This window comes from Xyrauchen texanus, chromosome 5 (assembly GCF_025860055.1).
Source record: "Xyrauchen texanus isolate HMW12.3.18 chromosome 5, RBS_HiC_50CHRs, whole genome shotgun sequence".
Lineage (NCBI taxonomy): Eukaryota > Metazoa > Chordata > Actinopteri > Cypriniformes > Catostomidae > Xyrauchen > Xyrauchen texanus.
Genome location: NC_068280.1, coordinates 3,655,798 through 3,799,976, shown reverse-complemented (window position 1 = coordinate 3,799,976; position 144,179 = coordinate 3,655,798). Strand labels below are relative to the sequence as shown.

The window sequence follows — 144,179 nt, the reverse complement described above, 5'->3', positions numbered from 1 at the left end:
CCATGCTTCATGGTTGGGATGCTGTTCTTCGGCTTGCAAGAATCAGCCTTTTTCCTCCAAACATATCGATGGTCATTATGGTCAAACAGTTAAATTTTTGTTTCATCAGACCAGAGGACGTTTCTCCAAAAGTAAGATCTTTGTCCCCATGTGCACTTGCAAACTGTAGTCTGCATTTTTTATGGTGGTTTTGGATCATTGGCTTCAACCTTGCTGAGCAGCCTTTCAGGTTATGTCGATATAGGACTCGTTTTACTGTGGATCTAGATACTCGTCCACCTGTTTCCTCCAGCATCTTCACAAGGTCCTTTGCTGTTGTTCTGGGATTGATTTGCACTTTTCACACCAAACTACATTCATCTCTAGGAGACAGAATGCGTCTCCTTCCTGAGTGGTATGATGGCTAAGTGGTCCCATGGTGTTTGAACAGATGAATGTGGTACCTTCAGGCATTTGGAAATTGCTCCCAAGGATGAACCAGACTTGTGGAGGTCCAAAAAAAATGTCTGAGGTCTTGGCGGATTTCTTTTGATTCTGTAATCAGTCATTAGTTAAAAAAAATCACAAGTTTATAAAAAAATAATTAAAAAATTGTATAAATTGGTTTGTTTCATGAACGTGAATCAAAATCGTGAAGGAAGTAGAGTCCATCTTGCAACGGGTCGGCCGCAGCCCAGAAGAACATTGCCAGCGTTTCTGCTCCTTAAAGCTGAGTGAGGCCTGCCGGCGGTGGGTGCTGGCCAAGGATCGCTAGAAACGCAAGCAGTTCGGCTTTCTCAGATTTTATGAAGTTTCTAACAATTGCTGCCTTGCTAATGATTAGGCTACACCAGTCAACGCGGTCAGGGTCCACACACCAGATTGATACCATCTGGACCACAAGACATCATGACGACGGTTGCACCCTCTCATTGTCTTTAGTGAGCAGTGTGACAAAACAACAGTGCTGTGTACACCAGATCTGATCTTTCTGTGCTGCGTTCTTGGATATTTTTGTCTAGCACCAAACACAATTCATTTATGCCCTGTCCCGCTCTGCCTCTTTTCTGCCTACTTAAAAATAAAAAATATTATGTTGTGATAATATTTTTGGCCATATCGCCCAGCCCTACTCCCTACTGTAAAAAGTTAGGGGCTGTTCACTCCAAACATATTTTTGTGTCAGTCCGTGCTGTTTTTTTAGTTGTTTTTTTAGGTGAAACAAAAAATGCTAGAGAGAGAGACTCAGAGGGCGAGTGTAAGATTTCAGTTTCCCAAGTTACAGGCTTTGATTTTTGTTCCAACTATTAGATTGCCTGTTTGACCGTGCCAGTCTCGGGTGTGGCATCTTTCTTGTGCCATCTCGGTGAGAATGGAAAAACCAGAGAACTGGTGATTCACCAGTGCTGGCACACCAGTGCTGGCAAAGTACATTTGAAGATGGAAAAGTGATTTAGCTTCGACAATTTTAAGTTACTTACTGGGATGACTGCTTACTGTTATTAAGATCAACAGTAGGATTTTAGAAGTAAAATCCCCTTTATTTCCTCCATAGAGATATTGATTTTTAGTGATAATGTTCAAACCTTATCACTAAAGTTTACATAGACCTACCATGAGCTTAAAGGTTGTTAGCATTGATGAAACACATGATGGAAGCCACAAGTGCATTTCAAACTTTATATAAGTAAAAAAAAAGAAACCTTGTTTAACTACAGAATTTGTGGTGAAGAACTACACTACCCATTGTCCTGAGAGGAAATGCACCAATCAGTGAAACTGCTGACTTTTACTGTGGAAATGGGAATCTTAGCAAAGTACTAGAACTACTTATTCCAGGATTCATTGTAAATAATGTTAATGTGTCTATATACACTCTCAAAAATACATAAACATTTGTTTACAACTTAAAATATGTGAGAGATTGTACTTATAACTAATAACTTAGTCACTTTTAAAATTTTAACATTGTTTATGATTTAATTTCATCATTCTCAGTGCTTCATGTATGAGTAAATAATTCCAGCATTCAATAAATCATCTTGAAGCATGTTGATTTGGTTCAAGGCTTAGACCTTTTTATTAAATAATAAAAAAAAAACATTATGCAGAAAATAATTAGGAGAAATACTTCCAGAAGCAAAGCTGCTATAAATGTCATCAGGCACTGTTGCACTTTATTGAGCTGGTTTTATAATCAGTCCTATAGCCGTGTAACTACTGAGAGTGTATGTCAATATATTTGCTATGGTAATGAATCTGATACCAGATATAGTAACTGGCCATATCATAAAATAACTCTTTCCAGGGGCAATCTCGAATGCTTGCGTTTCAATGGTAACTCATGAATAATGTGTCAGATTCTGAAAAATAGTTGTGAAGGATAATTTTGTTCAAGTTTTTGTTTTCAGACTTTATATTGTCTTTATAGAGAACCTCATCAATGCTCCTCCAGCTGTGTAGAGTCAGACTTTAGACTACTGACAAAGTCTGCACAACAATGCATCTTGTTATATGACAGCTGTGGAGGCGAGGGCGTGGTCGAGCGTTAGTCTGGGGAGAGAGAAAGCGATGAGGGTTTTCACCTGAGACTCATTGCTGGTAATTGCTGTTTCTTTGTTCACAGTGAGTGAAGGGAAATAAAAGGGGCCAGACTTCAGAGTGAGGGAGAGAGAGCTCAGTTGAAGAATGTGTTCGCAGCAGCCAGTCCCATTAAATGTAGCATTTGAACGTTTGAGTTTTCCCTGAAATTTGACCGTGACGGTCACTACAGGATAATCATGAATTTCCCCGTGCACCTCACCTTCACCCGATTATTTGCCTCCAATGCCCCGTTTTGAACCAAGCGTTGATAAATGGAGGTTTGATTACAACCTGAATCCACCAAGGCTTGGTATGCAACCCCCTTAATACTCGCAGGTGTTTGGTACATCCCTGTTCAATCAGGGGCATCTGTGAGGTGTCGGGGATCTGGATCAAGGCCACCACCTCCATTACTGGGCACTGCTCTCGAACATGACCCGGCTTCCTGCATCTCCAAAAGACCGGCCCAAGCCTTCCGCCCTCACTCGTGGCAGCGGACTCCTTCACATGGGACAAAGAGAGGGGAGAGACTGGGTTTGTGAAAGTACAAACCCCTTTTATGGGGAAACGAAACAGGATTGAAGGAAGGGGGGCGGGAGGGGAGGAGACATTAGAGGGGGAAAGGTCATGCCCCCCGGATACGCTGCCAGATGGTTTCCGGCAGCTGGATCGCTTCGTCCAGCGACTCCGGACGGTGGCACTGGATCCACTCGGCTGTCCCCTTCATCAAACCACCAGGTTTATGACATCCTCAGCTCTGTCCTCCTTGGCCAGCACCCACTGCCAGCAGGCGTCACGGAGCTGCCGGGCAAAGACAAATGGGTGGGCGGCCTCACTCAGCTTTAAGGAGCGGAAATGCTGGCGATGTTCTTCTGGGCTGCGGCCAACCCGTTGCAAGATGGACGAATTCTGCACTGAGTAGTCCAGGAGGTTGTCGTCTGGAAGCTGTTGTGCCGTGGTCTGGGCTTTCCTGGTCTGCAGGTGCAGAAGATGGACTGCCCACTGTTCCGGTGGCCATTTCAAAGCTTTTCCGGTGTGCTCAAAGAGCTCCAGGTAGGCCTCCGGATCATCTTGAGGCCCCATTTTGGTGAGCAACATGTGGGAGTGCGCTGCTGCCGGGGACGGGGAGGCTGCCCTCTCCTGGGGTACTAAGCTCTGCAGCACCCACCAGTCCTCCTCCTGGGCCTGAAGGAGCACCTCAAAACGCAGTTGCTGCTCTCTCCGAAGCTCCATGAGAGCCTGGTGTTTGCTGGCAAGGGACCACAAGATTCCTCCACCGGCGACGACTCCATGACAACGTATCCTCCTTTCTCTAATCCTGGGTTTCAGCCCCATTGTAACACGTTTGAGGAATAAGGAAGCGGGAGACACTCATATAAACACTGAAATGCTATATTTAGTGGGACTGGCAGATGCCAACACACTCGAAGCTTCAGCTGGCCCCTTTTATTTCCCCACATCTCTCAGTGTGAACCAAGAAACAGCAATTTACAGCAATTCATCTCGGGAAAACCCTTACCACTTCCTCTCTCCCCAGACGAACACTTGACCATGCACTCACCTCCACAACCGCAATATTCAATAAAATGTGTCAGTAGAAATTTAGATGTACTGTTTATACCACAGCAGATATATTTGCTGAGCTATCGGATGGCAGGTCTGCTTTACATTATTTATATATGAGTGTGTCAATAAAACATACAAACAATTTAAGACAAGAAAGCACTTAAGGGGTGTTTTTGGCCGTTTAGTTTAGCCGAGCAACTTTTGAACCATTTTGGAGCAAATACATAATAATGTAGATATATATTGAATATAGTTGATATAGCCATATGGTCCAGCCCTAGTAAACACCATAAGAGCATCACACACAGTAGAGGTACTTCAAAAATAAGTGAGATTTATCCTCTGAAAACTCCAAAACTGGCAAATCACTAATTATTAAGCAACTGCGTGAAGATGCGGTGCAGTTATTAAAGGTTAAACTGTTATTACTATTATTAGTGGTACTGCGATAAACATAACTGTGTACTCCCGAAGTAGCTCTGGGATAAGTGACTGATGAGCGATTGAGAGCGTGCATGTTTGATTGACCCTGAGGGCGCACAAGGGAGTGAAACTGAAAGCGTGTATAATCGCTCAAACAGTCTCTATCGCTCCACACCATGATTGTCAGGACTCACGTTACATCACGTATTCTCAAATATGTGTTTGCATGTTTATTTGTTGTTTAATTCTTTTTACATCCGTTTGCAGTATCTTTGTCCTCTCTGTGCTCTAACTGTACAGCGAGTCAGAATTACTACCGTAATGACTTTTGAAAATGGGCACCTCACAATTCATACACATTTTTTTTCATATTCATCTGAATTAAAGCATGTATGAAAGATTAAATACTCAAATGGCAGCAATGTTATGCTTCAAGGGCTGAGCAAGTGCTCTTTCATAAGAGTAGTAGGGTGTTTATGATTTTGTGTATGAAGCCACGATTGGCTGATCCACATTCACAGATTTAAGAAAGAAAAAGAAATCGGCCGATTTAGACCGGTGGCCGATCGATCTGTGCACCCCTAAAATGTTCCACCTTGAAATCATGATCTTATTTCTATCGCTTTAGCTAAGACCTGTTCTCACTTTCAGGACCCAGGCGGAGATGGGTCACACATGTCGGGGCACCATAAACTTGGCCACGGCCAATATCGCGGTGGAGGACTCGTGCAACTTCGTCATCTCTAATGGCGGTGCACAGACGTATCACCTGAAGGCAAGCTCAGAGGTGGAGCGGCAGCGGTGGATTACTGCACTGGAGCTGGCCAAAGCCAAGGCTGTCCGCATGCAGGTTGAATCTGGTGAGTGATGTCACTGCAGCTGTTCAATGGAGAGATGTAGCAGCTGCTAACTGCACCTTTTGAATGTCTTCACTCCTATTGGTTATTACTACATTGCATTGCTGTTCATTTGCATAGTCTAACTTCCATTGCAACGCCAGAAGTCAGTGGCAATTATGTTGCCTCAGATTGCCAACTCTTAGATTGCTCCTCTGCAGATGACTCTGGGGATGAGTGCTCAAACACTCCTCCTTCAGCTGGGCAGGGCGGAGGCTCACGCAACTCTGAGGTGCAATCCACCCTCCGCACTTTGAACAGCAAGGTGGAGGATCTCAGCACCTGCAACGACCTCATCGCCAAGCATGGCTCTGCACTACAACGGTCAGTCAACGGTCAAAAAAAAATAAATACAAAATAAAGAACAGTACAGTTGAGGGCAATTTTGTTCTGAAAAAAAAAATAGATATATGTATATGTGTGTGTTAAAAATTGTTTATCATATAAGCTTAAAATCAATCCAATCAGTGCCCCGTGAATGGCATCATATTTACCAAACCATAATACAAATCGAACTGTGAGGAATTTGAACCTTTTATTCACCTAATATAAAGCTTATATATCTGTGTGATTGATTTTGTTGTTTTAAATGCTTTCTACTAGGTCTTTGTCTGAGTTGGAGGGGGTCAAGTTGGGAGGAGAAACAAGTGAAAAGGTTCGGCAGGTGACTGAGAGAGCCACACTCTTCCGTATCACCTCCAACGCCATGATCAATGTAAGATATCTGAGCAACCTATTCGCTTCAGATTACACCACAAATCAGAGATGCTTGTTGATGAACACACTGAACCTCTGTCAAACGTATGCTTAACGCCTCCTAACGGTCTGATCCCCAGGCGTGCCAGGACTTCTTGGCGTTGGCTCAAGCTCATAGTAAGCGCTGGCAGAAAGCCCTACAGGCAGAGAGAGAGCAGAGGGTGCGACTAGAGGAGACACTGGAGCAGCTCGCCAAACAACACAACCACCTGGAGAGAGCGTTCAGAGGAGCTACTGTACTGCCTCCTTCCCAGAGCAACCCTGCTATAGACAGTAAAGGTAACATACCACTTGTAATATATTGTGGGTGCCCTCGGTCTTAAATCACTCTTTTTGGTTGTTCATATTACAAATCGAATAAAAATTACAAAGTTGTGTATTTTACAAAAGAAATGGAAAAGCCGATGAAGTTAATTGTCATCACACTTTGTAAAAACTCTGTGATTTCGAATGCACAATCCAGAAATGTTATAATCATCATTATTATCATTATTGTTCATAATGATGATGGTTTGCACTCCTAATAGTGCGTTCACATGCAATGCAAAGAAAATGTTCACCTTGCGTTGCTTGCGTGAGTTTGACCGCTGGATTATAAACGTGTGTTTAAACTTGCGTTCGTGCGAGTAACGCAAACCCATGAGTATTCCCACTTCTCTTCCAGAAAAGGACAGGAGGAGGGTCTTCTACGACTTGGTTCATAGTAAAGTTCAACCAATAGCTGGAATCAAGTGCACGTGCATATGTTCAGACCTTACCAGGTAGTCCAACTTCCTCGCTCACTTTCCTCCAAGCGATGTCTTTTTTCGACGTCCGGTCTCTGTACATGTATGACGTTGTGTCATACAATTCCGGGTGCCCACACACCGTTACAACAATTTTGTTCATTAATTTTTCCAGATTTCTTCTGCTTCTACGTCAGCATGTCATTGACATCCGGACAATCTCAATGCTAATGGGCTTTCGCGACAATGCATCACGCGGATTCTTGAAGCGAATTAAATGATTTTGCATGTTCGAATCGCGGCATTCGCTTCATTCGTGCCGCCCGGCGTGTCTATTCGCATCTTTGCATTGACTTTGTATGTTAAACGCTCGCTTCACGTTGTATGTGAACGCACCATAAGAACGTGTAATATTTAATTTATAATCATTCTCGTTCTTACATTAATATGGAAAAAAAGTTGTTGGAACGTGACAGTTGTGAAAGCAGCACTTACCTATACATGATGTGGTAAAACAGTCCAAAACGCTTTGAAAGCTCAAACTCTTCTAGGTATGATGGTTGGTATTGGACATCGGTATGATGTCCATTAAGGCTGCATGATTGATTTGACTTAAGATTGAATCACAATATGGTCTTGTGCGATTACTAAACCTCGAAAGCTTAAAAATAGACTGCATTCAGAGATTCCTCAAGCGGTGTGTTTGGCATTTTATTACACCACAATAGAACTTTAAAGGGCGTTTTGTTCCAGTGGTAACTTTGTGGTTGATATTTCCATGGAATTGCCCAACAAATGGATGATATGAATTTTTGATGTACTATTATGTACAGTACAAACATGTAAAATGTGAGTCCAGTTGTTTTGAACTGAAAAAACAGAAGTGCAAACATGTTTCACATCAGTCATCATTCATTGTGGCTCTCATTTAAAACTTTTCCCTGTCATGTGTCTAATCCAATCCACGTTAAATGGAAATCATTTATTTATAGAACAATAACAAGCTTTTGTACCACTTTGAACATCTTTAAAACATAGTTTCTGAGGAAAACAGTGATCTGATGACAAAATAAGGTCAGTTGCAAAATATCGGTATCGGCCAATAGTTTTTGTTAAAATCGGTATTGATATCGCCCAAAAATGTTCATATAAGTAAAATTATAAATTGACCAATTGTCACACATTATACATACATTTCTGCATATACATGGTGAAATTATTTATTTTTTGCATATCCCAATTAAGCTGGGGTCAGAGTGCAGGGTCAGCCATGAAACAGCGCCCCAGGAGCAGATAGGGTCAAGGGCCTTGCTCAAGGGCCCATCAGTGGTATCTTGGTGGTGTTGGGGCTTGAACCCCAGAGCCTTAACCGCTGAACCACCACTGCCCAATATCGATGCCTTTCTAAGTTATGACACACACAAATTGTTCAATCAGAATTTTGAATTGCTCTGTTTATTATTTAATGCTGTTAAAACATCTCTAAGCACTTTTATACACTGAAGAGTGAAATAAAACTAATGAAACTGTCTGTAGATCAAGTAAAAAGTGCATTCAAATCATTACAATATCAGTGATGCTCAATTTTATAGTCCCTACAAAATCATTGCAAATATATTGTGAATATTCTAAATATTATTCAGCCTCAGCTGGGTCTAATTTGGTTAAATTGTGAGAAATTTAGTGTCTATAATTGAGCTACATATTTAGATGTTCTGTAAATTTGAACTCCTGCTTGATCTTTCCTGTAGGTTCAGCTCCGATTAAGGGCGACGCCAGCGACGAAGATGATGAGAATGAATTCTTTGACGCGTGCGAGGACATTCAAGAGTTTATCACTGTACCAGCAGACCCCAAATATCACAGGTCTTTATTTACTCCCTCGCTCTTGTCATTTACTCACGCTCCTCTCTCTCCCTTAATCCTTGATCCTTTTCTTATATAAGTGTTACCGGACCTAAGTGTGTGCCTTCTGCCTTCCCCTTCCTTCCTGCTCTTCTTCTTTCACTCTCTCTCATCCTCTTTCCTTTTCTCTCAGGAGATCCGGCAGCAATGTCAGTGGAATCAGTAACGAGACTGGAATGGAAGACGGGACGACGTCGGTAAGGCATTACGATCTCATTTAAAGTGTTTGTGTGTTTTTGCCACTCCTGAAAGAACTGCTTACAATAGCGCCACAACAAGTGCAGTTATAGTCATTTTTGTTGTGTATGGTGTGGAGTTATGGTAGATATATACACCGATCAGCCACAACATTTAGAAGCACCTGCCTAATATCGTGTAGGTCCCCCTCGTGCCGCCAAAACAGCGCCAACCTGCATCTCAGAAGTTACTGCAGACTTTGTCAGTTTGAACCAGTCTGTCCATTCTCTGTTGTTCTTTCTCTCATCAACAAGGCGTTTCTGTTCTCAGAACTGCTGCTCATTGGATATTTTTCGTTTATGGCACCATTCTAGAGACTGTTGTGTGTGAACATCCCAGAAATACTCAAACCAGCCCGTCTGACACCAACAATCATGCCACGTCCAAATCACTGAGATCACATATTTTCCCTATTCTGATGGTTGATGTGAACATTAATTCAAGCTCCTGACCCGTATCTAAATGATTTTATGCACTGCTGCCACACGATTGGCTGAATAGATAATCACATGGATGTTTGTTGGTATAGTTTGGTGGTGGTGGTGTGTGATTGGTAGCAATACATGAGAAACACAAAAGCCATTATACATTTTTCGCAAAGCAATCACCCTAACACTGCGTTTCATTCATCTCTCACAGCTAGATGAGCAGTCTCTGTCATCTAATCCGGAGACTTCTCAGTCCCAGGAGGTTGTGCCCGTGAGAAAGAGGCGGAACCGCATCCCAGATAAACCAAATTACTCGCTCAATCTATGGAGCATCATGAAGAACTGTATAGGAAAGGAGCTTTCCAAAATACCAATGCCTGTATGTTTATCTGTGTCTTTACAAACATCCAAAACACCACTGTTTCTGATTCTAATAATCCAAATCCATTGGATTTTGCAATTTATTGTTTATTTTCTGGCAGGTGAACTTCAACGAGCCCCTGTCCATGCTGCAGCGTCTCTCAGAGGATCTCGAGTACTACGAACTGCTGGACCGGGCCGCTAAATGCCAGAGCTCTCTGGAGCAGATGTGTTATGTGGCAGCTTTCACTGTATCTTCTTACTCAACTACAGTTCACCGCACGGGCAAACCCTTCAACCCTCTGCTGGGAGAGACATTTGAGCTGGACCGCATCCAGGAGAGCGGCTACAGGTCTCTCTGTGAGCAGGTGAGGGGACGGCTATAACTGTTTATACTGAGAAGGGCCCAGGGCCAGTGTGAGAGAGCGTTGGTCCAATTGGTCACTTGCCCCATTAGCCCAGTTCTTAAAATGCTTTTTTTTTTTTTTATGCTTTGCAATCCTAAATATGATGCTTTTAAAGGGACAGTTCACCCAAAAATGAAAATTCTCTCATCATTTACAGATGTGTATGACTTTCATTCTTCTGCTGAACACACACAAATGTTTTTAGAAAAATATCTCAGCTCTGTATGTCCATACAATGCAAGTGAATGGGGTCCAAAATTTAAACGCTCCAAAAAGCACATGAAGGCAGCATAAAAGTAATCCATCAGACTCCAGTGGTTTAATCCATGTCTTCTGAAGCAATCTAATCGGTTTTGGGTGAAACAGACCAAAATATAACTCCTTTTTCACTGTACATCTTGACATCTGCGGTCTCTTTGGCAAGCTCGAGTTCAAGCTCGATTACACTTCCTAGCGCCATCTAGCAGTCTGCGCATGTGTTAGCACTTGGAAGTGAAAGCGAGCTTGATATCATGATCGCGCCTAGAGACTGCGATGGCAAGATGTAAAGTGAAAAAGGAGTTTTATTTTGGTCTGTTCTTGCCGAAATCCCATTAGGTCTCTTCAGAAGACATGGATTAAACAACTGGAGTTTTGTGGATTACTTTTTTTTTTTGCTGCATTTATGTGCTTTATGGAGCTTTATGGCGTCTTGCCGCCATTCACTTGCATTGTATGCACATACAGAGCTACACATAAAATATGTGCAGAAAATCACGGGGGGGAAAAATCACCATATGCCACCATTTCCAGACTTTTTTTTTTATATATATGAGCTATAAGTGCAAATTGTTAACATTTTATTTATTCTGCTTTTTTATGGGCTGGTAGTTTTTGTTTTTTACACATAATATGTTGCAAAACAAAATGAAAGGTTGGCAGGGCAATTCAATATCTGAACTACTGTCCCATAAAAAAGCAGAATAAATCCTCATCTTCGAGTCCTCCTGAGATGGAGGATGAGCTCATTAAATATGTAATGACATCACAAATAAAGTGCATTGTGTGTGAAGTCGATCAGTTCTCCTTTCTCTGTCTTTTCAGGTGAGTCATCACCCACCCGCTGCGGCACATCACGCGATCTCCGAGCGAGGCTGGACCCTTAGACAGGAGATTGCCCTGGCCAGCAAGTTCAGGGGCAAATACCTTTCCATCATGCCCCTCGGTAACTGTTTTTTCATACTTTGGGACTGTATCAGTATTTGCAAGTTTCAATGCATTTAAAGCATGTGCACCTGTAGTTACACAGGGAAGAATCAGTCTTATTAGAACCTATTACTACCTACCTCTTCCTTCAGAAGAGTACTAATGATACATATTTGCACTTCCTATATTTACATTACTTATACTATACAGTGATAGGCATTAAAGACATTTAAGTATGGCTTAAGTATTCGCATACTTTTTGATGCTAATGTAAATTATCATGGTGATGCAATAATATAGCTTTTAATGCTTTTATGCTCACAGATTGTTTGTTTTGTTTGTTCAGGTTCTATTCATTGTATGTTTGAGAAGAGTAACAATCACTACACCTGGAAGAAAGTCACCACCACAGTGCACAATATCATTGTCGGGAAACTGTGGATCGATCAGGTCAGAATAGTCCTCTTACTAGTATTCTCATCATTTCCCAAAATCATGTCAACCTTTTTGGATGGATTTATGAGTCAAGTTTGCATGTACTAAACAGATAGCTCTTTATTTCCTGTATGTGGCATTTAGTTTCATTTATAAACTCATGTGTTTGTCCATATGTGTTTAGTCAGGCGAAATAGACGTTGTTAACAACAAAACAGGCGATCGCTGCCACCTCAAATTCGCCCCGTACAGCTACTTCTCCAGGGACGTTGCCAGAAAGGTGAGTCAGCAACTCTTCCACTCACTTCTTTTTCCCAGAATGCAGACGTGACCGTTTTTGTCTATTTGGTTTGTCAACGTTGCATCCTTCTCCAATATTTTTGGCAAACTGTCTGCTTTCGTTTCCGCCTCCTGTAATACCTCTCTCTCTCTGTAGGTCACGGGGGTGGTGACCGATAAAGATGGAAAAGCGCACTACGTTCTTTCTGGGACGTGGGATGAGAAGATGGAGTGCTCTCGTGTGATGCAAAGCAGCAGAAGGGGCGAGATTGGCGCCGAAGGACGACAGAAAACCGTCTATCAGACGCTCAAAGCCAAAGAGCTGTGGAGGAAAACTCCACTGCCGTAAGAGCGCTTAATCGCTACACGCACACTTCATGATCTCTGATTGGACGACGCTCTAAAGGATTGCATTCCTTCCACAAATGTTTGATTCTCGATACTAATATCTGTACTAGAGCAGAAACTGTCATGCAGTTAAATGCACTTCTTATAAAGTACAAGAGTATAAATCGAAGCGGTTATTAGAAAATGAATGGGGAAAAATACTTCCAGAACCAAGGCTGATTTAAAAGTGGACGCTCACTGTTGCAATCTACCGAGTCAGTGATCTTTTGATATGCCTACCATTGTCTTTATTTATGTCCACGCAGAGATGGAGCTGAGAACATGTACTACTTCTCGACCCTGGCGTTGACATTAAATGAGCCTGAGGAGGGCGTGGCTCCCACGGACAGTAGGAGGCGGCCGGACCAGCGTCTGATGGAGCAGGGCCGCTGGGAGGAGGCCAACGCAGAGAAACAGAGACTGGAGGAGAAACAGCGTATCGTCCGTCGAGAGAGGGAGCGAGAGTCAGCCCGCACTTCCAACCCATCAGAGGAGGGTAAGAACGCACCAGAGCGTGCTTCCGTGTTTGCTATCTTTTTTCTGTCATCTGCTCCTCTCTCCTCGTTTCATCTCTCGTTCTCTTGGCCGTGTCTCGTTGACTCCTATGTGTGTGTCTCTGTCTTTCCTTAAGCTCTCACTGAGGACCCCATATCTGACTCGCCTTTAAAAAGCAAGTACTCCTCGTTGTTCTTTCCATTTTGTTTTTTATTTTCATTTAGTCTTTTGCATTCTGTAATGGTGCTTATTTGGCATGACATAATTATTAGGGATGAGCATTTTGAGTGATTTTGTATTCAAGTACTCTTAATACATAAAAAGACTAAAAATTACAATAAGTTAAAATAACGTGTGTAGCAGTACATGCAGTTTCACAAGTTATATCGTTATATATTATAAAAATAGTTCACCCAAAAATAAAAATTCTCTGTTTCCTCACGCTCATGCCATCCAAGATGTGTGACTTTCTTTTGCAGAACCCAAATTAAGGTTTTTAGAAGAATATCTCAGATCTGTAGGTCCATACAGTGCGAGTGAATGGTGAACAGAACTTTGAAGCTCCAAAAAGCACATAAATGCAGCACAAAAGTATTCCATATGATTCAAGTGGTTAATTCCATATATTCAAAAACAATATGATAGGTGTGGGTGAGAAACCGATCAATATTTATGTTATTTTTTACTATAAATCTCCACTTTCACTGTTACATTCTTCTTTTGTTTTTGCCGTTTTGCATTGTTCGTGCATATCGCCACCTACTGGGAAGGAGGGGGAAATTTATAGTTAAAAAAAGGAATTAAATATTGATCTGTTTCTCACCCACACCTATCATATCGCTTCTGAAGACATGGATTAAACCACTGGAGTCAAATAGATTACTTGTATGCTGCCTTTGTGTGCTTTTTGGAGCTTTAAAGTTCTGTCCACCATTCACTTGCATTGTATGGACCTACAGAGCTGAAATATTCTTCCAAAAATATATGTGTTCAGCAGATGAAAGAAAGTCATACACATCTGGGATGACATGAGGGTGAGTAAATGATGAGAACATTTTCATTTTTAAACTATCCTTTAACAGTTTGTGTGTAACAGTTAATTTATGAAATATTAACAGTATGCATTAAAATAACTTACAAAAAAACCAATAACAGTAAACCGCTGCTATTCTGTGTTTAATCTACAGGTGAAACTCAAAATTAGAATATCGTGCAAAAGTTCATTAATTTCAGTAATTCAACTTAAAAGGTGAAACTAATATATTATATAGACTCATTACAAGCAAAGTAAGATATTTCAAGCCTTTATTTGATATAATTTTGATGATTATGGCTTACAGCTTATGAAAACCCCAAATTCAGAATCTCAGAAGATTAGAATATTACATGAAATCAATAAAAAAAAAAAGGATTTTAAATACAGAAATGTCGGCCCTCTGAAAAGTATAATCATGCATATGTACTCAGTACTTGGTTTGGGCCCCTTTTGCATTAATTACTGCCTCAATGCAGCGTGGCATGGATGCTATCAGCCTGTGGCACTGCTGAGGTGTTTTGGAAGAACAAGATGCTTCAATAGCGGCCTTCAGCTCTTCTGCATTGTTTGGTCTCATGTCTCTCATCTTTCTCTTGGCAATGCCCCATAGATTCTCTGCGGGGTTCAGGTCAGGCGAGTTTGCTGGCCAATCAAGCACAGTAATACCATGGTCATTGAACCAGGTTTTGGTACTTTTGGCAGTGTGGGCAGGTGCCAAGTCCTGCTGGAAAATGAAGTCAGCATCTCCATAAAGCTTGTCTGCTGAAGGAAGCATGAAGTGCTCTAAAATGTCCCGGTAGACGGCTGCGTTGACTCTGGACTTAATAAAGCACAGTGGACCAACACCAGCCGATGACATGGCTCCCCAAACCAACACAGACTGTGGAAACTTCACACTGGACTTCAAGCATCTTGGATTGTGTGCCTCTCCATTCTTCCTCCAGACTCTGGGACCTTGGTTTCCAAATGAGATGCAAAATTTGCTCTCATCAGAAAAGAGGACTTTGGACCACTGAGCAACAGACCAGTTCTTTTTTTCTTTAGCCCAGGTAAGACGTTTGACATTTGAAGCCCATGTCCAGGACCCGTCTGTGTGTGGTGGCTCTTGATGCAGTAACTCCAGCCTCAGTCCACTCCTTGTGAAGCTCCCCACACATTTGAATGGCCTTTTCCTGACAATCCTCTCCAGGCTACGGTCATCTCTGCTGCTTGTGCACCTTTTTCTTCCACACTTTTCCCTTCCACTTAACTTTCTATTAATGTGCTTTGATACAGCACTTTGAGAACATCCAACTTCTTTTGCAATTACCTTTTGAGGCTTTCCCTCCTTGTGGAGGGTGTCAATGATGGTTTTCTGCACAACTGTCAGGTCAGCAGTCTTCCCCATGATTGTGAATTCAACTGAACCAGACTGAGAGACCATTTAAAGGCTCAGGAACCCTTTGCAGGTGTTTAGCTGATTAGAGTGTGACACTTTGAGCCTACAATACTGAACCTTTTCACAATATTCTAATTTTCTGAGATTCTGAATTTGGGGTTTTCATAAGCTGTAAGCCATAATCATCAAAATTATATCAAATAAAGGCTTGAAATATCTTACTTTGCTTGTAATGAGTCTATATAATATATTAGTTTCATCTTTTAAGTTGAATTACTGAAATTAATGAACTTTTGCACGATATTCTAATTTTTCGAGTTTCACCTGTAAATGCTATCACATTTTTTTTTTAATCATTTAACATGTTTATATTTAGAAAAACAAGTGGTTAAAGTCTTAGGGGCCATTCAGACGAAATGTGTTCTTGTACAAAGTCACCTTTTGACTTGCTCACTTGGGCCTATAGACAGAAACATTAGGGCATGATTTGCAATAACTTTTCAATTAAACTAATCAATAGGGAGCTTAAAAAATTTATTACATCACAGTTGGGGACTGAGTAGCTCAGCAAGTATTGACTCTGACTACCACCCCTGGAGTCACGAGTTCAAATCCAGGGCATGCTGAGTAACCAATTTGGCCCGGTTGCTAGGGAGGGTAGAGTCACATGGGGTAACCTCCTCGTGGTCATGATTAGTGGTTCTCGCTCTCAGTGGTGCGTGCGGTAAGTTCACATGGATCACAGAGTGTAGCATGAGCCTCCACATGCTGTGAGTCTCCGCGGTTTCGTGCACAACGAGTCACGTGATAAGATGCGCGGATTGACGCTCTCAGAAGTGTAGGCAACTGAGACTTGTCCTCCGCCACACGGAATGAGGTGAGGAACAGCACCACCACGAGGACCTAGTAAGTAGTGGAAATTGGGCATTCCAAATTGTGGAGAAAAGTGGATAAAAAAATAAAGACTTTACAGTTAAGATGCTTTGAAATGATAACTATTGTGAAAAGTGCTATACAATTAAAAAATTGATTGCCTTATAAAAGTTAAAGTTCTTTTTAACTTGACTCGCGCTCCAGTGTGGCACGGTGCAATGGTTAAAGACGTCCGTCTAGTGTTTGTTTAGATAGAGAAACAATTGAAAAACAGTACAGACAGGCGCAGAAACGGATTTAGTGTGAACGGCCCCTTATTGCACAGAATGACTTCTCGACTAGTCGATTGCTTGTGCACATACTTGATTAATATATAAGAGCACTTTCCTCATCTCCATTATGCCATTCATTCATTGTTTTCTTTCTCTTTCTTTTATGTCTTAATTTGCATCCCCCTTTTTAATTTGCGCCCGCTCGTCTCTCAACTGATCAGATGAAGAAGTCGAGATTGCCAGCGAGCCCTCTGAGACCACTTACAAAAGCAAGTACCATCCATCCCTCTCTCAATCACTTGTTTCTAACACTAATCATCCAATCATCTTCATTTTCCCCTCTCTGTCATCTGTCTATTCCTCCATCAGCTGACACCGATGAAACCTCCTCTGATCTCTCGCTCTCAAGCAAGTAGCCTCTATAGAATCAACACAAACCGTAGTTTGAGTAGATTTGTTTAGGCTTTGTAGCCGTTTTAGGCTGTTTTCACACTTGATTTGAATGCCTGGTCCAAACCAGTTTTGATTTCACCCCGTAAGCCTTTTTTTTTTAAATATATTGTATTATTTAATTCCATATCACGGGATGATTGCGTCATAATCGGCATGAGGACCACTATAAGTTTTAGTGGCTGTAGTGTGAAAACACCCTAAATATGGGATTGGCAGATCATTGGACCATTAGACCTTTTGCACTGCACATTTTATTTATATAATTTTATATAATCAAATAGCCATGTGTCATATGTCAATGGAAAGCTCTCAGAGTAGAATACAACCAGCATATTCGTTTTACTCACAGACAGAAATATCGTGAAAAATGACTTGCATGTTACAGGTAAATAGATGTTGCTTTTATGCTGCGTTGTTGCTTATAACTTAACGAAAAAAAGGAACATAAAATATCACGTACCATTACATGGAGGAGATGATTATTTTTAAAAGGATCCCACACATAACCACACATTGGATGCATAAATCATTAGATAATCCACACGAAGCACAGTGTAGACACAGCACATGTGCTATATGGCTAAAAACACATTAGCTTTTCTGGATCAGATGACTTAATTGGAAGTTATTTAGTACATTGTCCAGCGTCATGGAATTCTAAACCAATCGTATTAGGATTCAGATCGCTGCAAACAAAGGTGGAAGTCATCCAAATATGGGCAGAGAGGATCGTTCACTCGAATTATACACTCACCTAAAGGATTATTAGGAACACCTGTTCAATTTCTCATTAATGCAATTATCTAATCAACCAATCACATGGCAGTTGCTTCAATGCATTTAGGGGTGTGGTCCTGGTCAAGACAATCTCCTGAACTCCAAACTGAATGTCAGAATGGGAAAGAAAGGTGATTTAAGCCATTTTGAGCGTGGCATGGTTGTTGGTGCCAGACGGGCCGGTCTGAGTATTTCACAATCTGCTCAGTTACTGGGATTTTCACGCACAACCATTTCTAGGGTTTACAAAGAATGGTGTGAAAAGGGAAAAACATCCAGTATGTGGCAGTCCTGTGTTCGAAAATGTCTTGTTGATGCTAGAGGTCAGAGGAGAATGGGCCGACTGATTCAAGCTGATAGAAGAGCAACTTTGCCTGAAATAACCACTCGTTACAACCGAGGTATGCAGCAAAGCATTTGTGAAGCCACAACACGCACAACCTTGAGGCGGATGGGCTACAACAGCAGAAGACCCCACCGGGTACCACTCATCTCCACTACAAATAGGAAAAAGAGGCTACAATTTGCAAGAGCTCACCAAAATTGGACAGTTGAAGACTGGAAAAATGTTGCCTGGTCTGATGAGTCTCGATTTCTGTTGAGACATTCAGATGGTCGAGTCAGAATTTGGCGTAAACAGAATGAGAACATGGATCCATCATGCCTTGTTACCACTGTGCAGCCTGGTGGTGGTGGTGGTGGTGGTGGTGTAATGGTGTGGAGGATGTTTTCTTGGCACACTTCAGGCCCCTTAGTGCTAATTGGGCATCGTTTAAATGCCACGGCCTACCTGAGCATGACCATGTCGATCCCTTTATGGCCACCATGTACCCATCCTCTGATGGCTACTTCCAGCAGGATAATGCACCATGTCACAAAGCTCGAATCATTTCAAATTGGTTTCTTGAACATGACAATGAGTTCACTGTACTAAAATGCCCCCACAGTCACCAGATCTCAACCCAATAGAGCATCTTTGGGATGTGGTGGAACGGGAGCTTCGTGCCCTGGATGTGCATCCCACAAATCTCCATCAACTGCAAGATGCTATCCTATCAATATGGGCCAACATTTCTAAAGAATGCTTTCAGCACCTTGTTGAATCAATGCCACGTAGAATTAAGGCAGTTCTGAAGGCGAAAGGGGGTCAAACACAGTATTAGTATGGTGTTCCTAATAATCCTTTAGGTGAGTGTATATGGCCACCAGGAGATGGTGTCAAGTACATGACACAGACTCGATGACTCAAATGAGAGAGATTTGGCTTAAGTTGTTTTGTGATTTTTCAGCAGTTTCTTAGGCTGTCTCACAGAATTTATCATAATCATTATAAAAAAAAAAAAATTTTTTTTAATTGATACCAAACACTTTTTTTTTATTTATTTTTTTTTATATAGAGTTGTAAGCCTTTAATTTTGGGTATACCACTGTAAAAGGAAATCTTTAAAAACACCCTAAGAGCTTAAAGGGTTGAACTCCACTAGGGGGCAGTGTGAACCCATAAATTATACAGTTGTAGGACACAGAGAATATGGCTGTTTTCCAAAACTGAGTGAGCTGCCTTGATGTGTGTTGCCTCCTTTGTGTGCAGTGTTAAAGATGAACTTACATAGGCTGCTTAGGCTTTGGAAAAGAACCTGTCGAGCCTGTTGAGTTCTGGCTTGTCATTCAATTTCCATTATTCTGTTTACTCCTCCCTTGCATGCTAACATCTCTATCACTTGTTTCTCTTTGCCTGCATCCCATCTTCTTACTGATCCAGCTGAAACACTGCACGGCTCACACCCACCAGCATACTCAAGCAAGTATCACACATGCACAAACACTATCTCAGACCAAGCCAGATTATTCATAAACATTAAAGCATGTTATTGTCAGAAGTACATGTTTAACTATTGCACAACCACACACTTGGGAGGAGGGGGGGGGAGGCTGGGTAGCTCAGCGAGTATTGATGCTGACTACCACCCATTGGAGTCACAAGTTCAAATCCAGGGCATGCTGAGAAACCAATTTGGCCCGGTTGCATGGGGTAACCTCCTCGTGGTGGTGATTAGTGGTTCTCTCAATGGGGCGTGAGGTGAGTTGTGAGTGGATCGCGGAGAGTAGCAGGAGCCTCCGCATGCTGTGAGTCTCCGCGGTGTCATGCACAACGAGACACGTGATCAGATGCGCGGATTGACGGTCTCAGAAGCGGAGGCAACTGGGACGTGTCCTCCGCCACCTGGATTGAGGTGAGTAACCGCACCACCACGAGGACGTACTAAGTAGTGGAAATTGGGCATTCCAAATTGGGAGAAAACAAAAAATGCCATTAGTGGGGTAGGGCTGGGTGGTATGACGGTATGTAATGTTCAATGGTGCAAATGTGTTTTAAAAAAAATACATTATTCCATGTTTTTAAATCTCTGAAATAAACATAAACCATTTGAATTATTTACAATGTTTATAAAATGATTTCTGTTCATTTCTATAAAAAAATTATGACTGTACCACAGTTGTGGCGTCATTTCAACCACACCAAACTATTTTGTCAAGAATAAAGTTTTTTCAGAAGTTAGTGTACTTGTTAACCAAGTCGACAAACGTGTCAGTGAAGAACATGCTTAGATGAAATATGAGACCAATGATGTTTATAGAAAATTCAGGGAAAATATCAGTGGTCAGTGAAGAGCATGCTTTAGATGAAATATGAGACCAATGATGTTTATAGAAAATTCAGGGAAAATATCAGTTGTGTATATCAGCTGTTTCAACAGCATCACTTATTCTAAAATGTTCTATTACCACCTATATAAACCATTCTTTTGCTAAACTTCCAGCTAAACTAACTATATTGTGATAAATACCATTACTGAGATAAAGAATTACTCCTAGCATGAGACAACTTTGGTCATACCGCCCACCCTTGTCGTTGGGTCACACTTTAGTTGTGCATTTGGAGTCAATGGATGAGACTCTTATTGTCTTACTGTCTGATCTGTCTTGCTCTAGTGGAGGGGCCTTATGGAGCTCCATTCAAAAGCAAGTACCACCCACCCAAAATCCTCCCAGTCCCTACATCTCTCTCGTCAACCAATATTTGTTTTCCCTTCACGTTTTTTCCTCTCTAGACCATGTGTTTTTGTAGTTACTGTTTTATCAACTAGCTGCTTAAATGTAGTGTGGGATGTTCAGAATCAGGAATTTTAGTTAATTGTAATGGCCAAAGTATACTTCAGATTTCTGCGTGCTTGTTTATCTCGTGAACATTGCAGGTGATGCATGTTTGGTCACTATACTTGTCCACGAAATGACTCATGACTGGACAGTTTGCGTCTGTGTGCATCGTCTGTGCATGTGCCTGCTGTTGACTACTAAGATTATCAAAAAGCAGTCGTTGTGCACATGTGTCATGGTAAACTCTTGAACGTGTGTGAGACATAACAGCATGTGGAAAAACGAAGTATACTCCAACCATAACAGTTTAGATATGATAGCACCTGTTATTTACAGGTGAAGTGTTTAATTCTTTCAATATTAAAATATATTGCTCTATTTGTTTGAGCCTTCTGAACATGACGGCAATAGTAGCCGCTTTTCCACTATTGGGCCAGTGCGAGCCAGGGCCAGTAGCCTCGGACCTCGAGCCGCAAGACCAAATTCAATCAGCGTTACCACCATTGGGCCAATAGCAAAGGGTAATCGGCGGGCCATTGGCCACGAGAAAGCCCGAGGAGGCACGATGAAGCCTCCGAAGTAACAGTGGGAACACAGCTGGCCCTGGCATGCACTAGCAATCCCTCATTTGGCCTGATAGTGGAAACGCTGCTATAGACTCAACCAATGGTGTGAGTTTGCCGTGTGATCATATGTTTGTTCGGGAAACCTGTTTGAATATGTGATGCTAGTGCAACAACAATTACACTCTTCACCTGTAACCAGTTATAAGGTGCTGTGGCCAATGTACTGCAGTCTACATTTGTCTAGTGAGCTTCTGATGTTGAGTACTGGCTATATTCAAGCACTTTTTTGTCTAAGATCTTTTGACACTTGTGTAGAACAAAACAAAAAATAGTTGTGTTTTTGTGCGAAAGATAGTAAAGGCTATTGTCCAGAACAGTCGGGTTCCGGAAGTATAAGTCCCATTCATTTTTTCCATAGGGGAACTGATAATTAATAACATATAAACCTTTAAAGACAGACCTACCATGTAATATATGGTACATGTTTCTGTTAAAGCAGTCAGTCCACGGTATTTTAAAGTCCACGGTAACCTCCTTGTGGTCGCTATAATGTGGCTCGCTCTCGGTGGGGCACGTGGCGAGTTGTGCATGGATGCCGCTGTGGATGGCGTGAAGCCTCCACATGTGCCATGTCTCCGCGGTAACACGCTCAACAAGCCACGTGAAAAGACAGAGGCAACTGAGACTCATCCACCCAGAGACCTCTGCCACCATTGGTGCATGCTGGGAATTGGGCATTCCAAATTGGGGAGAAATGCTATTATGTTTAATAGCATAATATCTGGTAAAGAACTACACTTCACAGAATCCCTAGTGAAAATCCACCAATCAGAGAATTGCAGCCAACAAGGCACACCAAAAGAGCTTTGCAGCGACCGCCCATTACCATGACACACTGTGAATGACGCAATTCGCAAGTCGGTCTCCCTACACTCTAAAACGACTTTAAATATTTGTATATATTGAATATTTAAATCGACAGTCTTTTTCAATTCAATTACAAATTCATTTACAAGGCTTCATAGGATTGTAGTTAATTCCCTCATTAAAGACCTTAAAGACACAGTTTTGTCTATGAATGGGAAATATACTTCCGTAACCAAAATGGCTGAAAAACTGGGCGGGCACTGTTGCGCTTTATTGCACTTAGCCTGAATTTATATCACAGTTACTGCAACCTCATGTACTTGCTGTTCTTTATAACTAAGTGGTTGTTTGCTTTTGTGTGTACGTGTTCATTTTGTTCGATCAGGTGCTCACCAGGACAACTACCAGGCGATGTGGTTCGAGCGGCATGTCGACCCGGTGACAGGAGAGCCCACGCACATCTACAAAGGGGGATACTGGGAGACCAAGGACCAGGGCAACTGGGACAACTGCCCGGATATATTCTGATCCGAATCACGCATATACACCTGCTCTGTGCACTAAACCACCTGATGCCCCACCACATCCCCATCCCAGAAAACAAAAACAAACAGAAGCTCAGCCAGCTGCCCCCTACGCTATTCCGTACCATAGTATCAAGATGAACTTTAACACATCATTCTCTCTTGCTCCACCATTATGTCTACTCTGTGGAGATTGAGGGACTCCCAAGATGTTTCGGGAAGGTTCTCACATCTCCATTTACTTTTTCTCTTAATGCCTATAGGGTTCATGGGTCAGTACATGCTAGCATTAGGACAACATCCCCTGATCAGCCCGGTCTGAATCCTGCACTCCACACGTCTTCCGCGGGCTGTGGACTTGACCTTCTAAACATCCGAAAGGGGGGTGATTTAGCAATTTAAGAGATATCCATTGAGGCTTATTCGCTGGTGTGTCTGAATTGGAGAATGTGTGAGTTAAGAGAAGCGCTGTAGTGTTCATTCCTTAATTGACTGTTTTGTGAGAGATATCTAGCGGTTTCATCAGGTTTTTCTGCCTTAGTTTGTGGATTTAAACAGCATAGTTCACCCAAAAAAGAAAATACTGTCATTCTTTACCCATATGCTATCTTTACGTAGCGCTTTTCCATACAATGACAATGGCCAAGAAACAACATTAAAGCACCATGAAAGTAGTCCATACGACTCGTACACTATATTCCATGTCTTCTGAAGCCATATGATAGCGTTGTGTGTGGAGCAGAAAGTCGAAATCCTTTTCCAAACTTCATACTCCATTTTGCATATTTTTATTGGCACATCTCATTGGGTTACGACACATCGAAAACCAACCGTGTTCTGCTAGCGATTACGTCAAAACATGGCGCAAAGTTTGCAGAACTTTGGCAAACGGGTGCGTTTTTCATGAAGAACTGCTTAAATTTTGGTTCGTTCATCACACAAAGCTATTGTATGTTTAAGACAACTTGAAATATAATGCTTAAGTCATATGTACCAGTTTAATGGTGTCTCTTGGTCTTTTTTGGAGCTTGACAGTAAGGGGCACTATTAACTGTCATTGTATGTAAAAGAGCTGCATGTTGATAAAAAAAAAAAAAAAGATTTTTTAAAGTTCATCTGAAAAAAAAACATTACATGTTTGGAACACATGAGAGTGAGTAAAGAGTGACTTTTTTTATATATATATATATATATATATATATATATATATATATATATATATATATATATATATATATATAAATGAATTATTCCATTTGATTCCTATCACATATGGATTGTCCCCTCTGCTTCTGGTGCATAGTCTCAATGTGATCCTGATCTCTTACTAACACTGGCTAAAAACACACAAAACAATTAACTTCTGCCCAGAGCGCATCTCTGACCTCAATACCAGCATATCTGACTCATCCTGGACTCACAACGGATCAAAACACTCTTTTTAGAAGAGCCAAGTAAAATACAGGCATTAATGTAGCCAGAGAAAAGATGAAGAATGATTATTGGCTTCATGGAGACCACCAGTAATGAATCTACGGAAACTGAGGCGCACAAGTGTGTGAATGTGTTTGTTTGCAATGGGGCAAATGAGGTCAAGGGAGGACTTTAAAACTTGTATGTGTGTGTAATGTTTGCGTGTGTGTGCTCATGAGTGATGTATTTGGGGTTTGTTGAATATTCCAGTGAAACGAGAAAAATCTCATTTTATTTTTAAGTGTACTTAAAACACGTGTGTGGAAAAAAACAATGCAGCAATGCAGAAACATTGAAATATTTCTGTAAATGTATATCAAATAATGAAGTCAAAATATTCATACTATTGATAACAATTCTTATGCTGACACTGACAGCTAGAGGTATAATTATGATGGTAATTTTGATGTAGTTTGAGGGTTCAACGCAGTTATTTAGACTTTATATCCTTACATTTTTTTTTTTCTCTTTCCATAGTGTCTGTTTAATATGGGAAGCAACAAAAGGCCTGTCCTTTGCGCCTCATATCAAAAAATGTTTTGCAAAGAGATCCTAACTAATGGAAATTATATATATATATGGATATCTATCCCTTCATCCTCCTATTCCGTTAAAACGGCAATTTAAACATGAATTCACATTTTTTTTTGTGAATAGTTTGTAGTAATTGAAAATTCTATACTTTTTATTTTTTTTTGTAAAACCTTTTCTTTCCTCTTGATTTTTCTTCGGCTGTTGTCCCACAAGTTTTCCTTCCTTTTCTTCACGTTTGACCTGTTCTTTTGTCCCTCTCTTGGCCTCCCATCAATGTATCGTGGCACAGAGTTGATCTTCACTGACGTCATGGTGCTGATTGATGATGTAATAAAGCTGGTTTGGAAAAGGAAACTATCAAACACACACAACTTCCTGCTGTCACATGTATGTCTTTCTGCCTCACCAAGTCACTTTGTGTTTAAAAAAGTGTCTAATGAGATCTTAATGGAATGTTCTGGGGTCAGTACAATTTAAGCTCAATTAGCAGCATTTATTGCACAAATTAATTTCCACAACAAAGAAGTTTAGACTCGTCCTTTATTTAAACAAAACTGCAGTTACAGTAAAGCACATGCAATGGAATGGGAGTGTGATAAAATGGGATTTTCTGGCTACACGGCATTTGCCAGATTACGTTGTTCTGTCTGGAAGAATGGGCCAAAATTCCAGCAACTTATTGGGAGAAGCTTGTGGAAGGAAACCCAAGTTGTGGCCAGTGGTGGCTCAGCGGTTGAGGCTCTGGGTTACTGCCCGAAAGGTCGGGGGTTCAAGCCCCAGCACCGCCAAGATACCACTGTTGGGCCCTTGAGCAAGGCCCTTGACCCTATCTGCTCCATGGGTGCTGTTTCATGGCTGACCCTGCGCTCTGACCCCAGCTTAGTTGGGATATGCGAAAACAACAGCATTTCATTGGCTCTGTACTTGTACCCTGTACTCTACACAATGACAATAAAGTTGAAAAAAAAATTTTTAAATAAGTGTATGCAAACTTATGAGCCATTGGGAATGTGATGAAAGAAATAAAAGCTGGAATAAATAATGATCTCAACTATTATTCTGTCATTTCACATTCTTATAATAAAGTAGTGATCCAAACTGACCTAAAACAGGGAATGTTTTCTACTATAAATGTCAGGAATTGTGGAAAAACTGAGTTTAAATGTATTTGGCGAAGATGTATGTGAACTTCTGACTTCAACTGTAGGTGCCTTAATGTAAATGCAAATTAATATATATATATTTATTTTATTTTTTTAATGAGTGAATATTTAGAAAACTATTTTCGCAATCAACATTGTGACACAAATTGATATTAGCTTGTATTGAAATCCCTTTAAATGTAAATGCAGTTGGTTGAGATATATTTGCATGAACAAATTGCGCCTCTCACTGTGACCTATAAAAATTCAAACTAAGGCCCATCACAGGCCTGGAAAAGTCATGGAAAGTAATGTAAATGACTGGAGAGACGATACAGTTCAATAGTGAAATGCAAAGTCAGAAGAACTATTCAGTCAAAGCTTTTTAAAACAATATTTTTTTATATGAAAATATAAAAAGAAATTCCTGAGAATATTTCCTAGATCAGGTGTGTCCCGTATTTCTGTCGTCAGTTATGAATCAGATTATTTAGATTCGTGAATGAGTCGTTGAATTTTTTCAGTGAAGTTGCCAAACGTGGCAGCAAAATGATTCGATTCAAAACGAATCGATTCGTGATTCAGTCTGGTTCGCTCCGATGGCTCACTCATGAACTGAATCGTTTGGAGCGGTTTCTCACGTAATCGAATCAATACTGGACGTGATTTCTCCCATATTTAAGCCTGGTCGTTCTTCCACTCATTCCTTTCAACAGTATATTTCCCAAAATGCATTAAACCATGTTCAACTGTTGCATTAACACCACATACCTCGCATCGACCCATCGGATGTTTGCCCACGAAGTGCCTTGTACTGTTCAACCTTATGCCCCGGATTAGGCAAAACTGAATGGAATCAGACAGTAGCATCGCAATTTCGCGCCCTTTTCTCAGAAGTCCTTGGAAGGCGTGTATGCGCAAACCTAGTTGTCATGGCAACTGAATAAACAAAACCTCGCCTGGTTAATATTTACTCGTTATCAGAATAAGATAAATGACCTGGCTATTGTAATCTATTGTGCTGTAGGTGTTTTGGGTTTAGTTTTAAAACTGAATTATATCAACATTGAACATTATTATATATTTTTTTATTAATTAGAAGATGAATTCCATGTAGGGATACATGCAGTAGTTTCAACAAGCATTTTCTTATTTTAAATGAAACTGTGTTTTTTTTAGTTGGTAGATATTATTGAGTTGGTCATTTAAAAGTAGATCATCACACAAATAGAATATAGTCTATTCTATTCCCTTCTCTATTCATAAACAATCGTCTGGCACCAACTATATGCCCTCCATTTATGTTATTTTTAAGCACTTCCATAGACACTCCTAATGGCACACCAGATATATCTCCACTTACTCACTGCCTCTGTCCTACACGTTCACTACTCGCCACTTCCTGTTTGCACATTACTTAGATTTTCATCACTTTTGATGAAAACACTGTTACATACTACCATCAAATCTCCATTCTTCAACACTCTTGCAGGCTTAATATCTCCAGCTACTGTCCTCTGGTCTTTCGTTAATGCAATTGGACCTTTTGTGTTCCACCTTCCTCTTTGGATTTCAATATTACCTTCAACTCACTTCTTGTATATTTCCACGGTCCCCAGAACTTCTCACCTCCTATCTCTGTTTCCCTCATCTCTTGTACCAACATCCATTTGTGGATGTTGGTACAAGGAGTGGTGGTGGTGTAGTGGGCTAATGCACATAACTGGTAATCAGAAGGTCGCTGTTTCGATCCTCACAGCCACCACCATTGTGTCCTTGAGCAAGGCACTTAACTCCAGGTTGCTCCGGGGATTGTCCCTGTAATAATTGCACTGTAAGTTGCTTTGGATAAAAGTGTCTGCCAAATGCTTTAAAAAAATACAATAAAATAATAATAATTTGTACAACCTCCTCATCTGATCCATCAATACTAACTAGTGTCTCTGGTCCACTATGATTTTTTTTTCGATATTTTGTCATTCTTGATTTCGCCGCCATCAAACACGCCACCTCTGAAAACATGCTTGTTCATTGAACAAGCATGGAAAACATTGTTTAAACCCTTTAAAATAAAGATCTGTAAAGTTATTTAGATTTGAACAAAATTATCTTTCAAATACAGTGACCTGAAAAAGGGAAATTGTTTCTAGTATGAACAATGTTAGGTTTCTTTTTCCATTTTCCAACAGCCTAGGTTTCTATTTCCCATTTCTGTACTTCTGAACGGGGGTGTGTCCATGAGTAGACCAGTTCTCCAGATGGGTGTGTCTCACATTATATTTAAGCCTGAAGACGATCTTTATAAGAAGCATTTTCAGAAGGAAAGATTACACTTCATCTGCTGCAAACGCTACCGAAAAATTGGATCACTGCAAACAACTTGGAGGATCAGTCTTCAGCAAACAAGGTACAATAAAAAAAATTCAAGTGTTTTGTATAAAGACCAAATTTTAAACACGATCTCTACCACATTCTTTCCAGAGAAATACCTTTTCTTAGAAGTACAAATATCAACTTCCCCCGCTGCCAAAGCTTGAGGATTAAACAAGGTACATTTCTGATTTTCACATTCTTTTTAATTCTTTTCCCCCCCTCGCTGATCTATTAATAGTCCTGTCAAATGGTATTGTGATTTTTGATTGTGTCTCTTAATTGTCCTCTCTACAGTTATCAGTCATGGTGAATGGCACACTGAATGAACTGTCCCAGCTGAGAGACTCAGGCTTTGGTCAGCCGGCGCCTAGACATGGATTGAACCTACTGTATTGGTTTGTTCATGAGTATATAGACTTATACAATGATAATATTGTACTCAAATCCAATCCTAAAAATGGAGCCTTTGGCTTTCACAAGTTCCTAAACAATATTGAAGATGAAGATCACATTGTGCCCATTCAGAATCTTCCGTACTATGAGGTGGGCAACTTGAATGCCAAGGGAGCAGATAAGCTACCCGGATATGTCAGGGAAAATTACAGCCATAATGCTGATAGTAACAAGGATCGCATAATTGTGCGCCTGGATGATTTTAGTGGCTTGAACAGGGTGTTTGTGACGGAACACAGTGACCACAAACGTTTTGACAATAGCAAAACGTACCGTGTCAGTCTGGGGCTCCTCAAGATCATCCAGAACATGAATCGAGAGCAGTATCTCTCTCTGCTCTCACCCCCTCAAAGGCAGCACATTCATTATACACAGCAAAATGCATTTGTGAAAGAACCTGAAAACAACTCCTGGTGTGCCATTCTTTAAATATATGAGTTGGTGACCACCTACCCTGCACTTATTTAATCAGCGATTGTTATAAGAACATTATCTTTTATGTACACTCAAATAATATATATATTCCAGTCTATTTTCAAGATTTATGCATTTTATTTGTATGACAAAGTTCCATTGATCTGAATCGAGTCATCTTTAAATAATGTTCAGATAATGAATTCAGAATAAATATGATTATTAAAATCATTGAAGAGTTTGTACTTTTAAAACTTGGAAAAGTGAAGCATTTTTCATTAAATCCAATTTATGCTATGTTTTCTTTCTATTATATGTATCAGTATTCATGTACTTTTACTCATTTTCTTTTCAATTTGTGGTTTCTGGTGCTTTGAAATAAAATGTATTTGGTGACCCATGATTTAAACCGTTTCTTGATTATATATTTAATGTGTTTATTTATTTGTGTAGTGAGGGAGTGTAAATGAAAGTTCTGTCTCAGCATAGTAGCCTTTGTGTTTATCGTGTCCATCCATCCATTCATCTTCAACCGCTTATCCCAAGTGGGGTCGTGGTGGCAGCTGCTCCAGCAGGGGCCCCAAACTTCCCTATCCCGAGCCACATTAACCAGCTCTGACTGGGGGACCCCGAGGCATTCCCAGGCCAGTGTGGAGATGTAATCTCTCCACCTAATCCTGGGTCTTCCCCGAGGCCTCCTCCCAGCAGGACGTGCCTGAAACACCTCCCTAGGGAGGCGGCCAGGGGGCATCCTTACCAGATGCCCAAACCACCTCAACTGACTCCTTTCGACGCAAAGGAGCAGCGGCTCTACTCCTCACCCTATCTCTAAGGGAGAAGCCCGCCACCCTTTGTTTATCATGTGCACTTAAAAAAAGGTTTAAAGTGTGTTTTTATTTGCATATCATTTTATAATTACTTTTTTCAATTTTTAATTTGATTTATATACTAGGCCTGTTATAATTGGAGTCTTTCATAATGAGTATACTATAATGAGTCTTTTTGTGAGGGCGGGGCAAGTATTTTACCTCTCCTCTCCTAAATATATAGGATTTTTCATTTTTATTAAGATTATTACACTGTAAAAATAACAGAGAGGCAACTCGAGGCACCATTTTGGGGTTCCTCATCTTCCACACCGGTGGTGTTTACGGTGTACACCAAAAAAAATAAATAATTATGATTTACACGTTTCAATTTTGTAACTTCCATCATACTGAATTGAGTCATCTTTAATAAAATTAAAAATATAAATGTTTTAAGTTCCATTTCTTATTGGCTTCCGCCCCTGGAGTCGCGAGTTCCCAGGGTGTGCTGAGTGGCTCCAGCCAGGTCTCCTAAGCAACCAAACTGGCCCGGTTGCTAGGTATAAGGGCAGGGACGGGGCTAAAAAGGGTGGAACAGGGTGGCACCCTAAGAATGAGCTTTTCCACCCAAACTCAGACCCCGCATGCGTCCTGGAGGTGGTGCGTAATGGCTTAACCCGTTCATGTCGTGCATGGTCCATAACAGCGTCCTGACTAAGTAGACAAAATTAAAAAGTATGCACAAACGAAAGCTTTGATATAAAAATGTATTTCTCTGACCCAATGTGTAGCTATGCAACGACATGCAAAGACATGCAAAGACATGCAAAGACTTGCAACGACATGCAACGACATGCAACGACATGTAAAGACATGAGAATCTCAGAGCAGGTCATGTAAACTATCTGGTTGTCAAAACATGTTGTTGGTTGAGTTGTCACCAGGATGCTGCTGTAGGATGACGTTGAAATCTGATTATTCTTTTGAGTGCCGTATAGAAATGAAGGCAGGCTGTTCTGGTTTTCTGCGCTGTGCTGGACTTTCTGGTTTTTACCCTTTATAGAAACGATAGATCAACTCACACTTCAGCATTTCATCTCACTCAACTCACAAGAGAAGTATCTTGGAAGATCACTCGCTCTACGGGTACTTTTTCTGCCTATTTCTGTTTAAGCGACCAATATCTGCAGATGTGTTATATCTTCAATTCTATGAACCAGTTCAGACAACCCAGGATGTAATCTGCATAGTTTGATCACTGTTGTGGTCCCTGGTTTTATATTTGGTGATTTTTTTAATCTGTACTCGCACCTACATACAGTATGGAAGACCTCTCAAACCTGTTCTTTCAACCTGGGCAGTCCTATTGAATGCTTTTCTGTATTCTTTACATCCACAGAATTGACCATGAGAACCTTGAATGCATTGTCCGAGCTGAGAGACTCCAGGTTTGGTCAGCCAAATCCAAGACATGGTCTCAACCTGCTGTGGTGGTTTGCCAATGAATGCGTTTGGACCGACGCCAATCACCGCATGATCGCACTGTGCCACCCTGAAAAGGAAGATTTTGGCTTCCGTCGATTCTATAATGGAGACAGACTTCTTCCTTTTTTTCGCCATTACTATGAGGTGGGGAACCTGAATCATGCTGGGTTACCTCATTATGTCACTGAGAATCGAAAGGCAGGATTAGCTGAAAGTAACACCGATCGCATCATTGTTTCCCTCGAATTAGGCTTGAATAATGTCTGGTTTGATCATATTTATGTGACGCAGCACTTGGATGAAGTGCATTTTGACCAGAATCGCACCTTCCGCATCAGCCAAAGTCTCATAAAAGTCATTAAAAGTTTAAGCCGGGCCGAGTTCCTCAGACAAACTAAGAGAGACCAGAATGTGTACTCTTTCCAGCAGCAGTCCTACATACACCCCCAGTCTCCATCATCACTTCAGTCAATGCAGAGGACATACTATCAGAGTCCAACCTACATACCGCAACGTCCACCCCAAACTCCTGATGGTGATTACACACAAATCTTTGCTGGGTTGTTGTGTTTGCTAGCACTTGTTATTTATCTTTTGGGTGTTTTTCTAATGAAAAAATAGTTTTCACCCACTGCTGTTTGTTTTTTCTTTAAACTACAGCCTTCACGAAAATCTTGATGATAGTTTATTTCTGTGCTTGCTTAATTTTATAGATAGTTTTACAGCTACTGTATGTACTGCAGCATCCTTATCACTTATTTGGAAGTTCCTTTGGATAAAAGCTCATACATCTTAAAAAAAAGTTGACATTGGTCCTTTGTAAATGCAATATTAAAGTATTTGCATAATAGAGAAAAAGTCTATTATTTGTTTTTTTTTTCATCTCTGCAGCAACAAACTTGATTGACACGCACACACACAATCACAAGCTGTACAACAACTATGTGTGGGTGTTCAATGACATCAGCAGACATGTGATTAACAGAATGCAGTCACTGCCAGTCTAGTTGTATTTATATCATATTTATATAAATCCTATATAAAACATTATAAAGCAGTCAATGGAAAGGAGGCGGCGAGAACCGGCTTTTCAATTTAAATAATGGTTTAGTATAAAACTTAAACAAAAGACAAACACACACACGACGGACATGTCTGTAAACTATCTCTCTTTCTCCCGCACAATCCTCCGCATTCAACCTTTATCCCTCTCGGAGGCTTGATTAGCCTGATAAGGGACCGGGTGTAGGATCACGACCCGGCCCCGCCCTCCGCCCTGCCACAAACATTTATAATGTAGTTGATAATTCCTTGTTTTCTAGAGCACGGCTCCAACATTACTGATATGCGAACATAATATCATTTTAGTATTAACACAATAAAATGTTGATTTATAAATTCATAAATGATATATTTGACTGCAGTAGTTGGAAGGAAATTGAGAAGTAACAAACCAACTTGTAATATAAGGGCTGCTAATGGTTCAATAGTAAATACATTGCATTTTTATAAAGCAACAAGCACGTTTATCATTTCTGAACATCTATAGAACACAATGAGAAGCTGAAAAGAGAGAAATATCAAGGGGAAATAAAAGTTTGGTTTTTGATCATTTCAGAAAAGACACTCCTACACTGTTGTCTGGTTTAGTTTGTATTTTTCAGATATGTCTTCCTGCTCTTCTTCAAAGGACAGAGGCTTGCAAAATATATGAGTATAACAATGATCAAACGAAAGGTGTATGGCTGATTTTATATTGTTTTAGATATCTCCAGGGCTGGACTGGGAAGAGAAATCAGCCTGGGATTTTTTTGGACAACTGGCCCAAAAGTTGTTGAGGTGGGGAGGGGGTGTTCGCTGTCCTTTTCTGCATATCACGGCGGCATTTGTGGTCTGTTCTGCATAACGCAGCGGCTCATTTTGGCTTATCGCGGTCCGTTTCGCTCAGCTCAGTTCTCCTGATGGCCAGTCCACCCCTGATCGGCCCCAAAGTGCATCGGCCCACCGGAAAAAAGCCCGATATGCCAGATTACCATTCCAGCCCTGGATATCTCCTCTCTTCCTCTGTACTGAAAGACAAAACACAAATTACCAAACTTCAGCTTCATGCTGATGATTGTGCACAATTTGTTTGCTAATGTTTGATGTTTTCTGTGTTTTGGCTGCTTTTGGAAATGAGAAAAAGTTTTCATCCACTGCTGTATTTTCTGTAATCTACATTCATGAAAATCTTCACTATACTTTATCACGGTTATTGTTTAAGTTTCTAGCCAATTTCAGAAATATAGTAAGTAGAAAGTAGATATCTGCTAAACCTTTAGGAGTAGACATGATAAAGAGCTTCAAAACAAACCGATATGGACTAAAACCACAAAACTCTTTAACAACCCTGTTGATAACAGAATAAAGTGACACATCTGAATATCATTGAGAAAATCGATTGTGGAACTTGACTTTGGTCCGGTGCTAATACACTTAATATTCTTGCCTCCTTTAATGTGGTACCACATAAGTTTCGGTTTCCAGAATTGTGAAATCCATCTTTAGGAGAAGCTGGGTCATTCCTGTGATTCAGCAACTTGGAACTACATTTGATTAATTGTCTGAATACTCCACAACTTTAGGCACATATTAATCCCTTAAACTCTATGGACTCCAAGATGGGGCACTATATTGCAAACTAAGTTTATGCCTAAAAGTTTAATGTTCCCGGATGCATAATCAAGCATATCATATAGGGTATAATTGAAAGCATACAATCAGAACTTTAAAAAAATTCAAATTTGTATTTATATTACATAAAATAACAAAAAAGGGCTGAAAAGTTCCATATCGCAAATAAGCGCCACCTAGAGGTAATGGGGTAGAAATATTAATATGAATATAAAAGTCTTTCTCATAGCACCTAAATGGACAAGTCATATATCAGCTCTCATTCTCAGGAATATCTGTATAATTTGTTGCCCTTAATCCCACTGTTCGAAAGATTTTCAAAAGAATCACAAAGTGAAATATGATTTCTGTAAAACTTTAAATACAAACATCTCTTTTATGGGCTGATCACTGCTGCCGTATGCCCAAATTGCTAAAAACTATCTGCTCTTACCTTATGCAGATTTCTAAAAACAAGCCATTTTTTACTTGCCTGTGAGCTCGCTTGGGTCAATAATCAAATGTTATATCTTAGATGTCCAAAACAATATATGCGGTCCATGCTTAACAAATCATTGGAAAAATATATATATTATCGACTGTTGACGATCATATCATCGCTAAGGGGAAGATCTCAGCTTTCTAATGACACCTAGACTGAGTTTCTAGTCCACTCAGAGGCCGAGATATATGATGAAACAATGGAGGGGGTGCATGAACTGAAAAATAGACTGAATGTCTATGGATGAGCACATCTGTGAGGGCTAAAATACGTTAGAGCGCCACCTACATTTCAGATCACCATTTTGTGATGGAAGGTGATTTTTATAGTACTTGCTGTCATCTTGATGAATGAAATAAGACTTTTTGCTGGGAGATAGAGCAAACAGACCAGAATTACATGCTTAGAAATATATCAAACATATTATTGTAAACATATAAAATATTATTTATGGATAATTAGGAGTCTATTTGTTTATATGTGGGAGTTTCTGAAAAAAAAATTGGCCAATTTTATTTTTGTAATTAATCCACAGTAATAATAATAATAAGTTTTATTTATATAGTGCCTTTCCAGAAGCTCAAGGACACTTTACACTCCATAAACATTTAACAGGACAAAGTACATTAATATACATTTCAACAGAAGTTACAATCTCAATTACAAAGGGGGAAATAAAACATCAATCAGTAATAGACCGATATTGCGCTGAGAAAAGATGTGATTAAGATGAGATTTAAAGAAACAGTTCCACAGTTTTGGTGCAACTACACTGAAGGATCTCCCACCAAAAGTGGATAGACAACATCAAGGGAAAGACAACAATTTGGAAACAGAAGAAGGAAGAGTGCGTGCTGGTGTGTATGGATGCAGCAGATCACATATATAGGTGCCAGATCATTGAGAGCTTTGTATGTCAGGAGAATCATTTTAAACTTAATACGGCATGAGACGGGCAGCCAGTGAAGACTAAACAAGATGGGAGTAATGTGTGCAGAACGCTTGGTATTAGTTAGAACTCTAGCTGCAGAGTTTTGGATGTATTGTAATCAGGCAATAGTTTTAGCTTATAGGCAGTAAAGAGTGAGTTACAGCAGTCGAGACGTGATGATATGAAAGCATGAACTAGTGATTCTGTATCCGTCAAACTGAGAATGGGGCGAAGTTGGTCAATGTGACGTAGATGGAAGAAAGCCGTTTAGTGATGGGTCTTATAAGGGCTTCAAAAGTAAGAGATGGATCGAAAGTGATTCCCAGATTCTGAATGGTTTTAGAGGGATTTGGTCAGATTTGGTCAATATTGACTCAAATGTTAATATTTCTTATAAGTGTTTGTGGCCCAGAAATCATGATCTCAGCTCTGTCAGCATTGAATTTGAGGAAATTACTGTTTAACCAAATTTTGAGCCGATGGCATGCGTTTCATCAAAACGAGCGGATGTATAAATCTGGGTGTCATCAGCATAGCATTGATAACTGAGACGGATGATCTGACCTATTGGGAGAATGTAAATTATGAACAGTAGTGGACCCAGTACAGAACCCTGTGGGACAACCTCAGTGAAAGGAGCTGTAGGGGATATGTTTTTCTTAATAGAGATTAAATATAGTCTGTTAGTGAGGTATAAGAAAACCAGGATGGAGCAGTGCCAGTAACACCAATATCTGAAAGTTGGGAAAGGAGTATTTTGTGGCATACAGTGTCAAAAGCAGAGCTCAGGTCAAGCAAGGTCAGAATGCTGAGAAATCCAGAGTCAGCAGAGAGGAGGAGAACATTAATAACCAGAAATTTCGATATGAAAAAGACAGGTTAGAAATAGGACGATATTTGAAGAGGGAAGATCTTTAAGGACTGGTGAAACAGTGGCAATTTTAAGAACAGCTTGGAACAATGTCAGATGCAAGAGATGTGTTTATCATATGTGAAATAGGTGCCGAAATGACTGACTCACAGTGTATAAGAAAGGAGGTTGGGGCAGGGTCCAACTGACAGGATGATGAGTTGGAATGTAAAATTAGATCACTGATTTATGATGGGCTAGAGGCTGATCCTTTTGACATTGGTAAATCAATAACACAATGAGAGGAGTTTCACCAACAATCTTGAGAGCCAGATATTCAAAAGACATGACATTATGAAAATCAGTCAAAACACTGTCATGCATAAAAGTCTCGATAAAGTATCATATAGTCTGCACCCTTTTCCATGAGGTCAGGGTTTAGACAAATATGTGTATCTGTGTGGAGTAAGCTAATTTAATTGTATGTGTTTAACAAACACATAAAACATATGCATGGGTGAATCGTTCCCAATACGATCAATAACATGCATTTAGAAAATAGATAGGGTGAATTTTCATTTTCATGCCTACTTTACGTCCCATCCAAATCAATGGTAAATTTACAGACATCTGCATTAATAACATACAGACATTTAATTTTAGTGCACTACCACTTTAAATAGCGGTGTACTGAAATATTACTGAATCCCAAGAATGACCAAGCTGCTGTTTTGCAACAGAATTGATTGACATGCACATTCACTAATATAGACTACAAGCAACCTGTTCAACAACTATGTGTGATGGGTGTTTACAAAGAGGTTGTTTAATAATGACAAAGAGTCAATGCCAAAAATGTAGTTCATTCAGCATTCATAGATCAGTGTGATGCATATAAATAGATCATACATCAAATTATTTGGCATTCATTTTATCTTATATTAAACTGATTCATGTATAGTCAAATAATGTATCCTATTGCAAATGTAGTTATAAAGTTATATCTCTGGTTTTCTTTCTCTTTCATTGTATTTACATTAGTGAAATTTCCTGAAACTTCTATTGTCAGTGCTGGTATACACGAGGATGCTCTTGAAAATACTGTTTGATTAGAGAATGTGTAAAAGAGCAGTGCAGACTAGAGTAAACATTAGTTGTATCTAGTTTCCAGGCAGATGTTTGACCAATCCCTGATACTTCATCAGCTCATTTTCTCTGTGTTTATGGGCCATTTCTATTAGATTTTTATTAAGGGACAGATTTAACCTTTATTTCTTTCTCTTACATGAAGATCTCATTAAAATGGACTTGAAAACTTTTTTACCAAGCCTTCATCAATTATTTTGGTACTCATCAATTGCCTTTGATGTATGTATTGGTTTAGCTTTGTCCCAGACACGTAGGTCTACATACCAACCCGATCTCTGGCATTTCTGGCATTTCTCCGTGCGGCTCTTCTAAGAGTTGCGCCATTGTCCCGAGCTAAAGGGGAGAGACTGAAACTGAATCTGGCAGAGGAACAATCCTTATTTTGAATGAAGAAATACCTCTGTTGGTTCATTGATTATTATCCAAAACAAAAGCATATTTCTTGACATGAATGTTAGGAGCGTCTATTGTTCATCTTTACTCATCTTCTGGACACACCTGCTCATCTAGTGTTTAGACCAGGGGTGCCCAAGGCAATGCTGGTAGATCGCACAAAATGTAAATGTATTTCGTTAAATTTTAATACAAATAAATATTATGTTTTTCCATACTTTAGTTTCTGTCTGACTTGCACTTGACGAGGACATTCTGACCAGGCGAGATTTCTGTTTATTCAGTTGCCATGACAACTAGGTTCGCGCCTTCCAAGTGCTTCTGAGAACAGAGCGCGAAATTGCGAAGCTAGCCGTTTTAGTATGGGATGATTTTAATCTCAATATGATTAATGAATGCACACACAATTATGCATGTACTAGATACATTTTGTGAATGTATTTTACTAATCACAAACAAATGCCATTTGATTTGAATCTGTGGAATTCGGGATTGAATGATTGTGCAGCAATTTGTACAAATACAGACATGTTTGCAAATAAACATGGTCTGTTCTACATTAATAAATCAAAAATTGCTCATGCAAAAATGAATCCGTGCATTTGTGGATCAGAAGACACGCGTGCATTTATTGACATCTTGTTCGAATCGATCGTGTTCGGTTCATTTGGATTTTGAGACTTCCTTTTCGCAGTTTACAGCATTCCACCCACACATACACACACACACACACACACACACATACACACAGACATACACACACAACTAACGAACAAGCCAGTGCTATTCATTAACGTGAACACGATTCGTAAATGTGTGTCACTATACAATGAAACGAATGCTTTTCAACCGGTGTCTGTAGAATACATAAATGTGCAGCAATTTGTACAAATAAAGTCATGTTTGTGAGTATAAATGTTCTGCTTTGTATTAAAGTGTGACAATTTCCGCGTGCAAAAAGGAATCCGTGCATTTGTGGATCAGAAGACACGCGTGCATTTATTGAGTCCTTGTTCGAATCGATCCTGTTCGGTTCATTTGGATTTTGAGACTTGCTTTCCGCATTTTCAGCAGTGATGATCCACACGCAACTGAAAGGCAAGGCAGGCAGCTACCACTAGATGGCAGTCGCAGAGAATTACAGAGTTGGCCTGCCCTGGTTTGAGAACAGGTGATAATGGACAATGTTCGCGTTCTCCCGAAGAACCTTTAAAACATGGATAATACCATTTTACACCAACAAGCTGGTTGGGTAAGTATCTTTTTTTTCTTTTATTGCATACTGAAAAAAAAAAAAAGTAACTTCCTATAGACTAGCAAGTTAAAAACAATGTACATTTGATATATTTGACATATTAATTACATTTTATAAATATTCATTTGATGAGATATTAACAAAAACATGTTGGCTCTTCATTATGTATGTTATATTATGGTTTAGAGTGCGAGCTGATCAGGGAGGAGAGAATGTTGGCGTGGCTCGTCTGATGATTTCTATAAGTGGGCCAGACAGTAACTGCTTTATAACACTTTATAGTGTGCACAATCAGAGGCAAGATAGATTCATCTAAGATTGTTTAAATGTCTTTAACGACTACTTGAAAGACTTGTAATGTCATTATTTTTTGTAATTTGTCTTTTTTTAAATGAAGAGTAGAGAGACTCTGGTGTGATCTCTGGATGGGAGTCACCAGCGTGTTCTACCAAATCTTGCACACAGGAACAGGACATGCTGGATTTGAGCAGCACTCTTCACCTGTTTTGCTGTCATTATGTATTTTTGCCCCGACTGCAAGCAAACCTCAATGTGTTCCGTGAGTGATAACCACCCATTGAGAACAGAGCAAAACCTCTCACCATTGACTACTAAAGGTGTCAATGGGTCAGGGTGCCACCAACTGTTTGATTACCAAAATTCTTTAAAATATCTTCTTTTTTTGTTCAACAAAAGAAAGAAACTCATACAGGTTTGGAACAACTTGAGGGTGAGTAAATGACTAAATTAAAATGTTGGGGTGAACTATCCCTGTAAAATGATATTTTCTTTGTTTAACTGCTTCAGTAACTCTGGGTTGTCAATGGGATTTTCCATCTGACCAACCACCCACAGTTGGTTTGGTGAGAGGTTTTGCTCTGTTCTCAATGGGTGGTTGTCCCATCCCTCACGGAACACATTGAGGTTTGCTTGCAGTCGGGGCAAAAATACATAATGACAGCAAAACAGGTGAAGAGTGCTGCTCAAATCCAGCATGTCCTCTTCCTGTGTGCAAGATTTGGTAGAACACGCTGGTGACTCCCATCCAGAGATCACACCAGAGTCTCTCTACTCTTCATTTAAAAAAAGACAAATTACAAAAAATAATGACATTACAAGTCTTTCAAGTAGTCGTTAAAGACATTTAAACAATCTTAGATGAATCTATCTTGCCTCTGATTGTGCACACTTTTGCCTGCTAAGCAGTTACTGTCTGGCCCACTTATAGAAATCATCAGACGAGCCACGCCAACATTCTCTCCTCCCTGATCAGCTCGCACTCTAAACCATAATATAACATACATAATGAAGAGCCAACATGTTTTTGTTAATATCTCATCAAATGAATATTTATAAAATGTAATTAATATGTCAAATATATCAAATGTACATTGTTTTTAACTTGCTAGTCTATAGGAAGTTACTTTTTTTTTTTTTTTTCAGTATGCAATAAAAGAAAAAAAAGATACTTACCCAACCAGCTTGTTGGTTTAAAATGGTATTATCCATGTTTTAAAGGTTCTTCGGGAGAACGCGAACATTGTCCATTATCACCTGTTCTCAAACCAGGGCAGGCCAACTCTGTAATTCTCTGCGACTGCCATCTAGTGGTAGCTGCCTGCCTTGCCTTTCAGTTGCGTGTGGATCATCACTGCTGAAAGTGCGGAAAGAAAGTCTCAAAATCCAAATGAACAGAACACGATCGATTCGAACAAGGATGTCAATAAATGCACGCGTGTCTTCTGATCCACAAATGCACGGATTCATTTTTGCATGAGCAATTTTTGATTTATTAATGTAGACAGTGGTTAAATTGGCTTTTGTAGGGAGGGGGAGCCCTTATTTACGGTGAATGGTCATCATTTAAAATCCCGCCGTAAAATGACTTAATGTGTTTTTACACCAATGGGGCTTCAAACAAAGACAAATACTTTACAATTCACTTATTTTATTATAATTTTTTATTTGTGCAATTTAGAAACGTTGAAGTCACTTCGCACCTGTATGTTAATGTAACTCTTGCAGTCATTATTTATCATATTCATGCAGCCTGTGTTATTCTGTTGAGTGTTGAAAAACCATCGAGGAGAAACGCATCATGACAAGTTTTAGAAAGAAAAAAAAAAAAGAGTAAACTCGTCCGCTTTGCGACAAACATTAGTCGTTCTATACATATTTTTTTTTTATTATTATTAAAACTGAATAATAAATGAACAGGGAAGTAGAGATGGCAAAATAAATGTATAATCTCTGCCTTTATTGAGTTTTGTAATGCCTGATAGAAAAGTATCTATCTTTGAGAGCAATATAATACTTTAGACAATTGCAGAATAGTCCCATTAGTCACAGATACACTTCAGAAAATTGAGTACACAACTATTTCTGGGCTTAAAAGTTACAACAAACCAAATCAATGCAGAACATTGTATCTCAAAAGCATTACAATGTGGCCCCCCCATGCACTACTTACAGCCCGATGTGCCCCTTTACCAAAATAGTTACAAATATTAATAATTACTCGCATCACCTTTACAAATTTGTTTCAGGATTTTACACGAGTAAAAGTAAAATGTTTCAGTTTCATATGAAATAATCTAAAGGTAGAATTATTAGAATTATTATTAGACATCAACAGTGGCCGTTTAAAGTTTCAAGATGTGTTTCAGCTAGTATTTATTTTTCATAAATATATTAATTTATTATTATTATTTAAGACTAGCACACTGACCTATGGTAATGAGGAGCCTTTCCTTCTGTGTAATATGTGTATAAATATGTAATATTATGTAATAAATGAGATCATAATGGGCCCATATTAAGTACAGTTTCTGTAGATTTTGACATCAACAACAAAAATAATGTCACATGATGCATGTCCTTGTACCGGAAAACCATGAACAAATCTATGCAACATAAAAGGAAATGCAACCCAGGATACATTAAATACAGGTTATGTTTAATCTATGGCAGGACGACACAGAGGCGTTTCCAGCATTGAAGGACATCCGGGGCTTAGCCCAGACCATTTTATTTTCACACTAGCAACCACTTCCCTGTAGTCCAGAGCTGGTGAGAGGGTATTCTTTGAGTTTTGCTCTTGCTGGGCCTGTTTCTACAGTTCCTAAATCTTCCACTCTAGTACTATCCTCAACATCCTCTCTCCTCCCTGAATCATCTGTGATGCAAAAGAACAGATACAGCACATAACTTATTGCAAATCAGCTTCAAACAACTAATTCATCAAGTGCTACATATGTAAAGTGTAGACCAATACCATTGAAGAAAATGTATTGGGAAGAGCAGATCAGTGGGATTGTCTATCATGATTCTTGAATTTTCATGTACATTAACATAAAGTCATCACAAAAGAGTTATATTAAAGTGAGTAAAGTGAAGCAAAAATTTTTTTATATATAAATAATTAATATTTTTTGACATAAATAGTCAAAATGATGTATAAGATCCTAAGTTAAAGCAATACATGAATGACTTTAGTCTAAGTTCATTGACACACCATGGCATCGAACTGTATATAATTCTCCATGTTCATCTGTCAAAATCCTTTCATTAGGATCATTGGGATAAACAATGTTTCACTTTTAACTTTCTCTAAAGTAAAGTGACTGATTAATTGTTCCCAGTTTCCATGCCTGATTCTGGCTCATCTTTGCTACCCTCAAAGTGTATATTTACTACAAACTAATATCACAAAACAAGTCACACATACATTTTATGTTAATGCTTATTGGTTATCCTTAGCGAAAACAACACCTGATAAACAAGAAAATAATGCTACGAATGGGACTCGAACCGCGGTCTCCTGAGTGAGAGGAGATTAAACTAACCACGAGGCCAGAGGTTATAACATATAATAATAGGCGGTAGTGGACGTCTTGAGGTTTAGCGTACTGTGGGTGAAAGCCAGTTAGATGATGATTTTTAGACTTTAAGGACAAAAACAAATGTGAATTCTTACCCACTGACTTCTTTCGGAAATTTTAGAAGCCTCATTTGATTCATTTTTGCTGTCTTTCCTGCTAATTGCCATTAACTCGCCACTAAGTAACGTAAGTTGATGTCAGCTCCTCCCCTACCTGCTGCATATTCAACAGAGAGGAATAAACGGAGTCGCCCATAGGCTACCGACAGCAAAGGAACTTATTCTATAGGCTAGATTATGCCTATGTCTATTTTTACAGGCTGTATGCAGTATGTGCAAAGCCAAAACACAATGAAATAAGGCAACTTATGATTTCGGGGGTTTACATAGGCTTTTGTCCGGTTTCATATTTGTCAGTCAACTTTTCAAAATACATTCGGGGCTACACTCAAAACATTCAAAATCGGCTGCCGCCGCCTCTGAAGGAGACGGAGCTGAGCTCCGTCAGGGTGTGTTGTGGACCTGAGGAGGCGGAGCTGCGCTCCGGTGCGCTCCGGCCCAATTTAACCTCTGAATGTAGAACAGAACATGTTTATTTGCAAACATGTCTGTATTTGTACAAATTGCTGCACAATCATTCAATCCCGAATTCCACAGATTCAAATCAAATGGCATTTGTTTGTGGTTAGTAAAATACATTCACAAAATGTATCTAGTACATGCATAATTGTGTGTGCATTCATTAATCATATTGAGATTAAAATCATCCCATATTTTTGAGGCTAGCTACCAGCAGCTAATGCTAACTGTCTGATTCCATTCAGTGCAAATCATCAGAATAAGCTAAATGCCCTGGCTATTGTTTATATTGTGCTGTAGGTGTTTTGGGTTTAGTGTTAACATTGAATGATATCAACATTGAACATTATTATATATTTCTTTTATTCCTACATGGAATTCCTACTGTGTTTTTTTTAGTTGGTAGATCGTATTGAGTTGGTCATTTAAAAGTAGATCGTCACGCAAAAAAGTGTGGACACACCTGCTCATCTAGTGTTTAGACATTCTAGACATTCATGTTTACTTTCGGTTTCCCAGTTATTCACTGTTCTTTTGCTCGTCACAGTTTCTGCAGTAGGTTTCGGTTTCCTGCTCCTCCCACAAACAGCCACATGAAGAATATTAAAGGGAGTCGTGTCCAGCAGTACATATCCTTGTCACATCGCAAAAACAACTCAGGTGCAGTATACTCAGTGCCATTGGTTCATTTGCATGATTTTTATTAATTACTTTTTTGTTGACCAAATGTATCAAATTTATAGGAGTGGACCATCTTCAATTGCAATAATCATCAAACAGCTGTGACGGAAAAATTCCTGTGTCTTGTTTATACTTTTAAGGGACAGTAAGTATCTTGGATTATCTATTTCTGTATGGGTGCATTTAAATTTGTATTGAAAAAAAATATCATTTTAATGTATTTACTATTATTAGTTGTTGTAAATGGTCTGCACTTATATAGCACCTTTTTAACCTTAACAGTATTCAAAGCACTATAGACTGTTACTCATTCACCCACACATTCATACACCAATGGCAGCAGAGTTGCCATGCAAGGTGCTAGACTGCCATTGGGATACTTCGGCATGTGGAGTCATGTGTGCTGGGATTCAAACCACCAACCCTGCAATTAGTGGCCAACCCGCTCTACCACCTGAGCCACAGCCGCCACAGTTGTACAATGTTTGTAAACAACAGGATGATTTCAGCCAAAAACGGGACATCCGGGTTTATATACAAAATTGATTTTCATTTTATTGGATCAAGACCAGCTCATCCACACTAAAACATACAAAAGTGCTTAAATCCCCTTACTGCACATGCGAAAAATCGCCATTCCACGTACAAGCGGAAACGCAATTGTCCTCATGTTTCGTCACCGAACAGCAATTCCAAGCAGACTTTGAAGGAATTCGTTGTGAAGGTTGTACAAAGTAACATTAAACTTTAGCAACTCTCTCAAAGTGAATAACAGACACAAAAATGCCACTACAATGTGGGCCGCCATCTTTGATTGTTTTGGGTTTAATGGATGACATGACTGTGTTGCGTGACAACAAATACCCCATAGTTTTCAGATATCTCCATCTTCCCCAACCACACCACAACTCGAAGACGGCATTTTAAATTCCACTTGGGAGAGCGTTTTCGAAAAACTCAGTGTCGGTGTGAGAAAAAGATGATGCGTTTTCAAATAAAAACGTATTAGTTTGGATGTGGCCTTGATTAATGTTTTAAAATTTCTCCAAAAACAGAACTGTCAGAAAAAATGGTGGTAACTTTGAATGAATTGGACCAGCTGAAGGACTCCAGGTTTGGTCAGCCATATCCCAGACATGGGCTCAGCCTGCTGTGGTGGTTTGCCGATGAATGCTTGGAAATCGATGAAGATGGCAGTATGATGGCACTGTGCAACCCAGATGATGGAGACTTTGGCTTCCATGAATTCCATAATGCAGAAGGTCTCCTTCCTGCAACTCCCCTGACATACTATGAAGTGGGCAACCTGCACATGGGTTTACTACCTGATCAAGTTACGAAGTGTTACAACAGCGAAATAGACGATAGCAACAGAGATCGCATTATTGTTGCATTTGATTCATCCCAGAACGAATTTTCAAAGATTTATGTGACCCAGCATTTACATCAGTTGGAATTCAACAAGTATCGCACCTACCGCATCAGCAAAGGTCTCATCAAAATCATCCAAAACATGGAAAGGGCAGATTTCCTCAGGCAAGTTCATATGAGGCCACGTCGTCAACGACATCGTCGTTGAGCTTGATAACCTTTGTAAGCTGGTCGTGAGAAGTCACGGCCTCATGTTTAGCATTCTGCTAAATTCATTGTTGAGGACGTTTAAATGCACACCAAAATAAACGCACTAACTTTTGATAACCATAATAAATGAATTGATTTGAAATGAAGAAACTAGTTTGGGTGATGTAAACAATGATTGAATGGGCAGGATGTATGACCTAAATCTGTTTCATGGTTCTGCTATTGATGCCAGCATTAATTACATTATGATGCATTGTGCTCTTTCTGTCTATTTAGTTTAATTATTTTTGATTTCATACTCCTTTTACAGCCATAACTCTAGTTATAAAGGGCTTCTTTTCAATTCCATTGCTGTAACTGTTCCTGAGAATCCTCTTATCAAGAGGTCACTGCTTTTCTGTTATGCACGTTCTTATCAATTATATGTTGTTTATTTGTTATGTATGGATATATTAGTATAGTATGGGTCTTTAAAGGTCTTTACAAAGACTGTTTATTGTCTATAATTCTGACTCTGAGCAGTCTTGAATTCACGCTATTGCCTGGTTTGTGACAGTCTGCATGGCTTGCCTTCACTTGTTTCGACTTATCATTGTGGATTTGTGCACAATCCAAAATACAACATTGGGGTTATATTTTGTCAAATAAAGTGCTGCATAGCAGAACATCACAGATGTGCTATTGCTTATTATTTTGAACTGTTTCTGTGTTGCTTTAACAGTAGCTTCTCAACCTGGAAAAGCCTCAAAGACTCAAAAGTGATTATTAAACTGCAATACGATTAGGTAGATATGTAGTCTGTATGTGCAAAGTGAAGAAATGATAAATGGTCTGCACTTATATTGCACCTATTTTAACCTTAGTGGCTACCATTCATACATGCAATCATTGCAGAGCTGCTATGTAAGGTGCTAGCCTGCCATTGGGAGCAACTTGGGGTTCAGTGTCTTGCCCAAGGACACTTCGGCATGTGGAGTCATGTGGGCCGGGAATTGAACCGCCAACTTTGAGATTAGTGGCCGACCCGCTCTACCACCTGAGCCACAGACACCCCATAATAAGACTGTTCACTGCCATCTGCTACAAACAAGGCTCAGTTGGTAGAGCGGGTCGGCCACTAATCGGAGGATTGGCATGTCTCCACATGCCAAAGTGTCCTAGGGCAAGACATTGAACCCCAAGTTGCTCCAAATGGCAGGCTAGCACCTTACATAGCAGCTCTGCCATCATTGGTGTGTGAGTGTTGGTGTGCATGGGTGAATGAGACACAGTGTAAAGCGCTTTGAAACCGTTCAGGTTAAAACAGCGCTACATAAGTGCAGACCATTTACCATTATGTAATGACATTTGTACATCAGATGAACACGGTATCAGACCTGATTCCAATACCAGTATTGGTAATAGGATATCCATATTTTTTACATTCATTTTCATGGGATATAAATGCCAATGTATTTGTTTCAGTTCAGACAGTTTGTGAAGGATGTGCAACTATTTTGGACCTATAACAGTACAGCAAGCCCACAACTCATGAGTTAACATTGTTACTCATTGCATTATCATGCAAATAATCCTTTTGCACCGCAGCAAAAATGTAGACAGAGTGTAGAAAATTCTCATTAAATCTAACTTAATTAAATCTAAAGATAACCTTGACTGATATCACTTGCAGGGAAAATGAAAATGATAAAATAGTGGAGAATATTGAGTGGGAAGTACAACAATAACATAACTTTTGGCCACATAATGAGAATTTGATGGTGGGTGGTGGGGATGAGTTTAATTGTCCTGAAAATATGTCCAATGTCACATGCAAAAAAATAGTTGATCCTGGAATGACGTGTCCTGGACATGTTTCCGTGAGTTTCAGCCATATACTGTTTTACATATACTTCATTTGTTTACAGCTGCTGACTCTCATGGTGGATTTGACACTCCCACACATTTGTCTAGTTCAGCTTCTGTTGCATAGTGAGTTTTTCTTCCTGCTCTTCAACATTTCTGCTACTACGGATGACAGCAGCACACAACTGACTCCTGCAAGAATTTTAAGATTGTAAAAAAATCGCAACTACAGCTGCAGACTCTCAAGAAGCTTTATTAGGCAAGGCAAGGCAAGTTTATTTATATAGCACATTTCATACACAATGGTAATTCAAAGTGCTTTACATAGAAGAGATTAAAATAAGAATACAAAAAAAAAAAAATGTGAATAATTGAAACAGTTTAGAATATAAAATAAAATCCAGTACAAACAGTCGGACACACAGTGGCACAGTGCTCATTCAGTAAATGCACAGCTAAACAGATGTGTTTTGAGTCTGGATTTGAATGTGACTACTGTAGGAGAACATCTGATCTCTTCTGGAAGCTGGTTCCAGCTGCGGCTGGCATAATAGCTAAAAGCAGACTCTCCTTGCTTAGAGTGAACCCTTGGTATTTCTAGCTGATGTGATCCTAATGATCTGAGTGATCTGTTGGGTTTATATTCAGTGAGCATATCTGCAATATATTGAGGTCCTAGCCCATTGAGTGATTTATATACCAGTAATAATACTTTAAAATCAATCCTAAATGTAACTGGGAGCCAGTGTAAAGACCTGAGGACTGGTGTGATATGTTCATATTTTCTGGTTCTGCTCAGAATCCTGGCAGCAGCGTTCTGTATGAGCTGCAACTGTCTTATGGTCTTTTTGGGAAGGCCAGTGAGGAGTCCATTACAATAATCCACCCTGCTGGTGATGAAAGCATGCACAAGTTTCTCTAGGTCTTGACTGGAAACAAAGCATCTAATTCTTGCAATATTTTTCAGATGATAGTATGCTGATTTAGTTATTGCTTTGACATGACTACTGAAACTAAGGTCTGACTCTAGAGACACACCAAGATTCCTGACTTGATTTTTAGTTGTTTGACCCCTAGCGTCAAGGTATTACAAGCAGAACTTAACAGCTTATTCCGTAAAATAATGTTATGAAGGCTTAAAAGGTCATGTGATGAGGAGTTACATTTTCCTTGATATTTTGATATAAAAGATGTCATTCCACTATAAAAACATACTGTCAATTTCAGAAATCAACTTAATCCTCAATGGAATAAACGCATGTATTGAAACCAAGGCTGCGAAAACGTCACGTTCTCTACTTCCGAGACTTTCCTACATCACTAGAGGGGCCATTATTAAACTTAATGGACCTGCCGGCGGGGGTCAATTGCACTTCTAAACCACCACAGTAGAATTATTTACTCACGTCTTTGCGGTTTGCTGTTCACTGAAATTAGTCCTGCACTGACAAACGAATGTTTGTGGACAGATTACAAATATTCCACTTAGTCTTTCAATACACATTTATGAAAAGTGCACTTATGACTAAATCATTTTAAAGTGCTGTAAAATCGTTTTATATGACATTATATAACATGTCACACTGCTGTCATGTGACATCCACTCATAAGGAAATCCAGCATTTATCATGAGACCCAATAATGGTCTGCAGACATGTATGGAAAACAACAATGAGTTTAAAAAAGTTAAATAATCTGATTTTGCTGAAATTCTGTATATTATTGTTTATAAATTAATCTGTCTCAGTCAGACTGTGACATTTGCTCATGTTAGATTAGACACACCCACATTTGGTTGCCAGGTTAAGTTTCTGTTTCCCCAAGTGAGCTTAACTTCTGCATTACTGCTGCAACCGAAGCATCCGGCATGTAGGAAATTCCTGCTAAAACAATGAATATGTAAAGATTTCCAAAGCGTTGAGGTTACCTTTAAGTGTTTCTTTTCCTCTCCTTTTACTCTACACTGAAAGAGAAGTTGCTGTATTACATAAAAACCTTCAGTGGTTGCACTTGTCACAAATTGCAATTGTAATTGTTACTTCTCTTTACTGAGAAACCCAGACTGTGCATTTGTGTTGGACGGCACTATCTTTGACTTTAAATCATTTACAGTGCAGACATTTAAAACTGAACGTATTTTTTTTATATATTTATAATCTAGTCATATTCTGCTCAACGCACGAAGACCATGGTCAGAAGAATAAAAAGTATTTCCGAACTGGAAGACTCTGGATTTGGTCAGCCTTGGCCGAGACATGGACTCAAACTCTTGTTCTGGTTTGCTGATGACTGTATTTGTTTTTGTAATGATGACATGTTCCTCCAGTGTGACCCAACGAGCGGAGATTTTGGATTTCACTGTTTTGAGAACAGAAGGAACCAACATAATGTGAAACTGCTCCCGGAATTGAATTTCACCTACTATGTGGTCGGCAATCTGAATTACCCAGGAGCTGAAATGCTTCCTTACTATGTTGAGGAAGACTACACTGACTGGAGGGAGGACAACAGTAATGCAGACCGCATCATCGTCAGCGTTCATGAAGAGAACAGTGTTGGGAAAGTTTACTTGACCACACACAATGATCTGTCAAATTATGACCCACGTGCCACATTCCACATTACGAGGACCCTCCTCAAAACCATCAAATCATACCAGAATATAGTCGACTTTCTGAGGGACACTGGGTATTATCCACAGTGCCAAGCTGAGACATCTAATCAGCCAGTTTCTCCTGCACCTCAGTGGTATTACAGCCCACGGGGTCTTCAGTGGGACACAAGGTATCAATGCCAAGCTGAGACATCTAATCAGCCAGTTTCTCCCGCACCTTTGAGATATAACGACCCAGACTATCATATTGACATGGAATCACCCCCTGTTTTAAACAGCAATACAGAGATTTGGATAGAAGATGACACACCATCACAAAACCACCCTGAGAACTTACCCAGGAAGAAGGGATTGTTGGAACGTTTCTGTACCATACTTTAAGAACTCCTAGTGTCTGTTCCAAAACATCACCATACCCACTGGCTGTTCCAAAATGTAAATGTAAATATGTAATCAAGGTAACATAATATATATATTTATATCCAGCCCAAGAAGGCAACCTCAGAATTCATTGTGATAAACTCGGTTAAAAAAATTATTCCAAGATGGCGGATGAAGCATGACATTTTGATTATAAATATACTTATAATCCATTCAGTACTTAAAAGTATCAAATAATGTAAAACAAACTATTTCACCCAAAATGTGTGTGTGCTATGCATATTTACGCTCATTAGTTATTATTAGTCATTCATTATTTTCTTGCAGTTTTAACCTCTTGAGACCCGACCCGAGCGTGACTGATGTGTGCATTTTCCATTCCCCTTATGATTTGTAACTAGTAGCCCTTAAGAAACATAAAAAAAAAAAATGCATGTTTTTTTTTTTGCAGTTTGCAATTTCAGTCCCAAAGACAAAGGTCGGCACCATGTTGTTTTGTCACATGACTCTGTGCGTCCAAAGTTTAACCCTATAACGCCAGCCCAGATTCTTCTGAACTGAGTTCAGTCTGATTAAATTAAATTAAATGATGCATAGCCTATAGAGAAGCACAAACTAATGTCCATGCATGTGGATGTGGGGTCTCAGGAGATTAAATCAATGAATGAATGAATTAAAATTAAAACATCATTAAACACATTTTCACAAAGTGTCTTCAAAGTATGTGCCAAAATTCAATAAAAGAAAATTAGTTCATAATTCATCCAACAATTCATTTTAATTTTCACAGTGACTATGGATTGTGCCTGTCAAGCAATTGATGATTTGACTTTCCATTTTCACAATCTTTAGCAAGACTGCTAATATTAAAATGAAAAGGCAAATGTGAAAAATAAATCAATTGAAAATTATTTTTTTCCAAAGCTTTTTTCATAAAGGGGTCATGAAATTGAGAATCAAAATTGTAACTGTTTTGGTGCACACATTACACATTATATGATTTGCTGTCTGATTCATAGAGTAGCCCTACTATGTGGCCTTAATTGTAGCCCTATATATGTCTTAAAAATATTGACTTCACTTATCTTTGTACTTAATCATTCTAAAAAAAAGACATGCTACACGCCAGTTTCCAATTATTATAAAATGTGCCGCTATTTCTGGTCTGTTTTTGTGTAAAATAATGTGAGCTTTGAATGCTTTTTGAATAAATTATTTTTTCACCCATTTCATATCTTGTGTGATGATTTCATAAAATGTAGTCGCTTTACCTTTATCTTTTCTTTACCTAAAATAGCTCTGCGCTAACCGCAATTTGAAACACTGCCCCCAGTGGCCAAAGTGGTAAGTGTTGATGGGCATATTGGCACGTGGTGTGAAAGGCCATAGTTAGTGGGGTGAAAGATGGTAATGATTATAGAGGCCCAAAGGTCCAGGGGGGCCCACAAAAAAATGAGGGGCCCAGAATTAGTTTCTACGGCTCTGGTGGCGTGAGTTCCATTTTGTCCATGGAGTTGCGCCAAAAGCTCGCTTTTTTCTTAGCTTAACCGGTCCTGCTCGACTCACACCGAGCAGGATTTGAACCGGGTTCTCTGGCATGAGAGGCGGGCGCACTAACGAGGAGGCTAAAGGCTACAGCCTCTAGCATCAGTTACTAGTGTGCCTCTTGAGGCTAGGGGAGTGAGGTTTACACACTGGACAACTACCCACCAGCTAGCTACTGTTACACTCACCCCCCCTAAACCTCACTCCCATCCGGGTCATGGCACTACTGTCACCGGTCCTGCTTGTCCCGCTCCGAGCGGGATTTGAACCAGGGTCTCTGGCATGAGCGGTGGGCACACTAACGAGAAGGCTAAAGGCTACGGCCTCTAGCGTCACCCCCCTAAACCTCACTCCCTTCCGGGTCACGGCACCACTGTCACCGGTCCTGCTTGTCCTGCTCTGAGCTGGATTTGAACCAGGGTCTCTGGCATGAGAGGCGGGCACACTAACGAGAAGGCTAAAAGCTATGGCCTCCCTAAACCTCAATTCCATCCAGGTCACGGCACCACTGTCAACAGTCATGCTCGACCTGCTGTGAGCGGGATTTGAACCAGGGTCTCTGGCTTCAGAGGCGGGCACTCTTAAAGCGTCTCTTGAGGCCAGGGGAGTGAGATTTACACACTGGACAACTACCTTCCAGCTGGCTACTGTTACACTCACCCCCCTAAACCTCACTCCCATCCGGGTCACGGCACCACTGTCACCGGTCCTGCTTGTCCCGCTCCGAGTGGGATTTGAACCAGGGTCTCTGGCATGAGAGGCGGGCGCACTCTTAAAGTGTCTCTTGAGGCCAGGGGAGTGAGATTTACACACTGGACAACTACCTTCCAGCTGGCTACCGTTACATACGTTTCTTGTATATTAAAGTAATGATCTGGGTTCAATACATGTTAAGCTCAATTGACAGCATTTGAGGCATAATATTGAATACCACACAAATGAATTTAGTCTTGTCCCTCCTTTTTTAAAAACAAAAACAAAACAAAAAAACAAGATGAAAGAAAACAAAAATCTGGGTTAAAGTGAGTCACTTAAAATGGAAGTGAATGGGGGCCAATCTGTAAATGTTAAAATACTCACTATTTCAATAGTATATCCACAAGACATAAACAACATGTGTGTAAACGTGATTTTAGTGTGATAAAATCGCTTACAAACCTTTTCTGTGTAAAGTTATATCCAATTTAATGACTTTGTTGTCATGATGACGTAATGCAGAAAGACATAAAACCCTAAAACGACATAATAATGGCGATATAAACAACTTTACAGCTCAAATAACACATGAGTTTTAACAAAATAATTAATGTAAGTGCTTTTATAAAATGTATTAATCAACATCATGCCTCAAATGTTGTTGGTTGAGCTTAACTTGTATTAAACACAGAATATTGCTTTAAGGTCAGCAGTGTTTTACTCATTTTACAATAGACACAATTAGTTAGTTGAGTTTCAGCTTCTACCCAAATACAACAAATAAAACGTTTCTTAGTTACTCTCTTTAAATATGGACAATAGTTGGGTGTCACAATGACTTGACGCACCGATTCTTTGTGCTTTTTTGTTTTTGCTTTCACTTTAACAGAAACTGAACACATCAAGTCTGCAGATAAACAGTGCAGCTCACTACAAGACATCAGAGGACCCGTCTGTGTACAGGTACTATTTTAAGATTTGTTTGACCTGACTTTGCCATGTATATTTGTGTGATCAAACATCAGTGAATACATTTTTAAATCCTATAATTACATATTTTATATCTAAAAAAAAAAAAAGGATAATAATTTGGAATCTCAGAATGGGGTTATTTTTGAAAGATGGTTTCCAAATAGACACATATGTCGTCTTGATTACATGGAAACTATTGAACATTTCCTCCATTCTTGCCCAGAAAAAAGACAGCAGGGCAAGTCGTCACAATTGAAAACTTCTTTCTGTTCATACTGGTTTTTAAAAAGCAAAAACCTTTGCTTGAAATAAAATATATTATGTTGTTAAGGGTTTTCAGCAAAAATGTAACCAGGAAATACATGTTACAGAACACATGGAGACAATAAACAAACAAAAAGATTTAATTTAATATTTATATTTAACTAGAGAGTAATTAGAGACTCTAAGTAAAACATGAGAAAAATACAATGTGACAACTTGCCCCAAAATAAAGCTTGATGTGTGTGTTTTGATCTGGAAGATGTCAATATAACATAGTTTGCTCATCTGCAATACGTCAATAAGACATTCAGCAGATGTATTTCAGACAATAATGGTTTAGAATTGTGGAAATATGTTCTTTTTAAGATGTTTAGCTGTTGGTACCCCATATAATTAAATAATCACCAAAACTATTCCATGCGTTTGTTTGTGCTGGTTTGGTGTTTGAGATATTACGCATACTTTATTGGGCTGTGTGACGTCACTCTCCACCCCATCTCGCTCAAATCGATCCAAACCGGTGCTGGTCGTTTATCCTCGGTTTGTGCCGTTAAAACAAACGTTGTAACTATTTCCCTTCAAGATACAGCAAAAATGATTTCGGAAGCGCTGACGTCATTCTCCACCCCATGTTGTCTAAATCGCTTCAAACCGGTGGCATTCATTTGTGCTCGATGTGTGCTGTTGAAAGAAACAATCTAACTAATTCCCTATCATAGAAATAACAAAATGATCTGCCGGATCTGTGACGTCAGTCATGCATTCACCTCACCATTATGGAACGATTTAGACAACATGGGGTGGAGAATGACGTCAGCGCTCCCGAATACATTTTTGCTATATCTAAGGAAGGGAAATAGTTACAACGTTTGTTTTAAAGGCACAAAACCGGCACAAACGACCAGCACCGGTTTGGATCGATCTGAGCGAGATGGGGTGGAGAGTGACGTCACACAGCCCAATAAAGAATGCTTAATATCTCAAACACCAAACCAGCACAAACAAACGAATGGAATAGTTTTGGTGATTATTTAATTATATGGGGTGCCAACTTCACAGAGGTATCTGGGAATATGATAACACTGACATTTTATAAACAGTTTATCCTTTATATTTCCAAAAACAGAACTGACAGAAACATGGTGCAAATAGAAACACTGAAGGACTTATCTGAACTGGGACAGTCTGGATTTGGTCAGCCGTTGCCCAGACATGGTCTCCGCTTGCTGTGGTGGTTTGCCAGGGAATGTGTTTGGATTGACAGTAATGAACGCATGACTGCACTGTGCAACCCCACACAAGGAGAATTTGGCTTCCGTCGATTCTTCAATGTAGAAAAACTTCTTCCTAACACCCAACTAATGTACTATGAGGTTGGCAATCTGAACACCCTGAATGCAGCACTACCTCCTTATGTCACTGAGAATTACACTGGCAGAACAGATGACAGCAACACTGATCGCATCATTATTTCATTTGATAAAAATCTGAATAGGTTTGACTGCATTTATGTGACAAAACATTCAGATAAATCCCATTTTAACCGCAACTGCACCTTCCGCATCAGCCAAGGTCTCATAAAACTCATACAACGCTTAAGCTGGAAAGAACTGGAAGAAACTGTGAACAAACAGAGATCTGATTCAGAGTTCTCTCTGCAGTGTGAATCAATTAGTGACGAGGAAGAGTCATCAGAATACATATCACTATTAATTAGTGACGAACAGTCATCAGACACATCACGTTCCCGTGCACGTAGGCCTAGTACCCCAGAAATATGCTGTTCTCCGAAATGCTGTTGTGTTTGTCTATGTCTTTTATCTGTAGCCATTATGTTTTATTTTCACGTTATATAGGGCATTTTTTCCTATTTATTGAAAGTGAAAGATTAAGCTCTGAGAGCATGAAACTGTCATGAAACTGTCCAAAGGTTCCATGTGTGATAGTTCAGTCTTCTGAATAATTGCTTTCTATCAGATCAAAGTTTAAGTTGTTATACACTGATAATCTTGAAATAATTGTATTTCAGTTGTATTCCATGTATATGAACATGTTTACAAGTATATTCCCCCATTATATATAAATATATTTATACATATTTAGTGTCTTTATATATAAACATGGTCTTTTTAAACATAGTTGCTCCTAAAATCAAGTTTTTCTATCATCTATCCATCCATCATCCATCCATCCATCCATCCATCTATCTAAAATTAATCAATCAATCAATCCTTCATCCATCCATCCATCAATCATCCATCCATCCATCAATCCATCCATCATCAATCAATCCATCCATCCATCCATCCATCATCAATCCATCCATCCATCATCAATCCATCAATCCATCCATCATCAATCCATCCATCCATCCATCCATCCATCAATCCATCCATCATCAATCCATCCATCCATCCATCCATCCATCATCAATCCATCCATCCATCCATCATCCATCTATCAATCCATCCATCATCCATCCATCCATCCATCAATCCATCCATCCATCCATCCATCAATCATCAATCCATCCATCCATCAATCAATCCATCCATCCATCATCAATCAATCCATCCATCCATCAATCATCAATCCATCCATCCATCCATCCATCCATCCATCATCAATCCATCCATCCATCCATCCATCCATCCATCATCCATCATCAATCAATCCATCCATCCATCCATCATCAATCCATCCATCCATCATCAATCAATCCATCCATCCATCCATCGTCAATCAATCCATCCTTCCACCCATCCATCCATCCATCCATCCATCATCAATCAATCCATCCATCCATCCATCATCAATCCATCCATCCATCCATCCATCTGTTTTTATTCAAATTAACATATTTAAACCTTTTTCTATTTGTTATGAAGGTCCCATTTAAACTTATTTAGAAATGTTTTACCTGGTCTTTTTTAGGTACTGTATTTTAGGTACTTTTCAAATGCATTTTATATATAGATTTGACTGTTGTCCCAGACCAAGTCTTTCAATAATAAACTATGAAAATCCCTTAAAAAAATACAAATTATTGCATGTTTATTACAGGTTTTTGTTCATAAAATGATTTAAAATAATTTTTCAAAAGTAACAGCTGTGCTACATATGTGGCGCCATTTCCATTACACCAAACACGTTTGCCCCAATAAAACGGTTTTAAACTTTCAAAAAAGTTTCATTTCCAATAAAGCTGTAATCTTCCAAATTATTAAAGAAAAAAAGGTGTTTCAATATTATTTAACTGTGTTTATTAAGGATACATATAATGTAAGCTATGAAATAAACCTAAAGAAGTCAAACCATCATTTCCAGCACAGATTTATATTAAACACGATAGACTTTGAGATATGCTGGAAATGAAACTGACTTTCAGAAAAATGACAAATCTCCTGTGATGCATTTATATATACTTACATTTATATTTATTCATTTGACAGACGCTTTTATCCAAAGCAACTTACAAAAGAGGAAAACATAAGCGAATCATCTGAAGGAGACAACAAAGTTTCACTAGCATCAGTCTCGTTGTATCCGCTCACAATTTCTACTGTAAGGAATTAGCTTTAATAATTTAATTATGATTAATTCTCTTATTGGAGTGTTATTATTCTCATGGCTTACTGAAAATAATATCACACATATTTAGGTACAGCTTTGAAGCGAAATCTTTTAGAAACAGGGATGAGATTGTTTATCAAAATATACCACAGTCAATTGTCTTTGAATACAGACAAACTTTATTACTATTGTAAACATAAATCTAATCTAACACATATATACATGAGACAGGTTGTGAGTAGAATGTGAAATAAATGATCAATACAGTGAAAATTAACTTTATGGAGTCTGTTGACAATACCTGAAGAACCATTTACTCTTCTTTGAGTCTACATTGATTTGCTATCGGATTACCCAACGTATTTAACGAATACACCAGCACTTTGAGCACAATATTAAAGATGTACTTGCGTGTTGTGGTGTTTCCTTTCGTTCTTTGTGTTGCTTGGTTCTTGGTCGAAAGTTCGTTCCGTCAATGTTTTGGACCTCTGTAAGATCGGATAGTTGTCTGTATGAATGATGAGGATGGCTTTGAAGCGAGGCCTTCTCATGGGTGTGTAAAACGTAGAGTGCTAGAGGCTTCCTAGGGACTTTGAGTCCTGAGCTTCCTTGGGCCTCATATGGCATGGATCTGGTTCCGACGAGATCCAGAGAAGACCACGAGGGAAGAGTCAGAGCGAAATCTGAGCAGTCAGAAGAGAGAGATGACCGCACAATCCTCTGCAGTCTGCCTTTATCCCCCTCGGAGGCTTGATCAGCCTGATAAGGGACCGGGTGTGTAGAATCACGACCCGGCCCCGCCCTTCGCCCTGCCACAGCAATGCTTTGATGTAGTGTAATTAGTGTAATGCCCAAGCTTTATTAACTTATTGTTATAAGGGATATTTCTTTGCTAGAGTGTTTGTATGATAAGGTGGCTGTAAGATTTCTTCTTGGGAGATCTCATAATAAAGGTTTGCATCAACACAAAATTGATATTTTGACTTACATATGAAGGTACAGCGCCCTTAATCACTTCAAAGAATAACACAAAAATTAAATTAATACATTTTTGTTTGCTGTGTTAATCAACATTATGCCACAACTGCTGTTGATTGAGCTCAACTTGTATTGAAACAGGAACAGACCTTGAATGGTATTTGAAATAGGCTTTCTTTTATTCAAGCAAAATCTTTATTTTTATCATTTGATTTGGTTAAAACATGATCTGAAGAGGTTTTTGTGAGATTCCCCCATTCCAAAGAGCATGCATCCCAATGCACTAGATTTTGTGACAGTTGTATTAATGTTGTGGGAACACCGCGCACCAGCTGATATGACCAAAACAGCACAACTGAACAATGGCTTGGTTTAATAGAAAGTTTTAATTTCATGTTTTATCACAGGCATCTTGTCTATATGTGTGTGTATATATATATATATATATATATATATATATATATATATATATATATATATATATATATATATATATATATATAAAAGAAAAGGAAAAAAAAAACAAAAAAAGATTAACTTTGTTTAAACCTTCATTTAAACGCACAAACACACACAATCACTCTTTCACAAACATACCCCAAGCTGCACTGTATAAGAAAATTAAGATATTAATGTACAGCAAATGTATCAAATCAACGTGTCTATAAATAAGGTCTGATGTTCTCATGATTGTGCTGTTTCGCTGGGAAAGGCCCCTTCTTTCTCTGCTCACAGTTGAACCTAATGGAAGCTAAAATACATATACCTGATCGCCTATATCGACAAACCTACTGACAACAGCTTCATTGCCATTTAAACATGATTCTTATTAATCGAAACTCTTATAACAGGAAAGGACATGTGACAATGTTCTGCAGGACCATTCTTGACCCTCCAATACATGTCCACACTAAAAACTGCTCATTCACATATACATTAACGGTCAGTCTCTCTCTGACTGCGACGGGTGAAGTAACTTCTACCTGGACAAGTCTGTGATCCTGAAAGAAAACAATAAAAAAAAAAGATGAGTCAATCTAAATCTCCACTTCTGTTGCTTTCTCTGATCAAATCTATCATGTGCTGAAAATGAAATCAAACATGTTAAAATAAATCATGTTTTGATGTCAATGATTTTGCTGGTGATTTAAATTAAGCAGCGATTGCGAATACTGCAATGATTTTAATGCACTTTTCATTTGGCCATTACGTTTTCTAACATTAATCCGAATTTTCTCTTTCAATTTCCTCGACTAATTTGCCGATCTCTTCTGGTCAAGTATGAGATGTTTAAAAGCATATTTGATTTAACTTAAAGGAATATTCCGGGTTCAATACAAGTTCAGCTCAATCGACAGCATTCGTTTACCACAAAAATTATTTTGACAAATAATACACAAGTTTTAACAGAAGAATTAATGCAAGTGCTTTTATAAAATTATACGCGTCACATTTCTGCATTTAAACGCTCAGAAAATTGGCCCCATTCACTTCCATTGTAAGTGCCTCACTGTAACCTCCATTTAGCTTCTTTAAAGAACAAGAGGGGCGAGTCAAAATACTTTTTTGTGGTAATCAACATTATGCCACAAATGCTGTGGATTGAGCTCAACTGGGTTGTATTAAACCCAGAATATTCCAGAGTTGGTAAACTTGATTCAGTTTGAATCACTGTCCATTTTAATGACCACTGAAATGATTCGACAATTCAACTGAAACACCAATATAATAAATAAATACCCCTTTTAAGCCATTTCAGAGAAAATTTATACAAATATTGAGATACAAATATTGTCAAAAGGCTAAAAGATTTTAACCTGTTGATACGCACCCCCTTTTTGAGCACAAACCATGAAAATGACACTCCTGAACTTAAATGGTTGTATTTACGGGACCCTTTGGAGTTTGGTTGTAGTATCTTTTGAAAGAAGACACTTTGGGCTTTATTTCCCAAGTTTCAGAATTAATATATGTTGCTCATTTGTAAAGTTAGAGAAGTTGAAGTTTATAGTAATGGAAATATTTTGTGCTGAACATGTTTTTATAATCTAAAAAAAACAATAATAAAAGTGCCAAGACACCCCAGAAATACAATGTCCTCAAGGTCACGAGTCTAAAGAAGTTACGTTTCAAATTTGAAGATAATGAACAGTAAATGAGTTTCCTGTGAGCTTTTTTCTCAGTAAAATCTCTGGAAGTGTACAGAGTAAAATTAAGGCTCCGCCTTTCAAGACGACACTAAATCTGACGGCACTGCTCGACTATTATGAATAAAACTACGCCCCATTTTTAAAAATAGACTTTGTAGATGGGCTCAGATTGCAGTTTGATGAAGAACGATGATGAAGGCGAGATCTCATGTAAACAATGGAGAATATATCAATATTTCTCAGATTTATCACTTTTATGGACAAAAAGTGCTATTGGATGTTTTTAAGTGAACGCTTGTCATGGACGATTGACTCAAGTGTGTTGAACTGGATTCATCTGGCGATCGTGTTTTCATAATAAAAGTATGAAGTCCCGTTTTGATGTTGCATGTTTTCATTTGTACTCCTGCAGAAATAACTCAATTGCTGTTTCTGGAGGATTGCTATCGTGATACAGAGATCAGATATCAATGTTGAACCCTTAGACCTTTGAAAAGATGTATCATTGTTAACATTAATTACATATATAGACGGTAAATTATATATTAAATATAAGCAGAGTGACGTCACCACCACGTGCGAGGGTTTTGCGTATATCAACAGGTTAAGACATACATTTTGGCTTTTCCGGCACTTATGTCTTCAGTCTGTTTAAACTTCAGCTTGTTGCGAGTGTTTCAGTGCAAAAACTTACTGTAACTTCTCCTGCAGGAGTTCGAGTCTTTGCCGGTCCACGTATCGAGAGAACAGTGAGACTAGGTTTGGAGGAGTGAACATAGGAGACGAGAGAGCAGAAGACGGGACCTTCAAAAGCTCCCTCGTAACAGAGAACACCAACTCGGTCCTGGACAAAGAGACAGATGGGACACAACAGAAAAGGTCAATGTTTCTGGACAAGATGTAAAGAAATTAAACATTTTGAAAAGAAACGCAAATGATTAAAACTATCAAGGGTCATTGTAATAGTAACGACCCTTTACCTAATTAACTAAAGATCAAGAGAAACATTGACTTTGTTTACATGGACAGCAACGACCGTATGTATAAAACGTCTCAGAAATGCTCTTAAGAATAGTCTTAAGTGTCAAAACATTCTTAGCAAAGAGTTTTGATAATAGATTATTTTCTGTTGATTAATCAAATGAGAAAGCCAAATTTAATATAGTGTATTTTAAAACATTATTCCAAATCTTGTTGAATGTTGTCCTCAAACATGGTGCATATTGAAGACTACAACAAATCAATTGCAACATTTTGCAATATAAATTGCATATGCTTTTCACGTTTTCAAAACAAAATATCTCCAGTTTTAATGTAGAAGGACAATTGAAATCACGAAACAAACGGTTGTAATCCCATTAAAGCGACATGCAAGATTTCATTTAGTGGTAAATTTGACATTCACGATGTCAACAATATTTTATTGCCGCACTCTGGTTGAGTGTCAATGGACACCCCCATGAAGAAAGCCCATTTACATTGTTTTTGTTTGTTTGCCTATTTGAGTAATAATGACTCACTTGATGTTTAGGACATGTTGTTTAGCAAAATGGAAGTGGAAACTTGCATGAGTTTATAATAAATACAAATAAGAATTTATCAACCAAATGTAAGTTATGAGCCAGGGTTAAACATCTCAAGCACATTCAACTGCAGAAGGAATCTGCTAAAGCACCTGCCACCCCATTTATATAGTTTTGGGGTTTGGGCTCTTTTCAGATGCAGCTCTGTACCATTTTTCAAATGTCTTTTACCCATAGAAACACGTTTTCATTTCTGTAAAGTGGCGTCACTGATGGAGGTTACAGCGCTAGTGCAAAGATATTCAACTAATCATGATTTAATTCATTTTTGATTATTTTCATGATTGATTTTTATCATTTAAGTGATAATTAGATGTTATTTAGTTGTTGCAGCCCTCTGAAAGTTTAGGCATGTAGCCCATAACATTTTTTTAAATGCTTAATTCACAACAACGAGCTTCAATGTATTCATTTAAGGTAGAAATACAAATATATATTGATGGGTGGGCCTGGGTATCTCAGCGAGTATTGACACTGACTACCACCCCTGGAGTCGCAAGTTCGAATCCAGGGTGTGCCGAATGACTCCAGACAGGTCTCCTTAGCAACCAAATTGGCCCAGTTGCTAGGGAGGGTAGAGTAACATGGGTTAACCTCCTCATGGTCGCTATAATGTGGTTCGCTCTTGGTGTGGCGCATGGTGAGTTGTGCGTGGATGCCACAGAGAATAGCGTGAAGCCTCCACACGCGCCATGTTTCCGCGGCAACGCGCTCAACAAGCCACGTGATAAAATGCAATGATTGACGGTTCATTGAGATTCGTCCTCCACCACCCTGATTGAGGTGAGTCACTACGCCACCACGAGGACTTAAGAGTGCATTGGGAATTGGGCATTCCAAATTGGGGAGAAAAAGTCCAACACCTTCTGTCTTTGTTGTAGTGCGTTGTCTCCGCAGAACACAGTCATTGTGCTATTAACTAGGTTAGGATACTTCTACAGCACTCTTGGAATAACAGTAAAATTATATCATTCTTAGAAGTTTGACACACTTAAGACTAAGATTTTACCCTAAACGGCTTTATAAATACGGCCCCAGAAAGCGGCTTATTGGAAGAAAGCAGTGTTCCGGTTTACATGCGCTGTTTAAGCGGCGTACTCAACTCCTGTACACATACAGCTTGGTCAGTAAGCAGCTTTCTCCGCAGCAAAGTAATTAGAGTTCACTATTTTATTCTCCGTTGCTTCACTTTATTTTCAGATATTCCAGAGTTGTTGCTGTGTTTGTTTCCTTAACTTTCCATCGCGACCTGGAGCGGAATTGCACTGCAATAGTGGCGTTTCCCTCTTACTTAAATGTATGACCGCATTGTACAATCGCATGTATGCAATCAGTCAATATTTTATATTGGTGTGTATAAATGGGTACAGTTTATAGTGTAGGTACCAAGTGTGCCGCACAAGCCCTCAAAAGTGAAGCCAAAACGTCTCGATCGCCCCCTGGTGACTGGTCCTAGTATAGGTCATAAACCCCGCCTCCCCATGTTATTCAACGGGACGTGAGACCAATTAAACAATTAAATTACACTTCACATATCTTTTTTCCAAAGATAGTTTCTGTCATTTACTGTCGTTTCTATCACGTTGATGTCATTTCAAGTGTTTGTTTTCAAAATAAGTTTGTTTTTAGTTATTTGATGCTATAAAAACGGTGCTGTGACATCATGATTGACAGCTGTGATTGACAGGTTCTCTGAGCGAAGTAGTCAATGAAGCACCAACTGACATTTTTTCGGGATCTTCGGAGGACTGAGGAGATTGGAGCTTTAAATTTAATATCTAAATTTCTATAATTAATTATTTCACCCCATCATAAGTCAAAAGTGCAGGGGCGTGTGCTTGCGATTGATTCAGCGAGAGTGAGGGCGGGGCCTTGATTTCGCGGCTTTACTTCCTGCTCATTACTGCGCAGGTCTGGTCCCGAAATCGCAACTGCGCAGACTCAAGTCCCAAGATGTCAGCGCCATATCGGGACAGTGGCGGCTTCAGTTCTCACCAATGGAAAAGAGCGAAGGTACGTCGTCCATCTTTTTTTTACAGTCTATGGTATGTACATGTGCCCACTGTACTCCCAGAAATTTTGAATTCTTTCTGCTGTGTTGACTTGCTGTTAGCCGCCATCCTATGACGTTTGTTCTCTGGTCTGTTCTCCTCAAAAACCTGTTAGAACATCGCTAATGTGTTTACATGGCCACATTAAGCCGCATTCTCTGGGAGAAACCTGGGTGTGATAAACCGCTTTCTCTTAATCCATTAAACGGCGTAAGGAAATTGGCGTTCTCATTAACACAACATTTCAGAACGCCGCTTTCTGCAAAAACCCTGGAATAAACCGTTTTCTTAAGTTCATGTCAACGTAGTCACTGCAATAGCCACTTTTACACTCAAACAACTAAGTCATTACACTTAACTAAATTTGAGAAAGTTTTAAAAGCAATTTAATGTCTTTCATTCAACATCATTTAGTTGGATTAGGCCTAATCAATGTACTATAGTAGTTTTAATTCAACTTCATTAGGTTCATCAAATTCAATTTACTAAGGTTTATTAAATTCATTTTCTTCTGTTGGTCCAACTTAAATTATTTTAATCATTAGTATATGCCAGTTGACCAAGTGTAAGGAACAATTTTAAACTATTGTGCTGCTTTATACATCCAATGTGTCTGTAATGAAGGGAACACCTGTAATTGTTTTAATAAGCAGACACATGCTCACCATCGGTTGTCATCCATCAGCTGACAGTTGGGATCAGAGCTCTGCATTCTCTCTCCCTCACTCAGAATCAGATACAGCAGCGTCACACCAAACTGATATCAACACCACAATGGATTCATTTACAACAGATAGAAGTAAAAAATAACCACATAGCATCCACATGTTATTAAGTTAGATGAAAAGTAGACTCCAGTACCTTATTTTGCAGCACACGGGGAAGCTGTCCTTCACTGCTTTGCAGCTCCTGAAGGAGATCAGTGAGCGAGGTACTCGACATGGACTGGATTACCACCGTGACTGGTTCCACCAACCAACACAGTACCTACAGGAACAAGGTATCCAAGTTGATCGAAGATGCCAGATTCACGACAGATGTTTTCTTTAATACTGTATGTTTTTGATTTGAATAAAACATGTCACTTATATCAGTCAGACTAACATTTTATTCAATTTAAACCATGTAATGTTGCAATTCACAATAAAGTGAACTCCGTTTTACTCAAGAAGTAACTTGTTAATTACGCCAAAGCCCATTTTTTTCTAATTTGGTGTTTGTCAAGTGTTCATTTTGAACCCTGCTAATTTTGCTACTGCAAGTTCACGCCTTTAAGACCACGCTGTTGAGTTTACAGCATTGGAAGGGTTTACACTTCTTATTCTATCCACTGAGAGGCTGTAAAGACCCACTTTGACACTGCTGAATTTCCTGAGCTTTATAACTTTTATAGAGACTTTTGGGGATCTGAGAGTGCACAAGTCGGTGTACCAGGTGACGTTTATTTTTTCAGAAGCATGTATAAGTAATGTGGAAGACAGGCGACGTGTGATGTAGACCAACAATGAAACACCTACTTTAATTTGCTCTTCTGCAGTTGACTAAAATGGTACTGTCTCTTTAAGAGAACCAACAGCTCTGCAAGCAAATGTTTACGATTGAGCGATTGAAAAGTTGACGTTGCTTTTACCTCATCCGTGCAATGTGTTATCAGAATTAATGCTTATTTTTACCTTTTTGATGACGAAACAGTGAAGCATGCTTATGATAATTACGGTAACATGCAAGACGAGCAGAGAGACACGATTTCTCAGCACTCTTTCATCGAGTTGTCTAGCGAGCCTTCACATAATGACAAAATATGAGGCATTATATTTTAATTATGCCAATTAATTTTATTTTTACTTTTTGACTATATTATAACAGCCTATAATAATGAATATGCAAGACACTGGAACAAAAAAGAGATGCAATGCAGCAACCAAAGACGTCAGTCTGACATGTGATATGACAATATATGTCTTTGTGCCCCCGTGTCCTCAAGAGTACTCGAGTAGACAAAATGCCAACCCTAGTAATAACACATTTATTGAAGAAATAAGTGGCATTTTATTTAGCTTTACGTGCTGACTTACGTGCAACGTGTAATATAATATTCACAGTTATCGCCTCAGAGACGCAGTATCCGAGCTGAAGCAGCAGGTGGCATCAATGCACTTCCATTTGCACATTTTGCGCCGCCTTCAAGAAGAATGGAAAACGCCAATGTGTGACATTTTACCTGGTCATGCTTGTCTTTCTTGGCCAAGGCTGGAAGATTCTTAGCTATTGCCATGACAACAGCAGCAGCCTGGGGCTGTGACAATAAGGGGAGGAGTCTGGAGATGAGACGTTTGCCCTTACGCACAGACATGATCATTAAACACTGCTCATCACTCACTCTGCAGGAGGACAGACAGGAAACCAATGAAATGTTACACTGGGTCTTGACCTTGAGCATTTTGGTCTCCACTCGATCTTAATAAACTCTACATTGAAATAATTTAAAATGTAGGTCTTGCTCACCGGTCGTCCCACTCTTTTTCTCTGAGGGAGTTGTAGAGTTGCAGTGTGTTGGTTTTATGTTGTTCTAGCAGGGCATCTCTTTGGTGCTCAGGGGTCTGCAAGAACTTCTTCTCAAAATCTTGCACTTCTAGCAGTAGACTGTACATCTGCATAGTAAAATATATGCTAATATATATATATATATATATATATATATATATATATATATATATATAGTATAACACTTCTAATAATACATATTTATTAATGTCATTCATCAGAATGAAAACACAAGGAGAGCTACAGTACATAAAGATCTCTTACCTTCTCCACAGTGTAAAGGATTTGCCGCCTTTTATTCCACACCTGTTTCTCACGTTTCTCCTTCAATGTGACAGAAACAAGCAGTGACCACACGACATGTGACATGCTACATTTGACTATAATTTAAAGAAACAGATCACAACAAACTAAAATTAAAAACAGACAGATCTGAAGAAAGTTCACTTTATTATGGGAGATTTTGGACCTCATCACAACCCTATAAGAAAGTTACTTGCTAAAGTGTGCACAGTGCTTTAGTTGGCCTTAAAAAAACCGACCTCATCGTCACTGCGAGTGGTCACCACAGCATCAATCATTTTCCTTGGATTGTTCACACTGGACACAGTGAGTTTTCCTAACGAGCCAGCAAATTGCACTGTGAAACACAAACACACACACACACACACACACACACGATAATAGACTGTTTAAACAGAACATCATTTATGAGAAACTCTTTCCAATGAAATGCAAATTATTGTTTCCCATTACAAACAGTGATGAATCTTACATGATACATTTCTAATGTGTTGCTTATTAAGCTATAAAATGCTGCCAGTAGCTATAGAAGCATACAACCCTAATTTTGAAAAAGTTGGGACAGTATGAAAAATGCTAAAAAAACAAAAATGAGTGATTTGTAAATTATATTCACCCTTTGCTTCATTGAAAGATCTACAACTACACATCATATGATGTTTTACCCTGTGAATTATATTGTTTGCTTTTTTAATGTACAGTTATTTCAAATCAGATGATACACGCTCCAAAAAAGTTGGGACAGTGAAACATCACCATTTATTTAGCATTTGGGCACTGAAGACACAAGTTTGTAAGTTTAGAAAGTGAAATTGTCCCCCAATCATCCATTATGTAGGTCTTTATCTGCACAATTGTACGGGTCTTTGTTGTCGTATGGGGTGCTTCATAATGCACCACACACTCTTAATTGGAGACAGGTCAGGACTGCAGGCAGGCCGATCTAGCACCCGCACTCTCTGCTCACACAGCCATGCACTTGTGATCCGGGCTGTATGTGGTTTGAAGTTGTCCTGCTGGAAAATGCCGGGACATCCCTGTAAAAGACGGTGCTGGATGGCAGAATACGTTGCTCCAAAATGTGTACATATCTGTCTACATTCATGGTGTTCACACAGGTGTGCGAGTTACCCATGCCATGGGCACTGATACACCCCTGGACCATACAGACACTGGCTTTTGGACCTGATGCTGATAACAGCTTGGATGGTCCTTTTTCTCTTTGTCCCGGATAACACGACGGATGTTTTAAAAAAAAAAGAGATTTGACCAAAAAACACGGTTCCACTAAGATGAGAATGAGCCCAGAGAAGTTGCTGGTGCTTCTGGACAGTGATGATGTACGGCTTCTCCTTTGCATAGTAAAGTCTTAACTTGCATCTGTGGATGCAGCGGCGAGTGGTGTCGACTAACACAGGTTTACTAAAGTTATCCAAAGCCCATGTTCATGATATCCATTACAGATGAATGCCAATTTTTAAGACCATGACATCTGAGGGATTAGAGATCACGCCCATTCAGAAGTGGTTTTCCTTGCCCTTAACGCACCGAGATTTGACCAGATTCCTTGAATCTTTTAACTATATTGTGCACTGTTGAGGGAGAAATGCTCAAGATCCTTCCAATTTGTCTTTGGGGTACACTGTTCTCAAAGTGCTGGATTATTTGCTGAACCATCCGTTGGCAAATTGACAAGTCTTGAATGATCCTTGCTCTTGAAGGACTAGGCTGTTTTTGGAGGCTTCTTATACATTATACACTACTATGACACCATTTTCTCATCTCCTTATTTCAACTCATCAAATTGGTATTAGTGTCAACTTAAATTATACTGCCCCTGTCTCAACTTTTTTGGAGCGTGTTGCAATCTGATTTGAAAAACAATGAAATTCACAAGGTAAAACATCTTATAATATGTAGTTGTGTCGCTTTCAATATAGAAAAGAGTGAATATAATTTACAAATCACTCCTTTTTGTTTTTATTAGCATTTTTCTTACTCTCCCAACTTTCTTGGAATTGGGGTTGTACATTACAAAGAGCACTTACTGATGTAATCATCAGTGCAGAAGTGCATACATTTAAAGTCTTGAATAGTGATATGCTATACGTATCTTTTAAGTTAGGACTACATTCTTATCATATTAACTGACATGAATGAGAATGGCTAGTGCTACTGTGCTGTGTGTGGTTTACCTGGGCGATAGGTGTGTTCCAGTTTGGCCACCTGAGGAGTGATGAGTTTGGTGGTGTGCTCCTTTCTGTTGTCTCTGTCCCGTTCCTGACGCTTCTCCATCTTCTCATAGTAATTCTGCAAAGTAAGAATTGGTAAGAATCCTCAACCAGCAATAGAAGCTAAAGCCTCTTTAGATTCTTCTGCACTAAACTGTCACTTATGTATTATATGTAATACTTTCAATAGACTCCATTCAGAGCTTGACAGCCCCAGTACCGCTTTACTTCCATTAAACAGAAATGAAATAGCCAAAATATTTAAAGTTATATGGGTTTGGAACGACATGATAGTATCAAGTTTAGGCAAACTATCCCTATCACTTTGAATGAGAAAGTGATGAAGTGTCATTACCTGGTAATAGTAGTCATCCAGGTAAGGATCGGTGCTTTGAAGCTGCATCATTTGGATTCGAGCTACCCATTCTTTCTCTCTTTCAGTCATCAGATTACTGTATGGGTCTCTGTTTTTCCTTTCCCCAACACCTCTCCCTCCGACGTGATCTCTGAGCGTTTGAGTAACAGAGAGAATCATTTACATGTGGAATTGCAAAGTGGTGCTTTCTTATGGCCTTAGGCCATACTGATGGTACTCACACTGAGCCCCTGCTCTGCATCCTCTGGTTGAGCATCCTGCGGTGCTGAGGGTGGAGGTGGGTGGTGTTATGTCGGATAGGTGCATGGCTGAGAGGTGGGCCGTGGAGACTCACTCTAGGGCCAGACTGTCCAAAGAATGGTCTAAAACCCCCAACACCTCCCTGTAATAATGGACCAGGACCGCGCTGGAACTGACCAACCAAAAGAGTGTAACATCAGATAACAGAATGAGCAATGAAAAGAGAGTTTGTCATATTTATATGATTAAAGGCATGATGGAAAGTCCAGTATCACACGTACTATACTGTAAATCCCACCACTGAATGGTTTATGCTGTTGTTATTAAAGAGTAACTAAACCCTAAACCAACTTTTTTTAGTTAATGATCTGTAAGAATGGGGCTTTATTAGTCCTGGTCATTGATTCAAGTAATTTTTTTGTCATTTGTGTATAAAGTGTTTTAATTCTACAATATATGGTGTAAAAACGTCTGAGTGCTGCCCTCTTCAGGTTGAACGGTGGCTACTGCAGTTGAATTTTCCTATTGGCTGTTTGCGGTAGTTCGTGACATAAGCGGTGAGAGCTGACGTAAGCAGGTTCCAGCTCACCACGCCCTTGGTACGAGTTAGACACTGGCCCCATACTCCCTTGAGCAGCTGCTTGGCAAGCATCCTCGGATGCCGATTGCGATGCGGGAGTTAAAACCGCAGTTTGAGCCAGCGGCTCGAATTGATATGGCTCCGGCCCTGTGTCCACAGACAATTCACCCTCCTCCACTTCAGGTGAAGGTGGGGGAGAAAAGTCCTCGACTTCAAAAGACCGCTCCGTGGCAAAACTACTTGCGTCACTCCAGTCACTCTCCATTTTAGAGTCTGACAGCAGCTGTCAATTAATCTGTCACTACGGGTCTCAGGTGCACGCCCCCCGCGCGGTTCGTCCCCTCTATCCCCGCTGGGGTCTGCCCACTTTTCCAGCATTTTTCAAATATTGCTAGTGGGTGGAGTCAGACTCTGAGCAGGGGTTTAGTTACCCTTTAATTATGCAATTGAACACACTCCATTATGTCAAAATTTAATATGAATCTAAATATAAACAAATTAATGTCAGATTCCCTTAAAATACTTCTCAATAAGGTAAACACGGTTTCATATAGTAGTCATTACTTAATTGATCATTAAAGGGTTCATCTATCCATCACATTTCATGTGACACATTAACTCACCTGAGCGTTGAGCAGTTGTGCTCTCTGTATCTGAGAGAGAACAGGACCGACACCAGCAGGAAATGGAGAATGAGACAACTGTGAGTTCTGAGAAAACAGAAAAAAGTTCTGAAAAAATGTCTTCTCTACACAGACCCAAGGGTCCGATTTGATATCGACGCATATGTGGTATATTTCAGTTATAATGTCACTTTTGCTTACATATGAAATAAATTATCCCCAGCTAATGCTGTTAATTACACAGGGGACCTTCTAACTAGGTACAACATGAAAATATTCATTTTACTAATTAGATTTTATAAATTTGTCATCATTTGTCACATTTTGGCTTTTTAAAAATCAACAAATCCATATATTAAATCAATAAATATTTTATTTAACACATTATTTTTGTTACATGTTTATTGCATAATTTGTACTATTTATAAGTATTTACATTGATTTGTCAAACACGTGCTAAAAGCGGTACTGAGCGTCTGTAGATGAGCGCATTTTAACGAGAGAGACTCGCATGGCTTTATCAGATCTGTGCAATGCGTGATTAGAATTAAATGTTTCTTATCTTTCATTTTTTGACTGTAAAGAAAGGGTATTAAAAGAGACATTATTCAATGACAAATGGCTTTTTGGACACATTACGTGGAACGACTTTTACTCTCAACGTGCAGTGAAATAATCTCGCAGCTAAATACTTCACCACTATCCTACACAATTACTGCTGAATGAAATCTACACATTTACCAGCCTGTTGACAAATATATACATTTTAGTTGCATAGCACAAAATTTGGTTGCTCTCATTCCTCGGATTTCCTCTCATTGTAGAGAAGGGTTGCACATAAAAGATTGATCTTGGGACTTAAGAATCGATATTGAGATTGGAGTTCAAATGAAGATCGTGATGCATCAAATGAAACAGACCGCAACAGTGCAGGACTACTAACCAGCAAGGGCATGAACTACAATCCTTTGAAGCAGTAAGAATGGTGTAATCAAATAAAAAATACAAAAATACAAATGTTAATATACATTAAGTAGTTTGAGAGTTTTTAGAGACCGATTCACAGTACGTCATGGGAGTCGACAGCGCTGCAGAGCTCTTTTGGCTCTCTTTGTTTGCTGCAATAATCTCTTATTGGAGGATATTTGCTTCACCATTCACAGGTAGTGTAGTTATTCAGCACAAATTTCTTAAAGAAGCGTGATTAAAAAAAAAAAATTACATTTGATGACTTCTACTGAGGCATATACAATCAATGAACAACCTCAGAGCACATAGTTGGTCTCTCTTTAACCTCATGCATCCCTACATACACACATTTTGGCTTCCCTATATGCAGTGCTTAACTTAAATTCATTGAGACTGACTGATCTCAGTTCAGAAGAATCAGTGCTGTCACTAAAGTTAAACTTTCGACGTACAGAGTCATGTGACAAAACAACATGGCGCCAATCACAGCGGAATTTGTCTTTGGAAGAAACGCCAACCAAACTACATCTGATAAGAAACCTAAATAAGTTTTTATACTGAAACCTGTTCGAGTCAAAATATCTGTAGTTTCTAGTTTTCTCTGGACTCTACTTTCATCCAAAATGCCATTTGTAAAACAGGGTCATCCAAAAGCTGAAAAATGTTGCTTTCAGAGGCTTTATATGGAGGTAGGAAGATAATAAGGTGTATTCTGAACTGTTCTGAGACCAGTGCAGACAGACAGCACACTGGAGGTTAAGGCATTCACTAAATAGGGAGCAAGGGAGCATCCTATATCTCTCTACGCAGCTAAATGTATTCAATCCAAACTTCCTATTCAATGTTCAGTTTCAGGCTGCAGATGGTTTGGATCACTCAACATGTTTGACACACATGTGACAATGATCATCAGTACATAGATTCAGAGTTTATCATGTATCATTTGATTTGAACAGGGTTGGCAGTGATTGGATGATGCTGGACATTACTTAAATCAGAAATAATTATATATGATGACTTTCATTAGTTTGGTATTATTTAAAATGTCACAACTTAGTCCCGCTGTCCACATACCTGCATGCTGCCATCAATTTTTAGGAAAACGATTTGCTCTCAATTTTTTTGTGCATGTTTATTAGGTGCTACGAGTTACAAATCAAAAAGGGAAATGGAAAATGCACACAGCAGTGACACTGGGGTTTCAGGAGGTTAAACGATTATAAGCTATCATTAACACTCAATTACCCCAAGATCAAATTTCATGGGTTTTTTACTATTGTTCCAGAACCTGACATCCTATTGAGAAGCATTGAAAGATCAAGAAAACAGCCAGGCAGTCTGGAGGCGCACTCACAGCGATGCTTAGGAGATCATTAGGGGACAGACGCTCAGGGAAGGGAGGAGGGTAGCGAAGCGGCATGGACGCTCTCACGTGAACTGCTGAAGGGTGATTGTGCTTAGAAGACAGAGAGAGCACAACATACAAGCAATTTATCATCTCAATTCAAAACTGATATGAATTGAAGCAAACAAGCGTGACAATCCTCTAACCTGATGATTGTAGACTTGACTCATGGGTTGTTTTGGTGGGGTTCCAATAGGCACAGCCCTTACAGGTGGACTTCCAATCACAGGTGAGCTGGATCGAGGTGGAGGAACCCTTTCGGAGAAATCTTGTCCCTCCTCTCTGCCGAGCGCAGGAGGCCGCTTTGGAAGCCCAACCTCTTTGATAATGGACATAAGTGGACTGTCCTGAGAAGTAACAAGAATTTAGAAACAAAGTACAGAAAGACAGTAATCCTTACACAGAAATCTAAAAAGTTTTTTTTTACCTCTGTTTGATTGACCAGTCCAGAGTTAACACTAACAGGACTGAAGCCCATATTATTCTCCCAAATACTGTGAGAGTTTATCTAAAAAACGTAGATGGGAAAGAGGGAGGAATAAAAGAGACGTTTAAGGCAGCAAAAGAAATATGACAATTACAAATCTAACGCAATGTCAATTAAGACATTTCATAGACCTACAAACTCAGTTTTGGAGGTTTGCTAAGAGTGCACAATGGATGCTTTTATATAGGGACTACAGTGGCAAGAAAAAGTATGTGAACACTTTGGAATTAGCTGTTTTTCTGCATTAATTGGTCATAAAATGTGATCTCATTAGGGATGTAAACATTTAACCGGTTAACCGATTGACCGGTATTAACAATTAGTTTGACCAATACTATCGGTTAAAAAACAAACAATAGGTTGAATAAAGAAACAACTGAAAGGTCAGTTAGGGCATGTACACATGGGGTGTGGTAAACAAGTAAACCAATGTCTTCCTTTGGTTTACTGATAAACAAGTCTGATAAACAAGTGGTTCTCAACCCTGTTCCTTGAGGCCCACCAACATTACACATTTTGGATATCTCCCTATTCAAATGCACCTGATTCAACTCATCAGCTCATTAATGGAGACCCTAAGACCTGTGCTGTGTCCAAAATCACCCCCTATCCACTATATAGTGCACTATTCCAGGTGTTGGCCATTTTGTAGTACTACTCGTTCCCTACATTCGTTCACTCATTTTTACCCACAATGCACTCTTAATTTTGAGTGAACACCAGATGTAGAGGACTGGAGATCATCATCCAATTGGACTGGATAAATCATCTCCAATTTGTCTAACTGTGGACAGATGAATATCTAAGCTCTTCAAGATAACTTTGAAACCCGTTCCAACTTTATGCAAAGCTAAAACTCTTGATCGTAGTTCTACTGAGATCTCTTTTTTGCAAGGCATGGTCCAAGTCAGGACATGCTTCTTGTGAATAGCAACTGCAAAATGTTTGAGTGCTTTTTATAAGTCAAAGTAGTTCTAACCCACACCTCCCATCTTGTTTCATTAACAGGATGCCAGGTTTGCCAACTCCTGACTTTAGTTAGCGTTTGTTGACATCATTAGACAAGGGGTTCACTTATTTTTTTCCACAGCACTGTGAATGTTTAATGGGATGTGTTCAATAAAGATTATAATCGTTTGTGTGTTGTTCGCTTAAGCACATTGTGTTTTATACTTGTGACTTTGATGAAGATGAGATCACATTTTATGACCAATTAATGAAGAAAACCAGCTAATTCCAAAGGGTTCACATACTTTTTTTATTCTAAAAAGTATTAGACTATATCAAGTAACTATTGGCATTATATCAGCTGAGTAATGGGGTTTGTTTGTTCACTTCTCCTTAATACGATCCAAACAAACCTGTGAGAGAGAAGCCGACCCCCTGTGCAGGAGCTTCTGCTGTCTTTGGTAGCTCAACAGTAGAGAAGACTGACTTGCTAATGCAGACGGATGAGTCTGGCTGGACAGCATTGGAGGGAGGTGAGATTTATTCGAGCTGGCAGTGCCCACAACAGCAATGGCGGGATCCGAGCCCAGGATGAGGCGAGTCAGTGACTCTGCTAGGTCACCTCCCTCCCGCTCATCTATATCAGAGTAAAGGCAGGAGGAAGAGGCAGGTGGAGGAAGGGCTGAAGTGTGGGCAGTGCTGCCAGTGGAGGCGGCATCTCCGGATTCCTCTGGGTCGTCTCGCACGAGTTCGTCAAGTTCTGCGAGGCGGGCATGCTGCTCCTGCCAATCATCATCTAGGAATAAGGATTATTGTAATGAAATGTTATATCCAATAGTATAGTTCTCTTTTCCAAAACCTAGAGAGCTGCCTTCAAATTTTAGACATTTTAATGCACATATATTTGTTATGTTAGCTAATGAGCACAGGTTATGAATAGAAACACCTCTGCAATCTTACCAATTGCCCCTGCACCGAAAGTGTCATCGTTGAACTGGTCAATATCATCTTCTTCCTCTACCAACCCTTCCTCCTCCAGGGTGCAGTCCTCGTTCAAGGACTACAAAACAGCACAGAAGACATAATGTGAAGGAAATATGGGTAAATTTGCAATATACACTGGTGGCCAAAAGTTTGGAATAATGAACAGATTTCACTCTTATGGAAAGAAATTGGTACTTTTATTCACCAAAGTGGCATTCAGCTGATCACAGTGTATAGTCAGGACATTAATAATGTGAAAAATTACTATTACAAGTTGATAAAAATGTTCAGAACTTCTTAAACTACTTCAAAGAGTTCGTCCACGTGCAGCAATGACAGCTTTGCAGATCTTGTTATTCTAGCAGTCAGTTTGTCCAGATACTCAGGTGACCTTTCACCCCACACTTCCTGTAGCACTTGCCATAGATGTGTCTGTCTTGTCGGGCACTTCTCACACACCTTACAGTCTAACTGATCCCACAAAAGCTCAATGGGGTTAAGATCCGTAACACTCTTTTCCAATTATCTGTGGTCCAATGTCTGTGTTTCTTTGCCCACTCGAACCTTTTCTTTTAGTTTTTCTGTTTCAAAAGTGGCTTTTTCTTTGCAATTCTTCCCATAAGTCCTCCTGAGTCTTCTCTTTACTGTTGTACATGAAACTGGTGTAGCGGGTAGAATTCAATGAAGCTGTCAGCGGAGGACATGTGAGGCGTCTATTTCTCAAACTAGAGACTCTGATGTACTTATCCTCTTGTTTAGTTGCACATCTGGTCTTCCACATCTCTGTCTGTCTGTGTTAGAGACAGTTGTGCTTTTGTCTTTGAAGACTGTAGTTAAATTGTAGGCAATTTCAAGCATTGTATAGATTCATTCCTCAAAACAATGATTGAATGGTAAGTTTCTAGAGAAAGCAATTTTGTTTTTGCCATTTTTGGCCTAATATTGATCTTAAGACATGCCAGTCTATTGTATACTGTGGCAACTCAAAAACAAGCACAAAGACAATTTCAAGCTTAATTTAGCAAACAAAATATCTTTCGACTGTGTTTGATATAATGGCAAGTGATTTTCTAGTACCAAATTAGCAATTTATCATGATTACTCAAGGAAAAGGTGTTGGAGTGGTGGGGAAATGGGGCCTGTCTAGATTTGATAAAAAATGACCTTTTTCAAATAGTGATGGTACTGTTTTTTTCATCAGTAATGTCCTTAATATACTTTGTGATCAGTTGAATGTCACTTTGGTGAATAAAAGTACTAATTTCCTTTCGAAACAGCAAAATCTGTACATTTTGCCACCAGTGTATGTTAAGGAAAGGTGAGGTTCATTGGGATGCTTGTACACACACTCCGAAACACCATACAGCAGATGAGTGTATTTATCTTATTTATTTCAATTATTTAGTTCCATTGATTACTTAACCCATTTATTAACGTATTAACAAAACACATTTCCAGTACTGATAATGTGAACTAAAAATGTCTGTAACCGCATACTGGCCAGCAAATATCCCCACTCTTACGAGACGAAATGAAATAATAACCCAAAACTGAAAATAAAACTGATCAGTGTGCATTGGTATTAGACGTGCTAGCACGGCCTCGCTAACATGCTAACAAGGCCAAAGGTTTAATATCTCACATCTGGGCCACGCTAAAAACCAAAACACCAGGTATTTATTGGTTACCCGAGATTGCATCTGGAAATGACGTATTTGAACATTACTCGGTATAAACATTAGCTGAATAATTGACAGCAAGGCCTCACAGACCATTTGAGCTTGCTAACAGTTATGACGAAAAACAAAGCTTTGTATTACCCTCAAAAACGTAATGTAATCCTTTTAAACGGCACTTCCCTCACTACTTTAGCTTGTAATACAGCGAACTGAACACTAGCGGATTAAAGAAAAGTAATATTTACCTGAAAACTGATCATGTGTGTGTGTGTTTTTAATATGATCTCGTGCAATTCTGCCGCGCGCACTTGACACGCACCAGATTCCTCACGCGCGCGATTAATGAGATGACTCGCGGCGTGAGTTCAGTCCCCATTTCCGTCTCCATTTACCATTTATGATATTATTATGTTTTATTGAACATGTGATTTATTTAACCCTTGTGCGTCAATTTAAAAAAGTTACTCAAGAGGTCCTTAGAGGACAAAAATGTCCGCTTCAAAAAAAAAACTGACACAATAATATTAAATATTAATATTATTTTACTCTTTTAATGAGTTAATTTTTAACCAACATCAGCCCTGATCATAACTACCAAATTTTCATTCATTTTCAGGATTTTAACCGTTTACATGCCAGCTTTTTAGTTGTTTTTATGATTTTGTATTATTATTATTATTATTATTATTATTATTATTAATAATAATATTATTATTATCACAGTCTGGGATATGTCAGTGACTAGCAGCAACATCTATTTTGATGCATTATTATTTTTTGTGCAGTGTCAGATAAAAAAAAAAAAACATACTCAGGATCTTAGTGCAGGGGCGCCTGCAGGATTTAATCTGAGGGTATGCACAGAAATCAGCCTAATAAACCTTATATCTAAAGGGGGTCCCCTGTGAGATTTTTGCAAGAAATTTGGCCAGGCATTAACCGTGCCTAGAACTATCAAGGCTATAGCACCACTGAGTCAAGAACACAACCAAGATAATTGACTGATGATCTACAGAATTTAAAATTACACAGTCACAGACCTTGACAGCCAACTCGGCAGCCCTGTGTAATTTATGTTTATAGCCAAATAGTATTGATTCAGTTTTGCCAAGATGTAGTAAAAGTTTATTTTCTGAGAGCTGATCGCTTACCTTACTGAGTTCCTCACCTCATTTCTCCTGTATTTTACAAGCATCCTAACCTGAAACCAATAGTGCAGAATCATCAGCATAGAAAAACAAGTTACAATCACAAGCAGCTTTCTTATCATTTATATATAACAAAAACAAAAGAGGACCGAGTACACTTCCCTGCGGTACTCCATTATTTTCAAGTGTCGTCTCTGAAAGTATCCCTCCAACTTCTACACTTTGAGCCCTCCCAGAGAAATAAGAAGTCAACCATGCAATCCCTGTATTTGAAAAACCCATCACACTTCATTTATGTCAAAGTATTGAGTGATTTACTGTATCAAAGGCTTTTTGAAAGTCCAAAAGAACCATACCACACAATTTCCCATCATCAGTCTGTTTCCTTATATGATCTGTTAAATATAGTAAACACGTATCTGTGGAATAAGACTACTTAAAACTTGACTGCAAATCATAAATCAATCTGTTTTTGCATAGAAATTCATACATCTGTTTATACACAATCTTTTCTAAAATGTTTGAAGCCACACTAAGGATGGTAATTCCCAGGATCATAATATCCTGATCATAACTACCAAATATGTATTAATTTTCAGGATTTTAACTCTTTAAATGGCAGTTTGTTTACATAATGCCACTGTTGTTTTTACACACACACACACACACACACACACACACACACACACACACACACACACACGCACACACACACACACGCACACACACACACATTGGGTTTCAATGTTTTATGGGTTTTTTCATAGACACGTTGTTATTTATACTGTAGAAAACTTTATATTCTATCCCCTACCCCTAAACCTAACCTTCACAGAAAACTTTCTGTATTTTTACATTTTCAAAAAACATAATTTAGTATGATTTATATACATTTAATGATTTATTATACATTATTTATTCAATTGTACTGCAGTGCTCTATAATACAGCAAACAGAAAATAGGTGAAAAGCTTGTATTTACTCCATAGGCTAAACAAGAGGAAAAATGGCGCCATCTGGTGGAAAATATTACAAATGTAAATTTTGAAGCTCCGGAGTGAAAGCATAATACCACAGAATTCATGATTTTCATCACTGGGATCAAATATTGCATTTTTAATGGGTTTCAATGAGGACATTTTTGTCCTGAAGGTCCGAGTGTAACTATTTTGTTTAAACAGTTCCCCCAAAAATACACACATTTAGCAAAACTTATGATGTTACCATTAAAGGTTGCAAAAGGGTTAATATCTCATACAGTGTTTTAGAAAGAATGTCTAGAGGAGAACAGTTGTGGCTGTTAAATCTGGGCTTGCACATTTGAAATCAAAAATCAAACTGGAATATGTACAGAATTCCCATTGGAATTCCTATCTATAATTCTTGAGTCCTTAATCCTATTAGAACATTTAGTAAGGTTTATCAGAGCTTTATTTATGTTGTATTGCTTCTGTATATTTTGAAGAAATCTTACTGGAAGCTAGTTTTAAAATCCCCAAAGATTTATTTTTGCAAGATATAAAGAAGCCTTTTATCCTATTAGTTATTGTAATAGCACTATTGGGAACAGTATGTGTTTAAAAAGAAATCCAATAAGGATTGGTTCCATATTAAGTAAGAGATACCAATATGAATGTACTTTTTTGACTAAAGGATAACATGAGTAATAATGAGCCACTAACAAAAAAGTACCATGGTGTTTTTCAAAGTACTGTGATTATATGTGACTCAAGCCTAGAATTATAAACTGTGCAACAAGTGACTGATGGCCAGAACTTTGAAAGTCCAAAAAGCACATAAAGGCAGCATAAATGTAATTCACATATCTCCAGTTGAGATATTATATGTGTGGGTGAGGAACAGATCAATATTTATGTCCTTTTTTTACTATAAATTCTTATAAAATGCAAATCGCAAAAACAAAAGAAGAAGAATGTGGAAGTGAAAGTAAAAGTAGAGATTTATAGTACAAAATGACTAAAATATTTATCTGTTTCTCACCCTAACTAACTCATTTTCTTAAATGCATCAATGAGACACCACAGAATAAGTGTAATATCTGATATAATGTGGGCTGACATAGCTGCGATGCCCACACACCGCCAGTCTCTGCATACCTGGTAGCGCCCGCTCTCAAAACAGTTCGGGTGGATTATGAGGACCCACTTTATCGACCAGCTGTGGGTTAAACACTTCTGAATGACAAGCGCTTTGTTCAAAGAATTGTGTGCCAAGGACGGACCATTCGGTTGGCTAGTCACATCAAGCTATCGTACACTTATAACACACGCACGAATGGTCAAAACATGTAATTGTGTTTCCATCACCTTAATGCACATATTAACCAGCAGACATATCTCCCTGTAGCTCAAGACTGGTTGCCCACTGAAGCTAAGCAGTCAAGTTGAGCCTGGTCAGTACCTGGATGGGAGACCTCCTGGGGAAAACTGGTTGCTGCTGGAAGGTATTTGGGAGGCCAGTAGGGGGTGCTAACCCTGTGGTATGTGTGAGTCCTAATGTCCCAGTATAGTGATGGGGGTCACTATACTGTAAAAAGGCACCATTCTTCAGATGAGCCATTAAACTGAGGTTGTGACTCTCTGTGGTTGTTAAAAATCCCAGGGCACTACTCGTAAAGAGTAGGGGTGTAACCCTGGTGTCCTGGCTAAATTTCCCCCATTGGCCCAGCCCCTTCTCAATCATGGCCTCCTAATAATCCCCATCCACTAATTGGTGCTAAAACTCTCCTCTCTCCACCAATAGCTGGTGTGTTGATCATACTGGTGCACTATGGCTGCTGTCTCATCATCCAGGTGGATGCTGCACACTGGTGGAGGTTGAGAAGAATCCCTTGTTCACTGTGTAAAGCACTTTGAGTGTAGTATCTGAAAAAGTGCTATATAAATGTAACATTCCTTCATTAATTTAACGAATGCGAAACTCATCCTAGTGCATAACATTTTAAGTGAATTTAGAAAGTTTATTCGCAAATCAAGCGTTTTCATTCAGGAATTCTTATGCGCAATTGCATAAAAATAGTTGAATGGAAACCCACCTCATACAAGCCTGGTTTATGTGAGCAAACTGAGCAGGTTTTGGCGGGCAATTTTTAAAACTAAATATGACTCCATTTGGATTTACAAAAGTTTTTATTAAACTAAAATTTACTAGGATTTAAACCTGAAACAACAGTCTTTAAACATCAATAAAAAATAAAATAAAAAAAAAGTAAATGCTCACTTATAAATTTACAACAGTCTTTCCAATATATTTTGTGTAAATAGACGACCCACAAGCTGTTTCGCAAACGCAATGGGGTTTCCCTTTTAGACTACTGGTGACGTCACGTTCGATTAAATTCTCGCGATAGTTCGAGACCGGGCCAGCTTTGTGGGAACAGTGTCAACAAAAAGCCGGGGGGCCTCGGATGTGGTGTTCTCGCTCTAATTGGAAAGTTTCGGATCAAACCTATCCACATTATAGGTTAATACACGTATTTCCTTGGGGACTGCTCGCGATCAGAGCAAAGTACGTAAATCTTTCCGCCTATTATGTCACAAACAGAACTTAGCATGGAGCAGCAGCGGGAAGAGCCGAGCCAACTCGACTCGGCCGGTCCGGCAGAGGTGAGGGGACCCTTTCCCATCTCATGCAATTCTTAATCACCCTCTAGTTCACCTGGTACTCTAAAAGACGAGCGGATGAAACGCGAAAAGAAGCGCGTGTCTCGAGTGTGGAGTTGAAAGTTTCTGTTAGCTTGTTTTGTTCCTGCTCAGATGAATGGAGGAGCTGCTTTGGCGTCCATTTCACACGTATTGACACTCAGAATATCATTATACATGATTAAACGGCACTCTTAGTCTGTTTTGGAGTTAAGACGGGTGCCTTTCGCTATTTGATTATTAACACGTTTTTTTTTTGCTGAGAAACTGAATTTGGCTAGTTGATTGTGTTGGTATTATGTGACTCTCAGAGCAGTATTTAATTCAGAAAACTCCACTGGACTTTATATAATACATATTCTGTCATATATTTCATATGACCGTCTCAACAATTATTAACATCTATCCAGCTAATGTAAGCTCGTCCTATTGCTATAGTGAAGTTGTGAAACATTCACTTAGAAATGCTTTAAAAATAGAAACTTTCTTGGTGTACTTACTGTAGGATGACTCTCAGCGCGAGATTACCCGCCACCTAAAACGAAGCGCATCGCTGTTAAAGTGGTTTGAAACTGGTTTGAATTCGAATCGCGCATCTCTAACCGCTGTAACGGTCGTCAAAAACACAACTTTTGTAAACGCATAAATCTATAGCATACATGTCTTTTTTCTGCCATACTGTTTGTCAAAATGTATTGCCTCCGTTGACCATGAGGGTAGGTCATTTTTGTTACTTTAAGATGCCATGAAATGAAAATGTGTTCACTTTGAGGTCAGCTAGTATGCTCCTAAATGTTGACCATTATATTTTAGCAGCAATACGCATCTAAAATTCACTGTCTTTCTTTTCTGGGAAAATGGACCAAAAATATTGGTGACATCATCTTGCACTCTGGGGTGTATCCACATTTTGTCCAATCAAATGCTCTAGAATGAGATTGTCACTCACACTTAAAGCTGAAATATGTAACTTTTTAACCATTAAAATACTTATATCCCAGTTTAACCCTTGTGCGTCAATTTAAAAAAAGTTACTCGGAGGTCCTTAGAGGACAAAAATGACTGTCAAAAAACTGCCATAATAATATTATATATTAATAATAACAAACATCAGTCCTGATCATATCTTCCAAATGTTCATTCATTTTCAGTATTTAAACCCTTTAAATGCCAGTTTGTTTTATATAATGCCACTGATGTTTTTACACACACACACACACACACACACACACACTTCTCAATACACACATACAAAACACACTCTGATATCCATACCTACACACCCACACAATTTTGGCTGCATCATTTATTAAATTTGCCTGCAGTGCTCTCTGGCCTAGTCCACACTGAGATGGTGTTTTTGTCCGTGAAAACAGAGCTTCTTGAAAACACACTCCAAAGTAGATAAATTTGGAAAATGCTGTTTTCACGTTGTAGTGCGGACTGTGAAAACGGATGCTTTGGAAAATGATGACGCATTTTTAGTCATGTGATCTCCAACCAAAACAATCAAGATGGCGGCCTGTGTTATAGCAGCGCTGTTGTGCCTGATACTCACTTTGATAGCGTTGTTTAAAAATAAATGTCACTTTGTACAACCTTCACATTGCGTTCCTTCAAAGGTGAAGGGAAGTTTACTCTGAATTGGTGTCCGGCGACGATACGCAAGGACACTTGCGTTGCAGACCTCACATGCAGTGGGGATTTCCCGCATGTGCAGTGACACGATTTAAGCTTTTTCGTACATTTCAGTGTAAACGAGCAACTTTTGGAAAGCGCTTGAAAACGTTAGTGTGGATGGAGAGCGTTTTGAAACGAAAACACAGTTTTCAAATGTAGCCAGATTAATGTAGACATAGCCTATAATACACCAAACAAAAACATTGGGAAAAAGCTTGTATTTGCTCCATAGGCTAAACATGATAAAAATGGTGCCATCTGGTGGAAAATATTAAATATTACAATTTTGTAGTCAGGGCTCCAGAATGAAATCATAATATCATAGAATTCATGATTTTATGCTTTAATGGCACTGGGATCAAATATTGCAGTTTTAATGGGTTTCAATGGGGACATTTTTGTCCTGAAGGCCCCGAGAGTGACTATATTGTGTTCACAGTGTAGTATAGATGTATTATAGGAGCTGAGGTTGAAGTCTCTGTGGCGCTATGAAAATTTCTGTTTGTTTTGAACGACCGAATTTGACCTGTCCCAACAACATTAATAATAATAATAATTAGTTACATTTTACATAGTGCTTTTCTAGACACTCAAATTGCTTTACATAGTAAAGGTCGAATCTCCTCAACCACCACCAATGTGTAGCATCCACTTGGATGATGTGGCCGCAGCCATAGTGTGCCAATAGTGTGAATTGTGGGCGGGACGCTCTGACTGTTTGATCAACTGCAGTCGAGGGGTGTATTTAGAAAGCTGTTTTGAAAACGTTGATTATTTTTGCAATTCTGTTCAGTGGCTCTAGTGTTGCAGAAATAACATGTTTCAACTTTAAGGCCAAAGTATACTTCGCGTTGCTGAACGCTCCGTGCACAGTATGCATCCACATCTGGGCGCATCATTGGCGAAATATATTGGAAATTGCCTGTTAGGGATGTGCATGAATAGTCGAATACTCAATTTAAAAATAGACGATCCCTCGACATCCATCCCCAACCCCCTATTTAAATAGGAAATGGGTAAACATGAGAAACTCTCATGTACATTTTCTCTTTCAAGCGTCATATAGTAGCATCACTGTGTTTTTCAACTCAATTGTTCTTTTCTTTAAGGATGATACATCAGAAAATGGACGTGATGAAGCATCGGACACAGCATTGGATAGTGAAGCGCAGTCGTCATCACCTCCTTCGGAGGAGAAAGGGGACCAACCGGGTGGTTATGAAGAAAAAGTGGTAATTCATTTAGCTTTCCATTACAACCAATGCAGCTTCAATTGGACACACACACACACACACACACACATATAGCAGTTTTCTGTAATGTTCGCTTCAAACATATAATGCTTTGTTTATACAGCTAACAGACCGGACCAACAGATTCGAGTACCTCCTGAAGCAGACTGAAGTGTTTGCTCATTTTATTCAACCAGCTGCCCAGAAGACCCCGACCTCACCACTGAAGATGAAGCCAGGCCGACCTCGCATTAAACAGGACGAGAAGCAGAACCTTCTCTCTGTCGGAGAGTGAGTTTCCCCTCTTCGTTTCCGCAATAGTGTCAACTCTACGGCTTTGCTCCAAAACCTAATGGACTGTCTTCTATGGCAGCCTCCAAACTAGATTGGAGCCTCATAAGTGACACACAAGAGACTCAACTCACAATTGAGTTTGGTGTTAGAATGCTACTACGCTAACAACGTAACGCTCAAAGCATAAAGACGAGACAAAGCACAAATGTAGGGTGAAATAGTTCAATGTAATAGTTAGTGAACAACTTCTTACAGATACTTTTTTGACATTGACAGAACGATATGGCTTGGATGTACTTTCCATTGAGCTCATCGTGAGACATTCTGAGTTTGCGGTTTTGTGAAGAATACTATTAATGATGCCTTAGAATTTGGCCAAAATGAGGTCTCTTAAGCCCGAAGTATACTTCGGTTTTTACGCGAATGCTTGGCATCTGTGTACGTCTGTGAATGCTAGCCTTTCAAAGTACGGTTTATTTGACTGTGCGCACAAACGCAGATGGTTGGCGCATGCGTGCTACGACTGCTATGAGATACTGGACTATTGTATTCCTTCAAACTCAAGTTATACATATGCAGGTATCTTCCGAGTTCCTCACACACACACACACACACACACACACGCTCTTGACGTGCACATCCACTGCTTTTTTTCCACATAGTCATCTCCTGTTTTTTAGCGACGATTACATCTAACGCTTTTTTCGTGACCGCAACGGCTCAACTGTGAGTGCTGTGACCTTGTGGATCCACTAATTAGCGCAAGTAATTCCAGGCTATATGCATACTGCTTGTTCAGACTGTGTGATTAGAAAAATCTGTCCGCATGCGTTCAGGAATTTGCGTTGCGCGTCCTGTACGCAGATACCTAGGGTTCACGTCTGACCGATGTATAATTTGGGCTTTAGATGGCCAAATGGTAACTTACAGAGTCCATGTGTTAGCAGTTTGTACATAAGGTAATAGCTCACTGATTGTGTTCTTTCCTCAGTAACCGTCACCGTCGCACTGAGCAGGAGGAGGATGAAGAGCTGCTCAGTGAGAGCAGCAAAACCACCTGTGTATGCACTCGTTTTGATGATTCACCTTCCTGTGAGTTCAACACACATCAAAAATGTGCAATATTGTGTGTGTGTGTGCGCGCGTGTGAAATGTACACATCAATCAGCCCAACATTAAAACCACCTGCCTAATAATGTGTAGGTCCCCCTCGTGCTGCCAAAACAGCGCCAACCTGCATCTCCGAATCATTCAGAGATGATATTCTTCTCACCACAATTGTACAGAGCGGTTATCTGAGTTACCGTAGACTTTGTCAGTTCGACAAATCCCAGGAGATCAGCAGTTACAGAAATACTCAAACCAGCCCGTCTGGCACCAACAATCATGCCACACTCCAAATCACTGAGATCACATATTTTCCCCATTCTGATGGTTGATGTGACTATTAACTGAAGCTGCTGACCCATATCTACATGATTTTATGCAATGCCCTGCTGCCACATATTTGCTGATTAGAACAGTGTTTCCCAACCTTTTTTCTGACACAGCACACTTTTTACGACTAAAAATATTCTACGGCACACCACTATCGCACATAGGCTAACCATCATCAATATTTTTCCTTTTCAAGAACTTGTCCATGTTTTCTGTCTGTCTTAATAGCGTGTTCTCTTGTAATGTTTGAAATTCTGCCATGCAAAAAGAAAAAAAAAGAAAGTCGCAGAGTGCTTGCATTAGACTTTCGGGTCGTAAAAATTCTGTCATAATCTATTATTACCCGTCATTTTAATTTTCATATTTTAATGATAATAAGACATTTAATAGCTTTTATTTTCATTCATATTTTCATTTTTAATCATGAACTTACAGGACGAGCATACAGCAGAGTATGCATTTATTTATGAAGAGAACAGATGAACAACAGAGACAAGAAGCAGATTAATGTTTCTGCGGAGGACACTAAGACACGACATATGAACAACGCAATATTACAAAAAACAAATACGATTAAAATATGCGTAAAAAATATACTGAACAGAACTCAATCGACAACTCAAACCTTCCTCCTGGTCCGCATCGACTTAAACTCGCCTGTGCGTAATCAAACACATCAAGGGAGAATGATACGGAGGCGATTGTCATTCAATTTTGTGTCTTTATCTCGGACGGACGACTTCTCGTGGCAGTTTTAATTTGGTTCTGGAGGCTGAACCCAGCGTCATGCGCCGCATCACCCTCCACATGACAAGAGTTGCAGAAAGCGTCACAGAGGGGCGATTTTACCAGTTTGCCACTTAAAAAAGCAACAGGTGTGCACAATAAACACTGAAAGCATGTATTTGGAAGAGAGAAAAAAGCGCGCCGTTGCTTTGAGGGCAGAAAGTAATAAAAGGACTCGTTTATGTGTTTAAGAGTTTTCTTGGTGAATTTAAATGAGTTCAATAACTGGGGTCTCTGATATTCATAAACAATAAGGAAATTGAGACATTCAATGTCTCTTCAGAAATTTGGACAGTTTTTAAATATTTCTTGTTGCTTAATACTCTCAAAGACATTATCGGTGAAGCAAAAACATGTGTGACGTCACTTCATAGACTTCAATGTATTCTGCAGCGCTGACGTGAGTCATGTGATGACCCTTTACACGTATAAACATCACTCACTTTTGCACATTAATCATTATTCTTCACAATCACAAACGTGATCAATTATGGTTTCAAAATGGTGAATTTCTCCGAAAGGTGAGTTTGGATCCCTGAAAAAATTTTTTTCATGCATTTATTTATTTTGTGGCGTTTGATCATTTTCCACGGCACACCTGACAATCTTTTGGTTGGGAAACACTGGATTAGATCACCGTATGGATGATTGTTGGTGTCAGACGGGCTGGTTTGAGTATTTCTGGGATTTTCACACACAACAGTCTCTAGAATTTACTCCGAATGGCGCCAAAAACTTAAAAACATCCAGCAGCAGTTCTGCGGACACAAACACCTTCTTGATGAGAGAGGTCAACAGAGAATGGCCAGACTTGTTTGAACTGACAAAGTCTACAGTAACTCGGATAACCACTCTGTACAACTGTGCTGAGAAGAATATAATCTCTGAATGCTATTCTGAGATGTGGGTTGGCGCTGTTTTGTTGGCATGAGTGTTTGTTGCAGCTGTTCAGTGTACATGTATGCATATATATATATATATATATTTTTTTTTTTTTTGATGTACAAATAAATAAATAAATTATAAATATTTATAGAAGATCCTACTCTACATACATTATTTCATTCATTCTTTGCACTTTTGGTTCATGCACCACAATAAACTTATTTTGACAGATGTGAAATCCGGCAAACTGAGAGACTACCAGGTCCGTGGATTGAACTGGCTCATTTCACTGTATGAGAACGGAATCAATGGAATCCTTGCTGATGAAATGGTATGAATCTGTAGTTCCCTGGAAATATCACACCGTTCTAAAATTGTGATTTCCAGGCCTGAATAAGTCATGAAATCTTGCCTTTTGTTAATATGCATGTTCATAGTGTTTCTTCAACTTTGGGCAGTTTCACGTTCTAGGGATTGATTTTTATTAAAACGAACAGATTTCCACATTTTCCTTTTAGTTTTAAGGTCTCATTAATAATTAGAAACCTTTTTTACCAAGCCATCATCAATTATTTTTAGTTCTTTTAAATGCCTTTTTATATATTTGACTGTTTTACCCTTGTCCCAGACAGGCCATACTTTCAATATTAATCCATAAAAATACAAATTATTACATGTTTAAAACTATGATAAAATAAATGGTCAAATAAACAAACCATTTCAGTAGTAATTGTGGGAAATATTTCTGTAAGTGTTTCTAAAAACAGCTGTTCCACAGTTTTGGCGTCATTTCTACGACAGCAAACCGTTTTAATGAGAAAAATGTTAAAGGAGACTTTATTCCAGAAGTTCACAATGCTGAAAGTGCCCAAAGTTGAAGAAACGCCCAGTTATGTTTAGTTCTAAAAAGTTTTATTGGCCAGAAATTGATTTTTGTGCGTGCATCACTATAAACGATCTAGTAATCATAAACCACTAGAAAAGTGCTTCAGAGATTAGATCAGTCATTTGTCAAAATGACTGTGAGAACCCCGTTTCATCTCTATCATAAATATCTCACACTTATTCTGTTTCGTCCTGTGCTTTTAGGGTCTTGGTAAAACTCTTCAGACCATCTCTCTGCTGGGCTACATGAAGCACTATAGGAACATTCCTGGACCTCACATGGTTCTGGTTCCCAAGTCCACCCTCTATAACTGGATGAATGAGTTCAAGCGCTGGGTCCCCTCTCTACGAGCAGTCTGCCTCATTGGTGACCGGGATCAAAGGGTAAGAAATGGAGTGATTCCCAGTGCTGATCTGAAAGAAGAATTTGAAACGTATGAAAAAGTGTGTGATCATTGTGCTCTATATTGATGTATTGCTTTGTCTCCTATCTGTAGAATGCCTTCATCCGTGACACACTGTTGCCAGGTGAATGGGACGTGTGCGTTACCTCCTATGAGATTCTAATTATTGAGAGGGCCGTCTTCAAGAAGTTCAACTGGAGGTATCTGGTCATTGATGAGGCCCATCGTATCAAGAATGAGAAATCAAAGGTTTGCAATCACATCTATAAAGTTTATGCCATGTTTAACCACTTCAGCTACTGTAATTTGGATATGTTTCTTTTACATCTCAGAATCCAGAAACAATGGATTGTTTTGGGAGTATTCATCAAACTGTTTGTTTGTCTCAGCTTTCAGAGATTGTGCGAGAGTTCAAGACGACGAATCGATTGCTGCTGACTGGAACACCACTGCAAAACAACCTTCACGAGCTGTGGGCGCTGCTCAATTTCCTGCTTCCAGATGTCTTTAACTCATCAGAGGTGCTGCTTGCACTCCTTTCTTTCTTACCTACTGTCACTTAAGCAAATGTACACGTTTAATGATTATTTGCTGGCATGGTTGGGTAATGTTACTTTTAAAAGTAACTTGTTAGAATATTGCATTACTCCTTAAAGTAAATTAAAGTTGTTTTATTATGGAAAGTAAAGTGTTACATTTGCGTTCAGAAGCCACTGGTTGATTGCATACATCTTCAAAGGTGCATGCTGATGCAACTTGAATAGAATCATCTTTAATGCTACCAAAATGAATCAAACTACTTGTTTATTATAAAACAAAATGTGAAATCTTTTTAGCTGCGTACACAATCGATGTAGAACGTTGTTCGGAGCCACTGATCCGGAGTCAGCTTTTCTCATCCCATTCTCCCAGTTACGGGAAGCAGTCACAGAGCGTTTCGGCTGCATGAATCAGTGAATTGAGCGAGTATTTCACCCCATGTATCATGTCGTGTCCAGTGGAAGAGTAGTCTTTATAGTACTTCTGCCTAAACACGTTTACTGATTTTTTAAAATTGTATTATGCAGTGTTTATTAACACATGAATCAACCGCGTTTCACATAACCGAATGTTGACCTCATATTACGCTAAAACACTAAATGTGCATGCGCGTTAGCGAGTTGATTTGACAGCTGATGTCTGAAAGGGGATTATCTCTTTTACCTGCAAGGCGGGACTTCCTTTCTACATCCATTGACTGTTGGCTGCTAGAGCGCTTTGGTTGGCCGTTCCAGTTTCTCCCAATCATTTAAACAGGAGTGACTCGTCTCTGCTAAATAGTCTCTGGCCTCACACTCTATAGAACTACAATACCCATCATGCACTCCGTCTCCTCCCTGAAGTTTGCACACTTTTACTCCTGATTTCTTGCAATACAGGGACAGTAGAGGTGTACAAAAGCAATGTGTTACTTATTTAAAAAGTAACTCCGATATTATGGTCTAAAATAAAATGTTGCATTATTTTGCTTGTTACTCGAATAAAGTAATCTGATTATGTAACATGCGTTACTTTTATTGCGTTACCCCATACACTTTGCTGGTATTTAAGTTTTGAACTTATGCAATTTCTTTACTAAGATGCTCCATTTGCAGCTGAATGTATTATGTGTGAGTAAACTTAATCCTATTTAATGTTTAGAATCTGCTTTTGGATTATATATTTTTAGGCCGTAGATATGTTAATTCTTTGCGATTTAATTGTATAAAAATAACACTTAAAAACGCATTTAATCATGTCTTTGATCCACAATAAGGAATTTTCCTACCATCTGAGCAATTCAAGATTAAAGTACCACCTGTATTCAGCAAAGGGCAGGAGGGTTCAACCGATTTTGCTGATACCAATAACTAAGATTAATCGGCCAATAGTTTTTAAAACTGATTTATTCAATGTTATAACATTTTCTTTGTTTTTCCTGTGATGGGCACAGATATAAATGCTACAAGAGTCCAAAATGGGTACAATCCCAGATGGAGGTTTGTTGTGCAACCAAAATCCCAATAATATTCAGAAAAAAATTAAGATTTGGTGCATAACGTGACGGTTTTAACTACATGCAAGCCCAAAATACACTGATATTTTGAAATAAATATGATAATTATTTTGAAATGTCTGTTCCCCCAAACAGAACATGAACTTTTACAGTCATCTACAATGTATTAAAATAAACCTTGTCATTTGGGCTAATAAATACTGTATAAGCAGTAATACATTAACAGTAGATCATCATTAATCAAAAGTACATCAACAGAGCTCGCTTGTCCATTATCCGGTATTATAAAATACATTTTTCCTTTTCTCTAGCGACACTGTCAGACGAACTCAACAATCAATAAATGTTACCTAAATAAACGTTCAACAATGTCTATGCTTCATATGTGTGTTTTTTAAATAATTCATAATAATCTAGTATTTAGTCCATAAACAGCGGTTATTACAGTTCTAGCCCATATACTCACCAGATGAAGGGTTTGGCCACAGAGGAACATGGAGAGAAAAAAAGGTATTGGCTATTATAGATTTTTCAGCTATCTAGTAGTTCCAAAAAGCAACTATTGGCACCGATCTGTCATAAAACCGATATATTGACGGCCCTTTAGGGGGCAGTAAACGAAACTCCAGGTATTTAGGCAATGCGCTGCTGTACAAACAACAAACCAAACTCATCTGCCACAATAATGTAATGCATTTTAATGATCTGAATTATTGTTTATATATAATTATTTACTCATATTAAATAATTGTTATTTAGGGGCTTTCTTAGCAAATATTATATATGTGATTTAATTTAAATTAATCTGCATTTCATTTAATTACATTAAATCTTATTTGATTGACAGTCCTGATTATTTTTTCTTTTGTCTTTATATTTTGTGTGTGTGTGTAGGATTTTGATTCCTGGTTTGACACCAATAACTGTCTGGGAGACACAAAGTTAGTGGAACGTCTTCATACTGTGAGTGTGATTTCCTTACAAATCCACAAACACCTGCTCATCATATGCATTCGTACCTAACACATCTCCTAATGGGACAGGTACTGCGTCCGTTCCTGCTGAGACGTATCAAAGCCGACGTGGAGAAATCTCTCCTCCCCAAAAAGGAAATTAAGATGTATATTGGGCTCAGCAAGATGCAAAGAGAATGGTAAATATTAATACTGTATATCTGAAATGTATGATCGGAGCTTGATCCTTCAATCAGAGGAACCATCATTCCAACCAAACCATTGTTGCAAAGTAGATTTAAAATATTTAATACAAGAATTAAAACGTAGTAAAGATCAAGGCATGATTTTCCATGCTATTCATTACATGATCATTTTTCATTTATATGCACTAATATAACATTGCATAGTAATAAATAGCAATATTTACATGCATATACTTTTACTAAAACAACACTTTTGAAAAGGTTTGAGCAAAAGTCAGGCCTAAATTAGTTATTTATTTGCAAAAATAGATCTTTAAAACCATGTATAGTATTTTTATCATTATACTTGTTTTTTCACCATGAAAATAGCCATGGAAGCTTGCATTGTATGGACCAACAGAGCTGAGATATTCTTCTACAAATCTTCATTTGTGTTTTGCAGAAAAAGAAAGTCACACACATTTGGGATGGCATGAGGGTAAATAAATGAGACGTTTTGGGTGAACTATCCCTTAATACAGTTCATGTACATGAATCCTCAAACAAACCAATCCTGAATCAACAAACCAATTCAATAAAATGAATCAAACTTCCCTATGCTTCTTATGAGAGGACGAGGACTGTTTGGGAGAGCTTCATATAAATGAATCGTTCAAATGAACCGATTCACTGAAATGAGTAGGACTTTCTAAAGATTCATATGAAAACGAGCACGTTTGATCAGTGTCGTCGTCTTGAAATGTGTTCACATAAAGTGAGTGAATGCGTCGGGATAATGTTTACATTCCGAGACATTTTGCGAATGGAATCTTATTTTTCCAGGACAGACAGCCAAAAACTGCGACCATCCCGGGAAAACGTGGATGGATGGCAACTCGACATGTGCGCTCTTTACAGCACATACAGCGATCAGCCACAACATTAAAACCACCTCTGTATTATTGTGGAGGTCCCCCTCATACCGCCAAAACAGCACCAACCCGCATGTCAGAGTGGCATTCAGAGATGATATTCTTATATGTCTTAGATATATCTGAGTTACTGTTGACTTTGTCAGTTCGAACCAGTCTGGCCATTCTCTGTTGACCTCTCTCTGAACTGCCGCTCACTGGATGTTTTTTGTTTTTGGCACCATTCGGAGTAAATTCTAGAGACTGTTGTGTGTGAAAATCCCAGAAATACTCAAACCAGCCCGTCTGGCATCAACAATCATGCCACAGTCCAAATCACTGAGATCACATTTTTACTCGCACAACCACACACATGTGAGATTTTGAAAGTAGAGTATAAAGTATTTGTTTGGCAAATAAATGCTATTTAAGTACATTAACAAAGTATTACTTTACCCCACTGATTTGATATTGCCAGGAAAATCATTCATATTTGATATCGTCCAACCCTAGCTTCATCTACAAGAATTTGAAATATGTAGGAACAAAAAGTTCAATATAAACGTCAACATTGAGCGATGGGAAAACCGTTCTTTCCTTTTAATGTGAACCCACAGAGTTATAATTAGCCTGTCATTATTTCTTTTCAGGTACACCAAGATTTTAATGAAGGATATTGACATTCTGAACTCAGCTGGTAAGACAGACAAAATGCGCCTGTTGAATGTGCTGATGCAGCTGAGAAAATGCTGTAACCACCCGTATCTGTTTGATGGAGCCGAGCCCGGCCCGCCCTACACTACTGACCTCCACTTGGTGGTCAACAGTGGCAAGATGGCTGTCCTGGACAAGCTGCTGCCCAAGCTGAAAGAACAGGGTGAGAAAAACCAGCCGTCAGGAACTATATTTTGCAGAGAAATGGGAATTTTTTTTTCACCCTTAGAAAAATTTATATTCCATAGTAGTTGCCTTTTATATGATGTGGTGTCCAAATCGTAGCAACTGCGAAGCTAACGTTAATTTAACATTAGTCAGGTCTGGATAAACACAGACTACGTGTTTTCTCGCCAAACCGTTTGGTGCACAGTTTACACACATAACTCGTGTTGCATAAAGTATATTAAATCTTTAAAATTCAAATGGTATGAAATTACAACTATAGCCAGTAGATGGCTGCAGAGGTCCAAACATTTACCAGGCTGTAGCAAACAGAATATTTTTTTTTTTTTAAGATTTTATCACAAGTTATGCATTTGTGTATATATAGTATATTTAGAGATCTAATCAGACAAATAAAAATATATAAATTTAGTAAAAATTTAGCATTTTTTTGTTTTAGGTGTTTTAAATGACGGACTATATCAAGGCAAAATCCAATATTTTGAAATGTGCACCAAAAAAAATACAAAATGTGTCAATGTGATCAAATTAATTGATCTGTCAAATATATTTGCCGCTTTGTTTACAGGGTTCACAGAAGTGCTTAGATTTGGCTTTTAGAAATTTTAGTACTGGAATCCCTGGAAATCACCTTTCACATTTCTTCTGTCTAATGTGTGTCCATCAAAGAATCCATGTACTCCACTTTTACTGAATGTGTCTTTTAATATTCTTTCTGATATTTACAGTTAGTTGTTGATCAAAAAGTAATAAAATAAAATGAATCGCATATTGAATGGATGTGGTAAGAAAACTGCAACTCCCCTGTCATTAATGTCTGCTGAACGAAACACTTGTGTGTGGGGGGGTTTGCTTGTTGAAACCGCTACCATTCTTAAAGAGACGGTACCATTTTATCACTTTTTAAACAGACAATTTCAAACAGTGATGGCTCATATCTTTATTTTATATGCCATTTCACAACATAAGTTTATGGCAAGTATATAAAAAAAATTTGTAAAGCTCAAATGTGGAATAATGACAAAAAAACGATAAAAATAAATAGAATATAAATGGCAAATTTTAAGACTCTTTCATGACACTTAATGAAAATCAATCAAAAATTAACCATAATTGTAAGTGGTGTACAGCTTGAAACTCAAAATACAAAATGCATATTTTTCTGCAATCAAAGATTTATTTATGCAAAATATGATTTTCTGATGTGAACTTGAAAACATCAACATTGGAGAAAACTTCGTACTGTTAACCGTACTGTTTAAATATTTATTTACTACACATATATATAATATTGTGCATGAGAGAACTTGATTCTGATGAGAAATTGTCATTTGCATTTTGCAAATTTTTCAAAAAAATAAATGACAAATTTAAGTGTTATATGGAATTGAGGTTTTTCAAATCGTGAACCTCTTTATCATATATTGAACTGAATTTTAAGATGACTATAACGTCCCATGTCTACTGCCCCACTAATGGCTTCTTTGATATACTGCTGTATAAATGATATAGCTGAATCTCTGAACATTTCTCCTTAATGTTTGGCAGGCTAGTGCCTTGCATGGCAGCTCTGCCACCATGTGTGTGTGAATGGGTGATTGCGACACAGTGTAAAGTGCTTTGGTAACCTCTAAGGCTAAAAAAGGCGCTGTATATGTGCAGACCTTTTACCATTTAATGTCGAAATTTGACAAAGTCCAAATTGCCTTGATTTGGTGTTTTAAATGTGTTTTTTCCTTGCAGGCTCCCGTGTGTTGATCTTTAGTCAGATGACCAGGGTGCTGGACATTCTGGAGGATTACTGTATGTGGCGTAACTACGGTTACTGTCGTCTGGATGGACAGACGCCCCATGAGGAGCGACAGGTATGAAAATCATCTTCATGTGTTACATCACTTTAAATTTTCATGTATGTGTGATTGTTGAGCAAAAACATCAAACGGAACTGTTTCAACTAATGGAGAATAAAGAAAAGTCCATTTTTGAGGTCATCTTTATGCTAGAGTACTCCTAAAAGTTTACAAAATTATCACATCCTCTTGGAATAATGCATTTCCAAACTTTTTCTCCCCAATTTGGAATGCCCAATTCCCAATGTGCTCTTAGTCCTCATGGTGGCGTAGTATGAATCTCAGTTGCCTCCACATCTGAGACCGTCAATCTGCGCATTTTATCATGTGGCTTGTTGAGTGCATTACCACAGACACGTAGCACATGTGGAGGCTTCACGCTATTCTCCGCGGCATCCACACACAACTCGCCACGCGCCGCACTGGGAGCAAACCACATTATAGCGACCACGAGGAGGTTACCCCATTTGACCCTACCCTCCCTAGCAACCGGGCCAATTTGGTTACTTGGTAGACCTGGCTGGAGTAACTCATCACTCCCTGGATTCAAACTCGCGACTCCGGGGGTGATAGTCAGCGCCAATACTCGCCGAGTTAATCAGGCCCCCTGTTGATTTATCATTTTGACCAGCTATCACCAACTAGTGATAGGAAATCCATATTTCACCCCAACTTCTGGTTTTCAGAGGAAATACATCAACACAGTAAAGAGAACTACACTTGTGAAGCCATTCCGGGGGTCTTTAATAATAAACAAGGATCAATGAGTGACCATAAAAATGAAACTAGTAATAATATACTCTGTAAAACCTTTTATCTTTCCTCATCTCATCCTCAGGTCTCTATCAATGCCTTCAATGAGCCCAACAGCTCAAAGTTTCTATTCATGTTGAGCACCAGAGCTGGAGGACTCGGTATAAATCTGGCCACTGCTGATGTTGTCATCATCTACGACTCTGACTGGAATCCTCAAGTGGATCTTCAAGCTATGGTCTGTGTGCACAATAGTCGTAATAACCATTAAAACTAATTACGTAATTACTTTCCTCTACTGACCAGTTGATTGTGAATGCGAAACGACTCCTTTTCACTTGCAGACAGTGTTAAACCTCGTCTGGATTGGAAATTAAAGGTTGGGTTACTAATTTCCATTGTGTTTTCTCTGTTCAGGACCGTGCTCACAGGATTGGTCAAAAGAAACAGGTCTGTGTGTTCCGTTTTATCACAGAAAATACCGTGGAGGAAAGAATTGTGGAACGTGCTGAAATGAAGCTCCGCTTGGACTCTATTGTCATTCAACAAGGTAAGAAGCGAAACAAACATTTCATCGGCTAATTTAAAATAATGACCGATTTAAAAATGTATTGCAATAAAAGAGGTTCATGGTGATATTCTCATTACCAGAATGTGAAAACTAATATATTATTTGAATTGGAGTGGTGGTGGCGTAGTGGGCTAAAGCACATAACTGGTAATCAGAAGGTTGCTGGTTTGATCCCCACAGCCACCACCATTGTGTCCTTGAGTAAGACACTTAACTCCAGGTTGCTCCGGGGGATTGTCCCTGTAATAAGTGCACTGTAAGTCGCTTTGGATAAAAGCATCTGCCAAATGCATAAATGTAAATGTAATGTAATGAATTGTTGAACAACAGCATCAAGACTGTTGCGGTAATGAGAACCATTGCTGAAAACAAAGTGAAAATATCCGGAAGCATTTCGCTAATGAGAATTGGGCGGTAAAATCGGGTGTTTAATTGTCCTGAAAATAATGCCACAATGCAAAAAGTCTTAATGGTACTAAATGTAGGCTTCATTTTCTACATTTCATGCATATTTATTTGTACATATGTATTGATTTGAGGTTAAATATGACCAGGACATTTTCTTGACTGATTTCGCTAGAATCGTCCCACTGAGTTCATGTCAATTGCTCGCCAACAGGCAGACTGGTAGATCCAAATATGAACAAACTGGGTAAGGATGAAATGCTGTCCATCATTCGACACGGTGCCACTCACGTCTTTGCCTCAAAGGAGAGCGAGATCACCGATGAAGACATTGACGCCATCTTGGAGAGAGGAGAAAAGAAGGTAGGACGTCTGATCTAGTGTACTTTCCCAAAAGCTGTACTAAACTATATGCTGTAGGATGCCACAATATGCAATAGAATTGCTATTTTATCACATTTCTATTATTTTGAAATATAACTACTGCTCTGCGGGCGCGTTTCAGACCATGGAGATGAAGGAGAAGCTGGCCAATCTTGGAGAAAGCACTCTGAGGAACTTCACCATGGACACCGAGAACAGTGTGTACAACTTTGAGGGTGAAGATTATAGGGAAAAGAAAAAGGTAACTTGAGGAAATGTAAACAAGCATTTTTTCCACTTGCTGTGTTTTTCTGTTTTATGAACTTATTTAACTTTTTATTTCAGGTCATCACTAACTGGATTGAGCCACCCAAGAGAGAGCGCAAGGCAAACTATGCTGTGGACGCTTATTTCAGAGAGGCCTTGCGAGTCAGCGAGCCCAAAGCACCAAAGGTATTGTGAGCAACATGAGGCCTTACAGTATTTACTGTAATATCAGTATTTAAACTGGAAAGCACTTTCAGACAGAAGTCATAATTCACCTTTTTTTCTTCTTTTTCTCACAGGCCCCACGTCCCCCTAAACAACCGAATGTTCAAGACTTCCAGTTCTTTCCTCCTCGACTCTTTGAGCTGCTGGAGAAAGAGATCTTGTATTACAGGAAGACTATTGGCTACAAGGTGTCTTATATTCTGAAATCCAAGCTGGAGTACTTAAAATCAACATGAATTTAAAATTTTGAGTGCAGGATCAACTTATGTTTATATTTAAGATTCACGCATTTCAATCGCATGACAAATTTCCATCCAACTGAAGTTATCTTTAAATAAGCAACGTGTTCATAAAGTATTGTGACATATTTAAGTTTAAATTAGGGATGCAGTACCTGGATCGGTATCGGCTCCAATACTGAAGCTTTTAGACAGATGGTGTATCGGTCCGACGAGCCCGATCCAAATCCGATACTGTGAGATAGTCATATTCGTTACTCTCACGCTCCAAAAATGGCATATAAGAACCAAAACATCCCCATTAAAGTGGTTCATATGTCTCGTGCATTTTATTCAAAGCCACTTAAAGACGTGCGATAGCTCTGTGAATCACAAAAGGCTGTTTAATAAGTAAATATATAAAATACACATTTACATTTATGCATTTGGCAGATGCTTTTATCCAAAGTGACTTACAGTGCACTTATTACAGGGACAATCCCCCCGGAGCAACCTGGAGTTAAGTGCCTTGCTCAAGGACACAATGGTGGTGGCCGTGGGGATCGAACCAGCGACCTTCTGATTACAAGTTATGTGCTTTTGCCCACTACACCACCACCACTCCCTACACATGCAGCTCCAGCGCATTGCGCTGCTCTGTTTACTTACACACACACACACACACACACACACACTCATGGCTACTTTTAGCCTTCACGCGGTGCGCAATATTTGAGCGCTACTCACGAACATCATCTCCGATGTAGATGCTCAATAGTTCAGTTCACTTATAATGTGCATTTAGAACGGCACCGGAGGTGATTTTTCCAGAATTTGAAAAAGAAGCGAATTAATCTACTGTGAACTTTGCTACAGACAGACACATACAGGACGTCCTGGAGAGCTCAGAATGTCAAAATAAAAGCCCGAGGGTTTAAAAGCTACGATATGTTACTATATATTATTATTTGTTTACAAATTATCATATTTAAGTTGAACGGGTTCCAAAAAAATAACTGTGAATGAAAAGTGAGCTGATGTCTTACAACTAAATTGAACAAAAAAAAAAAATTTAAATCTGAATCCTTTAAAGTCCAGATAGAAGTTGAAAACATTTAGCAAATAAAAAAATATATTTTATACTGGAATTACTGTTAATTTTGCTGCTACATTATCCAGTAAACTAGTTAACAATTAAGTGTTTCTTAATACGCGATACATTTATACTGAAATAATGTGTAGTTTGAGGTTTGTGTTTCTTTACATATTAAAGAGCACTCCCAATTACTTCCACACAATAATGTAAAGATATTATAAACTTGATTATGCAAAAAAACAACACCGGGATCAGTATCGGCCGATACTGAGATTTCCTATATCAGAATCAGATCGGAAGAGAAAAAGTGCTATCGGTGCATCCCTAGTTTAAATACATTATACTTGGTTCATAATATGTACATTTTGATAAAGATTACTCATTTCAGTTTTGTGGAAATTTGTCTGGCAATTTAAATGCGTAAATCCTAAAAATAGTCTGAAATATTGTGTATTTGCATTCTTAATATACTGTAAATTGGTTCATAGGTAAATCTTTATCTCAAACTTGTAAAGGCAATACAGCACACAACATTCGATTCAACAGAAATGACAAAGCATAGCAAGAGCAAGAAACAATGTAAAAAGTTTCAAATTAAACAAAAGCCTAAGATTTTATGAAATCAGCCAATAAACACACTGCATGTGCTGCGCACTTCGAAGTGAATGTGTGAAGCCAGTTACTCGTACTGTACACTAACAACAATCGTCATAAGCATCATGTGCGTTCTGTGTAGATGACATGGAGCACTTATTAACCTTAAAGTGCGCAGCACATGTAGACTATATATTTATATAATTAAATCTCAACCTTTTGTGGCTTAATAAGCACATTTTGCCTTCTAGCGAACTGCTTATCCCAAGGTGTGAAGCTGTCGTCAAAAACCACTCACTGAAAGCGCTTCAATCAGCTTTCATCAAAATAAAAGCTTATTTATACTAGAAGTGAGAAATTTAAGAAATTGTAATGGAAATGTATTACTACTACACGCATAGTAAAATGTGATATTCTATTTAATAATATTAAATATAATAATAAACCAATAATTACATTACTTGGGCTTCCATTGAAAACACATTAAATCTTTAGATCCTTCAATTTCAAACTAAATGCTTGTCTTCATAATCTTTAATCAAAATGTAATAGCTTTCTCTGCTTCTGGAACAACGTGGTTAATGTTAATCGTCAGCCAGATACTGTAGTTATTTAGGATTGTTTTAGGCTACTGTTGCAGGTATTGTAGCCTTTCTGAAATCGTGCATTGCATCTAAAACCTCATATGTTAAATATTCACTTGTTTTCTGTATTTCTATCACTAAAAATCCTGTTTGACTGTGTTGATTCTTTAACATTCAACATCCCTTTCAAAGTTTCTAATACAAAATGTCGCCATGCTAACAGGTGCCAAGAAACTCTGATTTGCCCAACTCGGCCCAAGCACAGAAAGAGGAACAGGCCAAGATTGATGAAGCAGAACCACTTAATGAGGAGGAGCTAGAGGAGAAGGAGAACCTCCTCTCACAGGTAAAATATCAGCTGAAGGGAATTTGCGACAAGGTTATATACAGAACATGCCCCCCCTCTGCACCACTAGTGGCGACTAACAGAATTGCAATTGGTTTGTTTGGGGAGGCATGACTGCATTGGCTCAACCAGTGGTGCAAGTTTAAGGGAACTGCCTGCTTGTTCAATCTAGTCATAATAATTAAAATATATTAAAAGTAGAAATAATTTTAGTAGTTTTGTTTGGTGCTGCAAATGGTGCAGAAATGGCACGCTTCACCTTGTAAGCTAGGTGACACAATATCTTTTTCACATTTTCAGGGCTTCACTATCTGGACCAAACGTGACTTCAACCAGTTCATCAAGGCAAATGAGAAGTGGGGAAGAGATGACATTGAGAACATTGCTCGTGAGGTCGAGGGCAAAACCCCAGAGGAGGTCATGGAATATTCCGGTATGTTGATTAGCCCTGGACAACTTGCATCTAGACTATATATACAGGATTCATGTGATCGAGATCCATTCTTTGCATTTGCGTGCAGCTGTCTTCTGGGAGCGCTGCAATGAGCTGCAGGACATTGAGAAGATCATGGCTCAGATCGAGAGAGGAGAAGCCAGAATACAGAGGAGGATCAGCATCAAAAAAGCACTTGACTCCAAAGTGAGCAACACCACATGACCCATTTTTACAGAAAGGGTTTTATAGTAAAGTGCAGCAGCGGGGCTTCAGAATTAAGGAATGTCATTCATATTCTCCATCTTTATACATGATAATGTATAAACCTTTCAAGACAGACTTGCGTCAAGCTCCAAGGTTGTTTATCGATGGTACATGCTTCTTTTGAAATCAGCTCCTCGTCCAAATGCACACGTTTCATGAGCGGGAACATTTGCTCATCTACCCACAACAGTGGTGGGCCACCTGTAAGAGGTCTCGGAGTAACGCATGACAAGAAATGCTGTTAAACACAATGGCTTAAAGAAACCCACTTTATTATATTTATAAGAACAGGCAAACGAAAAGCCTTCCGTGCCCGTACTGATGCGTTGTTTGTTCAGAGGCGTGCAGCACGAGCCTGTCTTGTGGAACAGACGCATGCAGACGTCTGAAAACTGTTTGCAAGAATAGTGTCGCTTATGTGAATGACCCAAGAGCATCTCAGGAAGTGCTTGAAGTTTAGTCTGCTTTATTTCCACAGAGCAGTTAACACAACATGCAGGTTCGCTCAAATAGTGATTTAATCATAAAATAATACAAGACCAATTTACATTTATGCATTTGTGCATTTGGCAGACGCTTTTATCCAAACTACGACACATTACAGAGGCAGAGGTTCTGCCATATTAACGATAAATTCATGAATTGGGATTTAAGAAGAATTAACGTGGTAAACTTAAGTTCATCATATGCATTAACACGTTAATTCTGACAGCTCAACAAAAAATACTTCTGCTGCTAAAAACAAAAGTGGCCGATCACTGATGTGCTCGGAGGCTAACGTTTTTTGTTTTGATTTTTCTCTCTCTCTCCAGATTGGCCGTTATAAGGCACCCTTTCATCAGCTCAGGATCTCCTATGGCACCAACAAGGGGAAGAACTACACCGAGGAGGAGGATCGATTTCTCATCTGCATGCTGCACAAACTGGGCTTTGACAAAGAGAGCGTATATGATGAGCTGCGCCAGTGCATACGCAACTCTCCCCAGTTCCGATTTGATTGGTTCCTCAAGTCCCGCACTGCCATGGTGAGTTTCTGTCACACTTAAATCATAGCAATATTAAAGGGGGTATTTTGGGTATTTTTCAGAGGTTAGTATTAAACATTGTGTAAGTTCAGAACGAGTCATTTTTGCAGCTTATTCAACAGACTTACAAAGGTTATATGCATGAAATTGCAGGAGCTTCAGAGGAGGTGCAACACTCTGATCACGCTCATTGAACGTGAGAACATGGAGCTAGAAGAGAGAGAGAAAGCAGAGAAGAAAAAGAGGGGCCCTCGCACATCTTCGGTAAGCCCATGCAAAGGTAGCATTTTTCACTTTGTCCCTTTTGAAGAACCTGGAACATCTGCCAGCTGTTTATATTATATAAATATATACATTTAATAACCGTTCTTTACCCATAGGCCCAGAAACGCAAACAAGACGGGACCTCTGGCGGACGCCGGAAAAAGCTCAAATTGTGAGCTGATGTCAAACCTCACTTGGCGAGGACCTTCAGTACAGCAATACTTGCGTTTGTTGTTACGGGTCCCACTCATGTACTGTATCCATTTGCAGTACTGAACCTCGCCTGCAAGTAGCTTGACCTTTTTTGTAGAAAGGCGTAGAGTTGTAAAGTAGATCTCTCTTTAAGTCATAAAGTGTATTACGACTGTGCTGTCAATGTTGTTTTTGTATTTATACCTATTTGTTATTATCCACATTCCATTTGCTTGTATCAGTAAAATTTGCGGTCTTTCCCCTCATTTTTAGAGTCTTCAGTATTGTCTACAGTGTGTACCCTTATTTTGAATAGTCAATTGAAACGTGACTAATAAATGGATTTTTTTTTTAAACACCGCTCCGTTTTCATTGTTGATGGGTTTTCGAGCGGGGGGATCGCCAAACTGGATCGCGCAACCTTAAAGCCCTTTACACTAATGTGTCTTTCGTTCGTTAAGTATTTATCCAATGTTGAATAATAGGCTACACTCATTCGAATAATGTGACATTTCATTATGATCGATATATCTAACCATTAATCAATTGAGTTTCTTCAATCAAAGCAGATTCCTTGATGAGTCTTTAGAGTGCACAGGTTCATTTTCAAATAAAGAAAACTCCTCCAATTATAGCATTAACATTTTGATACGACAATCGCTTGTTTATGATGGGAAGGACAGCGCAAGGAGCCCGGGGAAGAACAGCGCAACGAGCCCGGGGAAGAACAGGGCAAGGAGCCCGGGGAAGAACAGGGCAAGGAGCCCGGGGAAGAACAGGGCAACGAGCCCGAGGAAGAACAGGGCAACGAGCCCGAGGAAGAACAGGGCAAGGAGCCCGGGGAACGAGCCCGAGGAAGAACAGGGCAACGAGCCCGGGGAAGAACAGGGGCAACGAGCCCGAGGAAGAACAGGGCAACGAGCCCGAGGAAGAACAGGGCAACGAGCCCGAGGAAGAACAGGGCAAGGAGCCCGGGGAACGAGCCCGAGGAAGAACAGGGCAAGGAGCCCGGGGAACGAGCCCGAGGAAGAACAGGGCAAGGAGCCCGGGGAACGAGCCCGAGGAAGAACAGGGCAACGAGCCCGGGGAAGAACAGGGCAACGAGCCCGAGGAAGAACAGGGCAAGGAGCCCGGGGAACGAGCCCGAGGAAGAACAGGGCAACGAGCCCGGGGAAGAACAGGGCAACGAGCCCGAGCCCGGGGAAGAACAGCGCAAGGAGCCCGGGGAAGAACAGCGCAAGGAGCCCGAGAAAGAACAGGGCAACGAGACCGGGAAGGAACAGGGCAACGAGCCCGAGCAAGAAAAGGGCAACGAGCCCAGGAAAGAAAAGGGCAAGGAGCCCGAGCAGGAACAGGGCAACGAGCTCGAGCCCAGGAAAGAACAGGGCAACGAGCCCGAGGAAGAACAGGGCAAGGAGCCCGGGGAACGAGCCCGAGGAAGAACAGGGCAAGGAGCCCGGGGAAGAACAGGGCAAGGAGCCCGGGGAAGAACAGGGCAACGAGCCCGAGGAAGAACAGGGCAACGAGCCCGAGCAACGAGCCCGAGGAAGAACAGGGGCAACGAGCCCGAGGAAGAACAGGGCAACGAGCCCGAGGAAGAACAGGGCAAGGAGCCCGGGGAACGAGCCCGAGGAAGAACAGGGCAACGAGCCCGGGGAAGAACAGGGCAACGAGCCCGAGCCCGGGGAAGAACAGCGCAAGGAGCCCGGGGAAGAACAGCGCAAGGAGCCCGGGGAAGAACAGGGCAACGAGACCGGGAAGGAACAGGGCAACGAGCCCGAGCAAGAAAAGGGCAACGAGCCCAGGAAAGAAAAGGGCAAGGAGCCCGAGCAGGAACAGGGCAACGAGCTCGAGCCCAGGAAAGAACAGGGCAACGAGCAGGAACGGGGCAACGAGCTCGAGCCCAGGAAAGAACAGGGCAACGTGTGTAGAAAGGAGGCAAAATACAGGCGACATTCAGTGGGAATTGCTTGAAAGAAGAAAACGATTGTTTCTTATTATAACCTAGAAGTCATACAAAAATCTTGTGAAGTGAACGGTGCAGTTTTTGCTTTTTTTACACTTGGTGAGAATGTAGTGTTTGTTGGTCTTCTCAACATTAGCATTGGATTAAAACACAAATTAGACACATCATGATAAATAAAACTATATTAAGTTTATTAATTTTAGAACTATTGCCCCATTTAACTTACAAACATGTACTACTGGTTTTTAAATTCATGCATGGAATTTAAATTAAATAAAAGTTAAATGTATATTTGGGTGAGTGTGAGTGCATGTCTGTCTATGTGTGGCCCTGCGATGGACTGGCGACCTGTCCAGGGTGTCCCCCGCCTTTCGCCCAATGTTAGCTGGGATAGGCTCCAGCCCCCCGCGACCCTGTACACAGGATAAGCGGTTGACGATGGATGGATGTATATTTGGGTTGATGATTGAACTGTGGAAGACACACACCTAATGGGAATCACAGCTGTGAATTCAATGGGAATATTAACTTGAGAATGGATTCTTGCACGAGTTACACAAAATTTGTTCTGCTCTTGTTTTATGAAATAATGCCCAATGTGTCATTGCAATATGTTTGAGATATTGCTCGTGCATGACTGTCATTACTGTAGGGCTCTTAAACAAGTTATTAGAATTTCTGACTGGCAAGAGCAGATTTATGTTAGTTTTATTGTAGAAATAATAAGATTGACATTATGTGTTACAAAGGTATGTGATGGATGTTTCTATCACAAGGTGGCACTGTTGCTGTTTGTTTATAGAAAGACTGGACTGTTCTGTGAACTACAGAAATGCTAATAAAGATGTTCAGCAAAAGCACAGCAACATTAAATATAAAGGATTCATAAACTTCTCTCTCTATGATTAGTCTTGTTTCAGAGCTGAGCTGGGCTGTTTGTTATTCGCTGAATCAATGTACGTTTGTGTCTATTGTGGCAATAAAAACCCTTTAGAACTAACATCAACTAAAATACTATATATTTCACATTCGTTGCTTTGGATTTAAAGAACAACCGCTTCCTCTAAACCTCCTTTTGGTCTTTATGTTGTGCAGCATATATACACTCACAGTGACTCAGTCACCATTCACCTTCTTTGCAGCTTTGTTCCACACAATGAAATTGAATGGTGACTGAGGATCTCCTTATGTGAACTTTTTGGACATCTATCTAATGTTATAACCCCAAGAAAACATCATTATATTTTGATCATTAAAAGTCATGATGTACTGTATATACACTGTGTGTGTGTGTGTGTGTGTGTATGTATGTATATATGTACATATATATATATATATATACACATGCATATTGACGTTGACTTTTGTTTTTATTTGAAAATAATAAAGATTTAAAATGTGTACGCTTGCATGTATTCAGGGTGTAAAGAAATATTTTATGTGATGTCTATGCCACAACATTTTCAGAGGCATAAAATCAAAATGTTTGTCAATGATATAAAAGTAATTTTTTTTGAATGTATGAACGATCAGAAATAAATGCATAATCTGGGTATTGATACAGATTTCCATGTTTAATTTGATTCCCATTCACAAGCTTTTGATTCGATTTCAATTAAATTGGCTTTATATGGCAGTTAATTATATTAAAAATGGCAAAATATATTGTTGTCTTTCCTGCAACTATAAAATACGCAGCTTTAAAATATGTATTTTTTAGGAGTGCTGTCAGTCGACTAAAATGTGAAATCACGATTAATCGCATAATATTTTTGTAGTTGATCGTGATTAATCGCAGATTTTAAAAGTGTTTAAATTTGACACTATATATTTCTTTTCTTGTCAAAATTGATTAATTTCCATCTTAGGAAAGAAAACAAAACAATATGCAACAATATAATGCGTTATTTAACTTTTCTCCCCAATGTGTAATGCCCAATTCCCAATGTGCTCCAAGTCCTTGTGGTGTTGTAGTGACTCGTCTCAATCCGGGTGGCGGAGGTCGAATCTCAGTTGCCTCCGCGTCTGAGACCTTCAACCTGTGCATCTTATCATGCGATTTGTTGAGCGCGTTACCGCGGAGATGTAGCGCATCCACGCACAACTCACAATGTGCCCCTCCTAGAGTGAACCACATTATAGCGACCACGAGGAGGTTACCTCATGTGACTCTACCCTCCCTAGCAACCGGGCCGATTTGGTTGCTTAGGAGACCTGGCTGGAGTCACGCCCTGGGAATTGAACTAGCGAACTCTGTGTGTGGTAGTCAGCATCAATACTCGCTGAGCTACCCAGACCCCCCAATATAATGCTTATTAAAAATAAAGTAAAGGTAGAAATTCACCATTCACCAATTCAAGTAACATCAAACGTTTACCGAAGTCTAAGCGGAAGCTTGACTAATTGAAAGAACTAGTCCCAACATGCGTAGCATATTCATTGCACTGGGCATTAAATCTCTTAAACTCTCATCCTCCACAATATTAATCTGTCGGTAGACTGTGGCTAACCGGTTTGGTACAGCAATCGCGAAGCTGCGTTCATGATTCGCGTCAGTGCGTCGCTTTGAACTCACCATGAAAAACTTGAACTAACAAGAAATGCCTTGCGTTCCCGATCTTCCACGTTCGTATGCGTTTAAATGGAAGTGAATGCCACGTGAAAGTGTAGTGTGAACGTTACTTAAATAAAACCACCGGTAGGAATCACAATTTAATTCTGCTGCATTTTAAACCCTCTGTGCTATGATATCAGGTTTAGAAAAGGCGATGTCAACTTATGAATTGTGTACGTACAGTTGTCTCGGCATATTAAGGAATCATTACACTCATCAGCTTTAAGCAGTATGGACCAACATGGAAATAGGACAGAATTATTTTCACCATTAGTATTGTATCTCCTTTTGGTAATGAGATTATGGGTAGAAATAGTCAGCTTTTGGTCAATGCTGTTAATGGGAATGGTGTACAATTAAAGCAACCTCAAGCTCCTCTTGCACAACATCTCTCCTCACGTACCATCTGTCACTGGATCCGCACTTTTTCCTCCTCCTTACCCTAACCGTGACATTCCTTCCTTCCCTCTATCTTGTTGACAGTCCCCTGCACTTGTGAATAATGGATTGGCTCTCATGCGTGCATCCCTCTGAAAGCTTATTTGCCAAAAGCGTCTTCAATCTTTCGCTGACCACATGGTCCGTGTAGTTACGCCTTCAAAAACAAACGTAAAAAACCTTTAGTCACTTCTGTTGGTCCCTCTATACGGCATCCTCTCTGGCAAACTTCTATTTTTAATTCCAGTCGTTAGTGGCTAGAGGCAAAGAACTGAAGCCCTGAAGGTGCTCAGAGTCACATTCTGTTCATGTATCAATGGGCTTTGATGGCAGCAGTTTGGGGTTGGGTGTTTAGTGAGTATTCAGTGAGCACAGAGATGGCGTAATGTAAGAAAACTCTGATGGAAGAGTTCAAAGTTTGGTCATCATCTTAGCAGTGTTTGTAGTCACTTAAAGCCAACGAATTTCGCAAGCACCCAGTAGTAAGTATTTGACAAATCGAGCTATTCCTGTTTTATACAATCCTTCAAGTGAAAATCTGATTAGTGGAACTTTCTAAGGCAAGCATCACAACTACTGCTACTCATACTTCAACATGATCACATAGGAAATCGATATTTTGTCAGAAAGCTGAAAATTGCTGCTTTCATAGGCTGTATACAGGGATAGGCATCAAGGCACGTCCAAATCCAGAATTTGCGTCACATCCTGTCTACTGCAGATACCTTCTATCGGTCAGTTTTAGAAGGTGGCATAGATCCAGTCTTTGCTGCCTTTGACAACCCAAAATCAAGTGTGTGCTCTTTCGCCGTTTGGTGGCGTCTTAGGGAGCCACTGAGAAGCTGAAATTCGTTTATAAATGTTAATTTTTGAATGTTTCATTGGTTATGTCTGAAACTCACATGAAATAGTTTTAGATCATTAGACATGACATTATGGTGCCTTGGAAGGCTGTCCGAAACCAGCATCCTTACGAGGTGTCTTCACTTGCAAATTGCTGTTTGTAGAGCATAAAGGTAGTTTCCTTCGCTTTCAGACACAGCCATAATCAATAATTGATTCGGAGGTTGTATTTTTGATCTTAAAAAATGTAACTCTTAATGTAATTTTGCAACATAGGAAATCAAGAGCACTCACGTTAAAATGAAGACTCCAGTCCCATCAGTAACCTTATAAAAGCTGTTTTATTCTACATGGAGAGGGTCTCCTTATGGGGGCGGCCATGTTGGAATCACACGACCACATGACTACTCGCTTAATCTCAGTAACCGTCCAGTTATTAGACACTTTCACTCATTGATTAATCATGGCTGACTGTGAATACTAAATGTCTACAATGGCATCTGAAACTGAAAACTATTGATTTTAAATTATGCTGCATCCAAGCCACTAGGTGTCAGTGTCAGTAGAAGAAGACACAAAGACAAACGTTACTGAGTGCAGCTTTAAGATAACATTTTTACTCCACTGACGGTGAGGTTTAGGGTTGGGGATAAGGTGGGTAATAAAATATGCTTTCCTGTTGACTCTATTATGTCCTTTTCAATGAATAACTCCCCTTTGGTGCCACTCTGTGGACATTTCTCTTGAAAACTGGAGCTCACACATGCCCATACGTTCACCAACACTTCCAGCTTCGGCCACTGGGGGCAGTGATTACATTTTTGGTAACCTCAAAAAGGGATAGCTTGTTGAGGAGAGATGGGCTGTTATTTTTCTAAGCAATCAAATTTACGATTTATGCACGTTGGCCGATAAAATGTGCTAGAAATATACCTTTAAATTTACACTTATATAGGGACCCAAGCTATATCTTGGGACAAAAGCTAAAAGGTTAAAGCTGAAGAGTGCAACTTTTTCCAATCCCAGCTTAATATAAAGAGACAACTATAATTAAGCCATTTGTAGGTTTGACCAACACATCTCATAAAACACAACATTGACTCGACCAATGCCGTGAGTTGGGGTCGGGACGATCTGTTAGTTTGTTTTCAGAAAGCTGTTTGGTTTGGTGGCGCTAGTGACGCACAAATGATACGTCCTTCAGGTCTGTTTAGGAAAACATTAAACGTCTTGTGCCACACAATGGACATTTCACCTCAGAATTGCTGTGATACATGTAAGGAACTGCGAGATTAAGTATAACAGTGCTACATTAGCGTAGAGCAATGCATTTGCTGCTTTTGATAGCAGATATTCATACGATTTATCCTGGATTCCTTATGCCTTTCCACAAACCAGCCTTGTGTGATATCATTCATTACAAAAACTGACAGTGTTTGACTATGCAGTGTGAAATCTAATGCAACATATTCATACATACCACATTTATCAAGTGACCGCAGGGTCCTGATGGTAAAGAGACTGTGTGCTGAATAGTAAAAATCATCAGTAATGGCCTGCAACATGAGAAAGATTTGCCATTGTAGGGGAATACAAATGTATTTAAACAAAATACAAACTTACATTATACTGCAAACACTATTAATAAATTTTAGTAAATGATGGATCTCACGGTCTGACTTGGGATTTTTGACAAAGTCAGAAGTAACAGTCAGTATCTGGTGTGGCCACCAGCTGCATTAAGTACTGCAGTGCATCTCCTCATCATGGACTGCACCAGATTTGCCAGTTCTTGCTGTGAGATGTTACCCCAATCTTCCACCAAGGCACTTGCAAGTTCCCGGACATTTCTGGGGGGGATGGCACTAGCCCTCACCCTCCAATCCAACAAGTCCCAGACATGCTCAATGGGATTGAGCACCGGGATCTTCACTGGCCATAGCAGAACACTGACATTCGTGTCCAGCAGAAGTCACGCACAGAATGAGCAGTATGGCTGGTGGCATTGTCATGCTGGAGGGTCATGTCAGTATGAGTTTGCAGGAAGGGTACCACATGAGGGAGGAGGATGTCTTCCCTGTAACGCACAGCATTGAAATTGCCTGCAATGACAACAAGCTCAGTCCGATGATGCTGTGGCACACCGCCCCAGATGTGATGGACCCTCCACCTCCAAATCGATCCCACTCCAGAGCACATGCCTCGGTGTAACGCTCATTACTTCGATGATAAATGTGAGTTCGACCCTCACCCCTTATGAGACAAAACTGTGACTCGTCAGTGAGGAGTACTTTTGCCAGTCTTGTCTGGCTCAGCGAAGGTGGCTTTGTGCTCATAGGCAACATTGTTGCTGGTGATGTCTGTAAGGACCTGCCTTACAACAGGCCTACCCTCAGTCCAGCCTCTCTCAGCCTATTGCGGACAGTCTAAGCACTGAAGGAGGGATTGTGCGTTCCTGGTGTAACTCAGGCAGTTGTTGTTTCCATCCTGTACCTGTCCCGAGGTGTGATATTCAGATGTACCTATCCAGTGCAGGTGTTGTTACACGTGGTCTGCCACTTCAAGGATGATCAGCTGTCCTTCTGGTCTCCCTGTAGCGCTGTCTTAGGCGTCTCACAGTACGGATATTGCAATGCTCGCTATCCTTTTCTGCCTATCACGTCGGCGTTTTGTGGTCCGTTCTGCATAACGCTGTGGCTCATTTTAGCTTATCGCGGCCTATTCGGCGAATTCGCAGCCAACCCACCAGACCGCTCGGTTCTCCCGATGATCAGTCCGCCCCTGATAGGCCCAAAAGTGTGTCGACCCACTGGGAAAATGCACGGTATGACAGATTACCAGTCCAGCCCTGGGTTACACCTATTTATTCATGTGATTATCTAATCAGCCAATTGTGTGGCAGCAGTGCAGTGCATAAAATCATGCAGATATGGGTCAGGAGCATCAACCATCAGATTGATTTCAGTGATTTGGACCGTGGCATGATTTTTGGTGCCAGACGGGCTGGTTTGAGTATTTCTGGGATTTTCACACACAACAGTCTCTGGAATTTACTCTGAATGGTGCCAAAAACAGAAAACATCCAGTGAGGGGCAGTTCTGTGGACGGAAACGCATTTTTGATGCGATGAGAGGTCATCGGAGAATGGCCAGACTGGTTTGAGCTGGCATAAAGGCTATGGTAACTCTGATAAACCCTCTATACAATTGTAGTGAGCAGAATATAATCTCAGAATGCACAACACGTCAAACCTTGAGGCGGATGGGCTACAACAGCAGTAGACCACGTAGGGCACTTTATTTGGACCATAGTGTTCCTTATAAAGTGCTCAGTGTGTGCATATTGTTGATGCTGCAAAATCTGATGTCCCAAATATTACCTTGATTCATTGGTATTTTTAAATAGGAAGGATGTCATCAAAGTAACATTAGTTATGTGCTGTTATATGATCTTCATGCAGAATTACAGATGACATTCTTATTGCAATTAAATAGAAATCAGTCACACAATACAACAACATGAAACAAGTAAATGACTTTTAGATCCTTGTTCGGGAATGTTCCAGAAACCGAGTGACTCTCTTTCTGTAATTTAACTCCTAGTGTGTGATGTTATTCCTCAGTGTATTGCAAGTGTTTCTCCTGGTTAATGGGCTGGAAGTTGCTTGGGATTTACTGCACAGTCGTTAAATCCTGAGATCGTCTAAACGGCTGTCTCTGGAGATGGACTACTCTGCACACATCAGATAAACCCCACTTAGTTCCCCCAGACATGATAAATGGGTATATTTGCATGCCATATCGTTAATATTCCTCCACATTTTATTCCAATTGTTTTTGTCCTTATCAATGTATCTTAAAGAAAACTTCTCTGTTTTGTAGTCAAGGGTTTTAGAAGAGATCTCAAGTGGTCAGATTTGCAAGTCTGCAATCAAAAGTCAATCAGACAACCTGATTTCTCATCAAATCCAAGACCAGTTTACAGGAGCTCTTCTCTTCACATTCATTTTCTAGTGATGAGATCGGAAAGTATCAGCATTCAGATGAAAGTGACCTCTCGCGGTGAGCGCGTCCCGACAGCTGTCTGTGGATGTGACAATATTTCACAGCTTACTGACATGTCTGTAATTAAATGCCCTATTAAATGGCACTGCAGTCTGACCACTTGCCACACTAGTTTAAGGGTGAATACAGTCCACTAAATGAATAAACTTTTTAATGAGCTCTTGTGTTCACATAGAGCCATTTGCTGATAAACGACACGGTCCATGTTCTTGTTTAACTTCTTAATTACGATTCTCTTCATTTAAGCTTCCACGGTTTGCTCAGCATTTAATTGAAATGCTCTGCAAATGTGTGTGTACATGAACATTATATCTATTTTTAGAGTCTGATAGAGGGTCAAAAAGACCATAAGTGAATTTATCATTTAATAATAATTGAATCAGCATAACCACTTGATTGGAAACTCAAAAGTACAGATTTACTGTTACAATGTCCCTTGTTTGGTCAATGTCACAAATTTCGCTTGTGTTTTAATAGTGACCTAGAAGTACTTTATTGTACTGTTTTTTGTAAGGAATTGTATATATTTCTTCTTAAACAAACACTCAAAACAGACTGATCTCACAGTGAAATTGAAAGCAGTAGGTCGAAATTTCTATAGCTGAAATCGGTATGTGCTCACTGAAATGTGAAACACTGCCCCCAGTGGCCAAAGTGGTAAATGTTGTTGGGCTTATGGGCACGTGTGAGCTCTATTTTCCAGGTGTAATGTCCACAAAAAGGCATCAAAAGCAAGTTGTGAAGCGAGTTGTTTTCAGCTGTCCAGGCTGTAATACAGTGAATTGAACTGCATATTTTATAAACTGAACACCCCAACCCAAACCTCATTATAATCATGCAAACACGGTTACTTGCTGTATCCAACACGGGATATGAACCCGGATCTCCCACACTGCTGACTCAACACACTTCTGGTGTGAGGGGAAGGTAAACGCACTGAAGTCGATGCAGAAATGCCTTATGGGAGATGGTGCTTGTCTGTAAATCAGCATAATGTGGCCTAGGGTACTCTCGGAAACAACATACTGACATCCAGAGTGCTCATGTTGGTCAGTAAATAATTGTAAGAATTCCATCAAATTGAATCGAGTAATCTTCTGGCTACTTTAGAAACTGTGTTTTTACCCAGTGTTGGGTATAATCAGTTATTGTAATCTAATTACTTTGTAGTACAAAAAGTAGGGAAATGCATTTCATTTTAAATACTTGTAATTCGATTACAGTTACTGACTTTCAATTCATTATTATTATTATTATTTATAGTATATTATTTATGTAGAATACATTAATTATGCCTCCCCCAAGGAAGAAATATAGACATTACTTTGAATTTGTTGAGTGGAAAAATGTTTTAGAAAGTAACTTAAAAGTAATGTAATTAGTAACATGATTACATTTTCAATTAAGTAATTAGTAAAGTAATGTGATTACAATTTGAGAAATATAATTAGTGATTTGTAGTGGATTACTTTTGAAAGTAACTTTCATATATATATTAGGGCTGTCAGCAGGGACGTACTGCTGACAGCCCAGCACTAATTTTCCTTGCATTTGATCCTTTTTTGGGGGAATTGTTTTCCTCCCCTTTTTCACCCAATTTGGAAAGCCCAATTCCCAATGTGCTCTAAGTCCTCTTGGTAGCGTAGTGACTCGCCTCAATCCAGGTGGCGGAAGACGAATCTCAGTTGCCTCCGCGTCTGAGACCGTCAATCCGTGCATCTCATCACGTGGCTTGTTGAGCACGTTACCACGGAGACATCGCACGTGTGGAGGATTTACGCCATCAACCGCGGCATCCACGCACAACTCACCACGCACCCCACCGAGAACGAACCACATTATAGCGACCACGAGGTGGGTACCACATGTGACTCTAACCTCCCTAGCAACCGGGCCAATTTGGTTGCTTAGGAGTCCTGGCCGGAGTCACTCAGCACGCCCTGGGATTCAAACTCACGAACTCCGGGGGTGGTAGCCACTGAGCTACTGAGCTACCCAGGCCCCCTTTATCGTTTTATTTTATTTGTTTTTTTAAACAAAGACATTAAAGATTTAAAGTCGACTAGTTTTTTAACTCAACTAGAGATTTAACCCAATTTCCCTAAACACATGAAGGGATGTTTGCTTTGATTTTGCATTGTAACTCTCATTCAAACTTCATCACTTTGCCTGAAGCCTTTTCACATTAGCCTGTTTATCTGAGCGCCATTGGACAGACTGTTGAAAGCATAAATGCTTGATAAATGTACCAAGGCATAATAAACATTTATGAGTTTATTCCCTTAGGACGCATGTTGTGTTAAACCACGTTGAAGTATTTTGGTATCGTTGCCTGTTATCTTATTCATGTTAAATGGAAGCATCATTTGGATCAATTTGATTAGTGAATATTCTGTAAATGCTAATGGTGAATTAACAGTATATACACTCTCTTTGTACTTATACTAAAATTCATTCCCATATGATTTCAGTCAGTTTGAGCCATGGTCCATCCCTCAGTATTAGTGTGATCTTGAATCACCCTAAAGAGGAAAGACTGGCTGACAGTTCTGCTTTTACACATCTACATGCCAAATACACAATTATATGGACATGAAATAATTGTTGATATTATTTTATTAGCTTAATACTGAAGATCACAGAGCAAGATGTAAAGTAGGGAAGTTGACACAAAATATCGCTTTATTCCTGGATGTGCAGCCATTTTTTTTAAAGGAATTTTTAGACCACTGGTCTGCACTTATATAGTGCCTTTTTTAAATTTAGCGATTACCAAAGTGCCTCATTTGACTCATTCGCCCATTCACACACACACACACCAATGGCGGCCAAGCTGCCATGCAAGGCGCCTGCCATTGGGTGCAACTTGGGGTTCAGTGTCTTGCCCAAGGAGGCATGTGGAGTCGTGTGGGCCGGGAACCGAACCCTGTGATTAGTGGACAACCCGCTCTACCAACTGAGCCAGAGCCACAACAATCAGATATTAACTGTGGCAGGGCGGAGGGCGGGGCCGGGTCGTGATCATACACACCCTGTCCCTTATCAGGCTAATCAAGCCTCCAAGAGGGATAAAGGTCGACTGCAGAGGATTGTGCGGGAGAGAGAGATAGTTTACGGACATGTCCGTCATGTGTGTTGGTCTTTTGTTTAAGTTGTTAATGAAAATATTATTTACATCGAAAAGCCGGTTCTCGCCACGACTGCTTTACACTGGTGCCGAAAACTGGGAAGGAGGAGGGATGCCCATCGCGGAGTCCTCAACACAGCCGTCCACCGGGGGAGGGTGTAGACCGACTGCCCGGACGCGGTGAACGGCCGCCGTCCGCGAGGCGAGTGGGGACTGGACTCCCCGACTGCCTGGAGCGATGGAGCCCTGCCATCCCCAGAAACACGGAGGGATCAGAGGAAGACCGCCGTCTGCAAGGGGTGGAGGGAAGTGTTCCCCAACCGCCTGGAGCGGTAGGGACGCTGCCAAGGGCGGAGGAGTGTCCCCACGAGTTGCCGAGAACGAGGAGTCTGACTCCGGTCCGCCCGGGGAGAAGCAGCTGTCGTCCGCCTGAGAGGGTGGAGGAGTGATCGAGGACCATGCGACGGTGTATCAGAGAACCGGCTTTTCGATATAAATAATATTTTAATGAGAAACTTAAAAGACAACAAAAACACATATGACGGACATGTCCGTAAACTATCTCTCTCTCCCGCACAATCCTCCGCAGTCGGCCTTTATCCTTCTCAGAGGCTTGATTAGCCTGATAAGGGGCCGGGTGTGTATGATCACGACCCAGCCCCGCCCTCCATCCTGCCACATTAACTAATCAGATAATAAATTAAGCTTAGTCTACAACATTTGTGGCATAACATTGATTACCACAAAAATGTATTTTGACTTGCCCCTTAAACCCTCCAAACCTGAGCACCCTTCACTTCCATTGTAAGTGCCTCACTGCAACTTCGAATTTAGCTTTATTTGAAAGAAAATGACATCCTAGTCTATATTACTTCTTTGGCAATCAACATTATGCCACAGATCCTGTCGATTGTGGTTAACTTGTATTGAACCTGGAATATTCATTAAAAAGACAACCAGCGTGCATCGACTTTTGTGATTTTTATGGACAAGCTGTACAGTAATGGTTCATTCATTGGTGTTAGCTTCTTAATTATGCAATATAGAATGGTAATCCGAGGTTTACAAATGTGCTGTGTGAAATAGCAAAACCGGACTACCTTTGATGAACCATTTTCTCAGGGTTAAGTATGAATCATGAAGCAAGATAGCCCAGGATAGCATTAAAAATGACCCTTGTTAAAAGGCCATATACACTCAATGATAATTGGCAATGAGCACCAGTAATTCTATTTCTGTCGTCCTTTCATTAGAAATGCAACGTTTGTTGTGTGACCATGCCTTCAGTTTACCATAACAATGGGAACAACAGGGCAGATGCTTAAGCCTCCAAACACAGGATGCTCCACCACATCTAATCCAACTAAGACACTGCATAATTGCTCATTGTGATTTGAACACCTACAGGATCTAATACAAGGCTTCATCAGTGTACATGTGTCCTCGGGGGAAAGTGCAGTTAGCAAGAGAGATTAAACATCGTATTGAGACAACTTGGACAAGATAGTCTCATTACTCTTTATTCTGGCATTTGTCATCCCGCTATGTCACAGCAGATTTGCTGTCTGCCTGCTCCTTTCATTCTCCTTGTCTGTCTTTTCCTCCATGGCTCATTTGGATGAAGACAGGATGAGTTAGAGGACAGAAGGATGAACCTGATGCTGCTATCTATTGCCTGGCCTGTTTTAAAGTGGAAACCATGCATTTCCTACAAGCAGAACCAGACAGAATCTGTAGCCCTTTTTCCTCAACATTTTCTGTGCTCTTTAGGGGGAAATAGATTAAAATTGGGTAAAATGTGTTAAACGCAGCTGAGATTATATTCTCATATTGGTAGCTGAATGTATTAATCCAAGTATTTGCATGCAGATAGTGGGGAATGAATATGGCACTTTCTAAAAATAGGGTACAGGATACAATGGAGAAGGTCAAGACCAACTGAGATGGGACAGGCTAAAATCACCTTTTAATGGAGGGGATTTAACATATCTAACAGTTCTTACTACAACAGTAAGAAAACATGGGACATCAAAGAATGAAATACAAATCTGAAAAATTTAGGCCTACAATTTACCATTAATTATAGATAAACCGACAGTATATCATGTGACCTCGCCCTCTCAGGTTCTGATTTGATCAGGCTGTTACAGTAGCATTATTCTTACTTTGAATCCACAGGCAAAAACACTCTTTCATGAGCATGTTTGTCTTTGGAAATGGGAAAATGTTGTAAAACCGAGTTATCTTCCTCCTCCGTCTTTTACAATCAGCTCTGGGGAAATGGTTTCTCTGAACTGCTGTAAACATTCTGTGCCTCCCATCGAAATGTGTTGATGCAGAACAATTTGCTATTCACGAAATGAACTAATGGTCAGCCTCAAACACTGAAAGAAGAGAGATGTTGCTTACTGCTGGCTTCTTTACGTATTTCAAGACACTCAACTTTGGCTCAAGTCCTATTGTCTTACCTCAGGCATAATGTTACGTTAGTTAGTTTTTTTTATTATGTATTTGAACCATTCTGCCTTCATGATTCGCATCAGTGTCAATGCCAGCGCTGCTTTGAACTCACCATGAAAAGAGCTTGCAAGCAAACATGTCTCATTCTGCATTTGGTGGTAGTTGTCCAAAAATGGTTGAGGTGGTAGTTGCCCAAAAGTTGTTGAGCTGTGTTCGGCTGTTGACCACGTTTCAAGGTTGGCCCGGTTCTCCCTGTGAACAGTACATCCCTGCTGACAGCCCTAATATATATATATATATATATATATATATATATATATATATATATATATATATATATATATAAAACATTAAGACATTTTTGAGGCTTCAATGTATTAAAATTCGCCAACATTTAAATTAAAAGCTTAATTTGCATGCTTTCCAATTCACTCAGTTGGACTTTTGTTTAACAGTCTGGCGTAATAGCATTGGGAGACCACAAGGGGGTGATATAACAGCCAGTTACAGGTAGGAAAGGCACAGGTATCACACACACAGTACAAGCTGATGTGGTGAAGCAGATGGGAGTCCAAAGTTACAAAGTTTTTTACTTCAACAAAGAACAAAGTGACATTGATGAGTTTGCAGGTTAGTGTATGAAACTGGTGGAACTGCGCAAATGGAGCAATTAGAAATGGCGACGTTTATTATGCAATTTCTCTGTATGTAGCCTTGAATAGGTTTCATTCAAGCTGTCAAAACCACAAATTAGCTTTTTCAAATACATAGTGTAGGCTAGAGAATAGAGTTCATGCTGTTATTAAAGCAAATGGATAAAACATTTTAAAACTCACATTGATTTGCTGATAATATAATTAGTCGTTTTATTTTATTGAATTAGAAAAGAATGCAATTTTCACTTGAGAGCATTTTCACCTGCTCTCAGATTTTGGACCCCACTGATTTTTTACACACACACACACACATATATATATATATATATTACTGTGTGCCTGGCAAGGATTTACTTACTCTGCACAAAGATTAATCTTCAGCGTCTACACTCACATTTACGGAGATATTGTTTAATGCCTTGAACAATGTGCCTCTGAGAACAGCATTCCCGAAAACCATAAATATAGCCATTTTTCTTATTCCTCTACAAAGCCAAAGCTCAAGAGCTCTGCTGACTTAAATTCAATGAAGGGAGAAAAAACGAGGCAGCAGTTGGTGAGTGCCATTTGTAAAATTCCCTCGATTTGAATGAATTCACATGAAATAAATGTTAACTGTCCTGACAGGTCATTAATATAGTGTGCTGTTGTGATTTAATGAGGGAGCGTTGAAATGCCAGGGGAGGCAACGTTACCATGAGAGACAATGGGAGAATTCTTATTTCTGGTTAACTGCTGTCTCCTTTCAAGGTGCTTCTCTATCCCTCTCTCTCCCATCATAACAAATCCACCTACATCCATCTACAGGATTAGAAAACACAGAAAAAGCAAGCATATGAAGTATGGCTTATACATTTGCAATGCATTGTTATGGAAAATAGCCCACAAGTGAGTTATGCATAGGCGGAAAACAAGCATCTTGCAAACGGGGAAATTCACCAAGAATTAATTGCATCCACTGATAGTGTCGTTTATCCGGTACGAACTCCCTAAATTGCGGCAATCGTGCAGTCTGATCAGAATTCGCAATATATAAATGGACACATATGCAGACCAGCCTGAAAATGACGTGACTGTGGCAACATCTTTGCAAAATGACATTACGTGGTTCATTAGCTGTATCACAGTAGTTTTGAAGTTAAACGTCCACTGTGTGTTGCTAAATGGGAGTTAAATACTCTCCCAAACAGAGATTCAACAAACCTGCACCTATCTCCTTACCCTAAACCTTAAACCTAAACCAAACTGATAGTGTCACAAAAAGCAAATGTGAGATGAAAAATGCAATTGCTGAAGCAGCCACATCATGTTGTGATGCTTCTATCACATGTTTCGACTTGCATGCTCTTTAGGGCTATCAGTTGAGCTACTGCGTAATATGATCGTGCTCGAAATCAGCTTATAAATATAGTTGGTTATACACTCACTGAGCACTTTATAAGGAACACTATGGTCCAAATAAAGTGTCCGACGTGGTCATCTGCTGTTGTAGCCCATCCGCCTCAAGGTTTGACTTTATGCATTCTGAGATTCTATTCTGCCCACTACAATTGTACAGAGTGGTTATCTGAGTTACTGTAGACTTTCTGTCAGTTCGAACCAGTCTGCCCATTCTCCATTGACCTCTCTTATCAACAAGGTGTATTTCCTCCTTGCCCATTAACAGCTTTACATTGGTGCCGATTCCCGGGACAGAGTCCTCGACGCAGCCGTCCAACCAGGGGAGTGCCGCTTCCATCCGCCGGGGGACGGAGTAGCCGACTGCCCGGAAGCGGGGAATGGCAGCCGTTCGCAAGGCAAGTGGGGACTGGACTCCCGACTGCCTAGAGCGATGGAGCCGCTGCCAGGGGCGGAGGAGTGCCCTGCCGTCCCCCAGAAACACGGAGGGGTCAAAAGAAGGCCGCCATCCACGAGGGGAGGAGGGAAGCAACTCCCCGACCGCCTGGAGCGGTAGGGCCACTGCCAGGAGCGGAGGAGTGTCCCCACGAGTCGCTGGGAACGCAGAGTTGCGTTCTGTCCACATGGGGTAGTAGGTCTGACTACAGTCCGCCCGGGGGTGAGTGGCTGTCGTCCACTAGAGGGCGGAGGAGTGGCCGAGGACCACGCGACAGTGCATCAGAGAACCGGTGAGGGAGTTTTTTTTCCTCTCTCCTCTCTCTCTCTGTCGCTCAGCTTTGGCCTTTGTCCTTCGCCTATTTTGTTTGTTGTTGTTTTTACCGTCCTGCCTCTTCCTAGGTTGAGCAAGGTAGGGATGACCCGCCGGCAGACAGGGCGCAAGGCATGCTTGGGGCAAAGGCCAACGGGGCCGGGCTGGAACAACGCACACCCGGTCCCCAATCAGCCTGATGAGGGTGCACGTGGGATAAAGGTGGCCGGTGAGACGGTTCGAAAGAGAGAGAATTACAGGCAGCTGCTCTGTGTTTATGTTTGTGTGTTTTTTGTTCAGTTTATTATTAAAACTATTATTTATATTGTCAGGCCAGTTCTCACCTCCTCCTTTCCCTTATACCCGCTTTACAGGGAATAAAAGTCTTTGCTGTTAGCGCCTCTAATATTCATTTCACCAGGAAACTGATGGGATACATTCAATGAGCCACGTAAAAATGTATTTGCAAAAATGTAGATAGAGTAACGTGATTCTATGAGACCAGGATGTGACATTCATTAGATTAAACCTGCAAATGAACATGATGTTTGGTACATTTATTCAGTCATTAATGTTCACTGGTTATGTCTAAAGCTCAGTTGAATTAGTTTTAGATCATTAGATGACACGTTATGGTGCGTTGGAAGTTTCCTAAGGAGGTGCTGTACCGTCATACAAAAATGCAGCGTGTTTAATCATTGACTGCTTGAGAAAAAAGGTCTCACTGGTTTTGAACGCAACAATCGAGTTTTAACAATACAACTGATCTGTAGACCAATTCAGCCTTATAAGAGTCATTTTTCAGAGCTTTTTAAAGAAGACCATCAACTTTGACTATATACTGCGACTATAAAAAGCATTCACCTCTCTTTGAGTTAAAGCATGCTAACCAATTATCTGCATCCTTTATTCGGAAATAAATTATTCTCTTAGAGTCAGTTCCTTCCTTTTCGTCAGGGCCTTTATCCTTTCAAGTGCTCCTGTAAACACAGGCTAATTAATGATATTTTCAAGAAATATTTCCGAATATTTTAGGTTTGGGGGACATAAAAGCATTGCTCTTTCACTAAGTTTGTCTCAACCGCCCACCCATAACTTCTAATCATGCCCTCTGTCTGCTGCTCTATCTGGTTCTTCTGCTCTCTGTTTACTTATTGTGTATTATAAAGTGTAGAAAGTGCCATGGTACAACATGGTGTTGTTTTGTTGGACATATGAAGTACCATATACATACTGTATCTTGATATATGAATGTGATAATCATTAAGTACCATGGTGTTACCATATGAAGGAAAATGGAGCAAATTGTTCTTGCCTCTTCCCAAAAGGAGGTACATTTGAAGACTCAAAGCTGGAGGAAGGAGTAGGTTTAAAACAGTTTCATATTATTATTATTATTGATATGAATCCATCCTGATTCCTCAAGCAAAGAATTTTCAAAACTCTAATTTGATGAAATCCCCTAAACCCTTTGTAATATGCTCCAGTATTGATGGTTTACTTAGTTTGGAAAGCTCATTAGATATTTCCGGCACACAGAGCTGTAACCCATAGCATCTCAGAACTTTATATTAGACTAATTCCCTTTGGTGCTATGCAGTTTGTCGTAATATTGTAACATCATGTAAGTTTTTAGCAGGACGTCCACATGCATATATGCACAGTGTTTGAGTGTGTTTTCATAAATACATTTCTATCGGGAAGACACGCAGGCTTGAGTGAAGTTTGAGATGCCATTTATTTGATAGATGTAAAATGGGAGGTGATGTCTCTCTATTTGGCATAGGCCCCGTCTTGCAGTCCGAGGGAGTTGTACCCGGAACCGTCATGTCCTGCCGGAGATAGGAGGCAGGGCCGAGTAGCCTACCCCCCTGCGGGACAGGGCTCAACTGGTGGTGGTGGGGAGGTGGAGGTTGCAGTGTTAGCACACTGAAACAGCAATGTGATAGATTGTGAGCAGACTTATAAAGCATTGGCTTACATGCGATTGGCTAGGAGTTACCCAGCTAACGATGTGATGTACACCTGCTGGTCTTCCCGCTAGAACTACGCTGCGCTTCCATTTATGCACAGTAATATACTGTCACAATGAGCCCATATAAGATATAATCAAAAGTAATAAAGCTCCACACACAGCATTTGTGTATGGGTTTGATTTGTCTCTAGGCCTTGTATCTACTCCTGTGGGATTCAGGCGAGGGCTTCTCCTGGCCCTCTGGCCACTAAACCCTTGATTCATGTTTGCAGTCTGGCTTGCCCAGTGTTTCTATTTTTTACCCCGATTTCAAACAGAAAGCATAACCCAAGTTCACCCAAAAATGAAAATTCTCTCATCATTTACTCACCCTCATGCCATCCCAGATGTGTATGACTTTTCTTCTGCAGAACACGAATGAAGATTTCTAGAAGAAAATCTCAGCTCTGGAGGTTAATTCAATCCAAGTGAATGGGGACCAAACCTAAGCTCCAAAAAGCAAATAAAGGCAACATAAAAAGTAAATCCATATGACTCCAGTAGTTAAATCAATAACTTTGAAGTGATCCAGTTGGTTTTATTGTAAGTTAGAAAATAGACCAAAATATAATGTATTTTTCACTATAAATCTCCTTAGCGATTATGATTTCAAGCTTGATTACACTTCCTATAGCGCCATCTAGCACTTTACAAACGCATTAAACGCCAGGAAGTGTAATCGAGCTTGAAATCATGATTGTGCTTATAGATTGCAATGGCAAGATGTACAGTGAATAAGGGGTTTTACACGCAGCTCTACCTATCCTTTCAGCCGAATACCCCTACTGCCTCAACTCGTATCTCTGCCTGCCTCTCGGACATTTCGGCCTGGATGAAGAAACACCACCTTCAGCTCAACCTTGCCAAGAAACAACGCCTTGTGATCCCAGCCAGTCCATCTGTTGACCACAACCTCACTATTCATCTTGGTTCAACTACACTAGCACCTGAACCTGTGTGTATAAGTGCGGAGGAGACGAGGGAGCGCGAGAGCTCTTTTTAAACGAAATTGAAATAGATGTTGGATATTTTAGAAATTGTTTGACGTTCTTAACCAATTTACTTCAACCAATGACTTTGACTATATTGTTATTTTGTTGTGGTCGCTTGTAGGGCTCTTTGAATTAACTGAAATAATTTGGCGAAGTGACATGGAACCGTTATGCGGTTAAGACCTGGAACTACTTTAAAGCCGTGCGTTTACTTAAAAAATGATTGCACACCTTAGAACGTCTGTGAACCAATCAGAATCAAGCATTCAACAGACCCGTGTTATAATAGTAAATAATTAGAAGTGATACATTAAGGGGTTTCGGATTTGGAAAAAGAATCTCTAATGTAAAGTATCTCTTCATTTCACTCCTCTTACCTTTCCTGTGTTTCTCTCATTTCTTTTACGTGATCGATTCTATCTCCCATCGCTTTAGTTATTTGAAAATGTATCTTCCTGCTCCTCATGCCACTCCCTTGACAGAGATCCCACCCCTGTGCCTAATCGTTACTGCAGCTGCCAGAGGGAGGGACATTTGGATGCCGGTGCTGTCATCATTCATCTAAATAAATCTGATGTCTTTTACCTTTTAGAAAAGGAGCCCTACCTCTAATCAGCTCCAGTATTGACAAAACATCTCCATTTCCGCCCATACACAGGCTGGGGTGTAACCTACCATGTGCTTTCATCGATTATCTTCTTTTACTCTTCTTTCTCTCTGCCAAATCTTCAATAGCTGCTTGAATTAGGATTTTGAATGCTTTCCTTGTGCGGCATGAATATTTCAACGGAATATTGCACATAGAGAATGTCTGAAAACTTAGTTCAACCGAGTAACTGCAACAAGAGAGGCTGTTCTGACTGAGAGAAAAAACAAATACAAATAAAAACATACTGTATTACAAATGTGTATCTTTAACTACACATTGTCAAATGAAGAACTGATTTACATTTCATGAACCTGTACAGTACATACACACAACAATTACTGCTTCGTTTTGAGATGACTGAAAGTAAAGGCTTACGGTTCAGTAAATGAGTCAGATGTCAATTCAGTAACCGCTCTGACTGATTCAGTGAGTTCATTTAGTGAAGGATTCGTCAGATTGTTTCAAACCGATAACTAGAAAGTTGTTCCCTATCTGTCACTCACTCGATGTTGTGTCGATGTAGTGACACTAGGGGTCATTCTTAGGAGAATGACCCCTAGTGTCTCTGATCTTTGAAAAAAGGCCAATGGGAATTGGTGAGTGGAATTTGCATGCCAAGGGTATAAAAGGAGCTGGCTTGCAACCACTCATTCAGATTTTTCCTTTGGAGCCGAGCGGTTGTGTTCAGTGAGCTGAATTCCTCTGCCGATCCGTTCACCTCTTGTGCAAGCTAATGGATTTACGGCGCATTACAGCGGTTTCTCCCCCTCGTGCACCAGTGAAGTGCAGAGAATGCCCCTGTGCGCTTCAGCAGCTAAAAGAATTTGTTCTTCCTAAATAAAAGAGTATATTTCCTACTAAAAGATTGGCACTGACTGAGCGTCTTTTTAAAGATAACTTTCCATCTGTGAGTATTTCCTGGTTGCGGCCATTACCTCTCCACCACGGACGGCCACGATCGCTGTCCCACGTGCTTGGGCGCTACCCATGCGGAGATGGCGTTCGTGGACGGGTCATGTCCTCACTGCGAGAACATGACCATGGCAATGTTGCGGTCGCGGCTTTCCTTACTCAGAGGGAAAGTCACCCCTCTGGGCATCCCCCCACAGACCTCCCATTCCCCGGCAAGCACGTTTGCCACCGTCCAGTTCGGGGATGAGGCCGCCGGCACGTCTCAGGGCGAGTTCTCGGTCTCATTTGGGGCTCGCGAAGCTGATGATCTCTCGGTAGCAGCATTGAAAAGCGGGCTGATGATTGGTTCCTGGGCCTGGAGCGCTGCTCATTCTTTTTCTTCCCGGAGGTGCATGAGGAGCTCACAAAGTCATTGCGGGCACATTTTACTGCCCAGTCCCGATCTCTGAGGGTAGTTCTGACCCGGGATTGGTGCAGGAGCTGTGCTCGGCAACCGATATCATCCTCCCGGCGACGAAGGTCATGGCGCAGAATCTCGGGCAGGCAATGTCCACCTTGGTGGTCCAGGAGCACCACCTTTGGCTCATCCTGGTTGAGATAAGGGAGGCTGACAAGGTATCATTCCTTGATGCCCCAGTCGACTTGGGCAGTCGTCTTGTCCCCGAGGTACAGGGGACCGTACGACATACGTAGGTGTGTTGGGGTGGTTACGTAACAGCCGGGTGTGTTGGCTATGAGGCACGCAACAGCTTGCCCGACATCAGTCCCCGTAACACAGTTCAGCTAGTTGTGGCATTTTGTATAGGGATCTTTAGTGTCACTACATCGACACAACGTCTCGGTCTCTCCATCAGGGAATGGAGGTTACGAAAGTAACCAGGACGTTGAGTCACTTTGAGCAATTCATTAAAAAAACAGCTCATAAGAGTCTTCAAAAGAAGTGTTGTTTTTGCCAATATTTTGTGATACACACTTTTTTATTTATCACATGCAATTCAGATTGCAAGCTCACAACTCAAAATTTTTTATTTTGCCTCACGCAAAGACTTCACACAATTGATTTCAATACAGTCTGGCATTAGCATGTTGCTAAGCTAACAACATGATACTCTAATAAGCATGAAAATACATAGCACACGCACATATTGGGTAAAATAGTCCAGTTTGCATTAGATTAAACTATTTTTGGTATCAAATTAATTTTAAGTACATTTGCATTTGTTGCCTTAAAATGCAACCTGTGTAGGCAGATCACTAGGATTTGAAACAGAGTCACTTGGGTGTGTTTGCCAAAGATGGGAGCACAGACACATTTAGCTGAAAGTTTACAACCAGAGCGATGTGAAATTAATAACTGCAGTATTTGAATATTAAACATTAAAATGATCTGTTGCGCAGTCATTGTGTACTGAGTTAATACTGCTTGATTTACTTCAAAACTGCTGTGGCAGGTCGACTTACTTTCTGTGAGAAAGTCTGTCTTACTGGCTAATTGTTTAAATTCATGAATAAGTTAAAGCCCCGCTATTGATGATGTTGAAAATGCTGTGCAGCAGATTCTTTATTGTTTTGTGGCCTCTAGCACATTCCAGTATTTTGCAGTATATTTGAGTCTTTAATGAGCAGCATATGTGTAATATATTAGTGTGCAGTCAATAACAGCATCAACCCGGTAATGAATAGTGCTGTTATTATGGGGTATAGGAATACAATTGATCATCTTGTCTTTCTCGTTGTATAAAGTGTTATTGATTCACCAGGGCTCTGTTCTTTGCATTCTTGTGCAGTGTAAAAGCGCACGGTAGGCGCATCAGATAATAGTTATCCTGGAATTTTAAATGACTGTATAATTACTTACAGTCAGAAATAGGATTACATTTTTAAAGTATCAATTGTGACTACAGTAAGTTACTTTTGGATTACCTCAATACCACGTTGGAATCCACACGTAGGTTGATTTCCCCACCAAGTGTAACAACACTGGCTGGGAGGGGAACTATCTGTTTGTCCAATTAATTAGCGTTTGGGAAACCGGTTTGGAAACATTCCAGGGCTCCAAACTTACATTTGAGAGCAGTGGCACAACTGTAGAACATGGTGGCACCAGAACCACATTTGGTAGCAGCTGGTAGGTAGCTGTGCAGTGTGTAAAGGAGGACGCAGGAAAAACGGTTGCAAAATTTGACCATTTTGTCACAGTCTGGAGCCCTGGAGTCCTTATGTTTGCTTGACAAAGTCAACATTCATTCTACAAACATGGTTTAGGGGTGCTAGGATGGGTAGAGTCACATGGGGTAACCTCCTCATGGTCACTATAATGCTTTTCTCGCTCTGGTGGGGCGCGTGGTGAGTTGTGCGTGGATGCAGCGGAGAATAGCGTGAAGCCTATGTTTCTGCGGTAACGCGCTCAACAAGCCATGTGATAAGATGCGCGTATTGATGGTCTCAGACGTGGAGGCAGTTGAGATTCATCCTCCACCACCCGGATTGAGGCAAGTCACTACGCCACCACGAGGACCTAGAGCACATTGGGAATTCCAAACTGGGGAGAAAAGGAGGAAATCCCCAAAAAATAAATAAATAATATTACAACTTCTGCACAGACAATGAAGTGAATGAACTGGAAAACTCGAACTACTGGAAATGAAGCACTAGTCTGAATGCGTAAATTGCATTGTGAATACGTTGTCTTAAAAAACAATATTGTACGCAATATCGTAAATTGTCTAAATGTGAGGAATTCACAACAATGTTCCTTAAAAGTAGCCAATACTTCAGTATATTCATTATGTGCTATTATTTTAGGAGCTCAGATTTCCAGGACAATTTCTCAGGTTGTTTATTTTTACATATTAAACATAGTAATATTTAAAATGTTTGTTACATATTGATACATTTTGCGAATTCTTTGGTTAAAGTGGCTCAAATCGGATGCCAAAAAAATCCAATCTCATTTGTGTTTTTGAGTTTTAAAACGAACAACACTTGGAACAAGATCGAATCTGTGCTAGATATCAGTGAACAAAATTGGGAATTGGTTGACCATGTTAATGCAGCTCATGAAATATTATGAATCATCATTGAATGCCATTCCATAGAAAAAAATGCATGTCTTTGTCATTCTCATCACCTTCACCCCAACCACCTGTCATATCCTTTAGGGAACACTTTTTCCGATCCAATCCATTTTTGATGGATAAAATGAAGTTGCGCCATTTCAGCAAGTAAAATGCATTTCCAGCTGACATTCATGTTGATTTTAATGCACAGCGATGAGGAAGTGAGGTAAGCCATCTTATTTTAGGAGAGATAAACACCCAATTAAGTTTTCCCAATGTGTGAGCTTAAAACTCAACGATGTTTAACCTTTTCAGTCGTTGACAAAGCGTTCTCTCACTTCTCCCAGCACAATCATATCAAATCATCTTTAAATAAGGGGGTTTTGCCAGTGGACCTGTTGAACGGCCCCCGAACACTCTGAGAAACATGTGTCTGTCACTGAGTGCGAGATAATTGGCTGAGGCAGAGCACCATTTGGTGCCTGTGGGCTTGTTTGAAAATTAATTGGATTTTCCTTCATACCATTGGGAATTGAGGAGTGCTTGGAGAGGAAAGGAGCTTGGACAACAGTGTACCATCTCTGATTGAAAAAGAAGTAGGAAGGCTCTTCTATTTCTTCAAAAACACCTTCCCCCTTGGAAGAGTTTTTCTTTCTTGGATTTGGCTTCTCTCTTTCCGAAATGGAAACTTAAACTAGACTCTACTCCTCCAACCTTTGGTTGTTCGTGGTACCCAACAACCAAATGCATACAGCCTGCTACTTTCCACCCCAACTAACAATATGTGATTCCCAGGACATTTCGTTAACATAAGGTTTTGGTGATTAAAAATAAAACATAAAATTAACGTTTCTAGAATGTTAAGAATTGGTTCCCCCATACACTAACGTTAGGGGAAGGTGCTATATTTGTTCAGAGCACACTGAGCATCAATAACAGAACTCTAGCAGTTTCTTTAAGTCATAATCTTCCATTATGCGCACTGAAAATTCTCTCTTCTCCACTCCCCACATCATTAATCATCCCCACATTATGAAATGCATAACCAGGTTGACAGGCAGGTAAACTGTATTTTTTATTGATAGTCAGGGGCGGACTGGCCATAGGGAGAACCGGGACTTTTTCCAGTGTGCCGGTCACGAAACGGGTCCTCGATATGCAGAAAAGGACAGCGACAAAATGACTCATTACGTGTCCTACATAAATATATTAGAAATAAGCATTACCCTATAATGTACATTAAAGTATTTAAATAAATGGAAAGTAATTATAATCTGATTACAAAAATTTTAAATGTAATGCTTTACACAAATTTTAGATTACAGTAACTAATTACTTTGATATTGGGAGGTTTTATTTAAATTACATTATTTAGTAATATTATAATTTTTTTTATCATAACCTATGTTCACAGAACCTTGCAGATAGCCTTTTTTTTAGCCAACAATGACCAACATAAGTGCATTATATTTTGCATACACTCTAGTTTTTTTTTTAAGCCTAAACTTAAAATGAACAAGTAATATCAATTTAAACACTTAAAGTAGAGGAAACCTAGCTAGCTGTTTAATCCTTTGGCTAAACTTAAAATGAACAAGTAATATCAACTTAAATATTTAATGTAGATAAAAACGTCATGGTTACTGTTGTAACCTCCGTTCCCCGAGGGAAGGAACGAGACATTGTGTCGAATGAAGTGACACAAGGGGTCTTCCTGGGACACCAAACGTACCTCTGAACCTGAGAAAAGGCCAATGTCTAGTTGGCAGACAGAATTTGCATGCCCTGCCCCGGACATACGGGTATAAAGGGAAGTGGGGCAGTGAGTGCCAGTCAGGATTTTTCACTGAGGAGCTGAATATAAGGTACGATCCGAGAACCACGCCCGGGAGGGCCTGTAAGGGGCCACCAGGATTACCTGTTCCTCGTCCTCCCTGATCTTGCACAGCACCAGTGCAAGAAGTCTCACTGAGGGAAATGGGTACTTGCGCAGCCCCTGAGGCCAGCTGTGTGCCAGCGAGTCTGTCACGAGAGGAGCTCCGGTCAGGGAGTACCAGAGCGGGCAGTGGGAGTTGTCTTGGGAGGCAAAGAGATCTATCTGTGCCTTGCCGAATTGGTCCCATATCAGCTGGACCACCTGGGGGTGGAGCCTCCACTCTCCGCTGGGCGAAACCTGCCGTGACCCGGTGTCCGCCATCGTGTTTCGGTTGCCAGGGATGTGAGTGGCGCTCAGCGACCTGAGTCACGGCTGATTCCAAAGGAGGAGATGGCGGGCGAGTTGTGACATATGATGAGAGCGCACGCCGCCTTGGAGATTTATGTACGCTACCGTCGCAGTGCTGTCTGAACGGATCAAGACGTGCTTGCCCAGGATTAGTGGGAGAAACCAGAAGTGAGTGACAGAAGGGGAACTATAGCTATCTATTTAACTCTTTGGCTGAACTTAAAATTAACAAATAATCTCAATTTAAACAGTTAAAGTAGAGAAAACCTTACTAGCTGTTTAACTCTTTGGCTGAATGTATTATTAACAAGTAATCTCAAACTAAGTACTTAAAGAAGACGAAACCTAGCTAACGATTTAAGGCGATCTGGCAGATATTTCCTGTATAAGTCTTTAGTTCTTGGTCAGAGAAAGCTGCAAATCTGGCCCAAATTTATGCCTCTAGTCAAAACTCTAGCTATATGTGAGACTGAATAATTCATGCATAATTTGCAAAGAAATTCCAATAATTTTCATATTTTAAAATTCAAGAGTCATAGGGCTCTCCTTGTACCATAGACTATTAATATCCAACAATCAGTTGATAGTGTGCAGCCAAACTATATAATGTCCTTTAACCAACAGTTTCACCTTGGCCTTGATCTAAAAAGCTCTGCTTTTCAAATATCCACTGTCTAAGAGACTCAACCTGTTATCTCTATCAGCAGCCATCTGGATATCGATTCCCTGACAACATCCCCACTGTATCCTGTCAGCATTTGATGGCAGACCGCCAGCAGTCACAGCTCTCTCATTTTGTCAGTTGATAAGTTATTATTGTATGCTGGTTATGCACATGGAACAAACAACTGTGAGAGTGTCACATTTCCAATGCAGACAACTTTCAAATATGGTGAAATTTACCTGTTTCACAGAGTTTACTGCAAATTGTTAGCAACTGTGTGTTACGTAGTACTGTAGATGATACAGTGGATTTCTGAAAGCCCCTAGTAGTCACTTCACAGCACCTTCTGGATGTTTGTAAGGCAATTACAGATAGTGCTGTGTTTTATGCTGACTCTGGTGTCTGCGGTAAATCTGGGAAAATTTCTCCTGCCTCTCTGATAATCATCTGTTTGCTTTGGATGGAGGGAAGCACAGTTATCTTTGGTGAAGACATACATACACACACTTAAATATACAGTATATATATATATATAAAAGGCACACTGCATTACATAGTTATTTTTAGTAATTCATGCGAGAAAAGATTATTAAAACATTATCCATTATACTTCTATTGTATGATATTAACATACATTAACATCTAGTGTTTGATTATATCTATTGGCTGTCTATACAGAAAAAAAAAGACCCTAAATCAGTTCAGTCTATAAACTGTCAGCCATTATTACCATATGCTGTATGATGTATTTATGGATTTGTAGCTCTTTCAACATGTGCTCATAAAGCACGAGCAGAAGGTTCACATCATGAGACGCAGATGAAAAATTAATTCACAGAAGGCTTTTTTTTTCTTCTTCGAAAATTAGAAGAGGCAATGTAAAGAGAGCATCTTCAAAAACAAAGGCGTTCACAGAAAATCGTTAAATAATTCAGGTCTTTAAAGGCGGTGAGGGCGGTCTTGCCTCTGAGCATGGTGTTTAACATGGGAAGAAACAAGTTATATCAAAAACACAGCTGAAGTGAAGAGCCCAATGAAATCAGTTTCCCAAATTCCATGTTTTCCATTTTATTTTCAATGAATTCTGGGTTTTTAAAACATGTCATAGACGTGTCATCATTAACATCAACAGCTATCTAATCAAATTGAATCATAGAAATGTAATCAAATGAAAACAAAACAATTACTTTTCAACATACCATTGCATTATTTATTATCAAATGAAGAGTGATCCATACAGCACAATCAAAACCCTAAATTTGAGTATTTTTTATAATATTATTATTTATTATTATTTTTTGGTCAAATAAAAAGCTGCACAGTAGAGCATGACAGTATTAATGAAACCTCTTGCTTGAGAAATTGCTTAAATATAACACAATTATAATTATTGATATATTCTTATTATCATTTGTATTACTAGTACTACTACTTCATTGAATATTACATTTGACTATACAGAAGAAATACATTTATGTCGCATTTTTTGTATTTTTACGTGTCGAGTTAAATTGAGCTTTTGTTTTGGGGTTTATGTGGAAAACTGGATGTTTTTGATGGCTTCACTTCTAACCTCCTTAAAAGCAGTTAGCTATATTGGCTTATACGCTTATTAAACAGCCAAAGGGTATGATTTTATTATATAAATATATACTATGCATAGCTGCGCTTCACAGTGAATAAAGTGACCTGCTCTGTTAATAATGCAGGCTTCTCACATTCACTTATTGTTGAGGCACGCAGCTCATGTAAACTATTTGTTTGACTAAAATCTAAAGCTTTTTGTTTAATCATCACTCTAGGACATATCACGATTTTAATTTGATTGTGCATTTGTAACCAGCTCAAACCGACGTCTCCGGCGTGGGAGGCGGGTGTGCTAACAAGGAGGCTAAAGGCTACAGCCTCTAGCGTCAGTTGCTAGTGCACCACTTGAGGTCAGGAGATTGAGGTTTACACACTACACAGCTATCTACCAGCTGGCTCCCTTTACACTCACCCCCCTAAACCTCACTCCCATCTGGGTCACGGCACCATTTTAACCGGCCCTGCTCGCCAAGAACGGGATTCGAACCGGCGTCTCTAGCGTGGGAGCCGGGTGCGCTAACAAGGAGGCTAAAGGCTACAGTCTCTAGCATCAGTCGCTAGTGCACCTGTTGAGGTCAGGAGAGTGAGGTTTACACACTACACAGCTATCTACCAGCTGGCTCCCATTACACTCACCCCCCTAAACCTCACTCCCATCCGGGTCACGGCACCATTTTAACCGGCCCTGCTTGCCCCGCTCCGAACCGGCGTCTCCAGCGTGGGAAGTGGGTGCGCTAACAAGGAGGCTAAAGGCTACAGCCTCTAGCGTCAGTCGCTAAGCAAGTGAATTGGGACTGGAGCTACTACTAATACCTAGGGCTGGATTGGTAATCTGGCATACTGGACATTTTCCCGGTGGGCTGATGCACTTTGGGGCCGATCAGGGGCGGACTGGTCATAGAGAGAACAGGGACTAAGCTGAAATGAGCCACCGCGTTATGCAGAATTGGCCACAAAATGGCACAGCGATATGCCAAAGGGGCTAGTGATATGCAGAAAAGGACAGCAACAACTTTTAGGCCACTTTCTATGTAAAATCCCGGGCCGATTTGTCTGAGCAGAAGTAATAGTTTATTCATTTCACTCTGTGTCATTCTGTTGAAGTATCTGAAGTCCATACACATTTACTGGTATTCATTTGCATTTCAACATTGAAAATGCCACCCATGGTTTCACAAAGCAGAGCAATGTCTTTTTATGTGGTTGTACTATGGTTCACCCCTTATGTTTTCTTTTAATAGTGATGGTAAGTAAAACATTAGAGAACATTCTGGCGCTCTTGGCCTTCTACAGGATCCCTCAACACTCGCCGCCCGTATTTCTCCTGCTGTGGTTGACGAGCTCGCCTTCAATCCGAGATCATCGGGAGGAAATATGGAGCAGCAGCTCTCTTGATCAAAGCACAGTCAGAATGAAATATGACATTAGGTGAGCTGTTTCCTGCAGTCAAACACAACATGAATACAGAGCCGTGTGCGCTGTGATGTGGCGGTTCAATCGGAACTCTTGCACTACTTCCAATAAGGTTATAGGAGCGTGCCATGGTTATAGAACACTGGTCCTCATTAGAGATAGCTTATATCTGGTTTATCTAGTTTAGACAGATAATGTAGCTTAACAGGTACTGTAGCTTACTAGCTAACTACCTACTGTCACACTACTGGAATATATATTTCAATTTAGATTTTTCACTAGACTCGCTATGTAGTTGCTCCACAACTAGCTAGCATAGCAATGTTGTGACAAACTACATAGCGAGGCTCCTAACTTAACGACATTTTTCAATAACAAGCGACGGTAACATGTGTCGCTTTAGCGACACCAATAGCTACATTACTCACATTGTATAGCAAATGCAGCATTAGAGCCTATTGAGTTGTCAAACACACTTAAACCGTCCTCTCTAATGTAGCGCTGGGAAAACCAAATCATGTAAGTGAATCTGTTCTTTTGGGCAGTTCTGTATATGAACCAATTAAAACAAACGCTTCACTTATATTTAGCGTTGAGAACTCCAATTAATTTTAGTGAGTCAGTTTATTCGGACAGTTCATGTAAATGAACTAGTTAACATCAATGATTCACTGATTCGCTTGAGCCCCGCAAAGCATTAAAATGACATTTCCAGAACTTTTTTTTTTCACTTTTTTCTTTTTTGAAGTAAAATATTTGCTAAATATCGCAGCTGTTTAAAAGATCTAAAAATTAAAAATTTTGTATAAATTTATTAACACACACATATATACAATATATATATATATATATATATATATACAACAGTTAGTTCCGGTCCTCGAATCTGATTGGACGAGAGATGTTCCATGAGCACTGATGGTCTGACACCATCAGCACTCCGACGCTTCACTGTGTGTGTATCACTGTATATTTTTTGCCATTATATATGTTAGGCAGCAGGTGAAGATAATATTTGTGTGTAATATGAGCCAGTTAGGTGACGTGAAGTGAATCCATTAGTCATTGTTTACATAGAACAGCTCTATGCGATCGCTCGTATTACTACTAAACTACTAAAGCTAGGAAATAACTTTAAACGGCTTTTAACGAACAACTTCAGCATTATGGCTCATCACAGCTGAGAGACACAACAGATTGATTAATTACACAAACTCAAGGCCATTACATCTTATCAGACTTTCCACATTGGAGTGGACACAATGTTTAAAATGGTGGAGGACATCGCGGTGTATATAGTGAAAGACTCTTATAGGCTACCGTGAAATAGTGAGGAATACCCCCGCTTGGACTGGCTATTTTTCCACTGAGAAAGCTGATCTTCAGAAAGCTGACAGCATCTCTACTTGGGAGTGTCAACAGGTGATCACACATGCTCCGTCTCTCTCTCTACACACACACACACACACACACACACACACACTCATTCATCCTTGTTTATCCAATAACTTGATAGAAAAAGCACAAACCGTGATCCTATTTCTGAAGTGACATTTTTGATTTACTAACGGACACTTGGACGGATGTTTTGAACCAGCAACGGCATATTCTGATCGGTCACATTATAAAGTAGTTCCATGCATAAATGCATTTTTATGACTGTACTCAGTTTTTCCTAATTTTTTTATGTACTTGTTCATTGAACTGTTGTATATAAGCAATATATATTTAATAAGCATATAATTAAGCAATATCACATGAGCTAGAGTGCAATATGGCCCTACAGCAGCACTGCTGTGATTACCTACGGCACTCTGCCTGCGGCCGAGTCACAGCAGTGCTGATATAGGGCCATATCGCACTCTTGCTCATGTGATATTGCTTAAATATCATCTGATTGTTATATATTTTAAAATATTTTCTTTAAATACCTAACATGGTAGTTAGCTACTTTTTTATAGTAACTTGTAGTATAGCTAACTTCTTGATTAAACATTTGATTAAACAAAAATGACAAAATGGTACACAAATGTTGCCTTTTTGCTACTTTTATTCATATAGGAGCAGATGGTTAGAGGACAAAAATGATCAGAAACAGGTTTGGGAAATAACTCTAGCTAGATTCAAAGTTGCATTGCCCACATGAGCACCACCTCTACCAAGCCACAGGTCCATCTTCATCTTCTTTTAATATATTTTCCAACTTATTCTCACTGTGAAATTGATTTCTAACAAATTCTCATTCTGGAATCTGAATCTTTCTCACACATACACTGGATGGTAGATTTGCCAAACATGCTATCTTGTTATTTAAAACTGTGAAGTCCTATGGCTAAATTCCCTGAGCTTTAAAGAGAAAAAATGAAATACTAGCTCAATTAAAATGGCTGAACACATTCTCCCAGTTCAAGTAACTATTTGCTTATCAAATGAATGTTCTTGCTTAAGCAAGGCCTCTTGTGTGAGCGCAGAAACGCTCTTGTCAGAACTACAGGACTGTCGCCAATTAAAAGTATTACCAAGTAATTACATACCGCCCAGGCACAGCAGGCGCAGTGAAGGCTAATTAAATACAAAGTTTGCTCTGTGCTCTTGAAGAACCTTCAGTTCCTGTTTTCTCCATGTTTTTCAATCTCTTCTATTTTTGTTGGATTCGTTTTGCTTAAGTTTGCTACAACATTGAGCACATTTGTGCTATGTAGTCTTCTTAGTGTACATACTGTGGCCCCAAAAAGTATTTTTTTTTCTTAATGCCCTGGTATACTTCAAACGAAATCAAAGGCCAAATGGGTGTGATGTCATTTTGAGTCAAATCTGGCCAAATGAAGGTGTTTTTGACTTGTTTTGGCGGTTCGTAACAGCTCGCCAGTGCAAACTTTCAGGAAAACTTACTGTACCGGCTGCTAAACACCTTCATACCACCATCAGTCAACATTAATTATATTTCAGAGTTATTAACAAGCAGTTGCAAACTTACCAACATCTGAATGACTGTTTGCATAGACATTTCCAATAACATGTCATGTGATTTTTTTTTGTTTAATTAGTCTACAAAAGAAATTCAATATTTTTATTGCACATTCACTCTGTTGTTTGAAATGCTGCTTCACTCATGTAGCGTCTGCAGCCGAAATCTGCCCAAAGAGATACGTATATGCCTTGTATTCAGCCCACTGATACTCTTTTATACACGAGTGTAACCGGCGCATATAATGTCCAAGTGTTAACGCCATTAATGCAGAATGTAAACATTACAAATGACACTTTATAAATCATCATCGAGTTTTTTTAACAGCTTCTTTTACTGACCTCATGTGAATTATATTAATAGAATGAGGCATAAAGTAATTGATAACACATTTTAATGTCACATTAGTTAAGATTTTACATAGAGGTAGACTGACATACTGTATAAGTTTAACAAATTAATCGGTGCAGATAGTTGCTTTTTGGAACTATCGATTATATGCAAAAATCTATGTCGATAGTTGCCGATATTAGATTTTTTAATTCCTTCATGTTCATTTGATAATTATGTTTTAAAAATATTTAAGTGAGGACATGCAAAGAAAAATTTACTTTGACGAGGGGAAACGTCCCTCGTCACCACATACATCATGTCTTCAATATATTGTGAATAATATAAATAATGTATATGTGAGTAATATGTAGGCTGCAAAAAGCTTAATTTGGTAAATATTACAAAAATAGAGCATTGTAATGGAGCCAAGTGTCCATCATTTCAAATAAGAGGCCCTAGTGTCTATTTCAGGCTTGTTTAGTGTTAAAAGTCCCATGTTTTGTACCCAATCTTTTTCATATTATTATTGGTTAAAAAATAAACTACACACCTGGGATTTTTTTTTTTTTTTTTTACTACTCTGGACTCTATGTCTGTGCCAACTAAGAAAATGTTCTAGCATGAATCAATTAAAAAAACTATTTATTCTCAAAATCCACTATCGGTCGACCTCTAGATTTACATGTAGCATCCTCTTATTTTATGGCTCCTCTATATACCTGTATATGTGTCTGAATGTTGGTAAACAGTCTACTTTTGCTCAGCAGTTTCTTTTTTTTTTTTTTTTGGTGAATTTTTTCCCCTTTTTTCCCCAATTTGGAATGCCCAATTCCCATTGCACTTTTAAGTCCTCGTGGTCATGTAGCGACTGGCCTCAATCCGCGTGGTGGAGGATGAATCCCAGCTGCCTCCACGTCTGAGACAATTAACCCGCGCATCTTATCACGTGGCTTGTTGAGCGTGTTGCCACGGAGACATAGCGCGTGTGGAGGCTTCCCGCATCCACCACAACATCCACGCTCAACTCACTACATGCCCCAACGAGAACGAACCACATTATAGTGACCACAAGGAGGTTACCCCTTGTGAATCTATCCTCCCTAGCAAACGGGCCAATTTAGTTGCTTAGGAGACTCTACCCTCCCTAGCAAACAGGCCAATTTGGTTGCTTAGGAGACTCTACCCTCCCTAGCAAACAGGCCAATTTGATTGCTTAGGAGACTCTACCCTCCCTAGCAAACGGGCCAATTTGATTGCTTAGGAGACTCTACCCTCCCTACAAACGGGCCAATTTGATTGCTTAGGAGACTCTACCCTCCCTAGCAAACGGGCTAATTTGGTTGCTTAGGAGACTCTACCCTCCCTAGCAAACGGGCCAGTTTGGTTGCTTAGGAGACTCTACCCTCCCTAGCAAACAGGCCAATTTGGTTGCTTAGGAGACTCTACCCTCCCTAGCAAACAGGCTAATTTGGTTGCTTAGGAGACTCTACCCTCCCTATAAACGGGCCAATTTGGTTACTTAGGAGACTCTACCCTCCCTACAAACGGGCCAATTTGATTGCTTAGGAGACTCTACCCTCCCTAGCAAACGGGCTAATTTGGTTGCTTAGGAGACTCTACCCTCCCTAGCAAACGGGCTAATTTGGTTGCTTAGGAGACTCTACCCTCCCTAGCAAACGGGCCAGTTTGGTTGCTTAGGAGACTCTACCCTCCCTAGCAAACAGGCCAATTTGGTTGCTTAGGAGACTCTACCCTCCCTAGCAAACAGGCTAATTTGGTTGCTTAGGAGACTCTACCCTCCCTATAAACGGGCCAATTTGGTTACTTAGGAGACTCTACCCTCCCTATAAATGGGCCAATTTGGTTGCTTAGGAGACTCTACCCTCCCTAGCAAACGGGCCAATTTGGTTGCTTAGGAGACTCTACCCTCCCTAGCAAATGGGCCAATTTGGTTGCTTAGGAGACCTGGCTGGAGTCACTCAGCATGCCCTGGGATTCGAACTAGCGAACTCCAGGGGTGGTAGCCAGCGTCTTTACCACTGAGCTTCCCAGGCCCCCTGCTCAGCAGTTTCAAACTTCTTTTTGGCTCTGAGCGAACTTCTGAAATTCTCTGTGAGTATACCGGGCCTTTAAGCCACACTTAAACCAAGTGGTAAATGCAATGAAATTATGCTAGCCTTTTTCTTAAACCTGCAGTGACTTTTAATCAACTGGTGTAAAGGTATTTTTAGTTTTTTTTTATTGTGCCTGTATGAAGTAAGTTCTCCTCAAGTTCACACAGGTGTCCTAGCAGACAGGTGTAGCTCTGCCAGCACTTTAACTATGGCCATATTCCACTAAAAGTCTGACAACAATAAAACGGCCAATTCGTTTTTTTCTTCATTATAAAGAGGCATCTCTGTTTTTTAACAAATTGAAACTATCAAAGAGATTTGCTACCCTTTTTTCTAATAAGTTTTTTATTCGAAATCTATCACCTTCTTATACATTTAATTTGTCCACTCAAAGTGGACCATTTCAACTGCAGATTGCATTGATTTTCTTGGGCACACAGGACCTTTATTTGTCAACAAACAATTGCTTTCCATGATTCATGACTGGCTTGATGTTCAGCATTTGTGGAGCAAAATAGGCCCTTGAATCCATTTGGAACAGTCCAAGCAGAGGTTCTGTGTAATTGAATTCATTAGGAACTTCATCAAGTCTATTCCCTGGTGAAGATGAGTGAAGTCTTCTGCTGTATTATCTAGAAGATTCATCTTTAATCTTATTACTGCCATTCATAACTAATAAAAAGGGTTTCTTATTTGCCTCTGCACTTTGGAAATCCTTCCATCAGATTACAATAGAGCCTGGAAGATTGAAGAAACGACCTTTGAAATTGGGAGAAAGATGTTGTTTAAGAAGGATATAAAAGTAGTAGTCCAACTGAAATGTCCAAATCTTCCGAAGGCTTACGAGAGCATTTGGTGGCAAACAACCCGAAACTGGGGCTGAAAGCTGCATAGAAAGTCATATAAGAAGAAAAGCAGAGAAATCATTGTCTGGGTTTGGGAGCGAGGACAACAGAAGTCAATGTGACACTTTACAATAAGGTTTTTCATTTGTTAACAGTAGTTAATGCATTAGGAATCATGAACAAACATTAACAATATACTTTTTAAATGGACACTTATTGTAATTACCAAAGTTAAAAAAAAATAAAAAAATAAAAAATTAATTATTGGATGTCTGAGGGCAACTAGGAGACAAAAGAATTTAGGATTTGATCTTTTCTTATCCGTTGTTTTTTGTGTTTTATGGGTATCTGGGGATATTTGCGCACAGTAATAATAATAATAATAATAATTAAAAAATATATTTACGGATTTTAACTATATGACAAATTTAATTGACTATTTTTTAAATGGTGTTAATATTATGAATTCAGAATAAATTAGAAGTATTAACTTATTATTAATGAGGAGTATGAACGTTTAAAACTTAGTAAAAAAAATTAAAACATTTTGGTAAATAGTAAAGAAAATAGCTTTTTGTTATCGGTTTAACTTATTTTATTGTTAGCAATGTGAAGTATATTTTATAGTTTAAATCTTACTTTTGCAAGTAATCATTTTCGTTTTGTTTGCCATCAGTACTACTGATAATATTAGGGTTTAAGTTTGCAGCTAGGTTTGTCCGATATATATATATATATACAGTGTGTATATACATACACAGATGAGCCAAAACATTATGACCACTCACAGGTGAAGCAATTAACGTTGATCATCTCCTAACAAGGCCACATGTCAAGGTCTGGGTAGATTAGATGGGAAGCGGACAATCAATTCTCGTAGACAATATGTTGAATGCAGGAGAAATGGGCAGGAGTAAAGACCTGAGTGACTTTCACAAGGGCCAAATTGTTATGGCCAGACGACTGGGTCAGAGCGTCTCTGAAACGACAAGGCTTGTAGGGTGCTTCCTGTCAGCAGTGGTGAGTACCTACCGACAGTGGTCCAATGAGTTCAACAAAGGCTTTCAACAGATGATCAGCAGGAGAGTGAGACAAAGGGGGGCCAGAGACGCCAGTTCAAGAGAGAGAGAAGCATG

The 144,179-nt window shown here is 39.7% G+C and overlaps 6 protein-coding genes across 14 annotated transcripts in view; 5 read left to right on the top strand and 1 right to left on the bottom strand.

The window, feature by feature from the left end:
• Positions 1-24,121, top strand: part of LOC127644428 (oxysterol-binding protein 1-like) — a 27,625-nt gene extending 3,504 nt beyond the window's left edge. Inside the window, exons 3-19 of one of the 9 annotated variants that reach the window (XM_052127607.1) lie at positions 5,203-5,411; positions 5,609-5,771; positions 6,051-6,162; positions 6,284-6,482; positions 8,680-8,794; positions 8,970-9,030; positions 9,710-9,877; positions 9,981-10,226; positions 11,349-11,469; positions 11,797-11,900; positions 12,070-12,165; positions 12,322-12,509; positions 12,818-13,047; positions 13,183-13,221; positions 16,827-16,874; positions 19,598-19,636; positions 22,813-24,121. In XM_052127607.1, coding sequence (XP_051983567.1) covers positions 5,203-5,411; positions 5,609-5,771; positions 6,051-6,162; positions 6,284-6,482; positions 8,680-8,794; positions 8,970-9,030; positions 9,710-9,877; positions 9,981-10,226; positions 11,349-11,469; positions 11,797-11,900; positions 12,070-12,165; positions 12,322-12,509; positions 12,818-13,047; positions 13,183-13,221; positions 16,827-16,874; positions 19,598-19,636; positions 22,813-22,955 — 2,281 coding nt within the window. In that variant the 3' untranslated portion in view covers positions 22,956-24,121. Of the gene's footprint in view, positions 1-5,202; positions 5,412-5,608; positions 5,772-6,050; positions 6,163-6,283; positions 6,483-8,679; positions 8,795-8,966; positions 9,031-9,709; positions 9,878-9,980; positions 10,227-11,348; positions 11,470-11,796; positions 11,901-12,069; positions 12,166-12,321; positions 12,510-12,817; positions 13,048-13,182; positions 13,222-16,826; positions 16,875-16,974; positions 17,014-19,597; positions 19,637-22,812 lie in introns of all 9 variants that reach the window. The other 8 variants (XM_052127613.1, XM_052127605.1, XM_052127606.1 and 5 more) reach the window with 8 other exon arrangements.
• Positions 24,122-44,422: 20,301 nt separating this feature from the next.
• wu:fc75a09 (uncharacterized) lies at positions 44,423-51,900 on the top strand. Its single transcript, XM_052127619.1, has 3 exons — positions 44,423-44,482; positions 44,566-44,648; positions 50,091-51,900. Exon 3 carries the CDS (start codon positions 50,118-50,120, stop codon positions 50,922-50,924), a length of 807 nt encoding a protein of 268 aa, XP_051983579.1. The 5' UTR covers positions 44,423-44,482; positions 44,566-44,648; positions 50,091-50,117; the 3' UTR covers positions 50,925-51,900.
• A 2,199-nt stretch (positions 51,901-54,099) lies between these two features.
• Positions 54,100-56,781, top strand: LOC127644434 (uncharacterized). The gene is made up of 2 exons (XM_052127620.1): positions 54,100-54,128; positions 55,528-56,781. Exon 2 carries the CDS (start codon positions 55,541-55,543, stop codon positions 56,255-56,257), a length of 717 nt encoding a protein of 238 aa, XP_051983580.1. The 5' UTR covers positions 54,100-54,128; positions 55,528-55,540; the 3' UTR covers positions 56,258-56,781.
• A 2,699-nt stretch (positions 56,782-59,480) lies between these two features.
• On the bottom strand, positions 59,481-78,496 carry patl1 (PAT1 homolog 1, processing body mRNA decay factor). The gene is made up of 18 exons (XM_052127614.1): positions 78,351-78,496; positions 76,403-76,502; positions 75,856-76,238; positions 74,435-74,515; positions 74,154-74,354; positions 73,957-74,058; positions 71,634-71,720; positions 70,412-70,602; positions 70,170-70,320; positions 69,779-69,893; positions 67,823-67,920; positions 67,545-67,604; positions 67,242-67,387; positions 66,958-67,117; positions 65,598-65,723; positions 65,402-65,493; positions 61,797-61,946; positions 59,481-59,953 (listed from the first exon to the last, which is right to left on the bottom strand). The coding sequence occupies exons 1-18, from the start codon at positions 78,363-78,365 to the stop codon at positions 59,932-59,934; spliced, it is 2,280 nt and encodes a 759-aa protein (XP_051983574.1). The 5' UTR covers positions 78,366-78,496; the 3' UTR covers positions 59,481-59,931.
• Positions 78,497-82,640: 4,144 nt separating this feature from the next.
• LOC127644425 (SWI/SNF-related matrix-associated actin-dependent regulator of chromatin subfamily A member 5-like) lies at positions 82,641-105,290 on the top strand. The gene is made up of 24 exons (XM_052127592.1): positions 82,641-82,879; positions 85,705-85,827; positions 85,952-86,118; positions 87,113-87,213; positions 89,460-89,560; positions 90,319-90,498; positions 90,612-90,767; positions 90,908-91,039; positions 93,448-93,516; positions 93,597-93,706; positions 95,253-95,479; positions 97,246-97,367; positions 98,191-98,343; positions 98,523-98,655; positions 99,296-99,444; positions 99,587-99,706; positions 99,790-99,897; positions 100,011-100,124; positions 102,652-102,774; positions 103,075-103,207; positions 103,296-103,414; positions 104,287-104,499; positions 104,653-104,763; positions 104,880-105,290. The coding sequence occupies exons 1-24, from the start codon at positions 82,805-82,807 to the stop codon at positions 104,937-104,939; spliced, it is 3,099 nt and encodes a 1,032-aa protein (XP_051983552.1). The 5' UTR covers positions 82,641-82,804; the 3' UTR covers positions 104,940-105,290.
• Positions 105,291-105,395: 105 nt separating this feature from the next.
• LOC127644086 (neurofilament heavy polypeptide-like) lies at positions 105,396-108,468 on the top strand. The gene is made up of 2 exons (XM_052127104.1): positions 105,396-105,415; positions 105,507-108,468. The coding sequence occupies exons 1-2, from the start codon at positions 105,396-105,398 to the stop codon at positions 106,927-106,929; spliced, it is 1,443 nt and encodes a 480-aa protein (XP_051983064.1). The 3' UTR covers positions 106,930-108,468.
• Positions 108,469-144,179: the final 35,711 nt, after the last annotated feature.

What these genes read in the sequence shown, in the direction of transcription:
- wu:fc75a09 (XM_052127619.1), top strand. Translation starts at nt 50,118, where the DNA reads ATGGTCAGAAGAATAAAAAGTATTTCCGAACTGGAAGACTCTGGATTT.
- LOC127644434 (XM_052127620.1), top strand. Translation starts at nt 55,541, where the DNA reads ATGGTGCAAATAGAAACACTGAAGGACTTATCTGAACTGGGACAGTCT.
- patl1 (XM_052127614.1), bottom strand. An exon ending in GACTGGTCAATCAAACAGAG is followed by an intron (nt 74,355 to 74,434) that starts GTAAAAAAAAAC and finishes GTTACTTCTCAG; the next exon opens with GACAGTCCACTTATGTCCAT. An exon ending in CTGATGGATGACAACCGATG is followed by an intron (nt 61,947 to 65,401) that starts GTGAGCATGTGT and finishes CTCTTTGTCCAG; the next exon opens with GACCGAGTTGGTGTTCTCTG.
- LOC127644425 (XM_052127592.1), top strand. Translation starts at nt 82,805, where the DNA reads ATGTCACAAACAGAACTTAGCATGGAGCAGCAGCGGGAAGAGCCGAGC. An exon ending in CGCCCCATGAGGAGCGACAG is followed by an intron (nt 97,368 to 98,190) that starts GTATGAAAATCA and finishes TCTCATCCTCAG; the next exon opens with GTCTCTATCAATGCCTTCAA. An exon ending in TCAAGTCCCGCACTGCCATG is followed by an intron (nt 104,500 to 104,652) that starts GTGAGTTTCTGT and finishes ATGAAATTGCAG; the next exon opens with GAGCTTCAGAGGAGGTGCAA.
- LOC127644086 (XM_052127104.1), top strand. Translation starts at nt 105,396, where the DNA reads ATGTGTCTTTCGTTCGTTAA. An exon ending in ATGTGTCTTTCGTTCGTTAA is followed by an intron (nt 105,416 to 105,506) that starts GTATTTATCCAA and finishes TAATCAATTGAG; the next exon opens with TTTCTTCAATCAAAGCAGAT.